This window comes from Primulina huaijiensis, chromosome 17, assembly GCF_012295235.1.
Source record: "Primulina huaijiensis isolate GDHJ02 chromosome 17, ASM1229523v2, whole genome shotgun sequence".
Lineage (NCBI taxonomy): Eukaryota > Viridiplantae > Streptophyta > Magnoliopsida > Lamiales > Gesneriaceae > Primulina > Primulina huaijiensis.
Window position 1 is genome coordinate 17,642,346 of NC_133322.1, and position 135,257 is coordinate 17,777,602.

Genomic DNA, 135,257 nt, shown 5'->3' on the forward strand with positions numbered 1-135,257 from the left:
GGAATTTCAATTCGAGCAGGGGCATTTGCAGCATGTATATATGATTTAGTTACCCCTTTTGTGTCTGCAAATGCATCTGGTATTTGATTTGCTATTCTTTGCAAGTGCACAATTTGCTGTACATCTTTTTCACATTGTTTTGTTCTTGGATCCAGATGTAACAATGATGATACATACCATGTAATTTCTTTTTCGGTATGTTTCTGTTCTCCCCCTAACATTGGGAAGATTTCCTCATTAAAATGACAATCAGCAAAACGTGCTGTGAACACGTCGCCTGTCTGTGGTTCAAGATATCGAATGATCGATGGACTATCATAACCAATATAAATTCCAATCTTTCTTTGAGGTCCCATTTTCTTTCGTTGAGGTGGTGCAATAGGCACATACACCATACATCCAAAAATTCTCAGATGAGAAATGTCTGGTTCTTTACCAAATGCAAGCTGCAATGGGGAGTATTTATGATATGCACTTGGTCTGATGCGAATTAATGAAGCAGCATGTAAAATTGCATGTCCCCATATAGAAATAGGGAGCTTTGTTTTCATAATCATTGGTCTAGCAATCATTTGCAGACGTTTAATCAATGATTCAGCCAATCCATTTTGAGTATGTACATGAGCAACAGGATGCTCAACAATGATTCCCATAGACATACAATAATCATTGAAAGTCTGGGAAGTAAATTCACCAGCATTATCAAGTCTAATTTTCTTGATTGTATAATCGGGAAATTGATTCCTCAATTTTATTATTTGAGCAAGTAATCTTGCAAATGCAACATTTCGAGTTGACAATAAACATACATGTGACCATCTGCTGGAGGCATCAATCAATACCATAAAGTATCTGAATGGTCCACATGGTGGATGGATTGGTCCACAAATATCACCCTGAATACGTTCAAGAAACATTGGTGATTCAGTTTGGATTTTGGCTGGTGATGGTCTTATAATAAGTTTTCCAACAGAGCATGCTTTACATTGAAACTTATTATTCTGAAAGATCTTCTGGTCTTTCAGAGGATGACCATGTGTATTTTCTATAATTCTTCGCATCATTGTTGAACCAAGATGTCCTAATCGATCATGCTAATTGGTTAATATTGAAGAATTATCAACTACCATGTTTGATTCAATGAGACTTATATGTGTATAATGCAACCCAGTATGGAGCATTGGTAGTTTTTCAATTACATATTTCTTTCCTGATTTATATGTGGTAAGACACATATATTTCTCATTCCCTTCATTCATTGTTTGAGTATCATACCCATGGTAATATATATCATTAAAACTCAACAAATTTCTTTTCGATTGTGGTGAATACAAAGCATCATTGATCAAAAATTTTGTACCATTAGGTAACAAAAATTGTGCTTTACCACATCTTTTAATCAAGTCTACAGGACCTGATATTGTATTCACCATTGTTTTTGTTGGTTTTAGTTCCAAGAAATATCTTTTATCTCGGAGGATAGTGTGCGTTGTACCACTATCGGGTATGCAAACTTCAGCTTTGCTCATAGCATTTTCCATATTTGAACTTCAAAAAATATGCAATGAAAAAAAATTAATGACAATACATATGTAAATATAACACATATCATAATTGTACAATAAAACATTATCATATAAATACATGAAAAATAAATTATTGTACATTTATATTCTACCACTATATTGTTCATTTTCAGAGAAATCATTGAGAAAATCTGCAGCATCAATATTGTTCATTTCTATCCCACCAACATATTGATCATTTCCAGAGAAATCATTCATAAAATCAGCAGCATCAAAATGAGTTGAATCACTCAAACGGTCACTTCGCTCAGTGAAGTTGGTCTCTTTTTCTTTCCCCTTTATCGATTCTTTATAGAGCTTGCAAAGGTGCTCAGGGGCTCGACAAATACGAGACCAATGTCCTGGAGTGCCGCATCTGAAACAAGAACTTTCAAATCTTTTCGAGTGATTTTCATTAACACTCATGTTCTCATGATGCCTTTTCTGTGGGTGGTTCGTGACGCCCTTTTGAGATGAGTTATAAAAATAACTATCTCTATTGTTTTCAAAACCACGGCCTCGACCACGACCACGACCAATTCCACGTCCACGTCCACGACCACGACCTCGACCTCGACCTCGACCAAAACCTTGTCTTTGAATTTGATTTTGGTTTCCAGGTTTAAATTCATTTTTACTTACAGCATTTACTTCTGGAAATGCTGATGATCCAGTGGGTCGGGACTGATGATTTCTCATTAGTAGCTCGTTGTTTTTTTCCGCCACAAGAAGACAGGCGATGAGCTCAGAATATCTCGCAAATCCACGCACTCTATATTGTTGCTGTAAAGTTATATTTGATGCGTGAAACGTGGAAAATGTTTTTTCAAGCATTTCCGATTCTGTGACCTCATGTCCACAAAATTTTAGCTGCGAGATTATTCGATACATCGCTGAATTGTAATCACTGACTTTCTTAAAATCTTGGAATCTTAACATATTCCATTCATCACGGGCGGTCGGAAGTATAACTTCCCTTATATGTTCAAATCTTTCTTTCAATCCTTTCCACAGAGCCATGAGATCTTTTTCGATGAGATATTCACATTTTAAACCTTCATCGAGATGTCGACGCAAAAATATTATAGCTTTTGCTTTTTCTTGTGATGAAGATATACCATTTTCTTTAATGGTCTCGCTTAGACCCAATGACTCAAGATGCATTTCTACATCGAGAGTCCATGGCATATAATTTTTCCCCGTAATGTCGAGTGCAACAAATTCGAGCTTTGTCAAGTTTGACATGGTGGTACTAAAAAAAATTATGATGCATTTTATTAGTTAATGAATATTGCAATACAAAGTAATGGATAAACAACAAATACAAGCATTCGTAAAAATAAAGAAAACACATGAGGAGGATATTCTCCGATAAGTACAAGATTCGTGAGTATTATAACCAAAATAATTAAAAATAACTTTGTGAAAGCCATCTTCTTTTTTCTTCAAAAATTTGATGAAGAATAATTTTAGAGAAGAAGAGAAAGTTGGAGTGATTGAATGTGTTTGTGAGATCATATTTATAGGGCAAAAACTAGCCGTTTTGTTACCGTTTATGACCGTTGGTGTACAAGAAAATAAATGTATGTATTTGTATAATTTTATGGTAATAATATGGTGTATATAATATTAGTAATGTTTTAAATAATTATGTATATCATATCACAATATTATAATGAGGTGTCATAAGATATTTTGTTTAAAAACCTTATAGACTTTTATACTTGTCGTATCCCTTACCGGGAGTGTGAGATGTCGTCTTATTATCCTCTCAGGATTTATAACAATTTTTTGAAAAATTTATTTTATTATAACATTATATTATATATTAAGTATATACANTACACACTTTATAATATTTTTCTCTCAACTCAATTGTGGTTTTCTTCACAAATGAGAGATCTATTTATAGAAAATCTTTACAAATAATCCAAAAATAAATTACATCATTACCTTCATCATCATACACAAATTTCAATATTCAACACCTAATTTTACCTAATTTTCAACATTAAAATATTCAACATTCAATATTCAAATATTCAATATTAAAATATTAATTTTCAACATATATATATATATTTGATGTATAAAATATAATTAGGTAAAATAAATATATATCTACGTAGCTCTTTCATTTTATCTTTTTCACATGTTTCTATTATTTTTCAGTAAAATTTGTACTTCTTAAATTTATTTAAATACTTTTTCGTTTGTTTTCAAGGATCATGGATTTTCTAATTTAATAATGAAAAAATATATTTTTAGGAGACTATGTGTGTTAATAATCTAAGAGATTGCGTAGGAATTTTTTTTAGTACAAAAAGTAAAGACGTGTCACTCTGCTGTCTCAAAGCTTCACTTAATTCAAGGAAGATAAACGAGTTACTCAAATTGGGTTGAACATCTTTTATAGATTGCTCCATACACAGCATATTTAAGAAACAACCAACATAATTCAAGAAAGATACGCCCAGAAATCCTCAAATTTCAAGCATATAATTGCATTCATGCAGCAATGTCCGAACCTCGAAAACAAGATCAAAGAAGATAACAGAAAACTTGTTCAAGGCTACCTGTTAGACACCGATATGTACTACAATACAAAATATCTGATTCCATTATGTCAATAGAGAAAAGATTCGAGTTTTTGTTGAGACAAAAGAAAAGAATCAAACACAGAAACATACTCAATAAGCTACAATGCTTCATGCTTTACTAAATTGACACCGTGAAGAGGCTAATCACATCTACGTGCCTCATCTATAAGCCTTACAGGCCATCAATCGATTCGAACCCCAGGAAGGTCACAAATAATGATAAAGAAGGTACTTCAATACACGTGGGCAACGACGACTCAATTATGGATACAAATGAAGAAAACAGTCCATCATGTATATTTACTCACCCAAGTTAATAGAACCATCCTTCATCAACTTTATGCTCAGACTATTGAACCTCCCTCTAGAGTAATGACGAGAAGCTTTTCTCCAGTCCGTACCAGTTTTCATCATAGCCACAAATTCATCATAGCTAATAAGCCCATCCTGAATTTTTATATTACAAATAATGAGAATATATTCGCATTGTCCTCAAAAGAGATGCTACAGGATTAGTTTTAACCTTGTCCGTGTCAACCTCCTGGAAGATGTCATTTGCCACATCTGTACAATCATCTACTCCATCTTCCATCAAGGCATCTCGCAGCTCATCGGGCTCAATGTAGCCGTTACTGTTTTTGTCAAAGTAAGAGAATGACTTGCGAAGATGTTCATCATTGGCCATCCTCTGGAGATGGAGTGAAATGAAAAGAAATTCCCCATAATCCAAGGCACCTTTACCATTTGCATCACCCTGCCAGGGAGAAATGATACAAGAATACTCACTGGGTGTCAAATAAGGAATAACTTCAAAGTAATTACGGCTGAAAAATGACTTAGAAATTTTATGCATCACAATGCAACAACTCTTGGTTTTGCACAGATTTAAATAAGATTTTGGTTATTGAAAGTTTATCCCATTTTCAGTCATAGGAACAAAATCGAGTTAACTAATATCTGATTCAGCACTTTTATCCCTGATCCAAACCAGTACAATCCAAAACCATTGATCTCATTTGCTATCTGTCAGCTCAGCCTCCAGTTCCTGAAACCAAGAATCTTGTAACGTGAAACCTTCCAACGTGAAACCTCAAGTGGCTGATTTACTTCACAATATTTAGTTTTCAGGAGGACACTCTGACTACAATATCCGTAGCTCATTTACAATCCCAAAGCATCCATAAACCATATTATTGAGCTAGTGAATTTTTTATGACTGCAGCAAGTAGCAAGTAGCAAGTAGCAAGTAGCAAGTAGCAACACCTCTTTCCAGATAACGCTACTGCTGCCACTACAACAGCTAATATAACTTCTACATCAAGAAGTAGAAATAATAAGTATACAATCGTAACAATAACATATACATAGTCAAACATACCCCTGCAACCAACCCACACTCAGTCCACAGCATGCATGACCATCCACCAGGATTACCTCTCTTCTTGCATTACAATGTAAATTACTTAGATCACGAGTAGAAATTATCCATTCCTTTTCATGGGGTATGTATGCATAAAACTTTGTGACAACAGTCGAAGAAAGGAATATAAACTTATCAATATAAGAGATGAGAGCTCTATGCATTTTTAATGGGATATTAAGTATCAAACTTACAGCTTCAAGGAGCATCTGTACGTCAGACTCGGCAAGCTGTGAATTGAATTTCAGTAATCCAGCCTTAAGTTCTTCTGATGAAACAATGCCATCATTATCAGTGTCTATCTTAGCAAACATCTCTTTGACGCCCTCAACTTCTTCATTAGACAAGAAATCAGCAATAACCTAATCAAAGAATCAGGAGTACAAAATTTTCAGAAAATAAATAATTGCAGAAGATGCTAACAAAGATAAGATCATGACCAACCCTAAGAGCCTTCCTCTTGAATCTATTCATTAATGAGAACTGCTTCAGTCTTGACTTGACAACATCACCAAGAGGAACATTTGGAGCCTTCTTCGCATTTTGGAGCCAAGAATGTTCTGTAAATATAAATTTGCAAAAAAAATCAATTGAATGTTCAAACAAAGTCCTGTTCATCCTGAAACTGCAAGACATTATGCGTAACAGATTTGCAAGATTGCATAGCCATCTCAAGAGCCTGACTTCTTCCAGTAACAAAGGCAGTGCAGTCATAACAATTTTTACAGATTTTATTTTTTCATATTTATCATGTTCTTCTAATTTGAACTCATTAAATTGGGGGGGGGGGGGGGGGGGTGGGTGTGGGGAGGGGGGGACAGCCATCTGACTATTCAATTGTACATGGAAAGCAGTAGCCTAAAATCCATTAAATGGGGAAAAGAGGTACAAATATGTTGTAACAAAAACCATACCATCACATTTTCTGCATTTATTGAGCAATGATGTGATCTTTCATGTTTGTTCAGAATACATAATTGATCAACAATGAAAAGTCGATTCACATCTCAGTTCATTTGACATTTACAAACTGCAATGTTTTACAAATTGCTTTCTCACTTGGATAGCAACCATACGACAGAATACACGGTTTTATTTTATGATCTTCAAATGTATCGCTGAATCTTATATTAGACGATAATCTCAAACAACTCATATATCAGTAAACATCAGTAAATATAACTTTCAAATTTAACCAAAAAAGCTTTGAAATGGAAGAAAATGAAATTAATTTACCATTTTTACAAACTCATTGCAGTAAAGACCAGCGTGGATGCAAAATTTAACATACCAAGAACTTGTTTAGCCGTCAATCGTAGTTTAGGATCTGGCTCCAGCATCTGTCTGACAAGGCTCTTGGCACCATCTGAGATACTTGTCCACGGTTCACGTTCAAAGTCTAATTTCCCACGTATGATGGCCTGGGCAACACCTTGTTCAGATTCTGTGTATTTGGGGAGCAATTTTCAAACTCATTAATAAAGTTCAAAACATGCACTCACCCAGAAAAAAGGAGACATTATGGGCGAAAGACAACGACTCTTACAAAACAAGCCCTATAGAACTAGCAGCTGTGGGGGATGAAAACTGACTGAGAGAAAACAGGAGTAAAATAAGTTGATGGCAGCTACCTGCCCAGAATGGAGGAACACCACACAGTAAGATATATAGAATCACGCCTGCACTCCATATATCTATTTCTTGCCCATAGTTTCTCCTGAGCACCTCTGGAGCCATGTAATAAGGGCTTCCCACAATTTCAGAGAATCTTTCACCTAAAATACAGGGGCTACGGTAAGTTGATTCTATTTAATAACATACTATCATTCATAAGTTACGATAAACGTAAGGATAAATGATAGACACATATCCAGCACGCCTGGAATCAGAATCTTGAAGAAAACATCAGTCTGCACAATGGGATCAGGTACACAATATTAATTACCCCAAAGTTATTCACCAATCATAAAGCATCTTTAAGAGCAAAAATTTGATATCATAAAACAGGTAGATTGACTTCTTCATAATCCTAACCAGAGGATTATCTGCCCTATTTATTTAGATTATAGCATGACAATTTGAGAAAAGGTGAAACTGCTTGGCCAGTGAAAGGCCGCGTCATTCCAAAAGATACAAATTTATATAAAAGAATGAAGGATGATGATGGAAGATTGGAAGTTGCTAAATCATACAATATAAAACTTACAGCATTCATCGTGAAGGAGCAAGGAAGTATAGCAATGTTAGTTATGTAAAAGGAAGAAGATAATTACTGTGGGTTCATCACCCGTTGTCATTTATGAAATGTTTTCTAAAGGTAAGAATACCCACAGTATGGAGAAAGGAAAAAAAAATATTTGCAGTACATGAACGGGGTAAAAACATAGTGCTTGATGGTAATTCACATTGAACTTGCCGACTTGAATGAATTTCCAACTACTTATAGCTCATGTTTTCAAAAATAGAAAGTAAAAACACGCTGTCACTTAGTGATAAGAACGAAAAACATTATCTTAACTGATTCCTGAAGGACAGAAATTGAAAAGATGTGATAAGGGAAAATCAAATCATCCATATAAATCAGATAAAAAAGAATGATACCGAGGTCAAATATTTCTTTTGAGAACAGATTGGACAAAGATTAGTATGCCCTATCCTATATAAACAAGTTAGATTCGGTTTGGTTAATTACTTCAATTTCTCTGTTGTAACAATTAGAACATTTATAGTCATGATGTTATTTTTCAATTAAAAAACAAACTACATTTCCAATGTAGCAGTGAAGCACATTAAATTACAGTCACACGACATTAAGATAAATCGACAATACAAATGACTAACATGGGCAGCTCACAGAATAAGAGAACAAAAAATACATAGCGAAATTCTTTGATTCCAGACTAGAGAATCATCCCTACCAAGTACATTTGAATTGTTCCAATTCATTTCTGAATTTTATAAAAAAAAATCATTATATACACTGTCCTCTCTTCCATCGTTTTAAGTTATATTATCCAAACCTAAAACTTGGGTCAACCAGTATCCCTATTAACCTTAACTAAGGTACACAAGATATTATCACAGTACAGAATCTTCTATAACCAAGTTCGACTGCAACAAATAGATCAATGAATTCATTCTATGATTTATAAGGTGGATCTTATGATGGCCAACTCAACCTAAAAACAAAGAAATACATCGGAAGATATAGCTTTGACATGTCAACAAGTGATCTGGAATAGTTAATCAAAGAAGAAACATGGCAAGCTTCCATGGATCGCTGTTAATACCACAAGATTCTTTTGATTTAGAAATCATTCCTATCAAACATAATATGAAAGCAGCTAAAATCATTCATTTACCTGGCTTGAAGAAGATTGACAAACCAAAATCAATGGCTTTAAGTGGTGAATTCTCCTTCTTATTGGCAAACAAAAAATTCTCAGGCTTCAAGTCCCTGTGAATCACCCCATGCTTATGGCATAACCGCACGACCTCGACAATCGTCCTTGTCACGACAGCTGCCGCCCTCTCTGTGTAATGCCCACGCGCCACAATCCTATCGAACAGCTCCCCTCCCTCACACAACTCCATCACCAAATGCACAGCATTGTCGTCCTCACACGCCTCCTTCAAGCTCACAATGCTCGAATTCTTGGGCAAATGCTTCATTATCGCCACCTCCCTCCTCACATCCTCCACATCCACAGCTGTCCGAAGCTTCCGCTTCGAAATCGACTTACACGCCAACAGCTCCCTGCTATCCCGTTCAATGCACAGATAAGTGACTCCAAATTCACCACGCCCGAGCTCTCTGTCAACCAAGTACTTGTCTTCAATGTTCTCCTTCTTAAGATCCTTCAAAACGGTGATGGTTTTCTTAATGTTGCCCGAGGACTTGTCCTTCCGGCCTTGATCGTGGCCGGAGAAATTGGAGGACTTGACGTCTTCTCTGGCTACAGCCGCCGGAGATCTGCAGCAGTTCCCCATCCAAATCAGGGATTTCGAATTTAACAACGATTTCGAAAAAGAGCAAAAACCCTAAACTAAAAAAAAAAAGCCAAGTTTCACATCATTGAACAGTGAATCCCAAACAGTAGTGATAGTAAAGCATGGATTTCAGCTCAGTAACCGAAATGTGATTGATTTTCACACAGAAAAGGGTGAATTTCACTGTGTGCGACTCCGTGTGAAAGGGGCAACTGTTCTACTCCGCAGTTGGAATCAAAAAAGCTCGGAACTGGAATTACATCAAAATCGCACTTTGCACCCTAATATAAGTTAAATAAAAATTTTAATCCCTCGAAACGAAAAGTTTGTCACGTGCTAGGCAATTCGGAAGCAAGGGGCATTTCTGCAAATTCACACAATCTGCCTAAAGTGCGCCTTATTAAAGCATGTCAAGAAAAGAAGAAAACGTGATGAGTATGTTTGGTTTTAGTAAAGAAAAAACAAGAATGTGTATGTTTTTCGTGCAATTTTGGCATTCATATTGAAAAAGGGGGAAAGTGAAACGGTGGTGTTTTTTAAACTGCTTTTCTCATTTATTTTTTTCCGATTGCGATCTTCTATGTGTGATATTATATCAGTAGACCTGTTTTTCAAAAGAATAAAATTACAAAAAAATTGAAAGATACGAGACCGAGACTGAATATCAATAACATAGATAACTAAAATTACAACGAAGAAAACATTCAGAACCAGAACTACGGTTTTCCGAATTGAAATTTTCATACCTATATATAATTGATATTTTGTATAAAAAAATGGAAAACGATATTTTTGTATTAATAGAAAGTCAATTTTAAAATGCAAAAGATTGTTAGAGGTAATTTGGCATGCGGTATCACCACATTCCTTCGGCTGCTTCATGAATGCTCTTTAACTGATATATGATACAATTTCACTTCATGGCACGGCCAAATAAAAGAACGAGCTTCACTCGGTTGGCCTTCTTACGTTGATGAATGCCTCTTCTCTGAAATCTACATCAAAAAAGTAGGAAAGATAGGATTCGAACCTACGTAAAAAAAAAACTTTAATAGATTTACGGTAGGTTGCTTTTGACCACTCAGCCAATTCATGTCATAACTTACATTTTTTTTTAATATTTTGAAACTATACATTAATTTGTATATTTTGTCACATGTGATAATTGAAAAAGGGGAAAAGCGAACGGGGGAAAACTGTTTTTTCTCATTTATTTATTTTCGATTTTGATCTTCTATGTGTGGTATTATATCATTACACCTGATTTTCAAAAGAATAAAATACAAAAAAAAAATTGGAAGATACGAGACAAGGACTGAATATCAATAACATAGATAACCAAAATTGCAACGAAGAAAACATTCTAAACCAGAAATACAATTTTCCGAATTGAATTTTTCATACATGTATATAATTGATACTTGTGTATAAAAAATGGAAACCAATTTTTTTTTATTAATAGAAAGTCAAATTTAAAATGCAAAAGATTGTAGAGGTAATTTGGCATGTGTTATCACCACATTCCTTCAGCTGCTTCATGAATGCTCCTTAACTAATATACGATACAATTTCACTTCACGGCACGGACAAAAAGAAGGTCTTCCTACGTTGATTAATGCCTCTTTTCTGAAGTCTACAACAAAAAGTGAGAAAGACGGGATTCGAATCTACGTAGGAAAAAAATCTTTAATAGATTTACAGTATGTTGCTTTTGACCACTCAGCCAATTCATGTCATAACTTGCATTTTTATTATTATTTTGAAACTATACATTAATTTGTATTTTTTGTCACATGTAATAATTGAATCTAATAATAGTAGAAATGACTGATATGTTATACTTATAATATTAGATATACATGGACCATTTATGATGGATGAATTCAATGTTTGATCGTTGTTAGAGTAGGTGTTCAATGAGCTAATTTGTGTTTTGGTTTTATTGACTATTATGTAAAAACAATATTTATTTTAATAATATTTTACTGTTTTATCTAATTATGACATTTACTTTATCTGTATACTCATACAAGATGTATAGATAAAGTCTTGAATATGCAAAAGGTACCATGAGGTCTGTCTCTCAACGTAAGATGATGAAACTCGTTAGGAAGTATACCATATATTCTAAAAAGGTTCCTAGTCGAATCAGCTGCCTAAAATAAGGTTAAAGGTCGCTGGATTTTGAGACTAGCACATGTGATATAAACGTCATTTTCATTTTTAAAGGCATAAATATATTCATTCATACAGATGACTAATCATATGATGAGACATTGAACAACCCTCCTTCGAACTGTCAAAGTGGTTATCACTTATTGAGTGGAATAGTCTGCGGTTATGGTTGTACACCATTAGACCTTTGACATGCGACAACGTAAAGGCTTTACGTACTAGCACGTAATTTGAAACGTCCACTACTCATTTTTCTTTTAAATATACTAGAATTTTTTTCCCAAGTATTCGGCCGAAATTACTATGTATATATAAATAAATATTTTTGCAATTAAAATACCAACCAACCTATTAATTTAAAATCCCAAAAGAAATTCATTCAAAACATGAAAACGTAAATCATCAATCAAACCTAGAACTAGCATTATTTCCAAAATAAGCTTAACTCTAACATCCTCTCAAAAGCTTATAAGTCATAAAAATCTTTAAGTAATCATAAACATAATTTTATTTGAGAAAAACTAGCGCCGGTCCTCGGGTTGTGTGCATATTCAGTCCAGCTAGATAAACCATCAAGACCTTCATTAACATCAATCTCATGCTCACCTACAACGATCACACCTAGTGAGTCTATTGACTCAGCAAATCTTAATCATGATAGCAAGTAATACATATACATTCACAAGTAACAATGAAAATACTTTTAATAAAATAGCTTTTCTTGAACATAAATTTTAACATTTTTCCTTTCAACATATCATATCATATTTTCTTTCATCATATACATATAAATTTCCCTTTTTATTGACTTCAGATACTCAATTGTGACTTTCGTATTAGCTGTAGGTAGATGGATCCATCTACGTATTACCACAGTACTGGGCGACGGAGACATCAGCGACACTCTCACTTGTCAATTGATCCTTGACCTTACATATCATCATATCATCGTATTAGTTACAATCAATTCCTCTCTTTTAACTTTTCATAATTCCATCACTTATAAAAATTCATTTACATATAAATCATTTTTTTTAAAACCAAACATGCAACATATCTTTCAGCATTAACGTTTCATCATAAAATTCTATAAACATTTTAACATTTATTACAGCATTCAGGTTACTGTCAGGACGTCTAACATTTTTCAGGTGTAAAATGATCATTTTGCCCGTGAAACTCTAATTTTCCCAATTTATTCTTAGACCTTAAAATGACGAGTCAAATCAATCTAAAATTAACATATCACCTTAAAATACACTCATAAATATTTCTTAGACGTAAATTTAAGCTTCTCGATTAATTTCCCGATTCGTTTTTAAATTTAGACGTACATCCCGATTTTGACTTGTATGGACTCGGAACTTAACCAAATTTTATCATACTTGAACCAAAGCTTAGTAACACCTAACTAAACCATATACAATCCAATTCAAGCCCATTAAATAATTGGACCAGCCTAGGACACCTACTGAACCCTTTCCCCCTATTTTCGAAACCCTAGTTCATATTGCATGCAATCTTCAACCCTAACCCTCAAGCAACCTGACCAGCCCCTAGTTGACCACCCTAAGACCTTACTGGACCCTTATGGATCCTATTAGACCGAACTTGAGAAGCCTAATACCCACAACCCCTCAAACTCGTCCCAAACGTGTGCGGCTCCCCCACTTGCCGAACGCGATCGCTTAGCTGCACGTAGATTTTTAAAGAAAACAATCTGATCTTCTGCCTCATTTTATTTGGGTATGGTCAGTAAACAAATTTTTCTGATAAATCAGGTGAGATCATTGAATGATTTGTCGTTGTATCTGAAGATAACTTTAATCAACCATTTATTAATTTTCTTAAATAGAGCGACTGAGATCAAGTAGGTTGCTGATGATAAAGCGGTTTAATAGCTTAGTATTAAAAGAACGGTTCACTGGATTCTTTTAATCGTCAGTTTGATATAATAAATAAGTTATTGTTTGTTACCACCAAAACTAATGGATCTAACATTTTAGGTGGCAATTTTAGTTATTTTCGTTGAATATTGATGTAGCAAAAAACACGCCAGTGTCAAGTGTCATATTAACACTACATTGGTGTCACACGAGAGAGACTAAGTTGTCAAAAATTGAAAGATAGCATACTAAAACTGAAATTTTATGACATAGACGATTAAAATCGCAAAAAGACAAACATAAAGAACCAAGAAAGGAATTTCCCTTTTTTTGGGTAATAAGTTCCTTAGGAAGTTTTAACTTTGATTCTGATTGCGTTTCTTTATTTTATCAGATCTCAAGGTTTTCTTTTTTATCATTGATTATATAAAACATCTACTACTTAAAAATACTACTAATTTTTTTTTACAAGCTCATTCTAGAAAATTCATAAATTATGCATTCATGCTACACTGCTGAAAATTTCACTTTTCAAAAACAATAGTAATCATCTACCGGATGATACTGCAATTTAAAAAAAATAAAACAAATATGAACGAATAAAAATCCTGATAACAAATAATATAATAAAATGAATGAGCAAAAATATTCATGTCCACTCCTATCTCATGAACGATGTGCGGAAAATATATGGTCCTCAGGTTCACGTGCGCACATCCAGCCCCGCCTACTCAGACTTTGGCACCTCTAGCCTCTTCATCAACATGCTCACCAGCATCATTCACGCTTAGTGAGTCTATAGACTCAACACGCCTGTAACGTTATAACGAATACATATACATAGCAATCAACAGTGAAAAATATTGTAATAAAAATACGTTTCATGATCTTAAAAACGTAAACGTAAACATATCATAAAAGCATAACTTGCTAAAACATCTCATCATATCATCATATACTTGTTCATTTTCTTTAATTGAATTTAGTTCGTTAGTTGTGACTTTCGTATCAGCTCAATTCGATGGATCCATCTACATATAATCGTGATACCCGGAGGCGGGGACATCGCGACAGTATTACTCATCCACTGAGTCTTAGCCTTACAACTCATCGTATACATATATCGTCAGTCACAACCAACTCTCATCTTTCAAAAACATCATCATTTTCATCACTTATCAAAATCATGCATATACGTAATTTTCCTTAAAATCAAGCATGCAACGTATTCTTCATAATTTCGTAAAAAGACATATGCGTGATAACATAAACATTTAAAAACATGACCACTCGTGTTCAAGGCGCTGTCAGGACTTCTTATAACTCGACCTGGGTGCAAAATGACCATTTTGCCCATGGAAACTCTAATTGACCATTTTACCCCTGGACCTCAAATTTTCGACCCAAAGCTTATCAAACTCCTTAAAATACCATAAAACATATTTATAAGTATTTCTTAGACGAAAACTTGAGCACGTTACAAAACTTATACGATTCGTTTTAAAATTTGGACTGGGGTCCCCGTTTTAACCCGAATCAACCCGAAACTCAATCAAATCTTTCCCAACTTAAACCATGACTTGAACCTACTCAACCAACCCCTAAACCACTCGTTCTAAACCCCTTAGGACCTACGAAACATGCCTGAAAGTTGCTGGAATTTCAAGCGCTTACAAACCGTAACCCTAGTTGCACCAAACCCGAGTTTATTCGATCCTAGACCTAACCAACCTGCAACAGACTTGCACCATGGCTACCTAGGACCAAGTTCAGACCAAGAACGTCCTACTGGACTCACCATATCCACACATACTGCCCATGCAACCAGCCCCGCGCGTTACACCCGAAACCAAGCCTACGCGAGTCACAATCGAACCAAGCCTTCTTTTCTACTCTCGGCACACAACCAGCCATGCTTGGGCCTCCTAGACCATGGCTTGGACCCACCAGGGTCTGTGCCATGGCCTGGTTCAGCCCCACACAGCCGTGCACCTCCTTTCTCCTCACCCGATCGACCCGACAACAATAACCCTCAAAGTTCCGATCGGCTCTCCCTATAACTCGACCCCTATCCATCTCCCGCACCTTGACGCCTCAAATGTCAACATGTACAGCCCCTTAAACCGAGATTTAGCAGCCCTTTACACAAACAATTCAAGAGCGTGAGTTATATGCAAGGAAAATGCATATTTCATGTCAAACCTTTGCAAAAATGACACCGGTCACTTGATACATCAATGAATTCCTCATGCAAATACATATATATCAACATATAAATGGTATGAATGATGAGAAAAAAGAGATACAAGGCGTGTCTTTGCATTTTAAACGCTCAAAAACTTTGATACAATCGCGTAGAACGTGCACCGAACAGCCTTGAAGAACTCGAGATGGCTGCTGCATATTTTTTCGAAAAAGGACTGCTGCTGCTGCTAGAAATGGATGGGGCGGCCACCAAGTTTTAGAATAGGTTTAGGGTTTAGTTTATTAGGTTTAAGCCATAAAATAATACACTAATGGGCCCTTAATTAAAAATTAAAGGGATTAAAATGGTTTTAGGTCCATTAAGCAATAAAATAAACCCGTCAAGCCCAATAACAGTCCCGAAAAATATTTTGTTTAGGTACGTTTTTTAAAAATATTGAATGAGCCCTCAAAAAGTCCACCGACTCGCTAAAATTTGCATACCTGTTTAAAATATGACCCGACGAGTAAAAATACCCAACCAAAGCTCATTTTAAAATATCATACTTAAATACACCATGTATTAAATAATTAAACATAATTATTTAATAAACATTTTCCCTTAATTATCCCCGGTCTCCGTTACTCGTTCGAGCGCGAAAATGCAACTTAAAAGCCATTATGCATGAACTTTAATAAACCAAGAATTAAAACACATATTCATACAATAAACATGCATTTAATGCATTAAAAAAATTAATAAAATACATAAAAATTCGATAACTTACATGCAAGTAAACCACATTGAGAAACCCGTACAGGCTCACCCAAGTTATGGACTAATTTCTTGTCCATTGTTGCCTTCATCATAGTGTGTTGAAATGAGTGAACCAGAGAAGAAAACAATAATGTAAACTTCATAACCTTGGCATAATCATTGATGCACTTTATAATTTCTACTAATTAATGTTTTGACCTATTGCTGTCCTTTGGTGCTTATTAGCCTCATATATACATCTGTTTCAGTTAGAAGGAATCGTATGTAAGTATAAAAAGAAATAGCCGACATTTCCTATAATTCATTATAAAGCCCTAAATTAGATTAAGAAACAAGATTCCATGGCTTTCATATCTCTTTCATTGGTACCAATTCTTATGTAGGAATCATGTCTCATTTTTAATTTATAGTTTTGTTAGTATGTGACTTTTCTATTTGGTGGATTAATTTATTAAAAGCAATGCAAAAATTTATCATTACAAAAATAAAGAGGTTGGATTTATTTTAGAGAAACAACTTGTTTCAACTATGGACAAAGCATGATAAACTGGCGGAGATAATCCCAATTTTGAAATTTGCTTATGTACTAAGATTGATATGATATTCGCTTGATCATACACATCATGTCTTGTTGTATTATTTAATTTTCGATTTGTCATTTTGGCTCCAAATCATTTTTTATGGCATGAAAACCCGTAGGTCCTACCACTCGATACGTACTGAGTAAACTCCGAGATAACAGAGTATCTTACCAACTAAGCTAGTCAAGTAAACCTCATTGAGTAAGCTCTATACAACAGGCTCGCCGAAGAAGGCGTGTGTTAAAGGAATCAAACTTCTGATCATTGGTTAAGCGTTTACCTACTTCACCGACTCATATACCTGGGAGGCCCTAAATCTTCTTTATGATAGAGATAAGTGGAAGTCTAAAACCATAAATCAGGCACACTATTGTGACAATTACTGCATGAACTTTGACTTGATAATGAAAACTTGCGAATGCATTTTCAGTTTCAAGATATTGTAAAATCACTGAGAATGAGGGACACAAGGGAGTAGCTTATATGTTCTGTGTGAATAATAAATTAGATTTTTACCCATTAGTACTGTTACATTTTTCGTATTCTATTTCCTCATGGATATTTATTGAACTGATTAAATCGAACCACATCAAATTTATCCGTTTAATTTCCTTAAAGTAATCAAAGCCAAATCATTCATAATTAAAAATCAAACCACACCAAACCTAGATTTCAGTTTGGTTCGATTTGTACGTCTTGGTTTGAGATATGTTGGGATGCAACAATTGTCTTTGCTGGATAGAACGATCGAATCATGATGTTTGGACTGCTGTACGGTTTAAAATATTTGAGTTGTACTATTACCATCAACTATAGTTTTTGGTAAAACGACGAACACTCAGATCGTACAATTAGTATCGAAATCAAGATCATCGCATTATCAATTATTGCAAATAGTATAATTATTTTAAACTTTCTTTTTTCTTTAAAAGAAATATTTTTATTATTTTTAAACCAGCTACTCTAAATAGACAAATATTCATATGTATACATATATTAAAGCATTTGACATTATAATATATTTTCATAAAAATAGCAAAGTAAATATATGATGATGTTATTACAAATTTAACATTAAAAAATTAAATCCTCAAAATGAAGTAGTTCGGTTTTAAAAAAACAATGGTACACAACCATCGATCCGATATCAGTTGTGTCAACAAATGTTTCTTAGAAAATAGTAAATATATATAATAAATAAAAATATCATTAGGCCCAATAAGACCATTTAAAGAGTGCATAATCTGGGCCTATGACGACCTTAGCCCAATTATACATATCATTAGGCCCTTGACCTTACAACTTCTACCGTTTTGAACTAGGCATGTCCATTTAAATATTCCCAACAAATTAAAATGGTCTAACCCGGAATTTGGGTTACAAAAGATTTAAAATAAAAATATTTTAAAATCTTTTGATTTGAAGAATTGTGTATTTAAATGTCATTATAAATTCTTTCAAAATATATGTAATAATCTATAAGAGAATAAGGTGAAGTTTCAAACCAAATTCTTTTCTCGAGATATATATTCGATTTGAATTAAGAATATGGAACACACCGATTTCAAAGACATTTTGCAATCTACAATTAGATTTATACTAGTACTCTGGTGCACACAACAGTAAGTTTTTTTAACTGAAAAAATAAAAAACAAATGGTCAATTAAAAAATGCAAAAAATGCAACATTTTCGTAAACAAATCACAATAGAGGCATCAATTTTACAAAGAAGAGTGGCATTTTCGGAAATACAAAAACACATGAGTGTCATTTTTGTAAAAAAAGATAACATCATAGGGCTAAAAGAAGAGGAAGCCATATAAAATGACTAATTTGTCTAATAATTTTGATTTTGTTAGAAATTAACTTAAATATAATCATAAATTCATCTCAATCGTCACTAATTAATTTAAAAACAGTTAACTAAATGGATTATATTATAATAAGATAGTAAGATATGTAGGATTTTTTTTTTTTTTTCTTGATAAGTCTTTGTATCAAATCAATGGAATTGTCCGTGAGTTGAGTTTATCCGACCGATATGTGCATAATACTTTTGACATAAAGTGATATATATTTTTCGAGTCAAATAAGTTATAAGTATCACAAAACTAATATGTGAGATATTTATATAAATTTCTGTGATATCAAAATATATATGCCCAACTCCATATTTCTTTGCTTTTTGTCATAATTATTATTATTGAATTTTGAACTATTTTAGTTTTTTTTTTTGTCCTTTTCAAATGTTTAAGAGCTTTTCAACATTGCCATTTTGGTGTGTTGAGGTCTTTTCAAAAATTTCTAGGTTTTAACTTTTAACCCATTTCATTTTATGCATAACTTTAAATAATTTAATTTTGTTGTGAAAAAGTAAAAATTTATGGTAAAAAGTAAAAATCTAAAACTCTCAAAATTATCACACTACACACTTTATAATATTTTTCTCTCAACTCAATTGTGATTTTCTTCACAAATGAGAGATCTATTTATAGAAAATCTTTACAAATAATGCAAAAATAAATTACATCATTACCTTCATCATCACACACAAATTTCAATATTCAACACATAATTTTACCTAATTTTCAACATTCAAATATTCAACATTCAATATTCAAATATTCAATATTAAAATATTAATTTTCAACAGATTTTTCTTTTTTACTATTATTCTAAAATTACTCGGTGTGGAGGATTGACATATTTTCAACGTTGATTTTTTGGTTTTATAATTATTGAGAAATATTTAATAATTTTTTTAAAAAACATATATATATATATATATATATCCAAAATTATAGGTTTGAAAATATCTAAGGTAGCTTAGTGATAAAGTCAACTTTAAGCAAATAAATGGGGTCCCACATTTTAATCTCGGGATCCATTGCATGAAAGGTACGTGGAATAACATGGTAGGCCGCCGCACGTGAGACACGACAGAAGGCCGCGTTTGATTCAACCCCTCAGCCCCGGATCCGCCGGAGGATCTTGCCACCCTATTCGCTCATGTTCCTTCTTTATTATTGTCAAATAATTTTTAATTAAATAATTTAGTGGATTTCCAACTAATTAAATTTATGATTATCCTTTCAAATATAAACTTAATTTCATCCATATGTTCTCAATCGCCCATATGCATCCATTATATATACAATCTCCAAAACGCTTTCCATTTTTTATTTTTCAAAATGATCGGGAACTATATGCCGTAGGTAAGAGGGATCGAAACATGATGCTTCTACTACTGTATGATTTAAACTATTGGAGTTATATAGTCACCAACTATAACTTTTGGTATATCGACAATCGCTCAGTCGTACAATTAGTATCAAAGTAAATGTTACGTGTTCGATTCACATGGACTGCAATGAGTACAATTATTGGAAAAGAGATTGTTGAAGTACAATAATTGACCCTACTGAGAGAACGATCGAAATGTAGTGTTTGAATCGTTGTACGATTTAAAATATTTAAGTCGCATCGTATGCAACCAACAATATCTTTTACACAAAAAACATTTATGATACGGTTTCACATGTTAATTTTGTGAGACATATCTTATCTTTCACCCGAATTATTAAAAATAAATTACTTTTTATGTAAATATAAACCGAGTCGATCTATCTCATAAATATAATTTCACCTAATAGAAAACATATTTTATCTTTCAATAAAGCGCATACGCTCGATCTTACGCTTTCCATTTTATAATAGTAAGAAGGTGCACACGGTATGCCATGGTGGTGAAAGATTATCTTTTGATTGCTCATCTCACCAAAAGAAACAAAAATTATTCTTTTCTATTAATTTAATCAAAATGTATAATTTAATATTATTAATAAAGAAGGTGGATTGATGCGACAATTTTAACATAATCTAATCCTATCATTACATTGCTTTACATTTGAAAATTTTATATATATATATATATGTGTGTGTGTGTGTGTGTGTGAAACAAAAATTATTGCATTGTTCATTGTTAATTTATCTGTAATCACTAAAAAAATATGGTTAACAAAATATATAATGAATTAATTGATTATACTTGAATTTTCATATACGCCATCCTTCCCTCAATTTCAATACACGGTTTCGACAGTACACACCACAACTATAACACACTTGGGCACAAGCATGCTATTGAACATTTGAATTAAATTTAGAGTTTTGAATGAAAGTTATGACTCATGAATATAAGAGTCTTTTGACTCTTCACATTCTTGTGTTAGTTGTGGCTCAAGATTATAGAAATGTCTTTTAACTTTCCACATTTTTGAGTTAATCGGAGATTTTTAGTTTTTCATATTCTTGAGTTAATTACAAGATTAATTGGGTTAATTAATCTTGCATGACTTTCGGTTTGCATTTTGGAGCTCATAAATAGTGTGTCCATTTCCTCAATCAAAAAATATAAAATATATTTTACAAACACACTCAAGATCTCACTCAAAAATTCTCTTGAATTCATATTGTTAGCTTTTCATTTGACCTCCGTTAAGTTTTAGTTATAAAGTGAATGTACGTTTTCAGTTCGTCGGTATAATTACATTGTGCTAAGTTGATGCATGGTTTTTGTCGTTATATCCTGGGAAACAGTTGTCCGTCCTGATCTTCGAAGCACCTTCGAATGAGACAAATATGTTTTAAGAAAATTTTACTTCGTAAGACCTCAGTTTGCTTTACTGTTTTATTTTTTTCTGCTTTATTTTCTCACGACATTGTTCATTGGTTTCAATAAAAATTAACGTCGAGGGGATGACTTTGAACTAACGTTTCCAAGTGGCTGCTATTTTTGAGAAGCTACCACCAGCTTGGAAGGATTTCAAAAAATATTTGAAACTCAAGCAAAAGGAGATGAATGTTGAATAGATCATTGTTAGACTTCGCATCGAGGAAGACAACAAGAGTTTTGAAAGATAATTTTTTTCTCCAGTTGTTGCCAAAGCAAATGTGTCGAGCATGGTCAAGGATCGAAAAAGAGAAACTTTTCTCCTTCCAACAAAAAGATGAACCTGGGACCCAAAGGAAGCATTTCAAAGAAGAAGTTCTCTGAAAAATGCTATAACTGTGATGGCATGGGTAACAAGGCCTTTGAGTGTAAGAACTCTAAGAGAAACCGAGAGGTTAATATGGTAGGGAACATATCTCAGGAGGTTTAAAATATGAATCTCTATGCTATAATCTCTGAAGTTAATCCGATGGTTCAAATCCAAGGGAGTGGTGGATCGACACTGGTGCCACTCACATTGTTTGCTCTGACAAGGAGATGTTAGCAAATCTCGAGGAATCTGAGAATGGGGAAACGCTATTCATGATAAATTTCGCTACTTCTGAAATCAAGGGTCAAAGAAAAATTGTTCTAAAGATGACATATGGAAAAGAGCTGACTCTGAACAATGTGTTGTATGTGTCAGATATCAGTAAGAACTTGGTACTCGAGTCGCTTCTTAACAAGTATGGTTTTTGCATTGTTTTTGAATCAGATAAGATATTTTTCTCTAAAGTGGAATGCTTGTTGGCAAAAGCTATGTAAGTAATGGTATGTTCGAACTCAATGTAATAAATATTAAGCATGTGATTAATAAAGTTAAAATTTTTACTTGCTTGAATCTTCTTGTTTGTGGCATGATAGACTTGGACACATTAATTATGATAAAATTCGTAGACTAGTTAACACGAAAAACATTCATGCTTTCTAAATTGATAACCAACACAAATGCGAAACTTGTGTTGAGGCAAAATTAACAAGATAATCTTTTCGAATAACTGAAAGAAATAGTGAACCACTTAATCTAATTCACATTGATATATGTAATTTAAAAGGAGTGCAAACACATGGCGGAAATAAATAATCTATTATTTTTGTTGACGATAACACAAATTTTGTTATGTGTATCTTCTTAAAAGTAAATATGAAGCAATTGAAAAATTTGTCCACTACAAGAATGAAGTTGGAAACCAATTTAGCAAGAAAATTAAATTGTTAAGAAATGAGCGTGGAGGTGAATATGAATCACTATTTGCTGAGTTTTTCGCTCAACATGATATCAAACACGAAAAAATTGCACCTTATTCTCCTCAGCAAAATGGCATTGCGGAGATAAAGAATCGCACCTTGAAAGAAATGATGAACTCTTTGTTATTAAGTTCTGGTTTACCATAGAATACGTGAGGGGAAGCTGTTCTGACAGCAAATTACTTTTTAAATAAGGTGCGCCGAAGGAAGCAAGATAAAAGTTCATACGAGTTATGGAAATGAAGAACTCCTTCCTATCAATAATTTCTGGTATGGGGGTGTCTTGCCAAATTAGCAGTATCAACTTCGATGAAAGTAAAGATAAGTCCAAAAACTGTTGTTTGCATTTTCATTGGATAGACAAAAAATATTAGCTCTTATCATTTTCTTGTACATGAATCTCAAATATCTGATATTCACAAGAATACATAAATGGAATCAAGAAATTCTTCGTTCTTTGAATATTGTTCCCATGTAAATCTATGAAAGAACCAAGTTCATCCAAAAGATCTCATGAGACACTGGGAAAAGAACAAGAGGTTGAACCTAGATGTAGTAAGAGAGCTAGGACAGAGAAATCTTTTGTTCGGGATTTCATCACTTTCATGATGGAAAGTGAACCTTAAAGCTTCAAAGAAGCAGTGAATTCATCTGAGGAGCCTCTATGGAAATATGCTATCAATTCTGAAATGAAATCCATTTTACAAAACCATACATGAGAATAAGTGGATATTACTCCGAGAAACAAACCACTATGTTGTAAATGGATTTTCAAACGGAAAATAAAATCAGATGGAGCCATAGATAAGTATAAAGTCATATTGTAATCAATTGTTATTATCGACGAGAATGGATTGATTACTTTGACACTTATTCTCCTGTAATGAAAATAACTTATGTTTGTGTGATGCTTGCGATTGCCGCCTTATGAAATCTTTAAGTACACCAAATGGATAAAAAGATAACTTTTCAAAATGGAGATTTAGAAGAGAAAATTAACATGGATAACCTCAGAGATTTTCTACAACTGGGCAAGAAAATAAGGTTTTTAAACTGGTGAAGTCTTTATATAGCTTAAAACAAGCATCAAAACAATGACACGAAAATTTTGATAAAACCATGATAGAAAGTGGATAGTTCTAAGTCAGACACATTATGTGGACAAAATCCTTGAGAAATTCAATAAGGATGACTCTGCATTGACTAGAACCCCGATAAATAAAAGTCAACATCAATCAAAGAATCGAGGTGAGAGTATCTCTCAATTAGAATACTCTCAAGTCATTGGAAGTTTGATGTACTTAATGAGTTGTACAAGACCAGATATAACTTATGCAGTAAGCAAATTGAGTAGATTCACGAGTAACCCGAGAGTTGAATACCGGAAATCAATTATCAGATTGCTAAGGTACACTCGTGACCTGGACTGCACTATACCAGATATCCGCTGTTATTGAAAAGACAGTGATGAAAACTGGATATGTGATAAGAAAGACTCAAAATCTAATAGTGGATTTGTATTCACTTTAGGAGGTGCAACAATTGCATGGAAATCTTATAAACAGACTGTAATTGCCAGATCCACAATGGAATTTAAGTTTATAGCTCTTGAAAATGTGCTGAAGAGGTTGAATGACTGTGTCAATTCTTAGAAGATGTTCCATAATGGGAAAAACCTGTCTCGACTATATGTATACATTGTGATAGCCAATCTGCGATTGGAAGACCACAAGATGATACGTATAATGGTAAGTTATCTCAACTGCTCTCGACTGAAGTTATCTCTGTTGACTATGTAAAATCAAAAAATATTATAGATGATCTATTAACCAAATAATTAAACAGAGAGTTAGTTGCGAAATCGTCAAGGAGAATGACGGTTAAGCCTATAGAATAAATTGGTGCGAAGGAAAACCCAACCTATAGTGACTGGAGATCCCATGAACTAGTTTAATGAGACAATTTAATCGCACTGATTTGGTAGATCACTGTGAGGGTTTTATTATCCTTAGCTCATTCTTATTATGAAACAGAGAATTTTGAAGATAAGCATTCTACTTTTAATGATTCTGATGACAAACAATAAAGAATCACCTATGTGAGAAAGAAGTGATGTCGCTTTGAATGAATTGTTACGCTCAATTCTAGACTCTCTCGCAGAACTATACGTGTGTTCAAGGCCAAAAACAAACACAATCATGAGAACAAAATTGTATCAGGTAGATTTCTGTGCGAAGTATGTCTTAATTTACATAAAGGCAGAACAGTTCCAGGACATCATGTTTACTGGTCAACTAGTAAAGCAAATATATTTCATAAAAGAATGTTCAAGGGTAAAGCTTATCTATCTTATGCAGAATTCAACTGTAGAACTTTATCTCCAAGATTTGTATCAATTTTTATTCATGTGAGAGATTGTTGGAAATTTAAATCAAATTTAGAGTTTGAATGAAAGTTATGACTCATAAATGTGGGAGTGTGTTTTGGCTCTCCACATTCTTAAGTTAATTGTGGCTCATAATTGTGGAAATATATTTTGTCTTTACACATTCTTAAGTTAATTGGAGATTTTTGCTTCTTCATATTCTTGATTTAATTGAAAGATTAATTGAGCTAATTAATCATGCATGAATTTTGGTTTGCATTTTGGAGTTTATAATTTCCTCAAAGAAAAAATATAAAATATATTTTACATACATACACTCAAGATCTCACTCAAGCATTCTCTTGCATTTCATATTATTATCTTTTCATTTGACCTCCGTTAAGTTTTGGTGATAAAGGGAATGTACGTTTTCAATTAACCAGTGTAGTTATTTCGTGGTAAGTTGTTGCATGATTTTGTCATCGTATCATGATAAACATTTGTCCGTCCTCATCCTCGAAACACCTTTGGATGGGACGAATTTGTTTTAAGTAAACTGTAACGTCCGAAAATCAGTCCACGTAAACCGCATACATGAAAATTATTAAATTGCAAAAATATTTTATTAAATGATTTTAGATGCATGAATGATACATTTTGAGTGACTAAATGATTAATTATGTAATTTTGCTCGATTTCATAATTTAAAAATTTTCAGACGAATATCGGTAGTTGGTCAGGGACGGAGGACCGGAGAGATTAAGGTGTTAAAAATTTAAAAGCTAAATTTTTATTTTTAGTTGAAAAAATATTTATTTTAAATATTTTAAAAATTATTGCATTTTCAAGGTCAAATTTAAATTAATTAAAGGGAGTAAGGAATTTATGTATTTTATAAGGGTATTTTTGGAAATATATATTTTTAAACCTTTTTAATTTAAGCTTAATGATTTTATTAATCTTAATGGGTCTAATTTATTAATTAAAAACTAGTGTTGATTAAGTCCGTTAATTAAAAAGTTAATAAGCTTTTTTGTTTTTTTATTTATTTAAACCTAAACCTAAACCTAAACACACACCTCTAAACACCTACACTCACACATCAAAACACGCACACACATAATACGTAAATTGTAGGAAAGTGAGAGGAACAGCGGCCGTTTCTTCTTTGCAAGTCAAGGGAAGATTTTGATTTTTTTCCTCCTTCGTTCTTCGATTTTCTTACTCGTTCTTCCTTCCAACAACGATCACTCGACTCTCTTGCATCCCAAGGTGGGTTTTCGGTGGGTTTTTGACAAAATAAAGGGTAGAAAAAAATAGAAATCATCTTCCGTTTGTCACCAGCTTCCACCGCTTCGGTACTCGTATTTTGAGCGTTTTAAACGCAAAGACACGTTTCTAAACTTTTTTTTTTGCACCATTCAAACCATATTATGTGTGTTTAATAATGTTTGCATGAATAATATGAAATCCTCCTTTTATATTCGTTTTTATGATTGTACAAGTTAAAAATTGGATTTTCATGCTTCCAAACTCATGATTATGATGCATAAAAAGGCTGCCATCATAGGGCTATGGGAAGAGATGAATTTCATTATGTTTAAGGGTGGTTAAGGGCCACGATTAAGGGCGGTACATGTAAGACAAGATGTTGAACGAAAATTGGGATCAAATGGGGCTAGGGTTTGCGTTTCGGGTCCTAGGCGAGGTAGACTGCTAGCTGCTATTTGGGAGGTGTTCAAGGGTCCTAAGGGAGTCTAGTTATGGTCCTAGATGGCTGTGCAAGGGCTGGAAAGAGAGGATAAAGGTTGCACATCATTTTGGGTTGTTTAAGGCATGTAGAGGCGCGGCTTAAGGTTGGGGGTTCTAGGCTCTTTAAGCTTGATCCATCAGGGTCTCTAGGGTTCAGTCATGGTCCTAGGATGGTCAGCTATGGGCTGGTTGGGTCGGCCATGGGCTAGGGTCGAAGAGATTGAGAGTTTTTGCAAGCTAGGGTTTTCGAAAATGAGCAGAATTTTCCAGCATGGTTCTAGGCTTGTTCAAGGGTTTTAATTGGTATGATTTGGGATGAAAAAAGGTTAGTAAGATGTTAATAAGTTATGGTTCAAGTTTGGTTAAGTTTTAAGTCGATACAAGTTAAAATCGGGACGTATGGTTAAGTTTTAAAACGAATTGATAAATTAATTGAGGAACTTAATTTTACGTCTAATAAATGTTTATGGGTGTATTTTAAGATGTCATGTTAAGTTTAGGGGTGAAAATTTTTTGTTTAAAATTTGAGAAGAAAATATTAAGTATTGAATTAATTCGGGATTAAAAATACTTCACGGTTTAGTAATTAAGTTAATAAATCAAAATGCTCGGGTTTACGTCTAAAAAAAATAGTAGGATTTTAAAGTGAAAAAGATAAGGGACGTTTCAAAAACTGTACTTCGTACATACTTCGGTTTACTTTATTGTTTTAGTTTTACCTGCTGTATTTTCTCACGACATTGTTCATTGTTTTCTGTTCGGATTTTTATATCTTTTACAACTTTACAGAACTACAAAATTTGTTTAACACATGCAAACCACTATTTTTTGTTTTCGAAATCGAAAGATGTTTGTTATTATTGGGTCTTGAATCTCATATCTTAGTCACGAATAAGTTATGTTTCTCCTTCTCACTCCAGTTTATTTCATTTATGTAAAATTTATAAATAAAATAATTATTTGTTATAACAATATAAAGTTAAAGTTTTTCATGTTCACTATTTTAGAAAAATCAGTGTGACAGATACATATAAAAGAACTTTTATGGCCAAAAGGCGTGCATATACATACATANCAATAATCAAATCATGGAGATTTGGAAAAAAAAAAACAATCAAATCAGTTAGAAATTCAAATTTACCATTGAGTATATAAATTGACAACTTTTTATTGTTTTTTGAAAAGAAAAAAATTTCTTTTATTTTTAAAGTTTTCAAACAAGGCTATAATATATATTCATAATTTTTGCTACTAAAATGTGACAGTCAATAACTAGCTAGAGATGGATTCGAGACTTGATGAGATGGAAATGTAAAACAAAAGCAAAACCATTCGATCTACACACACATACATGTTGCAATATCGATCTTTCACATTTACTTGGCTATGGTTTTAGCAATTTTGAGCTATTTTAGTCATTTTTGTGCCGACGGAAACGAGACAATGAATCATTCACATACATTTTAGTCATTTTTGTGCCGACGGCAACGAGACAATGAATCATGCACTATACATCATCGTATCGGTGTCACACCATATAAACAACTAAAATTACAAAAAAAAAAAAGAAAAAGAAAACGTAATAAAACTTAGAATCGACAAACGGAGAAATAATATTGCAAAAGAATAAATATATTGAACAAAAATATAACTTGTTCTTATTTATGAGCGAACCACCGGCTCTCGGATCTTTCGTTTTCCAGCTCGTCAGCATGGCGACAGCAAAACGCGCGGAATATGAACAAATGTGTATGCTCCAAAAAGATATTTATTTTCTTTAACTATTTTTAGCAATAAATAATAAAGCAAATAAAACATATAAAAAATGCATATTTAAAGGGAAAAAAACTCAGTTTCCGCGTAGAAGGATGAGACAGAAGGAATACAGAAACTGTACATGGAAAAGAAAAAAAAAGGAACGATCTTAAAAGAAAAGGAAAAAGAGTTTCTTTTCTCTGCTCTCTTATTTTACACCTAAGCCACATATTCCTTTGAAAAAAGATTTCCATATTTTCACACCATATTTTCACACTGCCCGATTTTTAAATTATAATACCACACGACCATTATCACAAAACCCTTTTTCATTCCGACCCCTTTTTTTCTTCTTCCTTCACTTTCTTGATATTTAGCTAAGAATTTTTCCCTATATCAAAATATTATATATGGATCATTCGCAGCTGCATAATCCTTATTCTGCAGCTCTGAATATCGACACGGGAAGCGGCGACAGGTTCCCTCAATGGAGTATTCAAGAAACCAGGGATTTGATGATGATTCGGGCGGAGCTCGACCCGACTTTCATGGAGACCAAGAGGAATAAGCTTCTGTGGGAGGTTATCTCGACCAGGATGAAAGAAAAGGGCTACACCAGAAGCGCTGATCAGTGTAAATGCAAGTGGAAAAACCTTGTCACACGCTATAAGGTATATATTTATATATCTTTTTTTTTATATATATATATAAAATAATTAGATTACAGATATTAATTAAATTTTAATACGCCATAGATAATTATAAGGTCGTAATCATTTCTGGTATGTAGTGTAATCAATTATTGATCCGCGTTGTTTATCTCATTATTATTTTAATTTATAACAGATGAGCAGTAAAAATTTTAATAGGATAATATTAGGATTAGATTGTGTCAAAAAGATGCTTAACTTGCAAGTTTTCTGATGTGTTTTATGTTTTTTTATATATATAGGGATGCGAAGCAATGGAAGCAGAAGGGATGAGGCAACAGTTTCCATTTTACAATGATCTGCAAACCATATTCGCAGCAAGAATGCAAAGAATGCTGTGGCTGGAGGCTGAGGGTGGCGGAGCCGCCGCCAGCACTCCGAAGAAAAGGAAAAAGGCGGCAGCCCAATATTCTTCATCCGACGAGGAAGACGAAAACGAGGAAAGCGAAGGGGACAAGGCCGGGGGAACAAGAAGGAAGAAGATCACCAAAGGGAAAGAAGCAGGAAACCCTTCGGCCGGAACGAGTTCTAGCAATGTGAGTTCGATAATAAACGGCGTAAAGGGCATAATGGAGGATTACATGAAGCAGCAGATGGAGATGGATATGCAGTGGATTAAAGCTTATGAAGCAAGAGAGGAGGAGAGGAGGGTGAAGGAGAATGAATGGAGGCAAAAAATGGAGGCTTTGGAGAATGAGAGGATAATGATGGAGAGAAGATGGAGGGAAAGAGAGGAGCAAAGGAGGATTAGGGAAGAAGCTAGAGCTGAGAGAAGAGATGCTCTTATTACAGCCCTTTTGAATAAGCTTAGAAGAGAAGAAATGTAGTCTTTGTCTGAAATTTGAGGTTTGTTTCTTTGTTCATTTCTTTGTTCTTGCTAGAGAAGGAGAAGGTAATACCATATCAGATATATAGTGCTAAAGAGGTATGTTTTCGAAACTCATATTTGATCACCTTTGTAGGCTGATTATCAGCATGTATAATTGTCCTTTCCAATGAAAATTTTGAGCTCAATTTGAGTGTAATTTTTAGGTTCATAAGAAATTACACATCTACACACTTGTTTGTTTCGTGAAATGGGAGTCATGATATATGGATGATAAATCGATATATATGAAAAAGATAATGACATATGACTGTGATGATCATTCGCAGAACTTGAGTAAAAAATTATATATTAAAGAAGGATGGGTAATAATTTAATGTTTTATCTTTGTACGAAACGGTGCTTTAATAATGTTTACCAAGTGATAATTACCAAGTAATAAAGTTTGACATGATTTTATGTAAGTTCAGTTCAGTATAGGTCATTGCCTACGCAAACTAATATATATTGTTTTCTAGAATGTTGGAAATTTGTTAAGCTAAATATGATGCACAAGCTTTGAAATTTCAGTCACTTGGAAGAAAAGTAGGAAAGCCGGCTGGCTACTGATTGAATGAAGGAATTAAAGTTCAGTCTTAAGTAGTTGAACTTGCTTATTTCATAACCAGTTCACAATTGTGGCTAAGCTTCAAGTTAATTGATAGTCAGATTTGGTTGATGTACAAACTTTTTATTATTCCTATTGTTTAATATGATTGTTTTTCAATTAGATCCCTTTTTTTTCTTATATGATTTTTGCAATTTTGCTAATTAATCCAATCTCAAAGTACCAAAACAGAAAGTAAACTCTAGGAATACATGCAATCTTAAAATGGTTCAGTCCAACAACCTATGCGTCCGTGAGGCCACGCCCAGATGTTGAACAAATTCACTAAACAACACAGTGCATGTTGGGCAGTGACCATGGTGTGAATGAATGAAACCATGGTCGAGCCTTGTGCCACATGATGTTGCCCAAATCTAAGGAGTAGGTAATTTGATTAGGAGTATATCCTTCCCCAGAGAGAGTTAATTACCTAGAGAATGTGAAATTTTATTACCTCATACATGAGTTGTTATGCCTTGTTATTTTAGAGCATGCAGTTGTTCACTATGGAATATTATATTTGTTGTTTACGTTGGTATTTTGGGATGATTCTGTTAGAGTAAGTGCCCAACGAGCCAACTTATGGTTTGAACTTTATTAACTTTTATATAAAAACAATCTTTATTTTAATAATATTTTACGGTTTTATCCAATTATGACATTTACTTTTTCTATATACTTATACAAGCCCGATAGATAAAATCCTTGAATATACAATCGGTATCACGAGGTCTGTCTCGCAACGTAAAATCATGAAACTCATTAAGAAGTGTAACATATATTCTAAACAGGTTCTTAGTCAATTTAGCCGCCTGAAAAAATGATAAAGTTCGCTCGAGTTTTTTGAGACTAGCATTTGTGATGTAAGCATCATGTTTCATTGGTAAGGGCATGAAGATGTCCGTTCATACAGGTGAATGATCATTTGATGATGCAATGAGCAACCTTCCATCTGACTGTCTAAGTGGTTATAATTTATTGAGTGAAAAAGTCCGTGGTAATGGTTGTACACCATTTGTCCTTTTCTCGGGACAACGTAGAGGCTCTACGTACTATCATACACTTTGATACGTTTACCGACTCCATTGAGGGTCATCGGGTAGCAAGGTTGAGTGTAGTTTCGAAATACGTAGAAGCCAATACATTGTAGTCATGGATTCACCGCTCGCCTAAGGGTGAAGATATCATATGTGATTTGATGTGTTAATAGTACAAGAAATATCTGGCCAGAGCAAGACATGTGGTTTAGGGAAATGTGTTTTCCTAGTTGCATACACGATGTCATTATTATTATTCAAAGATATATCATATCGTTATCGAATTCATTTCCAACTCTCGATATAACAATGGTTGCAGATTCGATCGGGATATATGAAATGAAATGAGTGTACTGTGTGTTAACCATAAGTACTTAAGGTTCTTGCAAGCACTATCAGTGATGCCTATGGATCATGAGGCAATGTCACTAGATGCTCTTATCATGATCCGATAGATGCAATCAGACTTGAGTTCAGAAGTTCTTGATCAAAGAATTGATGAAAAGAATTCAGTTGATTAATGTAAGTCCGAATAAGAATAAATGTTATTCTAAATCACAATGAAGTGATAAATCTCAATGTTAGGTGTATCCCTGAACCATTGAGGTTATACAAGTATCGGATTCCGTGTTCCCGTTAAGATAGTCAAATTCAAAGAGTTAAATTTTGACGACTGTAGTTTGATCAAGATCAAACAAATATCTTATAAAGGAGTTTATATGTTGACCAAAATTTTCTCTCATCTCTCCCCTCACATGAAAAAGTTCGCCATCCATATATTTTGGAGAAAATATTTCATCCACTATCCTTCCACTGTGCCTTCGCCCTAACGCCACCGCACCGCCATCAGATTTATGAAATTCCAGACGATCCAATATCGATGTAAACTTCGTTTAGATCTCTAATGTGATCTATACGAGAAACAAAGTTTCTGATCATAGATCGGATTAGGAGATTTGAAGAAAATTGGATTTACAATAAGAGCTATTACTGCTTAAAAATCGGAATAGTTGGAATCAGTGTTAAATACGCAAAGATAAATCAAATATAAAAACCTATGAACTACGTTTTGGATGCAAGAAAAAAGTACACCAACAGATTCAATGTTAGCAGAAAAGTAATGCCTGTTTGCCAACATCCACGGATGTGCAATGAATCTGGACCATTCGATCTACCCATTGTTTAGCTACCCGAAGGAAAACATCAAATTTTCCCATGTTTTGGAATATGTAGAAGAGGTAGAATAGGAAATAGAGTTTAAAGAGATGGTCATCATTTCAACAATTTTATGTCATACGATGAATTTTGAGTATTACGTTATCATTTTCTTACGTTGTGTCAGTATTCTAATGAAAAAATTAAAATTAATACACAAAAGCAAATTAATGAACTAAAACCAATTAACAAAAAACGCAAAACGACAACAGATATTATCTGTTGTCGTAGTTGTCAGAAAACCGTTGTAACTGACAATGTTATTGAAAGTGCGTTCAACGACAACGGTTTATGATATACCGTCGCTAATTTTAGCGACGGGTTTTGAATAAGCCGTCGCTCATTAGCGACGCTTTAAGATATATCGTCGCTAATACATATACATTCACAAGCAGTAATGAAAATATTTTTAATAAAATAGTTTTTCATGAACATAAACTTTTTCTTTCAACATATCATATCATATATCCTTTCATCATATAAGTATACATTTTCTTTTTTATTGAATTCAGATCCTCAATTGTGACTTTTGTATTAGCTGAAGGTCGATGGATCCATCTACATATTACCACAATACCGGGCGACGGAGACATCAGCGACACTCTCACCCGTCAACTGAGCCTTGGTCTTACATATCATGGTATCATCGTATTAGTCACAATCAATTCAACTCCTTCAACTTTTTATATTTCCATTACTTATAAAAATTCATGCAAATATAAATCATTTTTCTTTTAAACCAAGCATGCATCATATCTTTTAGCATTAACGTTTCAACATAAAATTCCATAAACATGTAAAATAAACTTTTTAACATTTATTATAGCATTCAGGGCACTGATAGAACTTCTAACATTTTTCATGTGTAAAATGACATTTTTGCCCCTGAAACTTTAACTTTCCCAATTTATCCTTAGACCTTAAAACAACGACCCAAATCATTCCAAACTTAACATATCACCTTAAAATATACCCATAAATATTTATTAGACGTAAACTTAAGCTTCTCGACTAATTTCTCAATTCGTTTTTAAACTTAGACGTACATCCCGATTTTGACTCGTATTGACTCGAAACTTAACCAAAACTTACCAAACTTGAACCAAAGTAATTAACATCTAACCATACCATATACAACCCAATTCAAGCCCATCAAGACCCTCGATCCAGCCTAGAACAGCTACCGAACTTTTCTTGCCCAAACTTGAAAACGCTAGCCTCCCTAACCATGCACCCTTCGGCCCTAGCCACCAACCAGCCCAACTAGACCCTAGATGACCCTCTTAGGACCATAACCGAACCCTAGGCAACCTACTGGACAGAACCGAACACCGCCAAACGTGCCCAGCCTTTCCTGCCATGCCCTAAGAACCATGCGCGACTTCCCTCATGCGATCGCCCTAGCCTTCGAACCAAGCATCATGCAGCCACCCTTGAACCATCCTACAGCCCCTTAGGTCTCCTAGACACACCCTAACAGCAAATACAAACATGGCCCTCAAGGATGCCTTAGCCGAAGAGCCCTAGCCCACAAGGATTCTATTTTCGTGCAACCCCTTACCCCTCACGTCCAGCCCTTATGCAGCCTCCCTTAAGCCTTCTAAACCCTCTGAAATTCATCTCTTTTGGTGTCCCTACCACGGCAGCCTCTTCATGCATCAATAGCAAGAGTTTTAAATCATAAAAACTTGAGTTCTTGGCATATTATGGCATAAAAACGAAAATAATACAAGGGTTCATATTTTTTTCATGCAAACATGCATCAAACATATAATATGGTGTGATAGATGAGAAAAAAGATTTTAAAGCGTGTCCTTACGTATATTACGTACGAAAACGATTAGCAATTCGAGGAAGTCAACGCGGGGAGGACCTTGTTGAATTTTTTTCTCCAAGTTCACGTGAAAACCCTTAGTTGTGTGTGTGTGTGTGTGGTCGTGTTCTTTAGCTAAGAGGAGTTCTAGTATTTCTTTTAGGGTGAGGGGCGTGAGCTGTGTGGGGTTTGGGAAGGGTTTTTGGTATTATTTATTAATTAAAACTAATTGTGCAAGATTAGGCCCATTAACCTAGTATATAAGGCTTATTAAGTCCATTAGTTAATATTTAAAATATTTTGTTTAGGAAATTTTGTGAAAATATTAGCCGAGTTCTCAAAAAGTCCTTATTTTTATCGAAAATCGATTATCGGTTTAAAATACGAATCGACATAAAAAAACACCTCAAAACACCTCATTTTCGAAAATTTCATTTAAAATACACCACACATCAAACAATTAAAAATAATTAATTAATAAATTTTTTTCCCCTCGTATGGTCCCCGGTCTCCGTTCTTTGATCGCGTCTCCAATAGCCTTTAAAACAAAGTTTTATGCATTCATGTATAAAAGTACATTTTAAACATGCAAACATGCACAATATTAAATCTATGTAATTAAAACCATTTAATTAGTTATTTTATATTTTTTCTAAATTTACATACAGTTAGATTACGTTATCGTATTTTTGGATCTTCCAATTTGTGTCTCTGTACATGCATTTTGCTTCGAATAATGTCCAGGGTTCATGCCATTTTTAGTCGTCTTGATGTCATTCCAGACCTTGCACAGGGTCTGGATGTTTGTTTTCTAGATTTTGTCCTTTTTTCTTTATAATTATTCCACATTTGTCAGACCATTTTCAATGTGGCATCGTATTATTTTACTCTCTCCATTTTTATGTTTTTCTTAACTTTTAGTCGAATCTATAAACAATAAAAATTATATGATTTAAACGCAAAATTTAGAATAAAAATGACATATAAGCTCGTATACGGTATACAAAATAAATTCCTAGAACACTATAGAATTTGTGCTTCTGATAGGTTATCATACAATCACACTTGTGGAGACTTAACCCGAAACATGACAACATGATATCAAATTCGTTGACCGAAGAACATCAACAAAATAAGTTTTATGCAAGGTAAAATGCTCCACCTTTTAAACGTGCGAAAGAAAGTGCTACAAAGTCCTCTTACAATTACGTTGATTATATTGCCCTGTCCATTTATTGAACTAAAAGGATGAAATCATTGTAGGTACCATAGTTATTTTTTTCCATATGAGCTCAAAACTTTTACAAAATTCATGCAATTAATTAATCATGAATAGCCCTTAATTATATCTATAACTAATTCCTTGTGCCATAAAGTAGCACCAATTCATCTACAATCTGGATCAACAACACTTCAAGAATCTGTCCCCCAAATTGGACACATATATGCTCAAAATCTTCCAACTTCAAGATCTGGCCGTCCGTCCAGTCACAATCGATCTCGTCCACACTTTCTTGGGTCAACCTAAAGACTGCTTCCAACACATTTGCGCACTCATTTCTCGCTTTCTTCTCGTGAGTTTTGCTCTTCGTAATTGGCCTGATTTCTCCATTCTTTTGGGACAAGGAATGTTTCGTTGGACATATTTCGTGCGATGCTTCACCTACAATTAGACATGAAATCAAGAGAAAATTCTCCAAAATAAGAATGCCGACATGGTGTCAGACATTCGGCACTTCAAGAAAACCAGATTAAATATACAAATAAAAACAAATTACCGCATTACGACCAAATTTTGAGTAACTAGAGGATCATGATCCTACACCGCTTTTTGAAAATTTTACGGCATAATCGATTGCATACCTCTTCCGGTTGGTTCAGGATGTATTTTCTTGATACCATGCACTTTTTTCTTCTTCACATGCTTCATAGTTGCCCTTCTTTCTCTAGAATCCATCGCTGGTTTGTTGATCACTGCCCTTTTTTCTTTCAAATTTACCCTCGTTCTTCCATTAAAATCTTTCTTCGGAGTTGCCGAACCCGACTGAAGCTTCGCGCAAACGGATCTTCTCCCTTCCCCTGTCTCTATTTTTCTACCTTCAGGCAGCTTCTTGTTTACTGTTCTCTCTATAAACTTTTCACCATTTCTAGAATTTCCCCTGACCCTCTTCTCCATTTTCCCTTTCTCATATATTACGCTGGTCTTTCTTGCTACAATCTGCAGCTGATCTTCTCCGCATTCCACAGTTTCATCTACTTCCTCTAATGGGAACACTATGCCAAACTTATCGTCGAGTGCAAAAAGAGAAGGTACTTCTTGAAACGAAACAGAGGTTTTAACCCTCCTGTGCCGACGGTGACACCCTTGCTGTACTGGATCGATTTGCGAGAGAAAATCGATGGAATTCACCGACCTGCTTCTGAAGTAAGAACCCAAGGATTTCGAATTCTGTCTGGAAGACAAAGGGCTCGCTGGAAGCGAATCCAACCCCATTAATCTTGCTACAACTCCTGGCTTCGACGACGCAGCATCTTGTTTATTCACATGATTATAAGCCTCGGACCCCGAAGATTTTTCCGGGTTTCGACAATCGGTCTGCGCCGTGCACGACTTGATATTGAACTGGTCCGACGGATGTGTCGGCAGGCTGCCGGTGCAGAGCAAGCCGCGCAGAATGCCGGAGAAGCATTTGGCCGGAGTCTGATTCTCTGATGAAGTACTACTACTACTACAACCACTACCTTTCATGGCAGAGAATTCACACACAAACAAATTATTAAACACACAATGGATCGGAGTATGAATCTGTAGTGTTTGAAAATCGAAAAACCCGGAGCTAGATTTGAATCGAGTGAATGAAATGGAAATCTGATGAATTATTGGAGGGTAATTGGGTAGTGAGAATTGATGGGGGGATGGAATGGATTGTTATTTTATCGGGGAAGATGTCAAGACTTTTTTGCCTTTGGATTCACACTTGCATGGAGTTAGTATTCGTCTCTCTAAATCGTATATTGCAAGTACATAGCATTTTTATTATGCAGAGTACTCGACAAAATCTCAAGTCTCATGTCATAATTTTCATTCATACCATTGATGAAATAATCAAATCCAGTGATTGATCTTTTTTTTTTTATAGACGATAAAGTTGGTTCGAATTAGTGGAGCAAGAGTAGGTATCCTCACCTCGGGTCGATTCGGTTTACACAGTGAGAAGTGATATTTTTATACATGAATATAAACGTATCGAAAATCAATGTCACAAAATTGAACATTGAGATAGTTGGCTTCATATGAATTTTGTATTGGAATAACTAGTATTTTAAGTTAGATCAGCTCGAAAAGATTTAATTAGTATTTTCTAGTTAACAAAATATAATGTTTTAATAGTTTTTTTTAGTATAATAACTTGATTTATTTGTACTCTTGTTTGATGTTACATAACATATTGTTGACATGAAAAATTTAACACTTTAAGAAAAAGATGCATGACTTTTAGGTAAGAGAAGTCATGTTATTGCACTCGTACTCATTTTTGAATAATCACATGATTGAAATCTAATCTAAACCAAAACGAAAATGATATTTTTTTTTTCTTATAAAGCATATAATTTTTTTATAATGTATGCTATCAATTTATTGAGAATCAAAATGGAATAAAGGTAGGGATCGATGAATGAAAAGGGAATACCGACAGCATAATAAATGAATAACAATGCACAAACGGAGTCAGGAAATGTTGACCCTCAACCTTTTTATTCATTCTCCGCAGGCAGCCGGAGTTTTTGACTTTTGGGTTCATGATCCATACACACACATGTATGTATATATATTAATTAATTAATGAAAAAAATTTGTACGATCTCACAAGTCATATTTTGTGAGAGAGATTTTTTATTTGAATCATCCATGAAAAAAGTATTACTTTGTATGCTAAGAGTATTATTTTTTATTGTGAATATCGGTAGAGTTGACTTGTTTCACAGATAAAGATTCGTGAGATCGTCTCACAATAGACATGCTCTTAATTAATTAGGCTCTTTTTGGCAACATCAGAATTTCTAAATTGATTTTGCAAGTTAAGTTTGGATTGATGGATTTATTTAAAAAGAAGATTTGAGTCGAGGATAAATTTGATTTTTGAGTGATGAATTTTAAATGACACCTATTTTAGGTATATTTAACATCCACAACTATTAATATTAAAATTAAACACCTTGAGATGAATTAATTTGAAATCCACTTGAATTTTTTGTTAATCTAAGCAAGACAAAGAATTTGATATCATTTTGAAATGCATAATCTCAAATCTATCAACCCAATTACGTTATTATTAGACTAGTGATGTGTTCAGTAGATTTAATATCAAATTTTCGATCTAACTAACCTATTACTAACCTATTTATTCGACTGATTTTTGAAGTGTAAATTTGTGGTATTGGTTTAGTATGTAGGGTCCGTGCTCCTGATTAATATTTAATGATCAAACAACCAGGATTTATTAATGTAAACTGCGAAAGCGATTAAAATTTTCCATTTTGGGCCTACAGAAATTTCGGCATTACCTATTCGTAAATAAGACATCCCAAAAAAAATCAAAACATCACAAATAATATTCATATACTCGAAATAAAGTCATAACATCAATTCACATCCTATAGCCGCACTGACCAGGACTAAACACATGCAGAGCCGGCAAGGCTCGATCACACAACTATCAATTCAAAATATCGTAAAAATAACAGTACAGCTACACGGGGCTTCTCCCCGGTAAATGTATAACTCCATAATATAGTATATATATATCTGGGAACTCTCAACCATGACTCGACGACTGGACACCACTACCTGACGCTCCACCAGACGCGTCAAATCCTCCTGGATAACCTGCTATGGCATCAAAAACAACCACAGCATAAAAAGAAACGAGGGGTCGGGTCCTAGTACGACGAACCAGTAATATTACGACAAATATAACTGACATGAAATGAAATCAAGTAAAATGCGATGCGATGCAATGCAATGTAATGCAATGCGTGAAGGGTAACAACCGATAATGGATACTAAACGAAGTCCAAATGAATCGCATCAACAACAGTAACAGTGGCCACCCGTGCCAGGAACGTAGCAACGCAACATCAAGTCGCCACTCATCCATGCACGTAGCATCGAGGGTACGGGAGCTACCCGCTCAGCCCTCATGCAAGTCATCAGGAGTGCTAATCCTACCCACCCGCTCCATCGATGACGCAACAACTCGATAGATCAATATCAATATCAATAGTAATCAAAGGAGTCAAGGCTCGAAATGCTATGCATTAATAGTATCAACACAAATAAATGCATGAATGCAATCACGTATTCACAGAAGCACATAAGGCACGCCACAACTCATTACAAAGTACTTAACGTCATTTCACATCATATAGACGTCATAATAAAACAGTTCATGCGTTCCTCAACTGACTTTAATTTACCACAAAATATCTTAAATATTTCTCGAAAACTCCAATCCTGTGGCAAAATTATTTATTGCACATCAATTCTTATCTTGGTTAAATACTCAAGGAATTTATCGAAAGAAATTCCAAAATTCACTAATTTAGCCTAAAAAATCAAAAATCCATAATTTAGGCTTTAATATTTCTAAAATTAATATGCGACAATTTAATAGCAGCTAAACACCTAATTATTGAACACGAAAATTCAGAAATCCAATTATATAAATCTGAATTTTCGAAATTAATCCAAATAAATTCCGAAAATCTGGTAGATACCTCTAATCGGCTCAATTCTTGTACCTACAATCAATAATATAACAATTATCAATATTGGTACCAAATTTAACCCAACAAAAATACAACCACCTTGCTAGAATCATGATTTGTACCTCAATATATATACCAAAATGAAGCCTATGACGTAGGAAACAAAACCTCTCAATCAATTTTCGAATTCCGGCGACGTACGGAGGCAATTCGACGATGAAAGCGACGGCGGGTTGTCGAAAAGTGTCAAGAAACTCTTCAATATCGGTACTAAAACGTAGCTCTAGTCACGGGCTTTCCGAATCTATGCTTACTTTCATTTTTGGATGATCGAAACGGCCACAATCGATGAAAAGAATTTCGAAATGGAAGAAGAAAAGAAACGGAGCTAGGCCGATGCAACTTACGAGAGAGAAAGTAATAATTATCATTTCATTTTTATTTATTTATTTTTTAAAATTTACTCAAATTGGGTCGGGCTTGGGTTCACTTTGGCTGGGCTCTCACATAATACATCTTAATCTCTTTAATAATATTAAGTATATATCATAAAATAAGATTGAAAATTTGAAGTTTTAATGTTTTACCGTATGTTGTAAGAAACATGACATGGAAAATGATGGCGACGAGCAAGAGTTTGAATTTTTTTGACTAATTAGTTTTTTTTTTTTGGGCAAAATTTAAGGATTTCAATATTAAAGATAATCCAAAATCTTGTTTTCAATGATGATGATCTATAGTTTTTTTGACATTAAAATACTAAGTTTAAGACGATTTTTTAAGTTAGGATTCAATTATAACAATATCTTCTTTCAACTCAAAAAATGGAAAAAAAAATACTCATTGAATGTTATTAATAATTAAGTTTGATCCATGAACTTCGTTTGATGTATTTATGACAAACATTAAGATGACATAAATGAAAGCTTACCTTTAGTATGTCAAAGACACAATAATTGGAAATGATATAAAATTTTAACTACAAATTTCTTTAGTAACAAATTACAAAGTAAAAATTTTATAGTTTTATCCACCATAAATTTAATTTAATCTACTTGAACATTTTTAGTAATTGTATATGAAAATATAGAGAATATACTAAAATTAAAACTTTAAAAAAATTGCAATAATTTTATATGTTATAGGTGATGTGATTATTTAAAAACTCATAAAAATATAGATAACGATAAATAAATATTTTATTAGAATTGGTAGTTGTAAAAATATATAAATTTTTTTTTATCTCAAATAGGTTTTTATGATTTTTTTATTGAATAAAAAATGGAAAAAAAGTTATAATCTTGCCAAAATTAATTGTTTTAACCTCGACTATAGGTTGCAGTTGGATTGAATTATTTGAAATCCATGTTTTCGAATTTATTTTAATTGTTAAATATGTTAAATGGAGGAAACTCAAATCCATCACCTTGCTTATTTATACTATAATCATGTTAATCAAAATAGATTTTAAATGACTCCAAATATTCTAGGGATTTCAAATACATTGTGATTAATATAATTTTAATGTAAATAAATAGAAAGATGTAAATTAAACATCAATTACACATTCTCCTACCCCAGTATAGGTTTTTCCTCAAGCAACACATACTGATTTTGAGGCTATGGACCCCGAGGAAGTGACAAGATTGTTTACCCAATTAAAACTGTCAAGTCCTCAGGATCCCGAAGACCGTCTCGCGAAGAGCTTGATAGCAAAGGTCTTCTTGCTTAAGTTGATAAACCGGGTGATATCGATCGGGTAAATCGAGTTGAGTTTAGTGAACAATTCTATCGGGTCAGATGGATTTCTTCTCGAGCACACTGGAGATCGAACGGAGAGTACTAGGGATGAAGAATCTGCATGCTTAAAAGAACAAAAAACTTTAGTGGGGCACCGGAAAGTTTTCCGACGTAGTTACTCTGACGCTCAAGTCAGCCAAGTGTTTTCCCAAAAGAAAATATTTAGAGTGTGATTTATAGTGAAAAATATTTAAATGCATTAATATCAAGTAAACCTGATATTTATAATGGAGAAGTCAATGATTACTTGTTTTCAGTTATTGGTTGCTACTTATGACAAGATGGTTACTCATCCCCTGCTCCATGGTACTGTCAAATCTGACAACTCATATTATTCTCGGTCTAGTCACATCATCACTACATGCACTAAAAGACATGTCAATGATATTGAATCATGGCATCTCATACCTCTGGACCCGGGAGTGACATCTGTACCAAGGTGCTCGGGTACGTGATCAAGGTGTGAAGCCATGTCCTCTAAATCTCATTATACTGCCCGTGCTTACACTATTTAGGCTCAGCTGAGAGCCCGGGCTCACCTGGACATGTGGTTTGTTCTGTTTCCCTGGTCCTCGTGAATGCAGGGATGTACCCAGTTTGGTGCTTCCCTAGCCTTCTGATTTCACCATGGCCCGAGCTCTAAGATAACCCGGGTACTTCGGGGGTATCACCACACCTCCTGAAATAGTCAGGCTAGAGTCTTACTCCCTGTCTCGAGTGATCAAAATTGGGGTTGGGTGGGAGATGAGTTTGTTTTTTGAATTTAATTGTGGGGGTTGATGTCAGCATTAGGTAAGCCCTAACAGTCGAACAGACAAAATTCTGACAAGCATCGCTTCATATTCTGGGCCCACCTGTTCATCAACCCGGTGCAATTTTTTACGTTAATCTCATCCATCCAGCTATCCTAAATCTACGGCTGAGATCTTACTCTCCAGCGTATAAGAAACGATCGATTTCCCCCATTTCATATTTTGCATCCTTGCGCGCTCTCTCTCAAATTCTTCGAGATTTCAGCAATCCATGCTTCTTCTCCAGCGAACTTCACATCCTCCGAACTGCCTCTTATCTTTACAATCCGTAAGTTATATATTTTTTCAATATGTCGAATTCAACTTCTTCTACCTCTGGAGCGAATGTGAGTGGCTCATCTGAATATGAGTCCGCAGCGGTGTGCTCTAATTCTCCCCATAGCTCCTTCGCTACCTCCAAAAAACTCGTTCTTGCCCTTCCCCTCAAAAAATCCAAGAAACAAAAAACAACATAACCGGGCTCCGGAAAAGGGTAAAGGAAAGGCCCATGCCCCAGACAATCCCAGCCTGACACTCTGAGAGCCCCATGGTTCTCTACCATGGTATGTATTCTGTGCCCAAGGGCCGACGAGGACCTTCGAGTCCTCGGGTATATCCCTTCCTCTTATTTTATCCTCATTCCTGGTCCTTCGGACGTGGCTGATCAACCCCCGGATGGTTTTTAAACATTCTTCCGGGATTAGGTCCGCAATGACTTTCGATTTCCCATTCCCCTTTTTTACATCGAAGTGGTCCACTTTTTCGGGGTTCCTACAAACTAATTTCATCCCAACTCTTTCTGGATACTGGCCTCGGCCTATGTCCTCTTCAAAATGCACAACCTCCTAATCGATATCTTTATTATTCATTACTTATTTACATGGTGATTTGGAGATAATGCATTCTCTCTGTCCACCCGTTTGAATAGCCGATTTCTTGATGACATTTTTCCTCTCTGAAGGGATGGAAAAGATGCTACTTCTTCATCGAACTCCCTTCCTCTCCCAAATGCCTCATCGGCTTTCTTCCTAAACTACTTGTCCAACCCGAGCTTCCTAATAACTAGAAGACTCCGGAGCCCTATCTTCGGAGTCAGGAGCTTGTGGAAGGGTATAAATTTTCTTCTTCCCTATTTATCTTGACATATAACTTAGTGGCATATGAGTTGAGTGCCCAGGCTAAGGATCATATGGAAAGGGAGATAATGAATTATGTATCTCGGGTGCCCCCACTGGTAATTCTAAGTTTATCTTCTTCTAGAGTTTTACTCTCTATGTAAAGTTATTTATATTTTTTTGTCTTTTTCAGGTGACCTCGAAAGGCATGAGGATTTTGCTAAGAGAAGGGCTATAGAGAAGGAGGTCGAAGAAAAGAAATGGGTTGCCTGGAAAGAGGCAATAGAGAAGAAAGCCTTAGCCCAATAGGCGACTAATGAAGCTCGGGCCGTCGCTCAAGCTCAAGCATCCAAGGAGAGGCCTATTGATGGAGCTCGGGCAGAGAGCGCTGTTGGGGAGAAGGCTAAAACTGATGAGAAAAAGCACGAGTGTCCAATCTCCCACGGGAATTCTGAAGATCACATTCCCCTCTTCCGGAGGAAGCGGAAAGCATTGGTCATCCCCGGGATGGTTATCTGAGTGACACAGAGGAGGGAGCTCAAGGTTCCTTCTGGATAGCTAACTTCGTCCCTTCCTTCTCTGCACAAATCCTCGCCGAGCACCATCAACCCAACCCACCAAGAGACCAGGGCAAACTTTTCCAGGACGGGGTTAGACTCATTAAGTGTTTGATCTCCCTTGTTGAAGAGGGTCATTTGTGAAGCCTGGTTCCCAACCACAAGCTGTTCGAGAGTGGTTCTTATGCTCTCTATGTAAGTTTCTTACCTTGAATTCCTTCTTTGGCCTTAAACATTTGAAACTTTTCTCATCTGTTGTTTATACAGAGTCTTCAAATGTTGATAGCTGCCTATGATAAAGTTTCTTCCTTAGAGGCAAACCAGGATCGGGTCGCCATTGATCTTCACCAACAAGTCCAAGGTGAACTGGATCGAGCATGGCTCTTGCACGAAGAAGTAGTGATCAGCCTGAGGACAACCTCGAAGGAAGGTTACCAGCAGTTTGAGGTGGCCCATGCAAATTTGCAGCAGGCTCAGATAGAGATTGAAACTTTCTATGCCCCCATCAAATTTACTGAAGGCCCAGCTCTCAACCTCGGAGGCGCGAGCCCAATCCTTGGTTGAAGAGCTTGATAATCACAAGGCCCGGGTCACAGATGCAGAGGCGGTTCTGGCCAACCAGCGACAGCCCGAGGAATAATGGCGGGGTTCTTTCCTACAGTCCCCCGAGTTCAAAGAAGCGGTCGAGGACAGTGCATACTCCTTTTTCAAAACCGGGTTTTACAAGTGCTGAGAGAAATTCGAAGAGGCCAACCTTCTCCCAACGGATAAAGAAGACTTCCCAAACTTTGATCTAGCCATTGATTCGCCGCCTAAGGACGATGAAGGGATAGGAGGGAAAGATGCCAAAGTCGCTAGGTCCGAGAGCTTAAACGACATAGAATATGATTGTAAAATATTTCTTTCTTTCTTTATGTTTTTCCGGCCCTCGGGCCTTACCTTGTACTTTTCCGTTACTAAAATTGTTTTCTTTAATTTTGTCTTCCTTACTTTGATAAGTAGACTAGACTAAAATAAACATCAAGCTCTAAGGCTAATTTAACGTATCCCGGTCATTCAAATGAATTCAAAGTCTTCAGAATTTTTCTAAATATCATAAAGTAATCAAACCAGGTGTTAGGGCCCCTTACTCTTCGGGAAATATATAGTGTCGGGGGCTTCTATTCTCTTGAGCCTCAATGAGTAAGTTTAAAGTTTCGGGCCTCATGTCTCATGGCTTAAATAAAGTGTCGATGCCTCATGTCTCCTGGGCTTAAATAAAGTGTCGGAGCCTCATACCTATCGGACTTAGAGTAAGGTTGTGAACATATTTAAAATGACAAGATAACTTCATAAATAATATGATGAAAGATACATGTCAGGATCGATTAAGAGGTAAATCATTGAGCTACAATAGCTCGGTTTTTGAAATATTGAACACCGATGAATTAAATCGAGTTTGATGTTCAAATCAAGCGGAAGACACTCGAAATAATTCTTCGTAGAAACCGATTAAATATTTTGTAAAGCATTTAAAATATATGCAAGTTGAATGAGTAAGAATATTTTGGTTGAAGCATTTTATCAAATACTTAGTATGCAATATTTTAGTATTTGAAGAACACATAAAATGATTCAACAATGCATCTTTAAAACTATGAAGTGATAAGTAAATGCAATAAATAAATAGACACGAATTTATTTATGGATGTTTGGAGACTTCAAATGCTCCTACGTCACCCCTTCTTCTCCTTGGGAATGACCCACTAGAAGACTTTGATTTATACAACACCTTATACAAACCCATTTCAACTTAGGATTATCTCTTGCCTAATTGAAACTCCTAGTACTCAATATTGCAGGCAGCACCTCACAATCAGCATATTGTTTAATGTCTCATATGCAAAGACTACATACACAAGTTTATTGTATTTTTGCAAGACTCGCTCAACTAATATTTGAAGTTTAACTCTCTTGTATATGTGTGAGTGATTGTGTGTAAAGGATTTATTCTTTACAGTGTGTATCTCAAATGTATCCTCACACAAGGTCTTATGCTCTCAACTAGCTGATTTCTTCATGCTAACTGCCCATGCTTTGAATGCCCTTCAAAAGCTCTTGTTTGATCTTCTATATGTTGTATTTATAGGCACCAACAATGATATATACGTTAGACACAAGAATATGACCGTTTGAAAAGTTTATGTACTTTTTTTGAGATAGCAACGGTCAAATTCGTCTTGCTGGACTTTTTCTGAGCTTAAACTGGTCAACTCAGGTTGTCATTCAGTTCAACTGGTCGTTCAGTTCAGTTGGTCAGCATCTGGTTCAGTTCAGTTTAGTTGTTTAGTCGCTGGTTCGGTTCAGTTCAGTTGAGTTGGTCAGCAGCTGGTTCAGTTCAGTTCAGCTGGTGTGCTGAAATCAGCCTAGCTGATTTCAGTTTGTACAAAACCAGTAGTTTATCGTCATTTATCAGCATCTTAAGCTTCGATTCAGACTTTGACTTCTGAAGATGATTTTTAGATCATCGTCTTATCTTTCCAACACATATTGAATCGCTTCATTCCAATAACCGAGCTGAGAGATATGATCAAAATACCGCAACTGTTCATACCGAACTGATTGCTGTTTTCGTGAAATCAGTTCGGTAATTCAGCGATCGGTTAGACCTTGATAACATCCGAATTTGTCCAACTGACTTGAAATATGACTTGTTTCAAATTGAGTTTTCTGATCAGCCAAGTTGGAGGATTGTCATTTGAATTATCTGTTAAGAGATATCATCAAAATATCAAATCTTGCCAAAAATTCAGTTTGTGCAGAATTCAGTTTCAGTTTGCTTCTTGTGTTAATAACTTCATACTTGAGTAAATATGTTAGAAACGCAATAACAAGTTTTGGTAATATCAAAATCAAGATTACGAACATGAAATGTTCCAACAATACAATTCAAGCATAATAATTTTTTAAATGAAAGGCGTTACAAAGTGTTTTCTGATATCAACACTAGCCATCTTTTTGATACAATGCTCCTGAACTAATATTTCGAATAAATTTGTAAAGTCCTTCCTAGCTGGATTGACTTTTTTCAAGACAGGATCACCAACTTGAAAATCTCAAGGTCAGACTCCTGGTTTTTTGCTTGTATGACCCGACTCCAATAAGCTTCCATTCGGATTACATCTCTTTCTTTTCTTTCCTTCACAAATTCTAACTTGAGCTTGGGCTGCATTATTTACCTTTGGGTAGAATTCCACTCGGGCTGATGTCTGCTCGATCTCAGCAGGTAGTACAGTTTCAGATCCATACACCAAACTAAAAAGAGTTTCCACAGTAGCAGTTCGGAGGGTAGTTCTATAACCCCATAAAATACTCGGCACTTCCTCTACCTAATCCTTTCCAATGCCTTGTAGCCTGGCTCTCAGAGTTTGAACGATTGTGAGATTAGTGACCACAGTCTGTCCGTCCATTAGCTTGTGGATAGGCGACTACGGTAAAAGACTGGGCAATCTTCATCTCTTCACACGAGGTTGTCACTTTCCGTCCTTGAAACTATCGGCCATTATCATGCCAAAATTTCAGTACCTCATATTCTGTAATTCTATCTAGGAGCTCGGCCTCCACCACTGCAATATGGCTCGAGAGACTGGAGGTGGTGCACAACATAACCACAAGGGGAATGAAGATTAGCGCAAACTGGAATGAGCCAATGATGAGAGAATTCCAGGCAGCAAGACTTTCGAATTTAAAATCATCGGGCAATGGCAACCACCACCTCTCTCTGCATTGATGTACCACACCACCGGTAGATCAACTAAGATTGGATGTTGATGTTGCATATAATGACAAATCTAACAGCTATGCAATCGGAGATGTAGTAAGAAATCATGAAGTTCAACATGTGCTTGCGTTTGGAAATAAGATCGATAAACTCCATCTGTTTTCTACGCTGAACTTTGGGCGATCGAGGATGGAATCATAATAACGAAGGAAACCAACTTATAGATTTACCAGATTTTTTCGGATTCTCTTTTGGCAGTGCAAGCAGCCACAAAACCTAAAGAAGACCTCAGCTATATCGGCATTATTGTTGCAGGTATCATAGGGCTTTTAGACTATCACTGTCCCGTGATATTAAGACATATGTTGCACTCCGCTAATGTGGTTGCCCATTCGCTAACGTTTTTTGCTATTTCTTCTGCCACTCCTTTTGTTTGGGAGAATGGAAATTTTTTAGTTGGTTAACAAATCTTTTAATTATAGATCTTGATCATAGTTATTAATAAAAAAAGTTTTACAATAACAAAAAATAATAATATGCATCATGTATATATATATATATCTCTATTAAAATAATCATTTTATACTATTATAAAACGACTTTAGCAATTGCCATTATTGCTATTTAATGCTTGCTGATAGTGACCAATCATGCGGAAGCCAACTAATCAAATCATCTACTGTATAAAATATAACAATTTTCAACGTATTTTCTAAAAATGTGGGGAAATGGTTATCCACTCGTGTTTGAAATTATCAAAATCGAATATATTTAATTATATTTTTGGAGACTAAATCAAGTTTGAATTCTTCAACTGGATAATCTGGGTGTTCTTTAACCTTAAATACTAACTAATATTTTATTCATAATAGATGGCAAAGCATACACAATGTACGTACAAAAATTAAAGATAAATCTAAGAGGTAGATTTTTGAGGTGGTTGTTATTTTTATTAATAATACAGATTGAACAATGCTAAAGGTACATCGATATTTACAAAAATTATATCTTGCTATTTTGCTATTAAATCTTGAGATTCTGTATAAATTTATCGTGAGATTTTATAAATTGAATTTTTATATAGAACTTTTTATGTTGTAAGAATTGTTGTACAAATCTCGTTGTATTTGTAGTATGACTCGTATAGATTATAGATATTTTAAATTATATGAGCTCTAGCTGTAATTCAAGAATTGTTTTAATACAATTCGACAATTAAGTTAGAATCATATTAACCTAACATTCAAATGAATTCGAACCTAAACCAACTCCTTTTTCATGTTTTGGATCTGCATAAAAAAATTCGAGCAAAAAAATTAACGAAAAGAAGTCATATTTTGACATGATATCTTGCATGAGCTTCAAAGAGAAATCAACATAATAAATAAGCTGAAAAATCTGATGAATTACATGAATTGAGCCAAGCCAAAAAATATGGATTGTTGGAGCAATAACAGTTCAGGGTTAAAAACATACTTATGAATACCTTAGGCGATGGTTTGTGTAAAAAATCATCGCTAAAAACTTGCGACTATTTTTTGTAGCGACGGAATTAAAGCCGTCACTAAATTATCTATTTTAAATTATTTTTTAATACAAAAATAATATTTAAAATTTTATAATTAATAAATTATAATTTTAATCATTAATATATTTTTATATTAAAATAAAATTGTTAATGAATTTGAATATATATCAAATATAATAAATTAAGTTAAACTTTCTCCGAAAAATAACATTAAAATAATATATACCAAATAGAATCCCACTGATATTACATATATAACAATATTTCAAACCCGACTGATACATAAACTAAAATGTGTAATAGACATTATCAACAAAATATAATAAAATCCTACGATGCCTCAGTATCATAATCGTCGTAGTCGTCACAATCAACATCCTCATGTCCCTCGTCATCGTCATAGCCCAAGTCGCGTGATGATCCGATATAGTGCTATGAGTACCCACGTCCATGTAACGATCTACGTTCGTGTGATGGCCCGACGATGAAGCAACTGTTGTGGGAAGAGCTGTGTGGGTGAAATGCACTGCCATATGGCTGTACGGGTGTCTGCATAGTGCTCCTTGAGATATGCCAGCAACCAGAAGGCTTACTTTCTCTTCCAAAGAGGACATTTGAGTCCTCAACAACTCGTTCTTCTTCTTCTTCTTCTTCTCCGACTCCTGAAACTTCATCTGGAGTACATCAGACCGCGCATTTGATGCTGCTAAATCCTCTCTCAATTTTTTGGTCTCCTAAGTCGTAACTGCCTTTGAACTCTCAGCGCTACTAGAACCTTCATGTCTACGTAGAGTCATCTCCTCAGGATAAATCGTGGAATCCATGAAATCACAACCATGCATCCGTTTTTGTTTTAGCCCATTTTTCACCAACTTGAACATGGTATCTGCCTCATGTGGACTAGGAGCTTCCGGAACCGTCCCATCCTCTTAGGTATCAACGACTCAGTTATACATGTCTCCATAGCTTCCTGTGAGAATATATTTTTTATTACTTATTTGAATTATTATTATTATTAGCTTAAAAATTATTTCAATAAATTTTTAATATAAAACTTACATTCACACGTCGTGACCGCTCATCGACGAACGTTCTATATCCTTGCCTATGTATGTGTACGTAGAGCTCCCATGATGTAGGGTCTCTCTCATGCCGTTGACGCTCCATTCAAAATTAAATAACAATAACAATAATAATATTACTTATTGTAATAAATATGATTATAAAAAATACATATGATAGAAAACGTTGAAAATAAAAAATTTAGCTGCTAGAGTAGCTCCATTTTCAGCATATGAATTCGAGTGTGCAATATGCTTGGTCGTGCTAGTCTTTGGCCAACAGGCTTGCTGTTTCTGTTGTCTTTGTTCTTTGAAGTCCTTTCCTTCTGACCTTCACTTTGCCAAACAACATTCCAACTGACACATTGTTCTTCGCTTACTCTATGAGGATACAACCCAGAATTTCTCCACGAGTGTATGGTGTTGTGGTAAAGGTTACCACATTGCCTAAACCACATATTTTTTTTTTATCAATTATTAATCTTGTTCGGTCCGCTGATACTTCTTCGGAAAATTTTGAAGTAACATTTATAATTTATTTAAATTAAAATTAAATAAATTTAACATATAAAGAATTAATAAAAAACAAAATTAAAGTTTCAGTATTTTAGTACTTACGAATAACTCATCAGACGACCACTGTCTCTGTTCAGGCGTGACATACTTCCATGAATGCCCACCATGACAAATCTACAACGCAAATCTAGAACCCATGTATCTCGACATCTTGTTATTATTCGGCATACATATGTTACAGATAGTTTAATTAAATATTGTAATAAATTAACAAACTCCATTATATGTACTAATATAATAATATTTATTTTAATAATATATTTAACATAATAAAAAATTTTTACATGTAATATTCCACCGATGAAACTATATGCTTTGGACGCCGGCCTGTTGTGAAGCCATTCATACTATATACCTAGAAATTGAACGTACGTAAACAAACTACATGCAAAAATATGTGACATTTCAAGCATCAAATTGATATATAAATTCTCAAACTGAAATTTACCGATCTCAAATTTTAAATTAAGTAATTTAAACAGAAGAAACCACATGATTAGAGCAATATGATAAGAAAGACATGAGAAGTAGAACACAAACCACCATAGGTAAAAAAAAAAACATGCACTGACAACTCTAATCATTGTCATTGTCGTTGTGAAAGATATCGTCACTTGATGCTTGAACATCATCTCTATCCCTATCAGTGTTATTCACATCAAGTTCATTATCGTACAGAACCGCGACATCGAAAAGATTTTTTTTATCAACAAGAATTGAGTTTCGATAACATGATTTTCACTTTTGTTGTTTTTAAAAGAGTGTACGTATGTCCCTAATCTATGATGAATATCAAACCAAGAACATTTAAAAAGTATGGTTTGTTTTAGTGGCAAACCAGAGTATTCAACCTCAATTATCTCTTCGAGTTGACCATAAAATTCGGTACATTTACCATGACTTGAAAGACCATAAACTTGAACTCTTGAATTATTGGTGGCCTTTTACGATGTATTATTAACAGTGTTGAAATTAAACTCATTGACACAATAACCTCGATAAGTATTCATTTTTTGCAACAGGCCGAATGAAACTTCTTAATGATAAGAGAATCGAATTCAGTGGTTTGCAACATTTCCTACGACAAAAATTAAGTTAGTTGATATATGCATGGTTCAGTAATTAATAATAATAATTAAGTTAGTTGATATATATAAAAAAAGGTTACATGAATGACATATTTATAGGTACAATAAATCCTTAGATAAGGTAATTATGACATCAAAATGAATTGATATGATTACAATTCTCTACTATCTCCAAAAGATATGATTATCCAATATTTGATTATCTTGACATCCATAATATTGCAACACTCCCCCTTGGATGTCCTGCGATAAACGTGTCTCATTAAAACCTTACAAGAAATACCCAATGGGATAAAAACCTAGTAAAGGGAAAAGAATACAACATTCTTCGTGGGTGGTTAACTATATCATTAAAAAACTTGTTATGAAAAACCATGTGGGAAAAAACATGGACAAAGGAAAAACTGTACAATTTGGATTAACTCCCCATGTTGCAAATATCACTTGATATCTTTAAGCCGCCGCATCCCAATCTTGTATATCAGTTTCTCAAAAGTTAATGTGAGCAATGATTTTGTATAAATATCAACGAGATTATCACTCGAACGAATTTGTTGAATTTTGATATCACCTATTTTCTTCTAATAATGAGTGCAAAAGAACTTCGGAGATATATGTTTCGTTTTATCACCTTTGATGTATCCATCTTTTAGCTGCGTGATACATGCCGCGTTGTCTTCGTAGATAGTTTTCACTGCTTGTTTACCTGAAGACAAGCCACATTGCTTTTTTATGTGATGAATCACCGATCTCAACCATAAACATTCTCGACTAGCTTCATGGATTGCAATAATTTCTGCATAATTAGATGAAGTGGCGACAAGAGTTTGTTTTGTAGATTTCCAAGATATAGTTGTTCCACCATAAATAAATAGATACCCAGTTTGTGATCTTCCTTTGTGTGGATTAGATAGTAGCCATCATATGCATAACCGATCAATTGCATCACAATCATTAGATTAAAATAAACCCAAATCATGGGTGCCTTGAAGATATCTAAATATATGTTTAACTTCATTCCAATGCCTACGTGTTGGATTAAAACTGTATCTCGCCAATAAATTTAAAGAAAATGTTGTTTTCGGTCTTCTGCTATTTGTGAGGTACATCAATGCACCAATTGCACTAAGATATGGTACTTTTGGACCAATCAGTTCTTCTTGCTCCTCAAGAGGTCGAAAAATAACCTTTGCCACATCAAGGGATCGAACAACCATGGGCGAACTTAATGGATTAGCTTTATCCATGTAAAATCGTTTTAATAATTTTTCTGTATAAGTAGATTGACGGACAAAAATTCTATTTACAAGATGTTCAATTTGAAAGCCAAGACAAAATTTTGGTTTTCCTAAATCTTTCGTCACAAATTCCCTTTTCAAGATATCAACTGTCTTTTCAAGTTCTTCTGGATTTCCAATGATATTTAAATCATCAACATATAAAACAATAATAACTACTTTTGATCCATTCCTTTGAATAAAAACACATGGACATATTGGATCATTTTTGTAGCCTTCTTGCAACAAATAGTTGCTAAGTCGCTTATACCACATGCATCCATATCATACAATGATCTTTGCACTTTCAGGGAGTAAATACTTTTACAATTTGAACCAAATACTTCTGGCATCTTAAACTCTTCAGTAATTTTCATGTAAATATCATTATCAAGTTTTCCGTATAAGTATGCAGTAAAAACATCCATAAGACGCATTTCAAGTTTTTCTTGTACAACCACGCAAATAATATACCAGAACGTAATTACATCCATCACTGGAGAGTATGTCTTTTCAAAATCAATACCGGGTATTTGAGAAAAACCTTGTGCTAGCAATCGTGCTTTATATCAAGTCACTTCATTTTTCATTTTCTTTTTTGTACAAATACCCATTTGTAACCAATAGGAATTATTCCTCTTCGTGTTTGGACCACGGGTCCCAACACCTCACGTTTTGCTAATGAGTTTAACTCTTCTTCTATTGCGCTTTTCCAACTTGGCCAATCATGTCTATTACGATATTCGTCAATAGATTTAGGATCTAGATCATCATTTTCATTAACAACATCAAATGCCACATTTTAGGCAAAGTTATTGTCAACAATAATTTTTGTCCAATTTAATCTTTTCCCTTTTTGACATAATTTATTGAGATCTCTTCATTGTCAAGTACTTGAACCTCTCCGGGGTTTTGATCATCAACATTTTTAGAGTCATCAATCAATGAATTGTGTATCTCAATATCTGTATTATTTGCTCATTTTCTTCTCTGTGGATTTTGTCCTTGGACCCAATTGGTCTGCCACATTTGAGTCAAGCAGTTGACTCGCTGTTTGACGGTTCTTTGGGAACATCAATATGTGCTGGATCATTAGCAGCTGATAGGTATAACTTAGTTACCCTTTTCACATCATTAAATGTATCAGGTAATTTATTTGCAATATTTTACAAATGGATTATTCTTTGAACTTCAAGTTCACATTCATTTGTTCGATGATCAAATTTATGTAGTGATGCATTCCAAGTCAATTCCCTTGATGAGTTTAAATTTTCTCCCTCTAATGTTGGAAATCTAGTTTAATCAAAATGACAATCGGAAAATCGTACCGTGAAAATATCACATGTAGTTGGTTCTAAATATTTAATAATTGAAGGAGAATCATATCCAACATATATTCCTAATCTCTTTTGTGGACCTATTTTAGTGCGTTGTGGTGGACTAATTGGAACACGCCACACTTCCAAAAAATTCTTTTATTGGAAACATTAGGCTCTAGGCCAAAAGCTAATTGTAAAGGAGAGAATTCATTGTAACTAGTCGTTATGATACGTATAATTGATGTTGCATGCAAAATAGCATGTCCCCAAACAAATATGGGGAGTTTTGTTATCATAATAAATGGTGTAGCTATTAATTGGAGACATTTAATCAAAGACTGCTAAACCATTTTGTGTATGAACATGAGAAACAGAATGTTCAACAATTATCCCAATTGACATAAAAAATTCATTAAAATTTGGGGATGTAAATTCACCAGCATTATCAAAACGGATAATCTTGATAGGATATTCTAGAAATTGTGTTCTTAATCTAGTTATTTGATCCATAAGTCTTGCAAAACCCAAATTGCGAGTTGATAGTAAACATATATATGACCATTTTCTAGATGCATCAATCAAAACTATAAAATGTTTAAATGGTCCACATGATGGGTGAATGGATCCACAAACATCACCTTATATTCTTTCTAAAAATACAGGTGATTCAATACCAACCTTGACTGGTGAAGGCCTAATAATTAATTTGCCTTGAGAACAAGCATCACATGAAAATTATTTAAGAGTAAGAATTTTCTTGTCCTTTAATTGATGCCCATGTGAATTATCGATAATTTTTCGTATCATTTTAGAATGTCCCAATCGGTTATTCCAAATCTTAAAATTATCCATATCAATGAATTTATAGTCAAATGTTGCATTCGTCTCCACTACATTTATTTTTGTGTAGTGTAATCCAGAAGCAAATGTCTGTAATTTTTCAAAAATATATTTATTTCCCGACACTTCTTTTGTAGTAAAAAGATATTCTCTATCTTCTTGGCTGACAGTCTCAATATGATATCCATTTCGACGAATATCTTGAAAACTTAATAAATTTCTTCGAGACTTAAGAGAGAATAAAGCATTATTGATTATAAAATTTGTCATTCCATATAATTTAATATTTGCTCTTCCAAAGCCTTCAATAATGTTTATACTACCAGAAATTGTGTTGACATTACTTTTTCTCATTTCCAAATATCGGAAATATTGATTGTTTTAAAATATGGAATGTGTTGTCGCGCTATCAACAAGACATAAATCTTTATAATTGACTTCATGTCCAAAATTCATATTCTAGTCACAGTAATAAAATTAATAAGAATAAATGATGTATTCATAACAAAACGAAATAACAACTTTCACTCATCATAAATAATAAACCAAATCAAGATAAAATGAAAATTTGAATAAAATCACGTCCTAAACAAATAATCTAAATAAGTCATAGATATGATACTACCAAATAAATATTCAATAATTTTGCAAGCTTCCATCTCAAATCAAATGACCGATTTTCCCTTCCGGATCTTCAAAGAAATCAGAAATATCAAAAAATGCAGAAAGAGGTGGGACTTGGTTTGAATCTTCACCTTAATGAATAAATTAGTCTCCACATTCTTTGTTTTCTCTTTTGATGCATGATAGAGATCAATAATGTGTTTGGGCATACGACAAGTATGATACCAATGTCTTTTTACTCCACACTTATAACACTCATTTTCTGATTTCATTGGATTATTATTTCGACCACTTTCAACTTTCTTCTCTTGGTCATTACCTCACTTTTGGCAGTTCGTATTCTTTTGATAGCTTTGATTATAGCGATCATTGTCGTTACGTGGTTTTCCATGCCCACGACCATATGGATGAAAATGTCCTCCACGGAGCCCACGACAACGTCCACGTCCACGATCATTACCATATTCAATTTTATTTTGTTTTCCTTTTTCATCACGTATTGTCATATTCACTTCAGGGAAAGGCTTGGCACTAGTGGGACGGATTTCATGATTTTTCATCAATAACTCATTATTTTGCTCAGTAACAATCAAACTTGGAATCAATTCAGAATATTTTTTGAAACTCTCTCTCGATATTGTTGCTGCATGAGCATATTAGAGGCATGAAAAATAGAGCATGTTTTTTCAACAAATCATCATCATTTATTTTTTCTCCACATAATTCAATTGTTAACTGATGCGAAATAATGCAGAATTATATTCACTTACAGATTTAAAGTCTTGTAAGTGTAAGTGTATCTAATCATACCGTGCTTTTCGGAGAATCATTGTCTTTTGATGGCTATATCATTCTTTCAAAATTTGCCAAACATCGACCGGATCTTTTATCATCAAATATTCATTCTTCAAACCATCATTAAGATGGTGACGAAGGAATATCATAGCCTTCGCATGATTTTTCGGTGATTCACTATTTTTCTCTTTGATGATATTTCCAATGCCCATAACATCTAGTATCTAAGAGAGATAATTGTTGCTAGATATATCAAGAGCGACATATTCAAGCTTTGAAATATTTGATATGATCAAATCTATATAAAACAATTTATAAGTTAACAAGTTATATAATATCCATAGAAAAACAATCGAATAAATAAGGCAAAAACTTGCATGAGACGGTCTCACGGGTCGTATTTTGTGAGACGGATCTCTTATTTGGGTCATCAATGAAAAAGTATTACTTTTTATGCTAAAAATATTACTTTTTATTGTGAATATCGATAGGGTTGACCCGTCTCACAGATAAAGATTCGTGAGACCGTCTCACAAGAGACCTACTCAATAAATAAACACACAAAATTTAAAATATACTACTGAATTGCAATATGTGATGGTAATGCATTGATATGGGTCAAAGAAAGAAAACAAAATAATTAACGTGTATATAAGATGCCACGAATTAATAAAGAGTGAGTCTCATGTGAGACCGTCTCACGGATTTTAATCTGTGAGACGGGTCAACCCTACCCATATTCACAATAAAAAGTAATACTCTTAGCATAAAAAGTAATACTTTTTCATGGATGACCCAAATAAAAGATCCGTCTCACAAAAACGACCCGTGAGACCGTCTCACACAAGTTTTTATCATTAATAAATTTAAGAATTAAAAATGACGAGCATTTATATAATGTGCAATCATGATGATAACGTGTTATAAATAAATACAAAATACTAACCAAAGAAAATACAAAGCAAAAGCAAGCAAAACAAGAAAATTCAATATATCAAAAAAGTACATGAATGACATATTTATAGATACAAGAAATCTTTAGATAAAATAATTATGATATCAAAATAAATTGATATGATTTCGATTCTCTATCATTTTCAAATAAAATATGATTACTCAATTTTTTATTATCTCCGTAATATTGCAACATATTCGATATTTTGGTAAAACTTATTAATTTTTTGGATTATTTAGATATTCTTGTTTTTCATTGTTGTCGATCGATCAGAACTCCGGCGAAAACATGGATCGAACACAACTTCTTCTGGTGGGTCTGCCCCTCTTCCTCTTCTGCTCCGACATTATCCAACTCTTCTCTCCGCAGCCCCCTAAACCCGCTGCCAACCACCACCACCACCACCACTCCGATTCACAGCCTCTGATCCGACAGCAACCACCACCCCTAGAGTTCCCTACCCAGGTTGAAATACCTATATTTTCCTGAATTTCTTCGATTATTTAAGCGTTCGTTGAGAAAGTTGTAATCTTTGCTAGATTATAAGAAATGAATTTTTGATTAATGTTTTATTTTGGCAGAAAGATAGTGGGATTGGCCATGGGAATACTGTAAGCGTCGACTTTTGTTCTTCTTGCTCCTATAGGTATTTGGTTTCCTTTCTTATCATGGGGATTGATTGTTATGTTAATTAAATGAATAATTCCTTGACTTCGCTTATACTCTTTTGGTAAATTTGTTGATTCTTTTGTTGTTGTGAGACATGTTTTCTTTGAAAAATTGAGGCTTTTGTGTATTTGATCGCAAGAATTTGTTGAGGATTTTTGTGGTGACACTCAGTTTTGTGCAGTAAGGTTAGAGACGATTAAGTGCTTCTTATGTAAGTAAATAGGGCTGGACAGTGCCTCAACAAGGAAATTTTTGATTTTTTAATGTATTTTTTTTCATTTTAAAAAAAGTTTTTGTCCATCTTAAATGTATCGAGTCTTTATATGATATGTTCCTTCTCAGTCAAAATCGGATTGATTGATAATTCACTCTGTTTGCTCCTTCGAATTGAAGAAGGGGAATTGAAAATTGAAAGGGAACTGGGGAAGAACACAGAGAAAAGAAAGGAGAGAGAATTTCAGTATCATTCTACTACCTGTAATGTGTGCAATGTGATTGTATCACATTTAGAACAATCTTGCGCACTAATGACTAAAGCAGTTTCTTCTTTACTTCTTTCTCTATTCACGTATAATTGTATAAACAAGCCTGCAGACTAGAAGTATGCTTTTTCTCACTTTTTGCATTCTATATTGTGACTGGGATTATTATTTGGAATGTGAATTGAAAATGCTTTTTTAAGTATTTTAAGAAATAGAAAGTGCTTTGTTTGATGAGTTCAGAAGGCAAATGTAACATGCTTTTACGGTAGCATAGAGTTACATGTATGCTACTTCTGTTTTCTCAGAGGGACAGCAGTGACAATGAAGAACATGTTGGAAAGTCAGTTTCCTGGAATGCACGTTGTTCTTGCCAATTACCCGCCTCCTCTACCGAAACAGTTGTTGAGCAAAGTTGTACCAGTCGTTCAATTTGGTGCAATTGGAATTATAGTGGCTGGAGAGCATATATTCCCTCGTCTTGGATTTGCTGCACCCCCTCAATGGTACTATTCCATGCGAGCAAATAGATTTGGAAGTATGGCAAGCATTTGGCTACTTGGAAACTTCCTTCAATCCTTCCTGCAGAGTTCAGGGGCTTTTGAAGTGTATTGTAATGGTGAACTGGTACTATTATTCTTCTCTCTTTTTATATATACTTGTGTCAACCTTTTGCTTTCAACTTCATTTTCTCGCTGCTTGTAGCTTTGAATGTTGTTGCATCTGATGCTTGAGTTAAAATTAACGTATGGAGGTTTTTTCTAGAACACATATTTGTATGACTGAAAGGTTCAAATGTGTTTTACCGCGTGTGCTTTGAATATGACAGGTAAATTAAGATTAGGATATTTGAGTAGTGAATTAAGATTAGGATATTTGAGTATGACAGGTGAATTAAGATTAGAATATGGATCATCTTCTCTACAGCCGTGCTTGATGTCAGTTTGTATGACTAAAGGGTCAAGTGTATTCTTACCGGAAAAAATAACATTTAAGATGTTGGTTCTATTAAATGTTGCCCGTGTTAATGCTGGCAGATATATGTTCTGTTCCAATCTCGTCGTGCAATGCACTAAGATAATACAAGTGATTTCTTTAAGCTTAAAAATAGATCATTGCATTCCCATGTCTTCGTGCACTGAACTATCATCTTTGAAGTGATTCTTTTAGCTTAGAAAAAGGTGATTCTTTTATTAAAGCGCTCTTTATTCTTGCATGTACCTAGAGTTCAGTAGTCGCAGTAGTTTTTGCTTGCACTGAGAGCTCAGTAGTTGCAGATTGTTTGTAGTTCATAGCTGAGTAGATAAATAGTAGCACTCATTCTCGTCTGCATGAGTCCGTTTACTGTGCCTTGCGACTAGATAAATTGCAGTGCCGGGCGCCCAAACATCTAATGCTTTGACTCTAAATTTTGAGTGTGGGGCATTGGGCCAGTCAGTCCGTCCAATGCCTCAAATGCTCTTTTTTTTGGTAATTGGCATTGTACAATATGCTTATCATTTTTATTGGAGGTACATTCTTCATTGATACTTTGCTTCCATGTTTTGAATGCATTCAAGTGTAAACATGCTAAGCCTCATTGTTACCTGACTTTATTACTATGGACCATAGGCCGAGTAGTCTCAAGCCCATGGAAGAATCTAGATGTGTGAGGGAAGAGGAATAAAATGTGGAGTCGTAGCTCGTTAGAGGCATTCGGTTAATTTGTTTACTTGAGTGTTTACTAGCTTAGCTAGGGTAAGGTGGAGAGAATACCTGTACAGAGGAAACTCTGGGTTATGTTCTTTTATAGTTCAATACATATCCAATACATATCCAATTTACAGTTTAATGGCTTCTTTTGGCTCTGTTCATTCGCATTGTCAATGACGAATTATTTGAGAAGTGCAACACTCAAGCGGTAGGTACAAGTGGCTTAAAAAGTTCCCATTCATTTAGTTACTATTCGAGGCTCCCATGATACCTCTAATGCTGTGGTCTGTTCGGTTCTGATGGATGAACACATGGAGTACAGTTTCTATTTTGATTTCATGACGAGTACTGAGTAGATAAATGAATTCTTTCTTTTGTCTTCTTCTCATCATCTCACTCAATGCAGGTGTTCTCAAAGATAAAGGAGAGCAGGTTCCCTGGTGAAATTGAGCTGAAAGATCTTGTCAGCAGAAGGATTGCAAATTCGAGAGTGATGGGGGGATTTTAACGAGGGCAATAGTCCTAGAAGATTGGAGTCATAGGTAGTATGCTTTCGGATTTAAAAGCGCAGCCAACCAGAAAGAAATTACAGTTCCTTTAGAAGCTATGATTTTGTGTCTTCTCGAAGTCTCATCTGTGTGAGTTGTGGTTAACTTGTTCACAGAACAAACAACTGCAATTACAACATTCTACGTTAATGTTTCTGTCTTATACAAACTAAGTTGATGCTTCACACTATTTATGGAAGTCCTTTTTTTTCCATCGAATTGTATTTCAAGTGTGGAAATTCTGGGGGCCATGACCTATAAACTAGCTTTGTTTTTTTACTTTTGTTCCCCCTAAATTTTTGTTGACAAGTTTGAATTAATATTTTAGAAGCTTACATATGCACGTATTTCGATTTCTTTAAAAATAAATTACTCCAGGATTGCGCGTCACAAATTATGCAATGTGAAATTAAGTAGCTTACAAGAGACTACACAAGCGTGGCTTTGAACAAATTTGTCTTCCATTTGATTTAATTATTGCTATCAATCCAGCAGTTTAACCAGCACAGATAATTGAAGATAGAATGTGTCGCGCGTTTCGTTCCGCTGCAAAAAAGTAAACATGGCAAGACCTTCGCTAAAACAACTTCAGGATTGTCGATGTCATTACACAATATGATTAAAAATATGTTGAATACCTTGATTTAATGTGATTGATGTCGCCGCCAATCCTCCAATTGCTAAAGCTGATGCGACTGGAAGATACTGTATAGTTTTCAATGGAGGGAAGTAAAGGACACCATCAACAAGGTTGAAAGAACAATAAGCAAGACACGAGAAAGGGGGACAATTGTGAGTAACATGCACCATTGAAACATAACACACATTTTACTCGTGAGATTCATATGCCGTTCCATGAAACCTCAGTTGAAGGTAATTTGCAGAAGAGGTGTATTCTTACCGAGAGGGAATCAAATCCTTTATGCTGGAAAGGGGAGCGGCCGTTTCTGTTCACAGTGTAGCAGCCACGGATAACATCTATCGCATCCAGTGTTGTACATTATGTTTTGTTGTTAAAATCTAATCTAGATTTAAATACTTGAACCTTTTGGCAAGTAAACGGAATAGCTGATGGTTGAAAAACGTTTCAGTTGGCTTGCCTGTCTAACTCCATCTTGAAAATTGTTTAAATATATCTTGAGATGGCACTCATCCCTTCTTTGATGATACCTGCCATTGTCTGCTTTCCGTATCTGCGATAGAAGAAGAAAAAAACAAGGCTCTAGACCGACTATATTCGCTCGCTTGATGAACATGACACAGCATTGCAAAAGTAACAATTGAAGGTCGCGTTTCATTGCATGAGTACCAGAATACTCAAGGCTTATTTCATCTCCTTGGTCCACCCATACTGTTACAAAAAACACAAGGTTAAGCACAAGCAAAAACAAATTCTACTCATAATGAATCATGTTAGTGTTGATTATCCGTAGTCCATACAAGTTTTGAAGAGTTCGAAATCTTCGGTAAATATCGAAATACACACAGTTGAGGATAGTGAACCGACTCTCTGCAGTTGAAAATTTAAAGATTTCCAAGCAAGGTAGCTCTGCAAGCGAAAATCAAACATATCATTTGCAAATATTGGGAAAGATGCTTGATCACTTGCAATCAACTAAAAAAGAAACTGAAGAGTTGACCGACCTGTGTAACATTTGTTCTGTCAAGGCCATCCATGCAGTTAGACCTAATCACTCCCCCTTGTTCTGCCAGAATCTTCCCTTCAGAATCTAGAAGGAAGTATCTGCTCAGCTGGAATAAAAATTATTAAAAGAGTACTAAGAAGAATCAAAATGATAAAACTAATGAGCACCATTTCCGAAAAAGGAAAAAGTACCATGTTAAACAAAGCCAGTTCTCACCCTTGGTTCTCAAAGTCTTCCAAAATTTCATCATACAGAAGTTGTATATTATCGAACCTCCCATTGCCACAAGTTTGGTGGAAGTCAAATGAAACATATCTGGAGAAACAGTATGTAAATATAATTCTGTTAGCTACCAAATTAGAATGAAATATCAACAGGGTAATATCATACTCGTAATTGACAATGAAATAAATATATTCTTTCAAAAAAATAAATAAATAAAGATTGCTATGTTTCCAACCCACCTTACATTAGCAAGCTTTTGCATTTCTTCTGCATAAGCTGCACTTAACAAGCCTTCATCACCTTGCTACAAGATCAAAACAAGGACTCAGGAGAAGTTTCTATAATCTATGCTAAGAATCGGAAGACTGATGCAAAATACGGATCAAGAGTAAGTGTAGTTACCCCTAAAACATCAGTAGGACAACTTCATTTGAGGTAATTACCAAAGTGTGCAAATTATATTGCCATTCATTCACACAACTTAATTGACTAATAGGAAAAAAAACAGAAGTATATTGTCATCACAAAACTAAGCATTAATCTAGTAGCGTTAATTGAAACAAGAATGCAAAAGATTTGTCTAGTGAAAAGTTCACGATTTTGGATGTTATAGAACACGAAAATCAATCAAACAAATCTTATGACACTTGCAATATTTGATGATTGAGAGGGTATCGACAAAAATCCAACCTTATCCGTTAGATCAAGCGCAACACATCCTTCGTATCTTTGCATTAGATCATTAAAATGACGCTCCACGACATTTGACTGAAATTACAACATAAAAACGAAAATCAAGAACACTCGAGTCAGGTCACAAGACCAAAAATGAAAACAAAATTATGGACCAGTTAAATAAGTAAAATTTCATAAGGCATGCAAGTGAAATAAGAAAATTCATAAGACATGTACGTACATACCGTTTGCTCATGGCTAACGACATTGAGTCGTGGTTTATAGCTCAAATCAACAATCTGCTCCCAGAGTAGTGGAATTGACCCCGAACCTGAGAACCACAATTTCATATGAACTTGCTTCTAACAGATGAAATGCAGCAAATATTTGGCGTGCACTGTAGAACTTTACAAGATTAGCATGTGTCAAATGTTCAATAGCTATGGAGTGAAAAGGTCGCAACATGAGTCAGATATTTTGTCCTTTCATTTAAACAGGTGGTTATTACATCAGATTTAACATTAGGAAGGATATGATAGTGGACGCCTTCCACTTGAAAGTACGTAAGAACTGCAACAAACCTGCTCTGTTTCTATGAAATTAGCAGTATCCCCTTCTAGATTGGCTCCTCTTCTCCACATCCTCGTCCCTAAACATAATAGTCCATATTATTGTACCTTAAACAAGGTTGTGGAGATCCAACTAAACTAAAATAATTTTTCTTGGAGGTACCTAGTCGCCGTGAACTCTGGAAGCTTGAGTCGTCGTCAAGTAAAACTTAATCATTTCTATCTAAAATTAGATTTTTTTGTTGATCGCAATTAAGAGACACAAAAGGGGGCTGGGGCTGGGGGTGGTGGCTGAGGATATTTGCTTGTAATAGGGGGATGATAAATCCATCAAGCTGCAAGAAGATGAAGTTCAAATTAGAAACTATCATCGGGAGATAAATTAATTTTTGCCACAGATAAAATAATCCAAGATAGCTTTCCTCTAAAGCAACTGGTAATGTTTTCTAGGTGAGTGACAATAAAATAAATTCAGAGATAGGTAGTATTATCACAGTACAGCTTTCGAAAAAGAAGACAGCACTATACAATCTCTATCACTTATCCAGTACCAATGAGAGCGAGATTCTGACCTTGTTCTTGGTAAGTTCTTCTATTACATTCCAATTCCAAACAAATCTTGGATCTCCCTGCAATTTACTGGAAATTTCAACTACTATAGATTTGTTCTACGGGGAAAAAGGAAACTAAATAATAACTAATGAAACAACTAATGCTGAAGCTTGTCCAACGTAGTTGATTCATTCAAATAAATTGTCCCATTTATTCTGGGGTTCTTAAGCAATCCATAGCACAAAGCATGCGAAAAATGAATTTGTCCAGGTGAAATTTGGTGTTACAAGAGATTACAATTATATGTATTCATATTGTCCACAAGACAACACATGAACTCATCAGCAAATTAGGATGTAAAATCTGTTATTTAAACTATATACCTCCTTCCAAATTGGTTTGCCAGTTTAAACCTCCTCTGCAAGCTGATAAATGCCATTAGCTGTATGGTAAGCAAGTGCATCTACCTTGTTTTTTTTAATATTTCACCGAAAGATAATAAAAAGAACTTGAGTGTTATATCTGTTTCATAAGAATAATAGAGTCCTCTGGTTGCTTCCACAATTTTCAAAAGAATCCTAAAGTAATCCTCATCACTTTTCTGGAGAAAGATGGCAGTTGTGAGATTATAGATTTTTACATTGTCAACAGGAAACAAGTGGTACATTATATGTCAGGTAAATTAATGAGAATCGACATTCGAAATGTTCAACCATAATTCTTGACTAGTTAAGAATCTTGAAGCCTCATTGCACCGTTTGCACGATAAGAACTTCATCGATGTAACCATGAAAACAGGAAACCTGAGATGAGTTCCCATTTCCTTCTTTGAAGTGATAACTAGAACATGCGTACCTGTGGAAGAAAAATAACTTCGTCCAATTAGCTACCCAAATAAGTCAGTAATGAAATAGAAAAAATGATTACACTTCATAAAAAATGTAGAACTACACATCCAATGGTCTTGTAAACATAACAAGATAGGAACTTAAACAAACCAAGAAAATATCTACGGAAAACATGGTTCATTGGGAAATTATTATTCTGCTTGGCAATCTTGTTACTTTATAAATAAAATTCCATTGTTCGAACCTCTGATTAACAACATTGATAGTTCTCTGATTCTTCTCTTTTTCTCTCCTCTTATATAGCAAGAGGATTTGTTACTATGAGAAAAGACGTAGAAAGTAGAGGAGTGTGCCTAGATACACACCTAAATATAGAGTACAAGAAAGTAACAGAAATATTTCAGTCCAAGATGACACCATTTCCAAAAGCTCTGAAACCTCAAATTTTAAAACTGGAAAGGACAAAGGACGTCAATAAAGCTTAAAATATTCTGCGAAGGAATAATCAAGACCCTTTCCAGTATGTCCATGAACCATCATTCTGAGATATTCAACATTCTTTTTTACCATGTAAAAATTTTTATTTCAAATTGTCCAAAGGAGCCTAATCGTTACTTCGTTTGAACATGTAGCATGAAATGGAAATACCTTTTCAGTATTTACAATAATTAACTCTCAAATATGTAGACATAAAAAAGCGTGTGATTAAGGTATATCATGTTGCCACTCTTGTTATGTGTTATTCTTCATTTATCGAATATTTATGTTTTTCATCAGTTAAACGCCTTAATGTGGCATCGATTATATATCCATCTCAAACACGCTACAATCTTATTTCTGCAAAAAGTAACCCAATGCAACTAAAATGACCAATATCAGAGGAAATTTCCACTTAATTCCGCAAACCTGATGTTGATGCAGTATATAATTAAAGCATCAAATCATCAACAAACATATATTCAGCTAAACACAGCACCTGAAAGCAACCTAATTGTTCCAGCTACCCGTACATAGTTGAGATTTTAGAAGGACTTTCAGATGGGTCAACACCTGAAACAAAAATAAATGCAACGACTCTATGAGTTAAGGTAAAAACTCATCAAATGCGATAACTTTTGAGAAAAAAAAAACTAAAGATATGATTCAAAAATTGCATAGAATGACCCAAATTCATTCTAAACTTGCATTAACCTCTCATCCACAAGGTTCACCTTTAACAGAAATTTGCACAATAATACTTTCAAAAAAATGGAATTTTAAATTCTTATCAACACCAACACAACTTCAAAAGTTCATAAAAAGACATCGTGTTGTAGTCATAATTTTGCTTAACACAAATCTTGAAACCAAAGTAAAATTTTAGCATAAAAAGAAATCTCTTTCATTGTGGTAAAGTCATGCATTTTCGTTTGAATGGTCTCCTCTTTAGCAGTTTCCGAACGAACATGCTAATTCATCATTGGGGTTGATAAAATAAACCAGATAGTTATATGAGTGAAATAAAACTGCTTAAAGATTTGCTGTTAAAGGAATTAAATGAAACAGAATATAGAAGGAGCTTAGAGGAAGCAAAAACAACAAATCCAAAATGAAAAACTCTATTAAAAAAAACACTTTGAATAAACTAAGTAACAAACGATCACCAACATTAAAACATGGAGAAGTTATTTCTCCTTCACGTCCAGTTAAATGAATAGCAGAACACATCCTAAATGCAACGAAAAACATAACCTTGAAGCTTGTCGATGCTTCCGTCTGATCGACTAACAGAGAAGCCTTGATCCAGAGATTCCACAGATTTGATCACTAATTTATCAGCAAATTCTCGCAACTCCAATTCGCTCCACATCTTGGAATGACCGGCAGAAGCAGAATTTGACCGATTATGCGCCTCCATTTTCCTCCAAACTAGGAAAGTTGAGGAAGAATAGATGGAACTCCACGAGACAACAATTGAAATCACGCAATTTGGGCAAAATAAGAATCGACATGGGTGTTTGCACAATATCTCGCTTTAATCACGTATTTGATGCATTAATTTGCGTAAATATTGATAAAAATTCAACGTTCAAAAACAAGCACAAGCGAATCTTCAATTCGAAGTCTGTTCTAATTTCTTAAAATAAATATAATGCCACGGTTGGAATTTGTAGAATAAATCTCTTATATTATTTATATTTTCAATAAATTATAGAAATTCACAAAACATAAAAATATATCGTTGAAATCTAATATGATAAGATCTAGAATGCTTAAAAAATATACTGGAATGCTTGAAATCTTCAAACTTATTAGAGAGTATTTGCAGATTTTTTGTGCAAAGTCGTGTCTTTATTTCTGCTGATCTCCTCTTTTTCTTTACTGTGATGTGCGGTTCTTTTCACTCTCCCATGATCCACGATCTTTCGCCCTGTCATTCCACAATCTCTTTCCTCCCTCGATCCTCTCCTCTTTCAGCGTCTCGTGATCAGTTTAAATCAATAAGAATTGATATGTTATATTTGACGGGTTTGTATAATTTAATTGAGCCTCTATAATTTAATTTTAGCCCACACAATGAGATTATTTTGCTTCAAATGGATCAGCTTTTCTCAAGAGAATATTAAACGAATTATTGTAACAAATAATTTAAATTAGAATTCAAAGCACTGAACTTTCATGAAAGAACATAAAAAGTCCCATCTCCAAAATACAATTGTTTATTAAATAGAGTAGGTTTCATGTGAGACCGTCTCACGGATCCTAATCTGTGAGATGAGTCAACCCTACCCATATTCACAACAAAAAATAATACTCTTATCATAAAAAGTAATATTTTTTCATGGATGACCCAAATAAGAGATCAGTCTCACAAATACGACCCGCGAGACCATCTTACATAAGTTTTTGCCTATTAAATATTATCAATATTATATTATTACTATCTTACTATGTCTTCAATTAACTGTTTTCAATTAATGATAATTTTATATTAACTTAATTCATAACAAAATTAAATTATAAGGTAACATTGACTTTTTTTTTATTTACAAAAATATCATTCACCTCTATAAAATAATAAAATTGATATATCTATTTTATTTTGGTGACTATTTATTTACAAAACACTATATTTTTTTGCATCTTTTAAATATTATATTTCTTTTTTCTTTTTATTTTTTATGTTAAAAAAACTAAATATACAACCACGCAACACGTGCATTGGAGCACAAGTTATAATAAGGTGTCTAGTTAATTAATAACTAACTACTAGTTCTTCTGTGAGACAAAGCGATCCGACCTATATTTATAATGGAAAGTAATATTTTTTTGCATAAAAAATAATATGTTTTTATGATTCATGTCGAATAAAATATTCATCTCACAAAATTAACACGTTTAATTAAAAAAAATAATAACTAAATGTGAATCGTGTGGTGGATGAAGTATACAAATGTCCCTCTTTCTCCTAATTCACTTTCTTTCTTTCTTTTTTCTTTTTTATAAAGCTCATGATTTTTTTATCATTACAACTCGAATTCACAATCACGTTAAATTTTTTATATGAACATCACCACCACCACGTTAAAAAAGATAAATTTTTTATTAAAAATAACACAAAAGATGTTGGTCCCACGTGCGGAATTTGAGATAATAAAAGCCGAAAATAAAGAATAAACTTGACACCGAGATTTACGTGGAAAACCCCTAAAAATTATTAGGGTAAAAACCACGGGTAAGATGAAAAGAATTTCCACTATAATATTTTGTGGTGTACAACTCACTCACTGTATTTCCAAAGAGAACACACTCTCTTAATACAGGAGAACAAAACACCTCACAAATATTATAGAACTAAGCACTCAAATGCTATAAGATGAGAGAAAACTCGAAGAAGGGATGATTTCATAATGAAAGGGGGAGCTCTATTTATAGAGCCTCTGTCAGAGTGAATACGCGTTAAAAACGCGTATTTCCGTCCAATTGCCAACCACATTTTTTTTTCGTTTATTTGAGTGAACCCTACCTCATTTAATATCTTGCCGACATTTCTCCCACTTGGAGATTTGATTGAGAATCAAACACATCTCCACACATCCTTTCAATCTTGCCATTACATGCTGCTTACGTTTCCGCTAGGCCATTTGAGGATCTACACCACTCAAACTTATCAGTGTTCAATGGTTTGGTCAGAAAATCAGCTATGTTATCCTTTGTATGGATCTTCTGCATATCCACGCTTCCTTCTTCTACTACTTCCCGCACAAAGTGAAATTGGACTCCAATGTGTTTAGTCCTGGAATGAAAGGCTGGATTCCTTGCGATGTGCAAGGCACTCTGATTGTCACAAAACAAAGGAACATTCTCTTGTTTGTGCCCGATCTCCTCCAATAACCTTTTAATCCATATTGCCTCTTTGCAAACTTGAGTAGCTGCCATATATTCTGCCTCCGTTGTAGATAACGCCACAACTGTCTGCAGTTTTGAAACCCAGCTTACTGCTCTCCCTGCAAGTGTAAACACATAACTAGTAGTAGATTTCCTCTTATCAGGATCACCAGCATAATCTGAATCAACATAGCCCCTGAGTGTAAAATCCGATCCTACATAACATAATGCAGCATTCGAGGTACCCTTAATGTATCTAAGGATCCTCTTAACAGTGCTCCAATGCTCTCGTCCAGGATTCGCCATATACCGACTAACTGCTCCCACTGCTTGAGCAATGTCCGGTCTTGTACATATCATGGCGAACATCAAACTTCCCACTGCTGATGCATATGGTACTCGAGACATCTCAATCCTCTCTGTTTCACTGTTAGGACACATCTCGGAGGATAACTTGAAGTTAACAGGAAGAGGGGTCGAAATTGGCTTACTATCTTGCATGTTGAAGCGTTGCAAGACTTTCTTCAAATAATTTTTCTGGGAAAGCCAAATCTTTCTGTTACTTCTGTCTCGGTGAACTTGCATCCCTAGAATCTTGTTTGCTGGTCCCAAGTCCTTCATATCAAATTCCCTAGCCAACTGTGCCTTCAATCCTTGGACCTGATCTTTGTTGGGGCCTGCTACCAACATATCGTCCACATACAACAACAAAATGATATAATCATCACCAGACCTCTTGAAATACGTACAAGGGTCTGCACTCAGTCTGTTGTATCCAAGGCTCATGATATAGGAATCAAATCTCTTGTACCAACACCTCGGCGCCTGTTTGAGACCGTACAGAGATTTGNTTTGTTCTTATAGACCCATCTGTTTCCAATGGCTTTCCTCCCTCGTGGTAGTGTAACAAGATCCCAAGTTTGATTCATGTCTAATGCTTCCAATTCTTCTTGCATTGCTATCATCCACAAGGATACATACGAGCTTTGAGTAGCCTCATGGAAACTCGATGGCTCACCATCCTATGATAATAGACAATATGTAATGTTACTTTCAGTGACATAATATGAAAGCCAACCTGGTGGTCTTCTGTCTCGAGTTGACTACCTCACATTGGAAACCTCATACTCAACTTGTTCTTGTTCTTCGTGCTCTGGTACTGCTTTACAAGAAATTTTACCTTCATCCGTCTTATTTTCCACCTGAAATATAGTAGTTTCTGAATTCGGTGTGCCTTTGTCTCCCTTTACTTTATCTTCCTCGAAGATAACATCCCTGCTGATGACAAGCTTGTGAACAGTAGGATCCCACAAGCGAAACCCCTTTACTCCATCAGCATAACCCAAGAAGATACATTTTCTGGATTTTGAATCCAACTTCGATCTTTCTTGTTCATTGTATAGAACGTACACCGGACTTCCAAATGTATGCAAATGAGAATAATCTGTCGGCTTCCCAGTCCACATCTCCATAGGAGTCTTCAGATCAATCGCCACTGAAGGAGAACGATTGATAATATAACAAGCGGTTTTGACTGCTTCCGCCCAAAATGACTTGGCTAGACCCGCAGTCCTCAACATAGCTCTTGTTCTGTCCAACAGGGTCCTGTTCATTCGCTCCGCCACTCCATTCTGTTGAGGTGTGTAAGCCGTTTTGAACTGTCTTTTGATGCCCTCATGTTGACAATATGCATCAAATTCGTCACTGGTATATTCTCCTCCATTGTCAGTCCTCAGACACTTGATTTTCTTTTCTGAATCAAGTTCAACCCGCGCTTTGAAATCTTTGAAGATCTGGAAAGCATCTGATTTCTTCTTGATTGGATACACCCAACATCTCCTAGAGAAATCATCAATGAACGAGACAAAGTATCTCGCTCCTCCTAGGGATACAACCGGTGCTTGCCAAACATCCGAATGAATCAGCTCCAATATGCTTCTGCTCCTGGCAGTAGAAGTGCAAAACTTTAATCTGTGTTGTTTACTGGTAACATAATGCTCACAAAAGGGTAGTGACACTTTTGTAAGTCCCGGCAGCAGCTTCTGTTCTGAGAGAATTTTCAACCCCCGTTCTGACATATGCCCGAGCTTTCTATGCCATAACACTGTTAATTCTTCTCCTGAACCATTAGATGCAACAGCTAGTTCTGCCTCTTTGTGTGTTTCTCCCAAAAGTACATACAGATTTGCAGTAACCTTTTCCGCCTTCATAACCACAAGCACGCCCTTCACAATTTTCATGATCCCATTCTCGATACGAGTTTTGCACCCGATTTCATCCAATTGCTCCAAGGAAAAAAGATTTTTCGTCAGTCCTTTCACATGTCGTACCTCCTGTATGGTGCGAATGGTGCCATCAAACATTTTAATTTTGATAGTACCGACCCCAGCGATTTCCAAGGCATGATCATTTCCCATTAATACAGATCATCCTGAGACTGGTTCATAATGGTCAAACCATTCTCTCCGAGACGTCATGTGCCACGTCGCTCCTGAATCCATAATCCATGTGTCACAAAATTCTTGTCTGCCTTCTGCAACAGTTGCTGCTTCGCTGAATAAAATTTCACCACTGCCTGAAGTACTGGCCACATTTCCTTGAGAACTCTTCTCGATACTCGTACACTCTTTCTTGAAGTGCCCTTTACCGCCACATTTAAAGCAGTAAATATTTTTCTTCTTACTTCTCGACTTTGATCTACCTCGTCTTTGGCTCCCACTGGAGTCACGGTCCATAAATCTTCCTCTCATCATCGGTATAGCCTCCGCCTGCTTTGATGTTACCAACCTATCTTCCTTATTCTTGCGTCGGCTTTCCTCTCCGAGAACCACTGTTAAGACATCGTCGAATCTTAGAAAGCCCATAAAAATATTGTTGGTAATGTTGATGATAAGTTGATCATATGAATCTGGTAGACTTTGAAGTAGAAGCTCCGCACGTTCATTTTCCCCTATTTTATGCCCCATGGAAGTGAGTTGGGCAAATAGAGTATTCAGTGTGTTGATATGGTCGGTCATCGATGAAGATTCCGCCATCCGAAGAGTATAAAGTCTTCTCTTTAAGAAAATCACGTTGTGTAGCGACTTGACCTCGTACATCTTTGTCAGAGTATCCCAGATAACTTTTGCTGTTTTTATCTCAGAGATACTTGACAATACTTCGTCAGCTATAGCCAAGTGTAGATTGACAACAGCTTTGTCATTCATCTCATTCCACTTTCCATCATCCGTAATCTCCACCGGTCTATCCCCAATAGCCGCCAAGCAATTCTCTTTTCTTAAAACTACTTGTATCTTTATTTTCCACAGCATAAAATTGCTTCCGTTGAACTTTGATATCTCGTACCTTCCCGCCATTATGTCTACAACAATTTTAGTAGACTGGACAAAATAATCCCGCCTTAATAAAAAAAATCTCAAAAAATCTTTTCTGATGTGGAAGATCAGTCTAGGCTGCAACCACAGAGCATACTCAGAATTTTAAGAAATTTTAAACCAAGGCTCTGATACCACTTGTTGGTCCACGTGCGTAATTTGAGATAATAAAAGCCGAAAATAAAGAATAAACTTGACACCGAGATATACGTGAAAAACCCCTAAAAATTATTAGGGTAAAAACCACGGGTAAGATGAAAAGAATTTCAACTATAATATTTTGTGGTGTACAACTCACTCACTGTGTTTCCAAAGAGAACACATTTTCTTAATACATGAGAACAAAACACCTCATAAATATTATAGAACTAAGCACTCAAATGCTATAAGATGAGAGAAAACTCGAAGAAGGGATGATTTCATAATGAAAGGGGGAGCTCTATTTATAGAGCCTCTGTCAGTGTGAATACGCGTTAAAAACGCGTATTTCCGTCCAATTGCCAACCACATTTTTTTTTTCTTTTATTTGAGTAGACTCTACCTCATTTAATATCTTGCCGACAAAAGATAGGGAGATAGGACAATACACATTATTATAATATATAATAAAAACCAAATAAACAAACAAAACCAAAAAAATAATTTGGCTAAAACAAAACCTGAATATCATAATATGTTATATGAACTGTATTTTTTTAAAAAATGAGTGGAAATAACACTCCATTAAATGTTTGCATTAATCGTATCATTTCATTTTATTTCGATTGTGGTTTTGTTTATATTATTTTTATATTTTTAGTTCTTCATACTTTTTAAAATATTAAATAAATAATAAATTTTTTTATATTATATTAATCTTTTCAACTTTTTAGTAAAAAATGTTATAGTTAATTTTGGTAAATTGATTGTCCAAACATCGATGATATTATTATTATTATTATTATTATTATTATTTATTTAGTATAAATATTTTTTAAAATGGTCAAAAAAATTAAAATTTATAATCAAAATTTTTATTTAAAAAATTATATATTCTTTAACATTTTGATAGATAAATAATAAGTGATTTTTAAATATCTTTTTATATTCTTTTTATTAGTAATATTTCTACTCAATCAGTATATGGAATGTAACGGTAAATAATTCAATTTGACGGAAAAATTGTTATTTTTATTTGTATATGATCTCGAATGGTATAAATTTTTTGATATTAAATATATTCAATATATCAATAATTTTAAGTCATTATTTAGACGTTCACACTTACTAATTTTATTATTTTATGCATCGTACAGGTGAAATACTAGTAACAATTAGCACCTAGGATTTTATGTTTTTTTCGAGATTTTTAATATAATTTATTACATAAAAATTGGGAAAATTTTATATGTACAATAAGAATAACGCACAGTTACTTAATATTTTAAAATTACAAGCTATCCCAAATTTATTTTTAAATAAGTTTTTTCACTTAAAATATTTTTTGGGATGATTTTATAATTCAAGAGAATAATAGTTGGTATATATACAGAAGAAATGGAAGAATTAGGGCACGACCATTTAAGCCAGGAAAAAGGCCGTCGACAGGACATAGCAATTGACAGTCACCCGATTCCTGAATCAGGGTGGGTTTAGGGTTTCTTTTTCCGAATCGCGTTCAGGTATTGGAATCTCGATGTATTTTCATGATTGTATACTCCTGCTCTGTGTCTCGCTATTTTCTTGAATCGTGTGGTCTTGAAAATGTTAAAGCTGTTATTTTTCATGATTCGTTTTTGTTTTCAGATTTGAAGAATGGCTGGGGGTGGAAATTTCATTCACAGAGTCGTATCTTATGTGGCGAATGAGCTTATTGTCAATGGGCTCGCCAACAGGTATTTGATTTTTTAGTAAATATTTTACCTTGTTGGTTTTGTAGCTCTTTTCCTTTTGATCTTTAATTGTGAAAATAGGGAGATGCAATTTTCTTCAGAATTATGTAGGTTTCCTGAGCAGTGTTTGCCGATGATGACTTCCGTAGGCTTGTATTTAGGGATGACAATGGGTAGGGTATGGGTCGGATTTCATACATCCATCCCATACCCATTTATTAAATTCATCCCCATACCCATCCCCATACCCATCGGGTATTGAATTTCATCCCCATCCCCATACCCATCGGATTATCGGATACCCATACCCTACCCGAATACGCAATTATCATATACAATTGAATTTTTTCAAATTTAAATTATTTTAATGAAGTTATGAATATTTAAAAAATTATTTAAATGAACAATAAGAAAAATTATTCATGCTTTATAATAAGTATATATATACATACATACATACATACGTATATACATACATACATACATACATACATACACATACACATATATATAGATACATATATACATACATATATACATACATATATATACATATATAAAATGAAGTTTTATATATTTTCTTATCTTTTAATATACAAGGCATCGTTTTCTTTAATTTTCAAATTTATGATTATGTGTATTTAAAACTCAGAAAATCGGTTGATTGATTGATGAATCTTTAATATAAATAAATATAATTACTATATACATACATACATACATACATATATATATCATATATATTAATTTAAACGGGTATTCGGGTCGGGTGTGGGTCGGATTATATCAAACCCGCTTCCATACCCGAACCCGAAAATCCCCATACCCGATTACCCAATTATTTAATCGGGTCTAAAACTCCCTCCATACCCTCTTCTATTCGGGTCGGGTATCGGATCCACCAACGGGTTCGGAGGAAATTGCCATCCCTACTTGTAATGATTTCCGTGATACTAATGAAGTCTGAGGCTCATTCTTCTGTTTATGTATATATATTATGCAAGTGTTTCTAAAAACTCGTCTAAGCGGCACATATTTTTGTCTATGCTTTGATGCGATTAATTAAGCATCCGCTTTTTAGAATTTGATCGAAGTGATTGTTTTTGTCAGATTCTCTCATTTGAGGTCAGTGATGTACCCCACCAAAAAAACACAAAATTAATGACAAAGATCCTTGCATCTGTTCTATAATTCGGATGATATTGATATTCGAGTGAATTGTTCTGAAATTTGCTATCCTATTTTTCCTCAGTCCTAGTTTCCAGAGGTTTGCGGTGAGGACGGCAAGGCGGATAGAGGAATTTTCCGATATTGGTATCTAGATTTTTGATTGTTTCATATATTATGTTGCTTTTGATTGAATCTTTTGGGTTTCTAATGCTGATTCCTCTGTTATCAAATTGTGTTTGCTTCGGGCAGCCGCTCAAAAGAAGAAAGAACTAGCTGAGCACATGAAGGACGTAACAAAGAACTTTGAGGTATCGTGTTCAGAGTACAATGATTGTTTTTTCCCCTGATGTTTATGTAGGATTTATGTGTTAAATGTTTGATGGAGGATGCCTCTACCTTTATGCAGTCATTTAAGAACTCGTGATGCTTGTTGATGTTCCCCTACCGGTACACAGTAGCAGTAGCAGTAGCAGTAGCAGTACTTTGCCGGAGAGTATATGTTCGATGTGTATAGATCTTGATGAAGCTCCCACCGAACCTACTTTGAAGAGGGGGTGTATCGCAGTAGCATACAATTATAAGGTGTGGTGGTGTTTGAAATAATTCGATCTTGAAGATTGAACTGCCTTTATCAAATTTTTATGATAATATAAATAAATGACACTATATGTGCAAATGACACTTCATATGCCGCGTTGTTTCACAGAGGTGGTCTCGTGTATTTGTTCACAGTTAAGTCATCCCAAGTCTTGAATTCCGAACATATCCTATATGTAAACCGGTTGATAAATGTACAGCAATATTAAATGTCACTTGATTATACAATTTATGTTTTTTCTCGGGAAGATTTTAGATGCTACATCACTTGCCCATGGAAGAATTTCAAGAGTTAAAACAGCATAAATACTTGTGAAAGAATGTCAGAGTTGAGTTGTTCATGATAATTATTTAACTCTGCCATATCAGGAAAAAAATCTTCACCTTTTGCATACTCCGTAGAAGAAGTTAATGTCTTCCATGAACTCAATTCTAACTCGGTTAACCCTTCTTAGAGCAACCCGTGACTGAAAACAAAATCTCTAGCCAGATCGTACATCTTTCTCCAGGTTTCTAGCATGCCTGTTTTGCACTAAAGCCAATATATCCTGTATGGTTGATAAGGGACAGCTGCTTGGAGCTTCCAGTTCAGTGACTGCCAGCAAGTTGTGGTTTAAAGGCCAGTTTCTGGCAATCAATCTTGAGTAAGTTTTTTTCAGATAAGAATAAGATAATAATTTGAACTTCAGTAGTTTGGTTTGGTATTGTCGCATACATCCACTTTTCAACTTTTCGAGCAAGGTGTGCTTAGCTTGAATAGTGAAAGCCATTTCAAGATAGATTTCCTAAACATATTCAGATTCGTAGATCGGTTCAATTATAGATCCTACTTTGTGAAAGAAATCTAAGATGCGAATACATAAATACCTTTCAGGCTGAGAAACTAGTAAATGGCTGGTGTAAAGATTAGCTGCGCAATTCATGGATCAATAAACTTTGGAAAGTTTGCCCTGCCAAGAAATACCAGTTGCTTTTCCTCCCTCCATATCTGCATAATTGGTTGTGAAATTTTACGAGCTCAGACTTTTTCAAAAGGAAATAGGCTATAGAACCTGTATAAAATTTCAAGCACATACCATGTCTCGAAATTCAAGCCTTATACGAGGGCCGTTGGTCTGACGAATGTCATTACAATCTGGGTCTAGCTTGAAGTACCCCTACCCCTTTCCAATCCAGTGAGACTGAGAATTCAATGAGTAGTGTGATAAGGACGAGGCATAAACTAGCAATGACATGCAATGATAAGGGATCTTGATGCAGCAGGATATATTTTCATTGCAGATAACTATAATAAGCATCGGACAGATTAGTTAGCCTTTTGAAATTCTTTAGTGTAAGTTGCTTCAGCCTGGTCTGATTAGTTCACAACAACAAATTATTACTTGTCAGAAATGTCATCTTCGCTGCACCATTTGACGTGTGATCTCGAAAGGGTTATAAATACAACTTATGGTACTAGGAAACCAGCATTACAGAAAAGTTTGCATGTTCACTAGCGAACCTTTACCCAAATTAATGCATCAATCATATCCATGTTAGTATGCCATTCAACCAAACCATTGGAAAACGGAAGCCATGAGGAAAAAATCAAATTTAGCATGTAATATAGTCCACATCAATATAAATGTAATATCTACTCAGTTTGTTCTTCCTATATTCAGAGCTAAATTAAATCCCAGAATAATATATACACTGAACCCAATCCTAATAATTCCTGGAGAAACTAAACACCTTTTAAGGCGTGCGAAAAACCAGACTGAGAGACCGAGTTACAGGCAATATGACATAAATCACAAGAACTTAGCTTCCATACCTGTAATTACATGGTAAATAGTCCAGGAAAAACACAAATTCAAGGGAAAACCAGATTCTATGTGCTTACTGAAGCAGCAATACTATATTCTTCCACCAAGGGCTCTTTTGTTAAGTGGATTTGTAGTGGATCAACAGTTGAGAGCGACACATTAAGGTGGGGGGTCTATGTCACCAGCTTGATCATGTTAAAATATCTGAGTGGGTGCCCAATCAAGGTGGTTCGAAAAGAGAGAAAAGGAGCTAATGCTCACAACTCACCTCTCCAGATGGGAATGGAACTTAACAGTTGGCATACCCTTGGATTCACGAAGCTGAATTCTCCAATTAAAAGTAGATAAAATTCATAATTTAGAATAGATGGTTAATGACATAAATGCTACAGACAATGATGGCATTATAGGTTTTAAAAAATACACCCTACACCACCATAATCACCAAAGCATACGCATACATCAGATGTAGATAAATTTATGGAATCCTTGCAAACCACAAGAGGTGAACTATACGCAAACCTTGTTCAGGGTGTGCAGGTTAGCATAGCGGTAGTATTCATAGTACGAAAATGCAGGATTAAATATATTGGTCCGTTGATCTGGAGTAGGCATGTGTTTTGTAGGCCGTCTTTCAGGCTTGCTTTCATCATCAACTAGATCCAATCCAACAACCTATAAGACAAAAGACAATACTACTCCAGAATAAATCAAATGAGCAACTTGGAATATGACGCTCAACTTAAAAGATTAGAGTTGCATTTGGGTGTTCTGAAATGAAGTCACAATGCCCATCTACACAAAAGTAACAAGTCAACCTTAAGACACATTATGCATGACTATCCAAATTGCATAAGCACGTATATTATTGTATCCTGTAATCATAAAGAACACAGATAACATGCTAACTCATAAGAAATCAAGCATTCAGTGATGGATAATCTGTCAGTAGGTTATCAGAAACCAACTTGGTATTTACTTCCAGTGAGATCTGAAAAACCTTCCTTGGTCACTTCAGCATGGAAACGACCTGCCAGAAACAAGACAAGTTAAATCAGAAGTTGGCCAACAGAATGATAGAATAACAGAACATCCTACAGATTTGAACTGGAGTAAGGAGCACCATGGAACAAACAAATGACTGTGGTATAAATTACATGAGAAGAAAGAAGCAAAATGTACCTTGTGTATAAGATTATCCTGTTTCAGAAAGATCTCTCTCAGTCTACTCTGACTAACAGGGATCATACTTCAAATTAAAGTTGTCAAAACGGTGAAAGGTGCTTTTGTCAGCATGAACATCTAATAGGCCAACGTTCAAATCATACCTGTCAAAAAAATTCGTATTCATCTCTACATATAAATTTAAAAAACAATATAATTTTATTTAAATAATCTATAAAAATTGAATATAAAAACATTGAATCTTATTTACAAATTCGGTTTAACAGATATTTGTAAAATAACTAAAACTAAACTGATTTAAACAACTAAATTTGCAATGACAAAACAAAAAAATATACAAAAGATAAGGGGCTCGCAAGTCAGGGAGTCTCCTTGAGAGCATGTACAATGGCCGATGAAGTGCTACTTCAATGGCCAATTAAATAGGGGCGAGGACCTCGCACATGAATATTTTCGTGTGTGAGGAATATGGTGGCGAGATCTTTTATATATATAATATATATAAAATGAAAAAAAAATATAAAATTATTTTAAAAATTCTAAAAATTCAACATTATCTTTTATCAAAACCAATTATTTGTTTATAAATAAACATCTTTCTGTATATCTTAACTTGAGTCCAAATTCCCTTCTCTAATTCGATGACTTAATGCGTTTTGAATTGAGAACAATACACGTAAAATCAACAAGAAACAATTGAATAAGGAGCACACAAGATTTACGTGGTTCGATCAAGAATAAGATCTACATCCACGGGAGGTGATTCCACTATTGAATCAGTATACAAATGAACAATTTACAATTGCAATGTAAAATCTCAACTCCACTCTTTTCTCTTCTATGAATTACAAAGAAAACTTTCGTGCCTTTCTTGAGAAAGTTTGTTGCAGCTTGTTCATTTCTTCTTGGATGATCCCTGTGTGTGTTCTCGCGTGACTCCACCTTTCCATATATCTCTCTCGTACCTGAGGCAATCCTCTTGATGGATATATATTCGGTGATCAAGTGCTAGAGCTAACCACTCATCCTTATCCAACCAACTTCTAGTTGTTTCAACTGATTCTTTTAACTGACTTGGTTGCTGACATCTTACAATTCTCCACCTTGTCTGCTACCAACTTTACAATGAACACACCTCCTCCTGCCTTTTTCTTCTAAGGCAGCCTGTATAACCAGCTCTTTGCATTTCTCAAACTTGTTTGTCCCTATCACTTTGGTACACATATCAGCCGGATTATCATTGGTACTTATCTTTAGAACTTGAACATTACCAGATTCAATCACTTCACGAACAAAGTGTAGCCTTACATCTATATGCTTTGTCCTCTTGTGGAAGACTTGATGTTTTGGACAGATGTATGTCACTTTGGTTGTCACAGTACATAGTTACTGACTTTTGCTTGTAGCCTAGCTCTTCCATGAAACCTTTCATCCATTTGGCTTCTTTGAATGCTTCAGTTACTGCCACATATTCAGCTTCTGTGGTTGACAGTGCTACCACTGGCTGTAGGTTTGCCTTCCAACTCACTGTTGTGCCATTGATCATGAAGATGTATCCGGTTAAGTACTTCCTAGTGTCAACACTACCAGCATAATCTGAGTCCACATACCCTGCTATCAAGTTGTCAGTTTCTCTTGAATCTTTGAAGATTATACAAGTGTCAATCGTTCCTTAAAGATGCCTTAAAATCCATTTGACCGCTTTCCAGTGTTCGTCACCAGGATTTGCCATGAATATGCTCACCAAACTTACTAAGTATGCAAGGTCAGGCCTAGTACAAACCATCAGGTACATTAAGCTACCTACTGCACTTGCATACGGAACTTTCTTCATGTATTCTATTTCCTTTTCAGTGTTTGGTGCTTGGTTTGATGAGAGTTTGAAATGGTAAGCCATTGGTCCTGTTACTGGTCTTGCATTTTGCATTTCAAATCTCTTTAACACTTTCAACACATATCCCTGTTGCACCAAGACCAGCTCCTTCTTCTGCCTATTTCTTTTGATTTCCATGCCAAGAATCCTTTTAGCTTGTCCAAGATCTTTCATCTCGAATTCGCTACTTAGGTTAGCTTTCAAAGATAGAATTTCTTTTGTATCTGTACAAGCAATTAGCATGTAATCCACATAGAGCAGTAGGTGCATGATATTTCCAGATTTTAGCTTCTTGTGATATACACACCAATCATAGTTGTTCCTTGAGAATTCATGACTTATCATGAAGTCATCGAAGCATTTATACCACTGCCTGGTTGCTTGTTTTAGGCCATAAAGAGATTTCTTTAACAAGCATACTAGAGGAGTCTCACTTTTGGCTTCAAACATATGTGGTTGTTGCATGTATATCTTTTCTTCAAGTTCACCATGAAGAAAGGCTGTAGTGACGTCTAATTGCTCAAGCTCCATGTCTTTCTTTGCTGCTAGAGCCAGTATCGACCTTATTGATCTATGCTTGACAACAGGGGAGAATACTTCTTGAAAGTCTATCCCTTCAATCTGTGAAAATCCCTCGGCAACCAATCTTGCCTTGTACCTTGGTTTTTCAACACCAGGTATACCTTCCTTTCTTTTGAATATCCATTTACATCCAACTATCCTTTGGTTGTTTGGTTTTGGTATCAATTCCCAGGTTTGGTTCTTTTTCAAGGAGTCCATTTCTATTGTCATGGCTTGGTACCAATTTTCTTTAGCATCAGAGCTTATGGCATCTTTTAGGCTTATTGGATCATCATCACCTATTTGTGATGCAATTGAGAATGCATATGAGACCAAGTCTGCATGTCCTAACCTTTTTGGTGGTTTAATGACCCTCCTGTTTCTGTCCTTGCCAGCTGATAGTGTTTCAGGTTATCCCTATCTTGAGTGGTTCTTTCTGATCCACTATCATCAGATATGCCTCTTTCAGTGGTCAGCTGGAGTTTATTAGATAGCTCCACCTCAATCTTTGTGTTATTTGGACTGCCATGTCTTACTAAAGATTCATCAGCTTCAGTTGAGGCCTTATAAGGAAAGTGGTCTTCCTTGAATGTGACATCTCAGTGGATTATAGTCCTTTGTTTTCCAGGTTCTATACACCAAAGTTTATAGCCCTTGACGCCTTCAGGATATCCCAAAAAATTACATTTGATTGCTCTTGCTTCTAGCTTTCCCTGTTTTACGTGTGTGTATGCTGCACAACCAAAAACCTTTAGATCATCTATGAGTGGTGGTGATTGGGACCACCTTTCCATAGGTGTTGAGAATCCTAAGGGAACAAAAGGAGACTTATTAATCAGATAGCACACCGTAGTTGCTGCTTCTGCCCAAAAACTCTTGGGAACTCCTGAGTGTGTCAATATGCATCTCACTCTCTCAAGAATGGTTCTATTCATCCTCTCGGCCAGCCCATTTTGCTGTGGGGTGTATGGGACAGTGAAGTGCCTTGATATTCCTTTACTCTTGCAAAAGTCATTGAACTCTTTCGAGCAAAACTCTAAACCATTGTCTGTTCTGAGCTTCTTTAGTCTTTTTCTAGGCTGATTTTCAACCAAAACCAGCCACTGCTTAAATCTGTCTAGAGCTTCATTTTTGTTTTTCAAGATATACACCCATACCCTTTGAGAGTGGTCATCAATGATAGACATGAAGTATCTTGCCCCTCCATTTGATAGAACTCTTGATGGTCCCCAGAGATCAGAGTGTACATATTCTAAAGGGGCAGAGGACACATGAATTCCTTTGTTGAATTTCACTCTTGTGGATTTACCTTTTATACAATCCTCACAAAACTCAATTTTTCTTAGTGGTCTGTTACCCAGGAGGCCCTGTTTTTGGAGTTCTTGTATTCCTCTATCACTGATATGTGCTAATCTCAGATGCCACATCGTCGTGTTGTCAACGTTTTGTTCAGTAGCACTGACAGATCCAGTGTGAGTCCCTCCATGAAGAGTGTAGAGTCCATTTGATCTTACACCCTTCATTACAGCAAGGGAGCCTTTGAATACTGTCATTTTACCCTTCTATGCCTTGAAGGTATATCCTAGCTGATCAAGGCTTCCAAGAGAGATTAAGTTTCTCTTTAACTCAGGGACATATCTCACAGCTTTTAGTATGAGTTCAGTCCTATCGTGCATGATTAGTCTTATTGTGCCAATTCCCTGGACTTGGCAAGTCTTTTTGTTTCCCAGAATGACTTGTCCAGCATTTATCTCTTCAAAAGCCATAAACTAGTCTCTGTTTGGTGACATATGAAAAGCATCCGCTGTCTAAAATCCAGTCTTGATCTATTTGTTGATCTCCCACGCACAGGACTTCAGCACTCTCATAGCCATCCTGTGCAACAGATGCTTCTCCATTTTCACTTCTCTTGTCACCATGTTTGAACCGTTCTAGACAATCCTTTCTGAAATGACATTGTTTATGACATAGAAAACATTTCAGTTTCTTTAACTTGGGATTGAGTTTGGCCTTCTTCTTGTTGTTATTTCCCCTTCTTTCTGACTTTCTCTTTATGAACAAACTATCTCCCAGGTCTTTGAGTTCATTTTCTACCAGTTTGTGTGATTCTTTTGCCTTCAAAGTTTTCAGAATTTCATCAAATACCATGTTCTCTTTCGCATATTCATTGTATCAACAAATACCGAGTAAGACACATTTAGAAGGATGATGGCCTTGTCTTCTTCATCAATTTCGATTCCAATGTTTTCCAAATTAAGAATGAGTTTGTTATATTCATCAAGATTTTCACAGATGGATTTCGAATCATTCATCTTGAAACTGAAAAATTTACCTTTGAGATAAATCCTATCTTGCAACGATTTTGTCATGTATAAGGATTCAAGTTTTGCCCAGATCCCTGCGGCTATTCTTTCTGAGGCTACTTCCCGAAGAACTAATGGGAGTGAGAGAACTGAACGCTGTATCCATCATGTCCATCTTCTGATCAGCGATGAGAGTTTCTGGTAATTTCTTATCACCGCATAATGCCTTAGCAACTTTTTGTTGGACAAGAACAATGTGCATCCTTCTTCACCAAAGTGAAAAATCTCCAGTTCCATCGAAACGATCAACCTCAATCTTGGAGCCCATTGGCGAGTTCCTTAATAGCCAAAAACCTGGAGCTCTGATACCAGTTGTTGTATATCTTAACTTGAATCCAAATTTCCTTCTCTAATTCGATGACTTAATGCGTTTTGAATTGAGAACAATACACGTAAAATCAACTAGAAACAATTGAATAAGGAGCACACGAGATTTACGTGGTTCGATCAAGAATATGATCTACATCCACGGGAGGTGTTTCAACTATTGAATCAGTATATAAATGAACAATTTACAATTGCAATGTAAACTCTCAACTTCACTCTTTTCTCTTCTATGAATTACAAAGAAAACTAACTTTCGTGCCTTTCTTGAGAAAGTTTGTTGCAGCTTGTTCATTTCTTCTCGGATGATCCCTGTGTGTTCTCGCGTGACTCCACCTTTCCATATATATCTCTAGTCCCTGATGCAATCCTCTTGATGGATATATGTCCGGTGATCAAGTGCTAGAGCTAACCACTCATCCTTATCCAACCAACTTCTAGTTGTTTCAATTGATTCTTTTAAGTGACTTGGTTTCTGACATCCTACACATCTGTTTTGATTTTATTTTGCACACAATCTTCAATTTAAATACCAAATTATTAAATAAAATAAAAAAATAAATATTTCATTATCTCTGCAATGCCATCTCGCTACTGTAGGAAGATACAATAAATTTATCAACGCTGACACCAACATGAAGTTATCAAATTCATCTCACTATTGAACATGCTCTGAAAAGAAAATACGCGGAGTTAGACCCAACTCCTCACTAAAACCTCGCTTTATTATATATTTTTTAAAATTTTAGTTTGTGTTATATTTGTTTATTTTTATTTTAAAATTATAATATTTATTTAAAAAACCCGAGTGTTAATAGTTCGATCTTTATAAATTTTGAACCAATTTTTTTTTTTTTTGAAAATATATAATTTTCGAGAACATTAACCATATTAACCATATCTTGTTTAGCTAAAATTTATAATCAGTTAAGACTGGGCTTTGTAGCCCAGTGGTATCGAAGGTCTCTCACCCATGTATTTAGATACAGGTTCCTATCCCCACCCCCTTTGTAATAAAAACAAATTATAATTAGTTAGTTTAAAGGAACTTTAAAAACTTATAGGGAAAATGATTTTTTATCTATTAAATTTTCCAACTAATATTACTATTGTTGCCCTTAAAAAAAATTTTATTGTTATTGATTTTCTTAGTGAATTTCGATATATTTATTAAATTAAAAAATTTAAAACTTTTTTTTTATAATAGTATTTATTTTGGGTTTATGAGTAATGAGATTAATTAATTTTAGAATTCAAAAGTATAGATTGTTAGGTAACAAGTCAGTAGAAAACAGTAGACGTCAAGAAAAGTAGAACATAAGGCAGAAGCAGTAGTCATGTCCCAAAGTATTGGAACTAACAAACTTTTGACAAAAATTTGTGTGAGACGGTCTCACGGGTCGTATTTTGTGAGACTAATATCTTATTTGGGTCATCCATGAAAAAATATTACTTTTTATGCTTAGAGTATTACTTTTTATCGTGAATATTGGTAGTATTGACCCGTCTCACATATAAAGATTCGTGAGACCGTCTCACAAGAGATCTACTCCAAACCTTTCGTGAACAATTAGATATCATGGCAGATCACATAACTTTCAGAAAAACTTGTTTATCCCGCGATTTCATTTACTATATTCAAGAGAATGTCTCTAATTTATATATCACCTGTTGCTATTTCTGGTATAAAACAGAATGACAAAATGAAAGCTAGTTTATTTTTGGTACATGTACATTTAATGAGAATTAAAGAGCAGAATTAAGACGTTGGAATACAGCCTTTTGAGGAATTACATACGCTCTCTCGAATCCTTTAAAGTCAATTACTAAATATCAAGCATCACACGGCTACTGAAAACTTATTAAAAAGCACACGTCTAAAGTTAATCAGATAGAGAAGATCATTTGTGTTGTTGCTTAGCGTGTGAGTATTTGTAATATGTGGAAAGAGTTTTTCTCAGAAGTCTTGATATTGCTTTTAAGAGTTGTGTTACTAGAGGTTTTAGTAGGTAATGTTAAGTCCTACTGAAGTAGATTTGTACTCATCAAAATTTTATAATGATACATTCTGGAAACAAAAAAAAAAGAAACATAAAAGATATTTATCTTTTGAACTTTCAGAATTAAACCTTATTTTCCTCCTTTCATTACTCTTACTGCTTCTGTTTTACTAAGTGTTGTTGATTGTTTCCGCATTAAATTAGTAGTTTGCCGCTCTTAACAAGAACGAGATTAGCTTCTAACTGCTCAAAACAGTTAGGAGCACCTATTACATAAGTAGATGAAAACGAAGGTTGGTTTTATTTATTCACCTCCTCTAAACATTCAATCGATCTTCACATAGATGCATGTAAAGAAAGATATTTTAAAGATATGATAAATATAGATAAAATGACAATTTAATAAAACAGTTTTAATAACATTTTTTATTGAAGAAAAATAAAATATTTTGTAATTTGAGAAAAAACGATATTTTTGGTTTATCAAAAAACATATCAAGATACAACAATTAGTTACTCGGTTACTCTAAGTCCTCCGACTTACAAGTGCACTAGCGCACGTATTGCATAGATGTATATTTTTTTTAATTAATTTGATTTATATTAAAATACAGGTAATATCATGGTTGTAAAATAGATCATATCATTATCTATAAAATTACCAAAGACTAAACTGTAATTTGAATTGTTGAAATTAAAAAATAAAAAATAAACAAACAAACAAAATAGAGAAAAAAAGTGTAATAGCTATATCATATAAGGACAAATTTGAAAAAATAAAATAAAATTGGTGTCATCTTTTGTTTCAATTAGACATACTCTTTATATGTTGTATAGATTCTTTATATATAAAAGAGTGTGTGTGTGTGTGTGTATATATATATATATATATATATTATCATTACAACAATCACTATTGCTACTTTGTTTTTGATAAAAAAGAATTGGTTAAATAATTGTACGAAGGTGCTACGTAATAGTAGTTGTATTTTTATTTATTATTATAAGATTAAATATTATTATGTCGACCTCATCGAGCACACCTCATATAATATCAAAAGAATACGTCCTTGTGCAAAGACTTTATTGGACACTTCGATTGTGGCACGGAACCAAATCAAATTTCGTTTTGAAAATGTGAAATAGAAATTCCAAAAATATATGTTAATAATATATAATATTAGAGTATGTTTCGGTTTAATGTATCTATATCTTTGAGATATAGGTATGTAGACAGATCGATCTGGTAATAAATACAGTAAAAAATAATACTTTTAACGTAAAAATTGAATCAGAAATTTGTTTCACAAAATTAACAATCGGTCTTATATGAAAGTTTTTCTGAGAAATAAATGATACAAAGATTAGACATAAATATAATATATAATACAATAAAAATTTATATTCTAAGTCTTGCAATTTGCAATTTTTTCATTTTTGATCTTGTTATCAATGAATTTGCAGTTTAGTCATATAACTTGAATTTATTTTTCGTTTTTGCTCATATTATGATTAATTTTATTTTTAGTGTTGTAATTTGTATTTTTCACTTTTGTTCCTATTTTTACCATAGTCTATCATATTTGTCGACAAAAAAGACCAAAAATAGAGGGCAAAAAACATACAAGTTTAATGACCAAAAATTGAAAAAAAATATTAATTACAAAACTAAAAATGAAAATTCACGTAATATGAAGAAAAAAAAAACAAGTTACATAAATAAAATGACAAATTAATCATTAACATGATTAAAAATACAAATTAGTGGACAAAAAAGTGATTTTTCCTATAATATATAATCAAATAATAGTGCTAAAATATTCTAAATAAAATTTTATATGGCTTCTTGGCGTTTCAGTAAAATATCAACTACGTTTACACATATCAATTCAATATGTTGAAGAATTCCAACAAATTCTTTGGCAAAAGGAAAATTTTTATAGATTCGAGTGAAAACGAGAAACGCAAAAATCAATTTTAGATTAAATTAAGCAAAAAAAGTCATAGAAAGTGATTTTTGGTGGGAGGTGATTTCTTTGACATGGCCTCCCAAACAGTCGCCATTATCCATTGGGTCAGCTATTCAGGAGCAAGATGGATGGTTTGTTGAGGGCCGTTAAGGGGCAGATTTTCCAGGTAGACGCCTGAGTTTGTTGTCTCCTTTTTGAAGAGATTCTTCTGGGATGATTTTCAAGTAGAAATCATATTTACGCATATTGAACTGATTTCCAAGATACGACGCCAATTATACTATCCGAGAAAATTGAGTAAGCTGGGTAAATAATTTCCCGAATAGAGTTGTGTTCCTTCCATGTGCATGCTGGTGACCGGGTAGGATGAACCCAGGCTGGATAGGCTGCACACCTGAAAACAAGAAACATTAGTGGGGAGCTTGAAGAGTTTTCGGCGTGGTCATTCCAACGCTCAAATCAGTCAAGTATTCATGACTCAAAGGAAAGAAAGCGTTTTAAGTGAATATAAAGAGAGTACTTTGTGAGAATGAAAAGTGAGCTATCTGATTTTACTTATGTGGGAGATATTTATAGGATACTAGAGTCGTTGACCGCTTCGAGTTGCTCAGGTAATGGCCACGATGTGAGGACCTGGTCTACGTCTTGGATTCAACATGATTTGGAAACGTTGAGGGGGAACAGACCCAGTGATTATTGATGGACAAAGTTCATGATCAATTGACTTAGTATGTTTGTATGCCCGATTGAGGCCATGGGCCCGGGTAGGTTTTCAAATTGATGCAAACTTGAGGGTGGTTTAAACATGGTACTCTTTTTATATCCGAGTTGGCTTCCACTCGATCTCTTTTTTCCCGGGCATCACCAAATATATTTATATGTGCTTCATTTAATTGAAATTATATGGGAAATAATTATAATAGACCATTTAAGCATGTTATTCATTTTAATAACTAGCGTCCTTCGTAAAATTTTTTTGAATAAATTATTTTTTATGTTAGTTAATTTTTATATTATTTTAGAACTGATATGATGAATTAAATATTCAAAAGTTTAGACTATTATAAAAATTTTGTAATTTAAAAAATTTAAAAAGTAGATAAAAATATGATAAATAGGTTATGAGATATTATTAGAGATGAGTTTGAAGGGAGATTAAAAAGATATTAGAAGTTTAGGCTATTTCTGTAAAATTAATTTATAGACGATATAACTCAAATTCAAATTTAAGTTTAAATTCGAATTCAAATTCATATATGAACTCAAATTTATATTCAAAATTCAAAAGTATGAAAATATCATATGAACATGCAAACGACCAATTCTGTTAATTCAATCACAAAAACCATGTTAAATGGTCTCTTTAGTCAATTTTGTGAGATATATATCTTATTTGGATTAACTATGAAAAAATATTATTTTTTATACAACATTATTACTTTTTATTTAAATATGCATTTAGTTTCGTTTGCTTCTATAAAATATATGTTTAACCAAATAACCAATTTCTTAATAAACATCAATTTTTTAATATTACATTTTTTTTATTATAATTAATAAAAAAATATTTTTAGAAAACATTTCCAAAAAATTGATTTATTCAGATCCAAACTAAAAAAAAATTAATTCAGTTCAATTGGTTTTGTTATTTACAAAAAAAAATAGGTATGTTTTGGTCTAGTAAAAAAAAAAATTTTAATTTCTACATATAAATTTATAAAACACTGATTTTATTTAAATAATCTATAACAATTGAATATCAAAACATGTATCTTTATTTGCAGACTCGCCGATATTTATAAAATAAATAAAACCAAAGCGATTTAAATAACTAAATTTTCAACCATAAAACTAAAAAAGAAAAGGGCTCGCAAGTGAAGCGAAGGAGCTAGTCTCCTTGAAAAGAAGGAATCAGGAGTCAGACTCCGACTCTCGTAAAACCTCTTTTTTTTTCAAAAAAAAAAAAGACTTATATTAATGTTTTTTTTAATGATAGTATTTTAGGTTAGGCACAAACTTGTGTGAGACGGTCTTACGGGTCGTATTTGTGATACGGATCTCTTATTTAGGTCATCTATGAAAAAGTATTACTTTTTATGTTAAAAATATTACTTTTATTGTGAATATGGATATGGTTGACCCGTATCATAGATTAAGATGCGTAAAACGGTCTCATATGATATCTATTCAGTAGGTTACGACTAATTTGATTAATTAATTTTAGAATTCAAAAGTATGGATTCTCGGGTAATATATAAGTTTTGGAGACTGCCAAGTTTGACTTGTGAAAATCAATAGAAAACTAGCCTACGTAAAACAGCAGGCGCGTAGAATAATATTATGTTGACCTCATCCTTGTCCAAATACTCCCACGGAACCAAATCAAAAATTTTAAATGAAAATGAAATAGAAAAATGCAAAAGTATATATTAATAACATATTATATTAGACAAGACTGGTTTCACAAACATATCGATCTCTTTTAGGGAATATTTCACCCTATCTTATCGGGTACTGCCCCATGAACTGATCAAAAGTCCAATTTTAACCACATTTATGCGGAGTCCACCAATTCATATGTGGAGTCCATCAAATTCTTTAAAATCAACGGCTCAGATCCTGTGGGGCATCGATTCTTCCCTCTTTGAGATATATGTACATAGACGAGTCGATCCTGTCTATAAATACAATAAAAAAATAATATTTTTTTATAGAAATGTCAGTCGGTCGGAAATGAGAAGAAGATTTTAAATTGCTGGAGCATTGTTGGCCAACCTTACAATTCTCCGGTTATCCTCTCTTCTGAGAAACATGGTGAAGCCAATTACTTGCAAACTTCATGCTATTGTGATACCACTTCCTTACCAAGGCCATATCAACCCAGCCATCGCTTTTGCTATCAAACTCGCTTCCAAGGGCATCACTGTGACGTTCATCCACACACAATACATTCACCACACGCTCACTCGAACCCATCACGATCATAACACGGTCGGAAATGAAGTTGATTTCTTCTCGGAAGCACGAAAATCCGGGCTCGACATACGCTACAGCACGGTCAGCGATGGCTTCCCGTTGGATTTCGATCGGGGCCTTCATTTCGAAGACTTCTGGGAGTCCTTCTTACGAGATTTCCCGGCTCGGGTGGATGAATTCATAGGGAACCTGATCCGTCGGAGTGATCCATCTTCGACGTGTTTCTTGATTGCTGACACTTTCTTTTCGTGGTCTACGAAGATTGCCGAAAAGTATAGCCTCGTAAATGTTTCGTTTTGGACACAAACAGCGTTGTCACTCTCCATTGGGTATCACTTGGATCTGCTGTCTCAAAATGGCCACTTTCCAACTAAAGGTTAGACAATTTTCTATTATTGGAGTTCGGATCTTGCAAGTTACCTTAAATTGGATTTTGATAGTTTAATGGAAGTGTTATTTAAACTTCAAAATATGTTAATCACACTCCATTTCACCTATTTATTTTATAAAGTGACTTCCATACATGTTTTCTTCCTAATTTTCTAAAGCCAGTTGATCTATTTAAATTTTACGTACTTTCCAAGGTTATTTAGGGTCATAATATTATATAAAAACGCCAATTTTTAGTAGATTTTTAAATGTTAAACCAATCATTTTTAATGTATTTGTGTCCATTATTGAAGTAGTTTTTTTCTTGGTGTAATAGACGATGTTGAGGAAGAAATAACGTACCTACCTGGAATTGAGGCAATAAGCACAAAAGACTTGATGGCCAATTTAAAGGAATCGGAAACAACAAAGCAATCTCAAATAATTTCAATCAAGGCATTTGAAGAGGTGAAGAAGGCAGATTTTATCTTACTCAACACAGTGGAAGAACTCGAATTTCACGCTCTCTCAGCTCTCAACCAGCTACAGCCTTCTTATGCGGTCGGCCCTGTAAATTTCATCAGAGATTGTACTCCACCTACAATCACCAAGAGTTTATGGGCTGAATCCGACTGCGAAAAATGGCTCCAATCGAAGCCTCCGGGATCGGTTCTGTACGTCTCATTCGGCAGTCTGGCTCAGATCAGTAAGCAAGAAATTCAAGAAATAGCATACGGACTTCTACTAAGTGAAGTAAACTTTATATGGATAGTTCGAGCTGATATTGTGGGCTTCGATGAAGCGCATGCTTTACCGGATGGATTCGAAGATGATGCTAAAGATAAAGGGTTGATTGTTCCGTGGTGTGATCAGATCAACGTTCTTTCGAACCCCGCAGTTGGATTGTTTTTGACTCATTGTGGCTGGAATTCGGTAGTCGAGAGTATTTGGTATGGCGTTCCGATGATTTGTCATCCGTTTTTATTTGATCAACCTACGAATATGAAATTGATAGTTGAAGATTTTAAGGTTGGCATTAAACTTTCAGATGGAGTTTCGGTTCACAGGGAAGAAGTTGCAGGAAAGATAAAAAATTTGATGAGTGAACCTGTTAGACTGAGGCAGAGGCAGGAAGTGGATAAAGCGAAGATAATATTGCACAATGCAATAGAAGTTAATGGATCCTCAGACAGAAATTTGGATCAATTCATCGAGGATTTGAAGAACAAAATTTGTTCTTGAAACGATGATCTTTGTCGGCAAGAGTCGAACTTTAAAAGTTATCATTCAATTTTTATCGTAACGATAGGGCTATTCTGATATTAGACTCTTTTGGAGACCTTGTCCCATTTTGGATTATCACTGCGGTCTTTTTTCTCACGGGCTTTCCACATGTATCATTACTCATAGAACTCTCCACACCAGGTTAATCATGTGTTCACAATTTTTTCCATTATCTTGGTTTTTCGTAACGATTAGACAAAATTATATTATTGATTATGTAATTTGTTATTTTTCACTTTTCGTCTTTTCAGCAATGAATTTTTCATTTTTAATAATGTAATTTGTATTTATTTTTCATTTTTTCTCATGTTATGATGAATTTTTATTTTTAGTGTTGTATTTTTTTTTTCATTTTTGTTCCTATTTTGACTAGATTCTATCATATTTGACGATAAAAAAAAGACAAAAAATGAAAGAAAAAAAAAACATACTGAGTTAATTAAAGGACCAAAAAAAAATACATGTTACAAAATTTAAAATGAAAGTTCATGTAATATAATCAAAAATAGAAAAAAACAAGTTATATGACTAAAATGGTAAATTAACCGTTAACATAAATACACTCCTAAAATTATAATAAGAACTGCTAAATCTATTTAAACTTGTAAAACTTGTAACTTGACTTTGATTTTTTTGTCATCACTTTGATGTCAGTTAAAAAATGTTGGCATGACACCAAAAAGGCAAAAACTTGTGTAAAACGGTCTCACGGGTCGTATTTTTTTAGAGGGATCTCTTATTTGGGTCATCCATGAAAAAATATTAATTTTTATGCTAAGAATATCACTTTTATTGTGAATATCGGTAGGATTGACCCGTCTCACAGATAAAGATTTGTGAGATTATCTCACAAGAGACCTACCCTATCGAAAAATGTCGACTTGTCAAGTATCATATAAAAAAAATAGACTAAAATAACCAAAAACTACAAATTATTGTACCTAAACCAAAATTAAAAAATGTAGTAAAACAAAACTCAAAATTGAAGAAGTTTAAAAAAATCATTTTTTCCTTTAAAATTTTAGAGCTTCGTTAGCTAACCGAACATCATTTCCCCACTTATCGTTTCCTCACTGATCCTCCCTCTTCTGAAAGAAACATGGCGAAGCCAACTAGCAAACTTCATGCTATTGTCATCCCAGTTCCTTACCAAGGCCATATCAACCCAGCCATCGCTTTAGCAATCAAACTCGCTTCCAAGGGCATCACAGTAACGTTCATCCACACTCGATATGTTCACGACACACTCACTAAAATCCATCATGATAACACCAGAAACGAAGTTGATTTCTTCTCCGAAGCGCGGAAATCCGGACTCGACATACGTTACAGCACAATCAGCGACGGCTTCCCGATGGATTTCGACCGGGGCCTTCATTACGATGTCTTCTGGGATTCCCTCTTACGAGATTTCCCGGCTCGGGTCGACGAATTTGTAGGGAACATGATCCTGTTCGATCCGTCATCGACTTTTTTCTTGATCGTTGACACTTTTTTCTCGTGGTCTACGACGATTGCCAAAAAGTACAGCCTCGTAAATGTTTCGTTTTGGACACAGACAGCGTTGGCTCTTTCCATTGGGTATCACCTGGATCTCCTGTCTCAAAATGGCCACTTGCCGACTAAAGGTTAGAGGATGTTTCTATTCTTCTTTCTATTCTTCATTTTCTACATAAAAAGGTTTATTCTTCGGGAAGTTGTTGAAAAATTCTCAATCAAAACATTTCTTTGGGTTCACTCCCTACCCACAAAATTGTGGTACTATGTCATACAAATTGTGGTACACTTCATGTGGAAATGTGGTACTCTACATGTGGAAATGTGGTACTAAAAAAGTACCCAGGGACTGAACACTAAAAAAAACGACGGCGGGGGACTGATCCCTAATTTCCCGTTATTCTTTCGTGTAACCTGCATCCGCACAACTTGGGTGAATGACCTTTTCCTTTTTCCACAATAAATAACCTATTTTGTTTCGAGTTTCGGTTTACTGTAATTTTTTTGTATTTCAACACACGCGGGTAGGGGAATCGAACTTGGTGAATCGACTAATCCGACTGGGTGATACCACTGTAGCCCTATGGATTTCAAAAGTTTAGGTTTAATGAACTGACTTTGATTTTTTTTTCTTCACATTTTCGTCTTATTTTATTGGAATTATATGATACCTAAAAATATTAGGTAACATCGGATATTAGTGCCTGGAGCCGGGCCACTTGAGTAAATACACTTTTTTTGTCCACTTTAACTTTTTTTATTTCGAGCTTCGATCAACTAAATTTTCAAATTTTAGTTGAGGTGTATTGTTTTTTATTTTGATTTTTTTTCTTGGATTTTTGTCATATTTGAGTAACAAATTTTGAAAACTCGATGAACCAAATTCCGATTAACGAGTTAATGAACCAAAAAAAATTATTTTACACGAGACTTGTTATATGTGAAATGGACCACTATAAAATTCTTGAATTTTCTATTATTTTAGACATATCAAGTAATTAAAACACAGTTTTCTAATCCAAAACTGGAGGTTCTTTTCATTTTTTCGTTGATTAAGATTCATAAAAATGAAAAAGTTTGAATGAGTATATTTTTGATCAAAAATCCAATTTTAATTTAGGTCGATTTATACACAAATTACCTTTTCCAATTAAAACTCATATAAAATTGCAAAACTTGCATTTGCATTGTGACTACACCGTTGAAATATCTGGTTGTTAGTTAGCGACATATTTTAATTCTATTTTTGCGATTTTTGTCACGTCCCAAGATTGGGGTTAGTCGACATCGACGTTGTTAAACGATAACATAATCGCCAAACAACAAGCTTCGTAGTTCAGTATAAACCAAAACCAGTCTATTTCATAATTAACTCAAAATAATCTTGTCTTACAGCGATAAATTCCCAAAGTGAAATAAAATGTGCGGAAGCGTTATACAACTTGAATCAAAACTTAGAAAAACATAAGCGAGTAATCTTCATGTCTCGAAACTTCATCACCAACTCCAAAACATGCCTTGTTCATCCTCGTCTACCTGATCTTCGTTCTTATTTAGAGAGAGTAGAGTAAGGGTTGAGTGTTTGAGGAGACACTCAGCAAGTGAGAGTCGATCGATTACCACAAATACATATAGAGATAGATTTAAAATGCATATCCTAAGAAGATTTTCAAAACTTAATATATCGACTTATCATATGAGAATATTAATAAAATCAGAATTGAAATGTGGAACAGAGGTTATTAGAACAGATCAAATCAGAACGAACGAAACACAGTTATTCATCTTTTTATCCATAGTTAAATTGTCCCTCATATGTTAGTCCTCTAAGGGGTGAGGCCAGAATACATATATAATTACACTTACAAAGAACAAGTATGTCAAACTTTATATATACAAAAACCCATTTACGAAGAATTATATATAGCAAAAGCCCACTTACTCTTGGTTCAAACGTACGATTCGAACTTAACCGATATTTAAGTAAACTTGGGTCGAACATGAGCAGCACTTGGACAGCACCCCGATCACGATTTGGACAACACTACAATATTTGGATGCAGCCTCTCCTCTTTGTTTGAAGTGGTCGAGACTTATGAGTGATTTGGGAATATTTTTGGTGTGGTTTTACACTAAATTAGAGCCTCTATATATAGGTCTCCAAGGGTAATGTGAAGGATCACTTCATTCATTGTCATTTATCTCACTTTAAATGTCATTATTTATGGTTATTAACCTCCACTTAATGACACCTATTCATGACCATTAACTTTATATTAAAAACACATATTCATGGTCATTAATCTCCTTTTAATTATCATTATTTTGCTCTTAATATGGGTAGTTTAATTGCTGATTTATTATAGTTTAAATTAGTCATAAATGGTAATAAATGGTCAATAATGTGGAGAAAATGATTATTCAAAATTTGAAGATTATGATTGCATGGAACTCGAAAATGTTGTTCCAAAATGAGCTGAAATTTCCTATGACATATACAGGTTTTCCCGTTGCAAAATTTCGGGTCTTCACAATTTTAGTATTCTATTGTGTCAAATTTCGGTCTTGACATGTCGTTTTTAACTTTTTTTCAATTTTTGTTATTGTTCCTGCGTAGCATGGATGTTGTGCCAACATGGTGCTGACACAATGACGACGTGATATTTACGTGTCTAGTAACACATCAGCACAAGCAAGAAAAAGGACTAAACTGATAAAAATTTAAAGATGGAGTATGAATATCCAAATTTAATATCACCGAGTAAACATGCGTAACAAAAATAGCAAGTTTTGCTTATGATTATAAGTGATTACCAGTTTATAATATCACAAAATGTATTTGTGTCCATTACTAATTAAGTTGTGTTTTAGACAACGTCGAGGAAGAAATTACATACCTGCCTGGAATTGAGGCAATAAGCACAAAAGACTTGATGGCTTATTTAAAAGAATCGGAAACAACAACAAAAGCACACTATGTTTCAACCAAGGCATTCGAAGAGGTGAAGAAGGCGGATTTTATCTTATGCAACATAGTGGAAGAACTGGAATTTCACGCCCTCTCTGCTCTCAAACAGAAACAACCAACTTATGCGGTTGGCCCTGTGAATTTCATCAGAGATTGTACACCACCAACAATCACCAGGAGTTTATGGGCTGAATCCGACTGCGAAAAATGGCTCCAATCGAAGCGTCCTGGCTCGGTTTTGTACGTCTCATTCGGCAGCCTGGCTCAGATCAGTAAGCAAGAGATTCAAGAAATAGCATACGGGCTACTACTTAGTGAAGTAAACTTCATATGGGTAGTTCGAGCCGATATAGTGAGCTTTGATGAATCGCATGCTTTACCGGATGGATTCGAAGATGATGCTAAAGATAAAGGGTTGATTGTTCCATGGTGTGATCAAATCAACGTTCTTTCGAACCCCGCAGTTGGATTGTTTTTGACTCATTGTGGCTGGAATTCGATAGTCGAGAGTATTTGGTGTGGTGTTCCGATGATTTGTCATCCGTTTATATATGATCAACCTACGAATAGGAAATTGATAGTCGAAGATTTGAAGGTTGGGATTAATCTTTTAGATGGAGTTTCAGTTCATAGGGAAGAAGTTGCAGAAAAGATCAAGAATTCGATGAGTGGACCTGTTGGACTGAGGCTGAGGCAGGAAGTGGAAAAGGCAAAGATAATATCGCACAATGCAATAGAAGTTAATGGATCCTCTCACAGAAACTTGGAGCAATTCATTCAGGATTTGGTGAACAAAATTCGTTCATGAAACAAGGATGGTTATCGACCAGAGTCGAACTTTAAAAATAAATTAAGAGATAGGTAGTATTATCAACAGTACATCTTTCAAAAAAGAAAACAGCACTATACAATCTCTATCACTTATCCAGTACCAATGAGAGCGAGATTCTGACCTTGTTCTCGATAAGTTCTTCTATTACATTCCAATTCCAAACAAAACTTGGATCTCCCTGCAATTTACTGGAAATTTCAACTACTATAGATTTGTTCTACGAGGAAAAAGGAAACAAAATAATAACTAATGAAACAACTTGTGCTGAAGCTTGTCCAACGTAGTTGATTCATTCAAATAAATTGTCCCATTTATTCTGGGGTTCTTAAGCAATCCATAGCACAAAGCATGCGAAATATGAATTTGTCCAGGTGAAATTCGGTGTTGCCAGAGATTACAATAATATGTATTCATATTGTCCACAAGACAACACATGAACTCATCAGCAAATTAGGATGTAAAATCTGTTATTTAAACTATATACCTCCTTCCAAATTGGTTTGCCAGTTTAAACCTCCTCTGCAAGCTGATAAATGCCATTAGCTGTATGGTAAGCAAGTGCATATACCTTTTTTTTTAATATTTCACCGAAAGATAATAAAAAGTATTTGAGTGTTATATCTGTTTCATAAGAATAATAGAGTCCTCTGGTTGCTTCCACAATTTTCAAAAGAGTCATAACGTAATCCTCATCACTTTTCTGTAGAAAGATGGCAGTTGTGAGATTATAGACTTCTACATTGTCAACTGGAAACAAGTGGTACATTATATGTCAGGTAAATTAATGAGAATCAACATTCGAGATGTTCAACCATACTTCTTGACTAGTTAAGAATCTTGAAGCCTCATTTGCACCGTTTGCACGATAAGAACTACATCGATGTAACCATGAAAACAGGAAACCCGAAGATGAGTTCCCATTTCCTTCTTTGAAGTGATAACTAGAACATGCGTACCTGTGGAAAAAAATTAACCTCGTCCAATTAGCTACCCAGACAAGTCAGTAATGAAATAGAGAAAATGATTACACTTCATAAAAAACGTAGAACTACACATCCAATGGTCTTGTAAACATAACAAGATAGGAACGTAAACCAAGAAAATATCTACTGAAAACATGGTTCGTTGGGAAATTATTATTCTCCTTGGCAATCTTGTTACTTTATAAATAAAATTCCATTGTTCGAACACGTGATTAACAACATTGATATTTCTCTGATTCTTCTCTTTTTATCTCCTCTTACATAGCAAGAGGATTTGTTACTATGAGAGAAGAGGTAGAAAGTAGAAGAGCGTGCCTAGATACACACCTAAATACATATAGAGTACAAGAAAGTAACAGAAAGATTTCAGTCCAAGGATGACACCATTTTCAAAATCTCTGAAACTTCAAATTTTAAAACTGGTAAGGACAAAGGACGTCAAAAAAGCCTTCAATATTCTGTGAAAGCAACCTAATTGTTCCGGCTAAAAGTAACCCGATGCAACTAAAATGACCAATATCAGAGGAAATTTCCACTTAATTCCGCAAACCTGATGTTGATGCAGTATATAATTAAAGCATCAAATCATCAACAAACATATATTCAGCTAAACACAGCACCTGAAAGCAACCTAATTGTTCCAGCTACCCGTACATAGTTGAGATTTTAGAAGGACTTTCAGATGGGTCAACACCTGAAACAAAAATAAATGCAACGACTCTATGAGTTAAGGTAAAAACTCATCAAATGCGATAACTTTTGAGAAAAAAAAAACTAAAGATATGATTCAAAAATTGCATAGAATGACCCAAATTCATTCTAAACTTGCATTAACCTCTCATCCACAAGGTTCACCTTTAACAGAAATTTGCACAATAATACTTTCAAAAAAATGGAATTTTAAATTCTTATCAACACCAACACAACTTCAAAAGTTCAAAAAAGACATCGTGTTCAACACGATTTCTCTTTCCATAGTCATAATCTTGAAACCAAAGTAAAATTTTAGCATAAAAAGAAATATCTTTTATTGTCGTAAAAAGTCATGCATTTTCGTTTGAATTGTCTCCTCTTCAGCAGCTTCCGAACGAACACGCTAATTAAACGAAACAGAATACAGAATGAGCTTAGAGGAAGCAAAAACAACAAATCCAACATGGAAAACTCTATTAAAAAAACACTTTGAATAAACTAATTGAATACCCCCCTAAATAACGAACGATCACCAACATTAAAACATGGAGAAGTTATTTCTCCTTCATGTCCAGTTAAATGAATAGCAGAACACATCCTAAATGCAACGAAAAACACTACCTTGAAGCTTGTCGATGCTTCCGTCTGATCGACTAAAAGAGAAGCCTTGATCCGGAGATTCCACAGATTTGATCAAGAATTTATCAGCAAATTCCCGCAACTCCAATTCGCTCCACAGCTTGAAATGACCGGCAGAAGCAGAATTTGACCGATTATGCGCCTCCATTTTCCTCCAAACTAGGAAAGTTGAGGAAGAATAGATGGAACTCCACGAGAAAACAATTAAAATCACCCAATTTGGGCAAAATAAGACCCGATATGGGTGTTTGTTAAAATTCTTAAAATTATAGTAAGAAACTGCTGATGCTAATCTCGTATTAAATCTGTTTAAAATTGTAAAACCAGTAACTTGACTTTGATTTTTTGTCGCCATTTATGTTTTACAGAACATGTCACTTCAAACTATTGACATAACACTGAAAAATATGGACTGAAAAATATGGACGTGTCAATTATCACATAAAAAAAAAAACTAAAATAACCAAAAACTACAAATTATTATACCTAAACAAAATTTTAAAAATGTGATAAAACAAAACTCAAAATTGAAGAAGTTTAAAAAAATCATTATTTCCTTTAAAATTTTAGAGCTTTGTTAGCCAACCAAACATTTCCCACTTATCCGTTTCCTCACTGATCCCCCCTCTTCTGAAAGAAACATGGCGAAGCCAACTTGCAAACTTCATGCTATCGTCATCCCAGTTCCTTACCAAGGCCATATCAACCCAGCCATCGCTTTAGCAATCAAACTCGCTTCCAAGGGCATCACAGTAACGTTCATCCACACTCGATATGTTCACGACACACTCACTAAAATCCATCATGATAACACCAGAAACGAAGTCGATTTCTTCTCCGAAGCACGGAAATCCGGACTCGACATACGTTACAGCACGATCAGCGACGGCTTCCCGATGGATTTCGACCGGGGCCTTCATTTAGATGTCTTCTGGGATTCCCTCTTACGAGATTTCCCGGCTCGGGTCGACGAATTTGTAGGGAACATGATCATGTTCGATCCATCTTCGACTTTTTTCTTGATCGTTGACACTTTTTTCTCGTGGTCTACGACGATTGCTAAAAAGTACAGCCTCGTAAATGTTTCGTTTTGGACACAAACAGCGTTGGCTCTTTCCATTGGGTATCATCTGGATCTCCTGTCTGAAAATGGCCACTTTCCGACTAAAGGTTAGACGATGTTTCTATTCTTCATTTTCTACATAAAAAGGTTTATTCTTTCGTGTAAACTGCATCCGCACGACCGGGCCACTTGAGTAAATAAACTTTTTATTCCACGTTAAATTTTTCTATTCTGGTTTCGATACAATAAGTTTTCAAAATTTAGTTTCTGTCTATTATTTTTTATTTTGATTTTTTTCCCCGATTTTTCTTCATATTTTATAAGAAAGAGTACCAAATTTAAAACAATCATTGAACCAAAATCCAAAGTTAAACAAGTTAATAAACAAAAAAAATTATTTTTCACACGACTTGTTATATGTGAAATGGACCACTATAAAATTCTTGAATTTTCTATTATTTTAGCCATATCAAGTAATTGAAACATAGTTTCCTAATCCAAAATTGGAGATTCTTTCCATTTTTTGTTGGTTAGTTAGCGATGTATTTTATTTTATTATTTTTTGCGATTTTAGTCTTATGTTTTGTCACATTTCAGTTTAAACTTGTCTTTTTTAACTTTTTTTCAATTTTTTGTTATGGTTCCGGCATACATTGATGTTATGTCAACATGGTATATTTACTTGTCCGGCGTTATACCAGCACGGACAAAAAAAGGGACTAAAACCTATAAAAATTTAAAGAGAGAGTCTGAATATCCAAATTTAATAATGCAGAGTAACAAAAATGGCTTGTTTTGCTTATGATTATAAATGATTATCAGTTTATAATATTACAAAATGTATTTGAGTCCGTTGTTAATTAAGTTGAGTTTTCATGGTGTTTTAGACAACGTCGATGAAGAAATAACATACCTGCCTGGAATTGAGGCAATAAGCACAAAAGACTTGATGCCTTATTTAAGAGAATCGGAAACAACAACAAAAGCACACTTTGTTTCAACCAAGGCATTCGAAGAGGTGAAGAAGGCGGATTTTATCTTATGCAACATAGTGGAAGAACTGGAATTTCACGCCCTCTCTGCTCTCAAACAGAAACAACCAACTTATGCGGTTGGCCCTGTAAATTTCATCAGAGATTGTACACCACCTACAATCACCAGGAGCTTATGGGCTGAATCCGACTGCGAAAAATGGCTCCAATCGAAGCGTCCGGGCTCGGTTTTGTACGTCTCATTCGGCAGCCTGGCTCAGATCAGTAAGCAAGAGATTCAAGAAATAGCATATGGGCTACTACTTAGTGAAGTAAACTTCATATGGGTAGTTCGAGCCGATATCGTGAGCTTCGATGAATCTCATGCTTTACCGGATGGATTTGAAGATGATGCTAAAGATAAAGGGTTGATTGTTCCATGGTGTGATCAGATCAACGTTCTTTCGAACCCCGCAGTTGGATTGTTTTTGACTCATTGTGGCTGGAATTCGATGGTCGAGAGTATTTGGTGTGGCGTTCCGATGATTTGCCATCCGTTTATATATGATCAACCTACAAATAGGAAATTGATAGTTGAAGATTTGAAGGTAGGGATTAATCTTTTAGATGGAGTTTCAGTTCATAGGGAAGAGGTTGCAGAAAAGATCAAGAATTCGATGAGTGGACCTGTTGGACTGAGGCTGAGGCAGGAAGTGGAAAAGGCAAAGATAATATCGCACAATGCAATAGAAGTTAATGGATCCTCACACAGAAACTTGGAGCAATTCATTCAGGATTTGGAGAACAAAATTCGTTCATGAAACAAGGATGGCTATCGACCAGAGTCGAATTTTAAAAGTTCGGTCCTACAGTCAATTGGGTGTATTCGATTGTTCATATACTTTTCTTCATTTGTTAGCTATGTAAAATAATGCATAAATATTATAATGTATTAATTGCATGTAAATTAAAAATTATAAACAATGAATATAATTTTGAAAAGAATATGTGAAAGAAAGATGAGTGGAAGAAATTGGAGTGTGCAGACGGGAGTGGGGAGAGAGGAAGATGGCCTAAATTGGAATTTTGGTTCTCCAATTAGTTGAAATTACGTTAGGTGCTATTAACTTAGCTTCTTTTACATTGTCAATCCTTCGTTTGTGCATGAAACACTCTTTAGAGTAGGTGTCCGGCAGGTCAACTTGTGACTTGAGCTTTTATTAATAATGTTGCGATAAATCGTGTTAGAAGCGAGCTTAAAGGAGCCTAAATCGGAACAAAAACTAAACTGAAACTCTAACATCAGCTTTCCGCGGCGGTTGTGCGTGATGGCTTGCCTGAGAAGTTTAAACGCTGCTGCTTCGACTGGAAACGATTTCTGCGATTCAAAGCTTAATTAAATGAAAGCTTCAACTCATGGGCTAGGTGAGTGGTGGTCAGCCAACCCATTTCCGGTGGTGTACCGTGTACGGGCGCAGATAGTTAAAGTTTGGCGATTGATAAACCACTAGCTTTGATATGATAATCAGCCGAGGCCATCAATTTTTCCGCCGGAAATTTGCTTCGAAGCTTGTGGAGGTTACGATTAATCAAGCGCATATTGTTCATAATCAGGTTTTAGCCTCTTCCAAGTTCAATGTTATCTTTACCACATTATAAAATATATTTAACAAAAAGATATATTTTATCATCTTGTTAGCAGTTAAAGCCTTCCACTGGTCAAAAATTTGTTTCCTATAGATGATTATTACATGTACTCAAATCTCCGACAGCTGAAACCAAACAAAATTAGCATTCCAAATCTAAACTTGACATCCTAGAATTGAATTAAGGCAAGTTTTTTTTAACCTATGTATCCGAGCTTTTTCCCGACTACTTCTGTTGGAGGAGGATGGTTTTTCCTCCTTGTTCGTCTCTTAAGTAAATACAGATATAGACTGTATACATTTGAACTCGACTATCATTTAGTTTTTGTCCCATCAAGATTCGAATTTGTGACCTTCGTGTTATCTTTCAAATACCTACTTTACCGCCGTGGAACAATTTAAAACTATACCATTTTACACATGATTGTCTTTATAAGTTCAATAATTTAGATAAAAAAAAAATATATATATATATATTGCCGGCCTGGCTAATTCTCAGGTAATCAGGTGTTTAAATTTTATACTAACTATATTGTTAGTTATTAGACTCGGAAACAAAAATAACGTACTCACAAGGCACAAGGGCCGGCATTCTTGTGCAAAAACACACGATTTGTGTCTTGTCCGAAATTTCCAAAAATTGCCAATTCTTGTACCTCTCTGGATTATATATATGCATATTCCCTTCAGAACAAGCCTGTTTCCAAGAGTCATGAAGATTAAAAACAAGCTTCCTAAATCTGTAATCTTGATTCTATTCTCCCTTTCACTGGCATTCTCTGATCACCCCCCTTCCAATTCTTCCACCATTTTAACTGTCCCAAGAAAATCTTTCAGCCAAGGATCAAACATAGCGAAACCTGGTTGCGAAACGAAGTGCGGAGATGTAACTGTTCCATTCCCCTTTGGCATTGGAAACAACTCAGGCTGTTCGATTGACCCCTGGTTTGACACAAACTGTGATAATTCCGTGACCCCGCCTAAACTCACCATTACACCCAACAATCTTGAAGTTTTAAACATATCTGATAGTGAAATACGGATAAAAAACTCGGTGGCTGTGAGATGCTACACAGAGTCGGGCATTACCACCAGGGAAAACCCGACAGCCATCGATCTGACAGGATCTCCATACAGCTTTTCTGAGTTCAACAAGTTTACAGTAGTGGGCTGCGACGATTTGGCTGTGATTGTTGGTACTAGTGGCAGGAACTTTACAAGCGGATGTTTGTCACTTTGCTCACAACAGAGTGATTTACTAGACGGATATTGTACTGGGATTGGCTGCTGTCAGACCCCGATTCCGAAAGGTTTAAAGAATTTTGGGTCAGCTCTCGGGAGTCTCAGTAACCATACTAACGTTTGGAGTTTTGATGCTTGTGGGTACGCTTTTCTCGGAGATCAGGATGCGTTTAAGTTTCAGGTTTCTGATTTTTCGGACGAGAATTTTCAGAACATGACGATTCAGGAAGTTCCTATTGTAATTGATTGGGCGCTTGAGAGTGAAAATTGTGAGGAAGCTAAGAAATCTGATGATTTTGCTTGTAGAAATAATAGTGTTTGTGTTGATTCAGAGACGGGTCTTGGAGGATACCGTTGTAATTGCACAGCAGGGTATGAAGGCAATCCGTATCTTAGTCCAGGCTGCACAGGTTAGTATATGTTTTTAGAATTGTTGCATATTGTTTTTAGAGTAGTTTATTTGTTTGACTTTGCAATAAAGAAATGATTGAAATTGTTCATTGAGCATTGAAAGGGAACCTAAAAATCGTCATAGAAAATTAATTAAAAAAAAAAGCCATCAGAATTGACTTCTCTCTGTTTTTCTTTCTTTAAATGAAATTGGCTTCTCTCAAGCAGTGGGCTTCTTCTTAAAATTGTGAAATTATTCTTTTCAATACTTTGTGCTTATTGTTCGTAACAAACTTAATGTATTCTTTGTGACAGATATAAATGAATGTAATAACAATCCATGTGATGCAAATGGTATTTGCACAAACACTCCAGGGAGTTTTAATTGTTATTGCAAAAAAGGATACTCTGGAGATGGAAGGAAGGATGAACATGGTTGCATTGCTGTAAATTCTCAATTTCCAGTAATAAAATTCTCTTTAGGTGACTTATTTACCAAGTTTGTGACAAATTCACAAATAATATATTTGTGTATATATGATTCATAAGAGTGTTAAGTATAATTTAAATAATATTGTCAATTTTGGTATTCCAGGTTTCAGTATTGGATTGCTGTCCATTTTTACTGGTATCACATGGCTTTATTTTGGAATCAAGAAAAGAAAGATTGTTACAATGAGAGAGAAATTTTTCCAACAAAATGGTGGGTTTCTTTTGAAGAAACAGTCTTCATATGTGAAGGGTGGAGTCGAGTCAAGTAAGATCTTTTCAGCAAAAGAGCTAGAAAAGGCCACTAACAACTACTCAGAAGACCGTATCCTTGGCCGGGGTGGTTATGGCACTGTCTACAAAGGAATCCTATCCGATCAGCGAGTAGTCGCCATTAAAAAATCAAGGATCATGGACCAGAACCAAATCGGGCAATTTATAAACGAGGTGATTATTTTGACTCAAGTGAACCATCGAAATGTCGTCAAGCTTTTGGGATGTTGCTTAGAGAGCGAAGTTCCTTTACTGGTTTACGAGTTTATATCAAATGGTACACTATTTCATCACATACAAAACAGTGCTGAAGCGACTTGGTTTTCTTGGAGTAACCGTTTGAGAATTGCAGCTGAATCTGCTGGTGCACTTGCCTATCTCCACTCGGCAGCTTCGATGCCTATTATCCACAGAGACGTAAAGTCCAGCAACATTCTTCTAGACAACTCGTATACTACAAAAATATCGGATTTCGGAGCTTCAAGACTGGTCCCTTTAAACCAAACACAAGTGACAACTCTTGTTCAGGGGACCTTAGGCTATTTGGACCCCGAGTACTTCCAAACAGGCCAGTTAACAGAAAAAAGCGACGTTTATAGCTTTGGGGTCGTTCTTGCCGAGCTAATAACTGGGAAGAAGCCACTTTCACCAACAAAATCAGAAGAAGAGAGGAACTTAGCCACATATTTCATCATGTCCGTCAAAGAAAACCGCCTGTTTCAAATTCTCGAGCCTCGAATCTTGAAAGAAGGTAGTTTCGAGCAGTTGCAACGAATTGGTGAGCTTGTGAAGAGATGTCTGAATTTGAAAAGTGATGAAAGGCCAACAATGAAAGAAGTGACATTGGAGCTTGAAGGGATAAGGAAATCAACTCAACATCCATGGATTCAGAAAGAAGATAGAGTTGAAAATGAGGCTCTTTTAGATGAACAATCGGGACAGGCATTAGATTTGTATGCAATCCCAGAAATTAGTCCTGGAGCACATTTTATCCAAGAAGACACTATTGACAGTCCTATGATTTATCCCATTCCCCGTTAGTTGTTTGTTAGATGGTAGCCAAAATTGAGTTTCAGTTTGATATGTTAATATTCTATATAATTCTTTAACGAATCGATTCGATTCGATACGGTCCGTTTAGTAATATTTACGAGATTGTATAGATAAATAATATTGTTATTATTAAAGTGACTCACAATCGATGCCGGTTGTAGATTTGTATGCAATCAAATTTTGGTCTCGAATAGGTTCAAGAGCGCATTTTACGTACGAAGATACTGTCAAGTGTATGATTTATCCAATTCCCCTTCAAAATTGAGATTCTTTTATAGATGTTAATATTATATATAATATTCTTTGGTACTTCAAAGTTTACGAAGCACACTCCATATTAATCTTTTTTTTCTTTAACAAAGGTTATTAATTTTAGTTATTAATAAATCCTTTTCTATTTTATTCATACAATCTTACATCATAAATAGTTTTTTGTTTTACTTATTTTCAAATCAACTTTAATATAGCCATTTTTATTTCTAAAATATACTAAGCATTTTTATGCTAATATAATTTTATGACTATTATATTTCACAATGCTAGACTTAAGATTTGCATTAGTCGTATGTTTTAATATATCAGAAAAATGCATGTGTGTTTCATATCGAAACTGTTCGATTTAAAATAATGTGTTGAATCTCCATTTTGATTTTGTAACCCAAAAAAAAATATTAATTATAAATGTGAATTTCCAATGACTTTTACATTATCTTAATATTTAAGAAAAACAAAGTTATACCTTTCAATAATTTGAGTTTTGCTGATTCATTGTTATCTTTGTGCAATTCATACAATTGACTCCATATGCTTTTTGGTAATTCACAGACATTCATTTGAGGATTCTTTCAATCTATTACTCAGTTTTTCATGAATCCATAATAATTAACATTTAGAGGAATGTTAATTACAAATAGGAGAAATTTGTGATCACTCACTTTTCTCAAACTTAACTTTCTCCTTACTCCCTACTCATCTAAATCTTTGTTTTAACTCCCCAAATTTTTAAAATTTCCAAAATTATCCTTAATCTTTATGAGTTTGGTACGTGACATTGTTATACCTATTGAGCCTATTCTTAAAGGCATATAGCCCCAAGACATACAGCTACGCAAGGTTTCCAACCTATATAGCATACTCAAATGATCGATTTTTTATATATATATATATAAATGGCCCATCATGCTTCCATATAATAAATTGAAAAGTTTACCTCTTTGACCAGAGTGCCGTATGGTTATATCCACCGAGTTTTACAGATTGCTCCTTACAGCCCAACCACGCAATCGCAACCAATGGTTTCTGATGCAGATTCCTTCAACAGCACTTAGCACAACCATGTTGCGTTTCCTACCTCAGGGTGTATAGTAAAGTAATTCAATTTGAAATTAATACATGAGAAGGGTAAAAAGCCTTGGTCTTTTTATTCAAACATAACAAATTATTATTACATAGTAACTCTTGTAGAGGATAAGGAACTTTTTTAGCTACTTATAATAGCTGAAGTTAAATCACACATAAACTAGATAGAGAAAATATTACAATATTTTGAAAGAAAATGAAGAGGTTGAATGATGCCTTCATCTTCCTTCTGTCTTGTTATTTATAGAAGCCCCTTGCTGATTTGATTTACGGACTTCAAACTATTGCCATAGCTTTTCTTTATTCCCATCCAGCTATGTTTGGCACTATCTCTTGAGTGGGTTTAGTGGGTGGTTGAGCGGTCTCTCCACTTTTGTTGAGTTGTCTTTTTCTAAATCATTAATCTAGAAAAAACTTTTTCTTCCATTTTTATCTCATGGCATAACCAGTAGATATGTGTTTGGATCATATCAGCTGAAATCTCATTCCCTGCTTCCTTTATCAGTTTTTATAGATCTTTGAAGATTACCAGCTGATTTCTTATCACTTTAATCCATCTTTTAGAAATCTTGAAATATGTAGAATACATTTTCTTGTGTTCCAAACTTCGTTTCAATTATCGTGTGATTTTCTTGTTTCCATTTACTCTGTATTTATAGGTGTATTTTGGGTCCAAGTCTTTTAGTTAGTGGCAAATTGCATGCCTACTTGCTTTTGTCGGGGATTCTTTATCTTTTGTTATCTCCAAGGAAAAGTGATTGTGGTCACATGTCCATTTATTTTTGTCGGAGAATCTTAAACTTTTGGTGTCCCCGAGGAAAACATGGTTGTGATCCTTCACCACTTGGCCCTATCTCTACAAGATGCTTTTTTTCTGACCGAGGTCTGAAGCCCTTGCCAAATTCTGGCTCCTTTTGATTTGGGCATTCTGGGCAGATTTATTCTGACCATCTTCCCACATGAGCCATGTTACAGAATTTCTGACGAGTTCTTTACTCCCCGACAGCTTGCTATTTCACAAAAGATTTCTTTTCTTTTCAAATAAATCTTCTGCAAAACTTGTGGTTTTCCTGTCAAAGTATTTAACAAGAATGATCTGTTACCGAATTATGATAAAATTTAAACGAAAACTTGATTTTTTCCATCTCAGTTAGACAGACCCATAGACCCCATGCTCTTCTGGTAGAAATGTCATCTTCAGTTATTGAAGAAACAAATGGTGTTTCTTCAGTCGGAAGATCCTTGATGAATTTTTGAATATTAATATCTAGCCTCCTTAACTTGATGAAATGAAAGAATTCGTGAGAGCCTTTTCCTGCTGGTTCTGTTGCTGTGCTGAAGAAGTATAGTTTCAGAATGTCTACTCTGGACAAATAGTCATTATTTGTCCATGTCTCATGAACCTCTTCCTGAATCCATTTATGTAGTCTTGAAATTGCGGAGAAGCTAGGTGATGTAGTATAAACCGAGGCAAGACCCCAAATTCATACCAGGATTTTACTTCCTTTGGATATGAATTTGGTTTCATCCATACCCTAGGATATTTTCCTGAAACATCAACCCTGATTGTGGCGGGGTTAATGCCTACTCTTGTTTTTAATTTCTCTCACATTTGTTGATAGACCTGAAATGGAGAAATTGTAGCTTCAGTAGTATGAACCTTAGATTTTCCCTTGTCTGTAATAGGTCTAAGGTTGATCTTTCTCTCTTCGATCCCCGAGGTGAAAGGTTGACTTGAAGACTCGACATATGAATCTGGAGTTTTAATTTTTATTTCAACCAACTCATCTGGAGATGATTCCAACTTAACACTTGTGCTAGGGATATTTGAATCCCTTGCTCTAGGTATAGAGTCCTGTACTCGAAAACTCTCCATTTGAGAAACCAGTGACTTCTCAATGTCTTGGAGGATAGGCCTTTGTATTACAGACCACAGCTGAGTATAAGCCTGTAAACATCATGTGATTCGATTAGAGACAATTATCTTATCGGCTTGTTGTAGCCTACACGCAACTTCTGCGTTTAGGACAAGCTTATTGAACTCGTTTTGAAGCATTTCAAGGTGTTCCCTCAAATGCCTCTACATTTTTATGATGGCATCAATATCATCGCGGTCCATCTTTTGTTAAAAAATCTGCAAGAATATTTTATATTTTCATGAGATTTAATGATCGCAAAATCAAAAATATAATTTTGACATATAGCTTGTCATCTTAATAATCTGACCTTCTCGGGTTTAGATTCTATTCTATTTTTCAAGAAATATTTTACATGTGTGTTATCAACTTTTAAAGTAAATTTCTTTGCAAGTAAAAATAATGGTCATTTTTCAAAAATCCTTTTTACTACATTAAATTCTTTTTCGTTGATATGTCATCTTATGGCTTCTGCGTCTGAAAAGAGTCCACTGCAATATCTGCATGGCTGTTCTCCTTCTGGTGTAAGCTTTGTTAAAACTGTCTCCCACCAATTATCAATGTCATCTGTATATAATACCAGATCATCTTCGTCCTGAGAAATAACCATTTTCGGAAGATTTTTACAATTCTCTTTTAGTTGACTAAGTCTCTGTGTGTGTATTTTCGTCCATATAAATTCCGCATCTTTTTTCAGTAATGAACTGAACACTTTCCTGTGTTTTGCTAAGTTTTTAATAAACATCCCAACAAAATTAACAACTCCTAGAAAACTTTGAAGTTGTTTATTTTCTTTTAACTCGTTTGGAAAATTTTGCACATTTTCTACTATATGATTCTGCAAAATTATTCCAAACTCATCGATTTTATTCCGAGGAATTCAATTTTTCTTGTGGCAATGACTGTTTTCTTTTAAGATAGAACCAATCTTTCTTTTTTACAAACATTAGAGAAAATCTCTAAATACTTAATATGTTTCTCCATATTTTTAGATGCGATTAAAACATGATCAATATAGACAAACGTAAATTTGAAATAATATTTAAATAGATTATCCATTTTCTTTTGAAATATCTTGAGGTGAATTATCCAATCCCATTGATAATACTTCCCAGATATAGTGTCCTTGTGGTGTAGAGAAAGTTGTGAATTTCTTGCTTTCTTTCTGCATCCGAATCTGATAAAAACCAGATTTACAATCAAATTTAGAGAATATCTTCGTATTGCGTATGCAACTAATTAGATATTCTCTACTAGGTATAAAATATCCATCAAACTTCATAATCTTATTAATTTCTTGGTAATTAATAACTATTCCGGGTTTGTTCTTTTTTATTTCACCATGATTTCTTACAAGAAATCATGAGCTGATGTATGATGAAATTTCTACTTTAATTAAATCAAGGTCCATATGTTTCTTAATTATAATTTGCATATCCTTTTGATCAGTTATATTCATTGGGATAGGCTTGTGTCGGACAAATTCATACTCTTTTCACTCCTAAATTTTAAGGCAGGCTTTGAGCTTATTTTTATCCCACCATGCCAAGGGATCTTAATTGTAATTTTCTTTGATCCTCTTCTTGATATCTTCTAATGATATCCTTGATTCAAACTCTACCTCATTCTGATGTAGAGATATCTTGAGGCATTGTATTTCTTCTGGTTGGAGCTGCTTATCAGCTCTTAATTGGAGCATTGTTTCTCTAAACCGTCTAGAATCTTTTATTTTTTGGTTCAGAAGCTTTCCTTCATCACCACGCTTGCTGCGAAACTGAATTGGCTATTTTCTGTAAAATGCCTCTCTTAGTCTCTGGACTAAGTTTTTGTGATCACAAGGTGTTTTGAACACTAATCGTCTGGTCACATTTTCTTGCGTATAGGACTTAAACATTTGTAAGAAAGTATTTCCGAACAAAATGTCAGCTCCTATATCATGAAAATAAATTGGTGGTATTTTTATCTTATACCAAGGTGTTTGTCTAGCACCTCCAATCACGATTCCTGTCATTGTAATCCCTTTGCATAAGATTAAAATCCTTTTAGAGAAATCTCTCCCAGCAATCTTAGGCAGATCTTCTTCCAAATTATTTGGAAAAACTTGTCTTTTTGCTATACAGATTCCAGCACCTGAATCAATATAAGGAACAAAATAGTCTGCCTTATATTGTTCGTATAACATTCCTACTAGAATGTATATCGAGAATGGGCTTGTAGTCATTATTTTTTCACATTTTATCTTCAGCCATAAACTCTATTCCATATTCTAGATGTTTCCAATGTTTATATTCATCAAGAAACTCTAGCCCAAGAACCAATCAATATGGTTCTTTTCCTGGAATTCCTTTGATATGAACTTCCAATTCTCCGATATTGATCATTCCTTGGTAAGTTCCTATCGTAGGTTGTTCTAAATATTATATAGTATTACAAGAGAATTGATTTTTTTGTTTCGTATTATCAAATATTATTTCTACTTCCTTCCATCTTTTTGAACATCTAAGCTTTCCTATCGTCGAAAAGATTTTTAGTGTCTGTTGGGTTTCTTGGACATATGTTTTCCCCACCTGTAGCTCGTAATTTTATCTCCTTGAAAGATAGTCTTCTTGATTCTAATCTAAAACTTTGATTCCTCTGTAGAATCGGTTTATCTTGTATTTGGATATCTGTTTTCTGTATTAAAGAAAACTCAACTCTTTCTGGATATATTGTCCGAGCCACTTTTCCAAATATCTCAGGTATTTTAATAAACTCATTTCTAATAAATAATTATGAATGATTTGTATTAGATAGATCATATGAAATTTGATAGTAATAGAATATGGCCTATTTTCCTTTTTCATCGGCCTTTTTTATTTGAAGTTTTGATGTGACGTCAAAACTCGACTGAAGTCTCGATCTGCCAGGTTGTAGACAATTCTCGGATAAATTATTCCTACATTTTTTCCTGCACAGAGATTTTCTAAGATTGTTCTTAGTACTGAATCTTAAAGGTTACCCATTCTTTTATCGTATATAGTGATATCAATGGGTAAATCTATTCCTTCTTTAAAAGTAGCTTTTATCATAATCTGGATTGCTCCGATATGAACCCAAGACATGGTTCGTGTTACTTCTATCTTGAGTTTTTGTAATTCCTCCTTAATTTCTTCGGAAGGAATTAGTTGCATCTCCATTCTATTTCCGGTAAGTTCCATCGGTATTGCCATTTCTCTTCTTGAAATTTTATAGATTAGATGATGTTTTCTATTTCTTATTCCAAGACTTCCTAAAATATTTTCTACATGTCCTACAGAGAATCCCTGATATCTCTGAAGACTAGGATTTTCTCTCATGATCTTTTGGACCATGTTATGGGATATTGTTGTCTGGCTAAAGAAACCAGACAAATCTTCATGTGTTTCGTGTCGAAAAACCTCGGATTCAGTCAGATTCTGATTATGTTCCATCAGATCCTCCCTGACTTAAGACTTCCTCTTCTTCATAGATACTTTCGTCTGATGCAATATCCTCAAATCGGAATACTTGAATAAGATCTTGGTAATAAATTGCTTCTTCGATATCCGGAGTTAGATCAAAACGTTTAATATCTCTTCTTTCATTTTCTGGACAGTTGGTTGAGATATGACATCTTGCTCCACATGTCCAAAAATTACAATTCTTAAAACTTTTATTAGCTCGAATGTGAGCTCTTCTGAAAGTTTTCTTTGTAGGTGGTCTTCATGTACTTCTATATGTACTCGATGCTTTAGATGATATCCTACTTCTTGTTGGTCCGCTTTTTTGCCCAGATTTATAAGATCTGACCTTTTGTCTGGACCAAACTGTTCTTGGTTTCCAAGAATTTCTTCTACTTTTAGCATAAGAATGAGTTTTAAAACTTTTCCTTTTCTGCATTTGTGGTTTACTTTCAATAATTGTCGGAAGATCGTTTTCCTTACAACACAAAGGAGTACGTTTGTTAATACCCTTTAATTGTTTGTGATTCTTTTGTAATGCTATCAGATGACACTATTCTACCAATTTTTCTTTGAGAAAAGAGGCTTTTTGCGCCAATGTATCTGGATTGCTAGGGACATATTCCCTTATTAACATTTCTCTCCAGGGACTTGACATTTTGAAGAATAAAAGTTGCAATGCTCTATCTTATTCGACCCTTGAATTCCATCTATATTTAGTGAATAACATAATATATCCATCCACTAAACTTATGTCATGTAATTCAAGATTATACAGAGCTTGAGTATATTTCTTTTTCTTTTCTGTATCTTGACTGTTAAAATAATCTACCCCTATAAATTGTGCTTTAAAAAAGGTAGCCATTCTTCTGGCTATCTCATTAAAAGATTCTTTGGTTAGGACTGATTCTTTGGTTTATACCAAAGTCATGTCCTAAGCAATTTTAACTGATCTCATAAGACTCATTTCCAAAATTTTAATGAATCCTTCTCTATTGAGATCGAGTTTGCCTGCTACGATTCTCATAGCGGATGTCCAATCATCTATGAGATCTTCTCTATTTTTGAAATCTAATACATCTATGTTAAGCATAACCCCATAAGGATGTATATGTTCTAAAACAGTTTTCTCATATGGTGTTTGGTGCAAAGGAATTTGATTCTTCCTTGACCTTTGTTTTGCTGGGTGTGATTCTCCACCAGTGTAAAAGTCTGGTTGGAATTCTCTCATTTCTATATTCTGAGATCCACACTTTCTCTTGGTGGTTCCTGCAAAGATGACCAGGTTATGGCGGGTTGTTCGCCTCCAGTTGTGTTCATCTTTAGATCTACAACCTTGAAATTTGCAAAAGATTCTGCAAGGTCTTGGAGATCTTCTAGACCAATCATTTCTAAAATTGTCATCAGATTAATTTCTTTTCTGAGACTTTTTTGATTAGATTGATCATTTTTTCTTCTTCAGTTAAAGGTTTTGGCATCAATTTGGTCTTTTCTCTTTGGTATAATAAAGGTTCAGTGCAAAATGATGGTGATAACCTTCCTTCTGAAGTTATTCTACTAGAACTTGGTTGTTGTTCTAGGTTTTGAATTCTTGTTCGAATATCTTTTAATATTCAAAGAATTTCTTCCTGATTTTCAAGGATTTTCTCCACATTTTGTGGTACATAATACAACATATTGCCATAATTATGTACCGTCTTTTGAATTTCTCTAAGATCTCCGGAAAGTTTAAATGAATCCAATACTATTTATAGGAACATGTTATTTTGAGTCATAAGTTTACATTAGGAATATGATAAGTTCCCCTGTTTTCTTGATATCTAACCTTGGTTAAATCTTCATGCTTAGAATATTCCAAAGATATGGAATGTATCATGTAAATAATCAATCTCGAACCTGGGTTCGGATTCATGTTATTTGAGTAAATTCTCCTCCTCAAACATTTAACTACCTAACAATAATAAATTTGGATGTTTGAAATAATTTTACCTAGGCTTTGATACCATTTCTCCCAGAAAAATCAATCATTAAAACATATAAGGATGTTTTTGTTAATTTTATCTTTTTAGGGAGTTTGGGCAAAGTTTTTTAGGTTTAGGGAGTTAAGATGAATTGAAGTTTGGGTTTGAGGATTTATCAACAATTTACCCTTACAAATATACAATCCAAATTTTATATTTCATTCTTTTATTTGAAAAAATTACTCTCACATTTGACTTTCTATATATAGATAATTTTGATTGGTCTTCCAAACTTATATTTTTCCACATTAACTATTATAATTTTTATTTTTGTTACGATCATTTAATACGTTTAGAGGATGGGTTTTGAATAAACACCTAATAAATATTTTGTCACGCCCCGACATCGAGGCGTAGATGACATCCAGAATTGTTTAACAATTTCATTGAATATAATAAGCCTCGTAGCAAATAACCAAAAACCAGTCTAATTTATAAATGAACATTGTCTTTACATAAGTGATATACGAGTAATTCGGAAGTTGTTCTTATAAATAAAAGTGTGAAATGTGGAAGCGAATAAATTATAATCATTAAATCAGAGACTTGGTCTTCATAACTCTGGATTTCTTCACTAGCCCCAAAATTGATCGTGTTCCCTCTCTTCTACCTGTTTCTCATTATTATCTGGGAGGGACGTAAGGGGATGAGTGTTTAAGAAATACTCAACAAGTGGGACCGATCGAATGCAAGAATAACAAGTTATACATATACATATCTTTAAAGTGGTCATTTTTCAAAGCAGAAGACGAAAACGGAACAGACAGAGTTCAGAACTTATATGAGACGATCAGATCTTATCAAATAGAACAAAATCTTAACAGAACAAAATCTTATCAAATCATAATCACATACTGAACATAGATATTATAATAATGACCATGGGCTATCCTTGATCTTGGGCTTCCTCTGGAGCCTTCTCCTGTAAATGGTCTCTCTCTGGGGTCTTTTCCTGCATCCGAGCTCCCTCTGGTGCCTTTTCCCATAGACATGTTCCCTCTGGGGCTTTTTCCTTCACAGTCTTTCCCGATGCACCATCATTCAAATCATATCAAACAAAATTATCCCTTTGGGATGAAACATAATATAGAACAAATCAAACCGAAACGAAACGGTCGGAACGGAACGGAACAGAACTTAGCGAAAAATGTAAATATGAAGCAAACGATTTGTAGTATAACATACAATATACGATCGAATTTTATCACATAAATAAGCCTTTAAAACATAATATAGGCCCACTTACCGTTTGTTTTGAACGTGCGGTATAAACTTGATCAAAACTTTGATGGATCCTAGGCATTTTCCAGACAGAACTCGATAAGCGTTCAGGTAGTACTCGAACGTGATTTATGGATAGGACTACACCTTTGAATGTTGATATATGTTGAATGATCCTGGCTGGAACTCAAGAATATGGCAGCTACATGATCGAACTAGTGCGGTTTGAACTTGGATTTTGGGCGAACTTTGGCCGAACTTTGGAATACTCAGCCTTTCAGGCGAACTTTGATAGTACCTCAGTCACAGGCTTCAATAAATTTCCAAATCGAGAAATCTCTTCTTATGCAGGTGCTATTCGAGATTTGGGCAGCACTTGGACGTGCCTATCTTCTGCACGAAATGGTCGATACCAACCTTTATTCTTCCTTGAGGTGGCCGAAATTATGAATGATTTAGGAGAATTTTTGGTGCAAGGATTTGTGAAAGGGCTTGCATGTATTTGTAGGCTGATTTGTGGAACTCCAAGGGGTGGTCTTGGCCGAAAACTTGGTGCCCAAGTAGTCAAAATTTCATCCACAACAAAGAGTCACTTTAGTTAACATAAAGGTCATTTCTTACACATTAAATTTGTCTAATTGCTTAGCTCTTCCCTTGGGTACAATTTTGGTTAATTTAGGACATAAGAATGAAGCTTCTTTGAGCTAAAATTTCAAGTTCATGAGCTAGGGGTTTGCATTCTCGAGATACTCTACTTCGGTCTTGCGGTTTTTGAGACGTCACGAGCTTTATTATGCTGAATTTTGAGCACTTTAAGATTTTTCGTTCTTTGAAATTCTGGGTCCTCATATCTCACCCTCTTTATTGTAAGTTTCATTCTCGAAACTTTCATTTTCTTGATTTTCATAAAAGGAACGAGTATTGGGTACATATATTCTCTTCTAACTCTCATGTTGCTTCTCGTTTTGTATGGTTAGACCATTGTATTTTTACGTTTGATATGGTTTGAATGAAGCCAAAATGCTCTAGAATGGCTGTCAGAAAAGTCAAGACACAAATTTCAAGGAACGCATTCAAGCTGCAACGATCACATGTGATGAGTCTTGTTGTACGATCGCATTGCTGCTATAAATACAGACCAAGACCATCAACAAATATAGTGTAAAAAGATAAAAAGAAGAAGGGCACGCTGAATTCATATCAGCTTACTAGAAGCAATCAAGCCCAGAGGGAACATTAAAAAGTTATATCGGTTTAATTTAGAAATTTATTTCCCTCAGTGTGTGAGAACATCTTCCCGTTGTATTCATTGTTCTGTTCTCACACACGCACACACAATCACTCACAATACAGAGAGTTGAGCTTATTGAATAGCTGAGTGAGTCTTGCACATAGACAATAAACTTGTGTATGTAGTCTTTGACACACAGACGTTAAACAAGTGTTGGCTGAAAGGAGCAGCCTTTAGTCTAGGCTAGGAGTTCAGATTAGACAACAGTGTAAGTCCTAAGCTGAGTGGATTTGTACAAAGAGTTGTATAAATCGAAGTCTTCTAGTGGATCATATCCGATGTGGTAGAAGGGGTGACGTATGAGCAGTTGAAGTCTCTGAACATCCATAAACATATCTTATGTTATTTCTGTTTAAACTGCTTGTTTTTGTTCTTAACTGGTTTGATCAGTTCAGTTATGTCCATAACTGAACTTATATAAGTCAGAACCGATCCCTTATAATTTTCAGTTATTCAGTTGCGCGGGATATAAAATATATCAGTTTTTCTTAACGAAAGATTACTTCGAGTGTATTCCGCTTGATTTATAATAAAACTCGATTTAATTCATTGGTGTAAACATTCTTAGAACACGAGCTATTGCAGCTCTTGGAGAATATTGTGTTTGAAGCACCTCAAGGTGTCCAGCACACGATCCTTCACCTAGCCTACATGACATGCAATTTTCGAAAAAGGCTCTCCCCTCTCCTCTTTAATTTTCGGCCAACAAGAAAATACCATAAAGTTTGAGCCGTCAAATAATTTTTGATCTCAAACGATAAAGTTCTTCTAAATATTCTAATACAATTTAGAAAAGACTAAATATTCCAATCGTGGACTAGATTGGAGAAAGAAGACTTCTAGAAGATTGTTCGTAGAGAATACTACAAGAGTTATTTCCAATATCCCGGAATAGTTGGTGTCAATTGATTATTTCACTAAATGTATATTAATAAACACCCTATGAATGATTAAATTTTGTTTAAACCATACGAGTGTCTAAAGTCATTATTTGAATGTCGAATAAATTTTTTTAAAAACTTTCGCTACGTTTTGGACACGGAAAATTCAATTTCCCATCCGTATTTTATTTGTCTACGCTTTCTTAAATGCTAAAAAGATTACTATGGAGTAAAGCATTTTTTCTTCAATATAAATTACCGAGTCAAAGGAATATCATTAGCTGTGATTTTGGACAAATCGGATTCCTCTTTTTTTTTTTTTGTTTCGGATATTAACACCGAACGATCCAAGTCAACTTCCCAATTATATTCTAATTCAACTTGTTCTCATTTAAGTATTTTCGTATATTACCATGCCATTTAATAGAACCACGAATATAATTGATAAGATTCAATCAATCTGAAAAGTGTTAAAAAAAAATTTGGAGTCTTTTAAAACATTTAAGTCGCTAATTATTAATTAACGATTAATTCCATTGTAAAAAATTCTTTTTTATTTATTTATTTCGATACACACAAATATTGGTAACAAAAAGATCGACGGTTCACTAAATCGTATGGGGCACAGTGACGTGCTCATAACATGGCAACTCAATGTAACGTGCTTAACGCCAGTCAGTCAACCCTGCGTACGAATATGAAATTAATGAGTTTACTTTCAAAGAGTTGACTCTTTGAAAATTATTGGCTCTAAATTTCCCAGAAGCTGAAAATGTGTCTTCCATATTACATTCCACTAATTCAATCCAGAAGAGAACATATATTTGATCGAATCAGTCGTTAAATGCTGTAATAAACACAACCATGTCGTTGGAATCTATTTTCTTCCATCTTTTATTATGCCTCCCACTGGCTCTAGCAAGAACGGATTCAAGATTTATCGCACAAGGTGACACAATTGTTGGATCTCAGTTTTCTACACGCCCAAACGCAGCGGAAGTTTTAAAATTTTTTTATTATATTTTGACAATCAAAATATATTTGATTTGGACGCTCGTATGGTTTTACGATTAAACATTCATAGGGAGTTAGAATATTATACCTTTGTGAATTAAATCACTTGGCTCCAACTAATCCGGTATAAACGGATTAGCTCTTGATGAATCCCTACGAACTTTCTTTAAAAAAACTCCTTTGTTAATTCTTCTAATCAGGTCCACGACCAGAAAATTTGTTCCTCTTCCAATTTGCACTAGAAAATTGGAAGAAGTTTTGCGTTGATATTAATTAAAACAAGAGACGGCTCAACTTTTGAAAAACAAGGAGGCCGAAAATATTTGGAGGATGAAGAGGCTGATTTTCGAAAATTGCTTATGGTGGTGGCTAGGGTTTTGACTCTCAATCCCTATTTATAATAATCCATGACCTAATTATTATAGTATAATAATTGGGCCCTTTAATTAACATTAATGGGCTTAATTAATTAATTGGGTTAGTCACACTAATTTAATCAATTAATTAAGGTCCATTAACAACTTTAATTATTTAATATGTTGGACTTGTACTCCTACAAGCCCATTAACATATTATCCACCATAATTAATTTATTAATTAATAAGCTCAACTTTTGAGTTTAATAAATTAAATCATTATAAATTCAACATTTGAATTTATTATTTAAATTATAAATTCAACTCCTTGAATTTATATCACCTCCAAAATTTAATATCTAATAAACCCAACATTTGAGTTTAATATATTAAATTCTCAAATTTTATAAATTCAACTCATTGAATTTATTTTCTCCAAATTTCATAAATTCAACTTCTTGAATTTACAATCTCATAAATTCAACTCCTTGAATTTATTTTCTCAAAATTTAATTATCATAAATTCAACTCCTTGAATTTACTATATCATAATATAAATTCAACATCTTGAATTTATTCTCTCAAAATTTAATTATCATAAATTCAACTCCTTGAATTTACTATAATATATAAATTCAACTACTTGAATTTATTCTCTCAACGGGAACAAATGATCCAGTACTTGTGTGACCCTCAATGGTTCAGGGATACAGCTAGCCGTGGGTTCACAACTCCTTGTGATTCAGAATAACATTTATTCTTATTCGGGCTTACCCTAGTTAGCCCCATTCTTTTCATCAACACCTTGATCAAGAATGTCAGAACTCATTTCTGATTGCACCCATCGGATCATGGTAAGAGCGTCTAGTAGCATCGCCCCATGATCCCCTAGGTATCGCTGATAGTGCCTACAAGAACCAGTCGATTATGATTAACGTACAGTACGGTCCCTTCATCTCATATATCCCGATCGAATCTGCAACCATTGGTTCATCGAGGGTTGCATATTAATTCGATAACTATGTGACAACTATAATAGTGGCATCGCGTGTACTATTGGAGAACTCTTTCTCTAACGTACATCTCATACTCTGGCCAGAGATTCCATGCACTATTATTACATCAGATCACATAGGATATCCACACCCGTAGGTGAGCGGTGAATCCCCGACTACAATGCACTGGCTCCTATATGTGTCGCAACTATACCCAACCTCGCCACCTGATGACTCTCCTGGAGCCGGTAAACGAGTCAAAGCACAGCCCTAGCATATAGAGCCTCAGTGTTGTCCCGGGTCGTAAGGACTAATGGTGTACAATCATAACCACGGACTTATCCTCTCGATGAATGATAACCACTTGGAAAGTCCGAGGGAGAGTTGTTCAGTATAATCATCATATGACTACCCATCTGTATGTTTGGACATCTCTATGCCCTTACCAAGAAACGCAGTACACAACATCACAGATGCTAGTCTCGAACTCGAGCGACCTTTATCCCTGTTTTAGGCGGCTGAATCGACTAGGAACGAATTTAGAATATGCAGTGTTTACAAATGAGTTTCAACATCGAATTACGATTCATTTGTATTAAAGCATAATCAAGGACTTTATCTATGCTGCTTGCATGGGTATACAGATAAAGTACAACAAAACCATTAAAAATTAAATTATATTAAAATAAAGATTGTTTATTACAACTGAGTCAAAAAATTCCCTAGCCAACAGTTGGCTTACAGGGCATCTACTCTAACACAATCACCAAGCCTAATTGCCAAAGAAGCTGTGGGAACTTAACAGTTCCTTACCCATTTGGCGTTGGCCTTGAAACCGGGTGTTCTTTTGGCCCACGGTTCAATGTTAACTGCAACACTTCATTCGATCCTCCAAGGCCCTTTATGAACAGAGGAAACATGGAGATTGTAGACATCACGGATGGCACGATGAGCGTCAAGAACTGGGTCAGCCGAAAATGCTACGTCCCTAATGGACTTGTGAATCACACCATGTCCATCAATGTGACAGGGAGCCCTTACACCTTTTCTGATTCGAATAGGTTCACGATCGTGGGGTGTGATGATTTGGCAGTGATAGAAGGAACAGAACCTCGCAATTTCAGCAGCGGATGTGTCTCGATGTGCTCCAGTCCCAAGGATGTCATCGAAGGGGAATGTAGTGGAATCGGATGCTGCCAAATTGAGATTCCGAGGGGTTTACAGGACTTTGAAACAAGTTTGATTACCATCTATAGTCATAAAAATGTTTCGTCATTTAGCCCTTGTGGATATGCGTTTCTTGGAGATTCCGACAGGTTTAGATTCAGCGCAGCAAACCTTGACGACTTGAGTTTCTGGGAAAGAGTCACAAACGAAGTTCCGGTGATTCTTGACTGGGGGAATTGGGTACACTCAAAACTGCAGTGAAGCTCAGAGGTCTAATGATTATGCCTGCCAGCAGAATAGTTATTGCGTTGATTTGGCGGATATTGGTCGTAAAGGATATCGATGCAACTGTTCGAAAGGATTTGAGGGGAATCCATATCTTAGTTCAGGCTGCACAGGTAAATATTCTCTCTTAGCATCTCTAACATTTAAAGGTCGCCCCTAGTTGTCTACAAATGATTAACTGATGAATTACATGTAATTCTCATTGGCAGATGTAAATGAATGCGCAAGTAATCCATGCGACGTTCATGCGACTTGTATCAACACTCTCGGCAGTTATATTTGCTCTTGCGCGAAGGGATACGTCAATGATAGAAAAGGAGATGGACGCAGATGCATTGCTAAGAACTCAGAGTTTCCAGTTCTCAAGTTTGCATTAGGTACTCATTTTTTATTCTCCATATTTTTTTCCATAGAATCTTCAATCAAATCTCCAACCGTTTTGCCAGTTTTTTTATTTCGAATTCGAAAGTAGGAATTTATTCAAAAGATGCATTATTTTCAAATATGTTGACAAATATATTGGATCTTTTCATCAACGAGGCAAAACAAGTCACCTTTGCTTGATCTTTCTCAATTTGAACCCAGGCATGAGTTTCGGCTTCTTAGGCTTAATAATTGCTGCGACTTGGCTATACTTCGGTATCAAAGGCAGGAAGCTAATGAAACTGAGGGAGAAATTCTTCCAGCAGAATGGCGGATTGCTGTTGAAACAGCAGCTTTCTTCAAACGAGGCTAGCATGAAATCGACCAAGATCTTTACTGCTCAAGAACTCGAAAAGGCGACCAACAATTATGCTGAAGACAGAATCCTAGGCCGGGGAGGCTATGGCACAGTCTACAAAGGAATCTTAACAGATCCACAACAAATCGTGGCTATAAAAAAATCTAGGGTAATGGATCAGAACCAGATCGAACAGTTCATAAACGAGGTGATTATCTTGACTGAAGTCAACCATCGAAACGTGGTGAAACTTTTGGGTTGTTGTTTGGAGACAGAGGTCCCTTTATTAGTATACGAATATGTCTCAAACGGGACTTTGTTTCATCACATCCATAACAGCGGGGGGATGCCTTGGTTCTCTTGGGATAATCGTCTGAGAATAGCCATTGAGTCTGCTAGTGCATTGTCCTATCTTCATTCTTCAGCAGCAATGCCGGTAATCCATAGAGATGTAAAGTCACCAAACATACTCTTAGACGAATACTACAACGCAAAGATATCAGATTTTGGGGCTTCAAGGTTAGTTCCCATCGATCAAACACAAGTGAGCACTCTAGTCCAAGGGACATTGGGATACTTAGACCCCGAGTACTTCCACACAGGCCAGTTAACTGACAAAAGTGACGTCTACAGCTTTGGAGTAGTTCTTGCAGAGCTAATGACAGGGAGAAAGCCACTCTCCAACACTAAAACAGATGATGAAAAGAGCCTGTCCACGTTTTTCTTGATGTCCTTAAAAACCAACCGCTTGTTCCAAATCTTGGATCCCCGAGTACGTAGAGAAGGGAGCTTAGAGCAACTCCAGGCCGTTGCAGAACTCATAAAGAGATGCCTTAAGCTACAGAGCGAGGATAGGCCCACGATGAGAGAAGTGGTGATGGAACTGGAAGGTTTCCGGAAGTTTTCGAACCATCCATGGATTCAGCCAGAGGTAGAGGAAGAAGTTGTGGGATTGATGAACGAGGAAGAAGCAACAGACTTGTACACTGTGACCATAAGTCCTGAGCCTAGCACTGGGCCTTACACAATGCAGCATATGGGGACTTCCCCTTTGATCCACGCAATAAACAGCCCCCGCTGATTAGTTTTCATCAATTTGCATGTGGTGAGAATTTTCGTAATTTATGTCTCTCCTTGTTAAGCTTTTTGAGTTACGGGCGTGTCCGCATTGCGCTCTTTATGCTTTTCCCTTTTCTGAAACACTAGGTATTATCACCTCAATTCTTGAGGTGTTTGTCCAGGTTTGCAGCTAATATAAAACAATCAGCATAGTAACTAACTCTAGTATTATTGATGTGGGAGATAGACACGGACCACACAATATGATTTCATACACACAGGAGGAGATTTCCCAAACAAGAACAATTTTTGAGCCAAAAACCATCACCAAGAACAATACAGTTTTGCCTTCCTATAAATCACACACAATCAGTACTTGGTGATTATTTCAAAAGCAGAGCATTATCTCAAACGTGGAACAGTGACAGAGAAAATAAAAAAACCAGTATCACAAACCCACAACAATCAATCAAGCAAATAAAACATTCCAAAAACTCCAACAAAATAAGTAGAAAGCACAACTTCAATCCCCAGCCAATCACAGCCCATTCAACAACACCAAACCTTACGAACTATTGTGTCAATCCAAAAAAACCACAATCATCACGTCAATCGCGTAAAAAAATCATCACGTCGATCGCGTAAAAAGCTTTCAGGTTAATAGGAATCATAAATGGCTCAATTCCAAGAATTAGATTCAAAAATTGAAAGAGACCTAAAAAAAAAGTTACAAAAACCCATAGATATTATTTGTGTGGACCTTGACAAATATACATATTAGATTTCATCGTCAAATTTGCAAAGGTAATGAACTAAGGATTGATCCATGTGCTAATAGTTGCAACCACACCACAAATGACTAAACATTCAATCCACAATCTCAAATCACAAAAAAAATTCAAAACAAATAAACAGGTCTGTAATTTAATTACACACTACAAATAAAAGAAACAATTGCACAATTTCCTCCAATTCGCCAAACTATAAGCACACGAATCAACCAATCATAAAAAAAAAATCGAATAAAAATACACAAATAAGCAGACAAACGATTAAAAATGAAACAATTGGAACAAAAATACATTACTACCGTCAAAGTAAATCTCCTTTAACCCATATAAAAAATGTAGATAATTCTAATAAAAAAAGCAGTCAAGAGCAGCCTCATTCTTCCAAAATACAAAAGTCCTTTAAATTTCAGCAACCACAAAACATAACACTGTTTCAGTACTAAGAAGCTCTCAGATGCTATACTTTAATGCGACTCAATAAGTTTTTTACAATATCCATAAAAAGTACATTCACACTCAATAGTGGCTGGTGCCTCTTTAGATTGATGTTGGAGAATGAATTTTGTCATCACTCAGGAGCAGAAAAGAGCACCAAAGAATAAATAAAATTGCAGGAGCATCAAGAGAATCAGAATGCAATGTGAAAATTTAAAATCACATTTTTGCCTAGCTTTGTTTGATACCGCATAAGGCAAATATTTTAAAGTGTGAGCACACAACAGCTTAGAAGATTATTATTTGCAAGTACTTGTAAGGAATAAAATAACAATATCTGTGCTGCAACTAAACTCTGCACGAAGGACAAGGGAACTCTTTGCCAACAAGTCCACGCTGCATCAGGAGCATGAGAATTTCCTTTGATCATTTTGTAGGACTTTGGAAATCAGATTCACCTCCATTCCCTATATCAGTCATGTCACCATCATAAGAGTCATCTTCTTCAGCGCCTGTCTCTTCATCCAACAAGAACTCCTTGGTAGTGTTATTGGGTAACCCCTTACTGGGTCGGATAACTTCTTGGGTTTCTTTGCAAAGGTGAAACCAAAACACTCACAGAAACCACCCCATTTTCTGTTACTCAGCTCAACCGAGTTCTCCTAAATGTCACAAAACTAAGAGTCTGAAAACCGAGAAGTTGCAATACACAACCAGCGAACAAGCTCGATCTCAAAAACCTGAAGAAACAAAAATAACAAATCTAAAAATTAGGACCACACTGTTAATTAAACAACCGATAAAAAATGCATGCCACAGCTGCAGCAGCACATTGTGACCGTTACAGCAAATGGAATTACTCCATTTCAATCTATTTCAGCAGTCTGCAACATATCACAGAACATACTGAGATATATTATGTATTCCAAATTTGAAGTAAAGTAAACCACTACCTCTTCTAGAAGGAAAATACGCAAATTGTGCTATACGATCAGCTACACGATTCCTCAGGATGCCATTCATCAAAATGCATGAAACAACTGATCCAATAGAGCCCCTCGCAATTCGATGAGAACATATCGAACCCTCTGTTTTCAGTTTGCTAAATGTGACAGTATACGAAGGAAGATATATCATTGTGGACCAAGCCTTCAATTTCCTGCTTTTCCAAGTCAATTATTCCTCAGCTTTTTGCAACCACAAATCATACAACAGTAAAAAAACAAAGCCAATGGAGTACTTTCTCAAATCAAGATGGCAATATCATAATTCAAAAAACGCGAAAAATAATTGTAATTTTCTCAATCAGGTCCATTTAAATTTTGTCCCAATTTCAAGAAATGGCAAAGAGTCCACAAGATTCAGTGAATGACATAACAAAGGGAAAAAAATTGATGACCTAAAATTTGTAAGTTCGTAAAAGAATCCAATCAACAGAGAAGCCTAAGCTCAAAAGAATTTACTCACCTTACCTCCCCTGCGAATTAGGATAATGACGAAGGATGGAAACAAAAAGAAGCCCTCGCTCAGAAATCAGGAAACAATCCGGCTCTCAGAAATCCATAAAAGAAACTCCAAGAAATCATTAAGCAAATGATAAGAACAACGGAGAAGCAGGTGAGATCTCCACTAATTACCGATTCCAAAGCAAGCCCTTTTATTTCGGCGAAAATTCAGCTAACAAAGACAAGGGGACTTAGGAAAGAATTGACGAGGAAAAAAAATTAAGCGTGAGCCCTAATTTGAACTCCAAAGAGTAGAATGATCTGAGGTTTTTGCTAAGATATGCGAAGAAGCCAATGTTTTGAAGAGATTATGCTCCCCTCCTGCAAATCAATGCACTTACTATCCAATTGATCGCGTTTCATACGTAGAGAAGCTGAAATAGAGATGGGCAACAAAATAAACATAGTAGAAGCTTACGAATGGCAAGAAGGGGGAAAGGCACGCAACAGAGGTAAAACCGAGAAATTGGAAAAAGAAGGACGCCGACAACACACCGAGCAAACTTTTTTGGTCGGGCTTTGCACGCTGCAATGGGGGGAAGACAAAAACCAAGGCAAGGGAAAAGCAAAAGAAAGAATGTTAGGGAGAGCAAAATAAACGAGGCAAAAATAGAACAAGGAAGCTAATCAACCAAAAATGAAGCAACTATAAAAGGCAGACACACAAAACAAGAACAAACCCAAGATTCTAAGATAAGCTGAAAAAAAGTGGGAAGAAAGTAAACACAGTAGAAGCTTACCAATTCCAAGAAAAGGGAAACCAACGCTACAGAGGTGACACCGAGAAGCTGGAAGAAAAAGGACACGAACAACCCACCAAGGAAACCCCTTGGTTGGGCTTTGATCGCTGCAATGGGAGGAAGACCAAAAACAAGGCGACACAAGAAGACGAGGGAAACGAAGAGACGAAGAAACTCAATGCAACCGGCAGCTATATGATGCGGTGGAAAGAAGAGTACATCCAACGTGATACTGTCCTCGGGAAATTAAGGGAAAAGGTACTGATCGTACCTTATTTAAAAAAAAATCCATAAATTAATTTATATAAATGTTCTTTTGTTTAAGTGTAAATATACCATTAATTTAAATTCTTAACATTGAATTCATCTATCTCATTCAGTGGGCCAATTAAAAAAGTAGGAGTGAGAGAGAAAAAATTTAAAAAACAAGGACTCTGACTTTTTTTTAAAGAAACAAGAAGTTGACTTTTGATTATTATATTAACTGCAATTAAACTCTTAAACTTAATTAATTCTCATCTTTTTTTTCTCGTTCGACACACATATTTCCCTAATTAAAATTTACGAGTCATCTACCCTTTTTTCTCCAAATCGGGATCTGTCGAATCAAAATCAATTTAGTCGACCAAAAATCTACTTTGAGAAAAAATAAGAGTCCACCCAGAAGAATTGATCGACCAAAATTAAGTTGATCGACCAAGTATTATGGGTGTCTTGGTCGACCAAAATTTTGTTGGTCGACCAAGAATTCTTCTTGGTCCACTACTTTTGGTTGACCAAGAAGAATCCATTAATTATGTCATGTTTATTTTTTTTTTATTATTTCATCTTTGTCGACCAAACCAAGAAGAAATTTTTTTTGGTCAACTAATTTTGGTTGACTAAGAAAATCCACCATTATGTCAAGTTTGTTTTTTTTTAATCATTATTATTAATTTTTGTCTATTCTAATTATCTTATTCTCTTAATTTTTGTTGAATTTTGTAGGATATACCTTTGGGTCGACCCAAAAGCAAAGAAACAAGGTCGATCCAAAAACAACAAGGTCTACTTTGTGTCGACCCAGCTAAATATGTGATTCATATGTTAAAACATGTAATATAATATAACATACTTGTGAAATTGTGATTCATATGTTAAAACATGTAACATAGTTGTGAAATTGTGATTCATATTTTAAAACAACATGTAACATAGTTGGTTATGAAATTGTGATTCATATGTTAAAACATATAACATAATTGTGAAATTGTGATTCATATGTTAAAAACATGTAACATAATTGTGCAATTGTGATTCATATATTAAAACATGTAACATAGTTGTGAAATTGTGATTCATATTTTAAAACAACATGTAACATAGTTGGTTATGAAATTGTGATTCATATGTTAAAACAACATGTAACATAGTTGGTTATGAAATTGTGATTCATATGTTAAAACATGTAACATAGTTGTGAAATTGTGACTCATATGTCATAACATGTAACATAATCATGTAACATTATAGAACATTCTTATGAAATCATGTGATTCATATGTTAAAAACATGCAACATTGGTCAAAATTGTGTAATTATCCGTCAAAATTAAGTAATTATCGGTCATATTTGTCAAATATATGGATTTATATGTTAGAAAAATGGTCGACCCAAAAGCAACTTAGATGGACCCAAAATCAACATGGGTCGACCCAGAGATTAACATGGTCGACCAAAATATCAACAAGGTCGACCCAGAAATAACCTGGCCGACCCAGAAATCACCATGATCGACCCCAACAACTGATCAACAAGCACTTAATCGACCCAAGCTAGGTCGATGTTGGATAGATCAAATTTTAGGTCTACCCAAGCAAAAAATTTGGTCGACCAAAGCTTAATCTACCCATTTATGGGTAGACCATAAGCTTGGGTAGACCAAGCTCTTTGGTCGACCAAATATTTTTGGACCATACCATTTATGGTCTACCCATTAAATGGGTAGACCAAGCTCTTTGGTCGACCAAATATTTTTGGTCTACCAAGCTCTTTGGTCGACCAAGAGGTAGACTAAGCTTATGGTCTACTCAAAATGGGTAGACCAAAGCTTGGTCGACCAAAAATATACCCAAAATGGGTAGACTAAAGCTTGGTCGACCAAAATAGGTCAAATATTTTTGGTTGACCAAGCTCTTGGTCGGCTCTTGGTCGACCAAGCTTCAACCCCAGCTCTTGGTCGACCAAGCCCAAAGCTTGGTCGATCCAATATTTTGGTCGACCAAGAACAAATCTTGGTCGACTCAAATAAAATGTTGGGTAGATCAAAATTTTGGTCTACGGCTTGTAGTTCGACTCTTTCTTCTTCGAGCGAGTCGAAGAAACAGAAGCAATAAATCGAAATAAACGTTAATATTATCAGATTTTTGTCAGTCATTTGTTCGATTGAGTTTGCTTAGATTGGAAGGATCTGTATCGAGATCGACGGAAGAAAAATCTAGTTTGAAGTCGACTGAATGAGATAGATGGATTTAATGTTAATAATTTAAGTTAATTGTATATTTACACTTAAACAAAAGGACATTTTTGTAAATTAACTTGTGAATCCTTTTTTTTTAAATAAGGTACTATCCGGTCCCTTTTCTCTAAATTTCTCCTCATTCAGTCGACTTCAAACTAGGTTTTTCTTCCCTCGATCTCCTTTCATTTCTTTTCCGACGACGATTTTCAATGCAAATCGTCTTTTTCTCCCCATCAATTCTCGATACAGATCCTTCCAATCTAAGCAAACTCAATCGAACAAATGACTGACAAAAATATGTTAATATTAACGTTTATTTCGATTTATTGCTTCTGTTTCTTCGACTTGCTTGAAGAAGAAAGAGTCGAACTACAAGCCGTAGACCAAAATTTTGATCTACCCAACATTTTATTTGAGTCGACCAAGATTTGTTCTTGGTCGACCAAGTTTTGGGCTTGGTCAACCAAGAGCTTGGGTTGAAGCTTGGTCGACCAAGAGCCGACCAAGCTCTTGGTCGGCTCTTGGTCTACCAAACCAAACATTTTTGGTCGACCAAGCTTATGGTCTACCCAAAATGGGTAGACCATAAGCTTGGACTACCCATGGGTAGACCATCGGCTTGGTCGACCAAACATTTGGATAGACCATCGGCTCTTGGTCGACCAAGCTCTTGGACGACCAAAGAGCAAATGTTTGGTCGACCAAGCGTAGACCATAAGCTTGGTCTACCCATGGGTCGGCTCTTGGTCGACCAAAGAGCTTGTTGGTTGACCAAAAATGTTTGGTCGACCAAGCTTATTGTCTACCCATTTTGGGTAGACAATAAGCTTGGTTAAATGGGTAGACCATAAGCTTGGTCGACCAAAGCTTGGTCTACCCATTGGTCGCCAAGCTTATGGTCTACCCATAAATGGGTAGACCAAGCTTTGGTCGACCAAAGTTTTTGCTTGGGTAGACCTAAAATTTGGTCTATCCAACATCGACCCAGTGCTTGTTGATCAGTTTTTGGGTCGATCATGGTGATTTCTGGGTCGGCCAGGTTACTTCTGGGTCGACCATGTTAATCTCTCGGTCGACCCATGTTGATTTTGGGTCGATCAAGGTTGCTTTTGGGTCGACCATTTTTCTAACATATGAATTCATATATTTGACAAATATGACCGATAATTACTTAATTTTGACGGATAATTAAACAATTTTGACCAATGTTGCATGTTTTTAACATATGAAATTTCATAAGTATGTTCTATAATGTTACATGATTATGTTACATGTTATGACATATGAGTCACAATTTCACAACTATGTTACATGTGTTTTGACGTATGAGCCACAATTTCACAATTATGTTATATGTTTTAATATATGAATCACAATTTCACAATTATATTATATGTTTTAACATACGAATCACAATTTCACAACTATGCTACATGTTTTAACATATGAATCACAATTTCACAACCAACTATGTTACATGTTGTTTTAACATATGAAACACAATTTCACAACTATGCTACATGTTTTAACATATGAATCACAATTTCACAACCAACTATGTTACATGTTGTTTTAATATATGAATCACAATTTCACAACTATGTTACATGTTTTAACATATGAATCACAATTTCACAA

General features: G+C 34.8%; 10 protein-coding genes, 3 long non-coding RNA genes and 2 pseudogenes across 19 annotated transcripts; 8 read left to right on the forward strand and 7 right to left on the reverse strand.

Moving 5' to 3' along the window:
- Positions 1 to 4,116: 4,116 nt before the first annotated feature.
- Positions 4,117 to 9,838, reverse strand: LOC140962918 (calcium-dependent protein kinase 13-like). Its single transcript, XM_073422013.1, has 7 exons — positions 8,948 to 9,838; positions 7,217 to 7,360; positions 6,877 to 7,029; positions 6,030 to 6,145; positions 5,780 to 5,947; positions 4,689 to 4,919; positions 4,117 to 4,612 (listed from the first exon to the last, which is right to left on the reverse strand). Exons 1-7 carry the CDS (start codon positions 9,573 to 9,575, stop codon positions 4,466 to 4,468), a joined length of 1,587 nt encoding a protein of 528 aa, XP_073278114.1. The 5' UTR covers positions 9,576 to 9,838; the 3' UTR covers positions 4,117 to 4,465.
- A 19,330-nt stretch (positions 9,839 to 29,168) lies between these two features.
- LOC140963173 (trihelix transcription factor GT-3b-like) lies at positions 29,169 to 30,805 on the forward strand. Its single transcript, XM_073422440.1, has 2 exons — positions 29,169 to 29,741; positions 30,023 to 30,805. Exons 1-2 carry the CDS (start codon positions 29,481 to 29,483, stop codon positions 30,605 to 30,607), a joined length of 846 nt encoding a protein of 281 aa, XP_073278541.1. The 5' UTR covers positions 29,169 to 29,480; the 3' UTR covers positions 30,608 to 30,805.
- Positions 30,806 to 36,536: 5,731 nt separating this feature from the next.
- Positions 36,537 to 38,310, reverse strand: LOC140963066 (uncharacterized). Its single transcript, XM_073422284.1, has 2 exons — positions 37,181 to 38,310; positions 36,537 to 36,980 (listed from the first exon to the last, which is right to left on the reverse strand). The coding sequence occupies exons 1-2, from the start codon at positions 38,064 to 38,066 to the stop codon at positions 36,673 to 36,675; spliced, it is 1,194 nt and encodes a 397-aa protein (XP_073278385.1). The 5' UTR covers positions 38,067 to 38,310; the 3' UTR covers positions 36,537 to 36,672.
- Positions 38,311 to 40,233: 1,923 nt separating this feature from the next.
- On the reverse strand, positions 40,234 to 41,459 carry LOC140963573 (uncharacterized). Its single transcript, XR_012172710.1, has 3 exons — positions 41,209 to 41,459; positions 41,096 to 41,119; positions 40,234 to 40,832 (listed from the first exon to the last, which is right to left on the reverse strand). It is a non-coding gene; the product is annotated as an uncharacterized lncRNA (long non-coding RNA).
- Positions 41,460 to 59,399: 17,940 nt separating this feature from the next.
- Positions 59,400 to 62,839, forward strand: LOC140963052 (selT-like protein). The gene is made up of 4 exons (XM_073422265.1): positions 59,400 to 59,637; positions 59,754 to 59,818; positions 60,629 to 60,947; positions 62,419 to 62,839. The coding sequence occupies exons 1-4, from the start codon at positions 59,461 to 59,463 to the stop codon at positions 62,518 to 62,520; spliced, it is 663 nt and encodes a 220-aa protein (XP_073278366.1). The 5' UTR covers positions 59,400 to 59,460; the 3' UTR covers positions 62,521 to 62,839.
- On the reverse strand, positions 62,630 to 69,133 carry LOC140962664 (phosphoinositide phosphatase SAC8-like; annotated as a pseudogene).
- A 7,204-nt stretch (positions 69,134 to 76,337) lies between these two features.
- LOC140962428 (uncharacterized) lies at positions 76,338 to 78,549 on the forward strand. Of its 4 annotated transcripts, none has more exons than XM_073421314.1 (5): positions 76,338 to 76,478; positions 76,603 to 76,706; positions 77,941 to 78,002; positions 78,108 to 78,166; positions 78,265 to 78,549. In XM_073421314.1, exons 2-5 carry the CDS (start codon positions 76,612 to 76,614, stop codon positions 78,280 to 78,282), a joined length of 234 nt encoding a protein of 77 aa, XP_073277415.1. In that variant the 5' UTR covers positions 76,338 to 76,478; positions 76,603 to 76,611; the 3' UTR covers positions 78,283 to 78,549. The 4 variants fall into 4 exon arrangements, with proteins under 4 accessions (XP_073277415.1, XP_073277417.1, XP_073277416.1 ...); XM_073421316.1 differs by having other exon boundaries at positions 76,603 to 76,691; XM_073421315.1 differs by having other exon boundaries at positions 76,338 to 76,472; positions 76,598 to 76,706.
- Positions 78,550 to 78,824: 275 nt separating this feature from the next.
- LOC140962429 (uncharacterized) lies at positions 78,825 to 80,998 on the reverse strand. Of its 3 annotated transcripts, none has more exons than XR_012172544.1 (4): positions 80,783 to 80,998; positions 79,532 to 79,636; positions 79,323 to 79,443; positions 78,825 to 79,240 (listed from the first exon to the last, which is right to left on the reverse strand). It is a non-coding gene; the product is annotated as an uncharacterized lncRNA (long non-coding RNA). The 3 variants fall into 3 exon arrangements; XR_012172542.1 differs by lacking the exon at positions 80,783 to 80,998 and adding an exon at positions 80,338 to 80,425 and having other exon boundaries at positions 79,532 to 80,268; XR_012172543.1 differs by lacking the exon at positions 80,783 to 80,998 and adding an exon at positions 80,269 to 80,361.
- Positions 80,999 to 93,212: 12,214 nt separating this feature from the next.
- Positions 93,213 to 95,462, forward strand: LOC140962488 (UDP-glycosyltransferase 86A1-like). The gene is made up of 2 exons (XM_073421421.1): positions 93,213 to 93,888; positions 94,219 to 95,462. The coding sequence occupies exons 1-2, from the start codon at positions 93,348 to 93,350 to the stop codon at positions 95,121 to 95,123; spliced, it is 1,446 nt and encodes a 481-aa protein (XP_073277522.1). The 5' UTR covers positions 93,213 to 93,347; the 3' UTR covers positions 95,124 to 95,462.
- A 699-nt stretch (positions 95,463 to 96,161) lies between these two features.
- Positions 96,162 to 100,793, forward strand: LOC140963051 (UDP-glycosyltransferase 86A1-like). The gene is made up of 2 exons (XM_073422264.1): positions 96,162 to 96,793; positions 99,534 to 100,793. The coding sequence occupies exons 1-2, from the start codon at positions 96,265 to 96,267 to the stop codon at positions 100,436 to 100,438; spliced, it is 1,434 nt and encodes a 477-aa protein (XP_073278365.1). The 5' UTR covers positions 96,162 to 96,264; the 3' UTR covers positions 100,439 to 100,793.
- Positions 100,548 to 102,925, reverse strand: LOC140962665 (phosphoinositide phosphatase SAC8-like). Its single transcript, XM_073421615.1, has 6 exons — positions 102,760 to 102,925; positions 102,649 to 102,701; positions 102,281 to 102,300; positions 101,280 to 101,418; positions 100,977 to 101,162; positions 100,548 to 100,679 (listed from the first exon to the last, which is right to left on the reverse strand). Exons 1-6 carry the CDS (start codon positions 102,923 to 102,925, stop codon positions 100,548 to 100,550), a joined length of 696 nt encoding a protein of 231 aa, XP_073277716.1.
- Positions 102,926 to 103,340: 415 nt separating this feature from the next.
- On the forward strand, positions 103,341 to 105,763 carry LOC140963050 (UDP-glycosyltransferase 86A1-like). The gene is made up of 2 exons (XM_073422263.1): positions 103,341 to 103,947; positions 104,728 to 105,763. The coding sequence occupies exons 1-2, from the start codon at positions 103,419 to 103,421 to the stop codon at positions 105,630 to 105,632; spliced, it is 1,434 nt and encodes a 477-aa protein (XP_073278364.1). The 5' UTR covers positions 103,341 to 103,418; the 3' UTR covers positions 105,633 to 105,763.
- Positions 105,764 to 107,147: 1,384 nt separating this feature from the next.
- On the forward strand, positions 107,148 to 109,927 carry LOC140963192 (wall-associated receptor kinase 2-like). Its single transcript, XM_073422475.1, has 3 exons — positions 107,148 to 108,109; positions 108,405 to 108,572; positions 108,685 to 109,927. Exons 1-3 carry the CDS (start codon positions 107,170 to 107,172, stop codon positions 109,890 to 109,892), a joined length of 2,316 nt encoding a protein of 771 aa, XP_073278576.1. The 5' UTR covers positions 107,148 to 107,169; the 3' UTR covers positions 109,893 to 109,927.
- Positions 109,928 to 122,793: 12,866 nt separating this feature from the next.
- On the forward strand, positions 122,794 to 127,716 carry LOC140962378 (wall-associated receptor kinase 2-like; annotated as a pseudogene).
- A 1,729-nt stretch (positions 127,717 to 129,445) lies between these two features.
- Positions 129,446 to 131,356, reverse strand: LOC140962417 (uncharacterized). 2 transcript variants are annotated; one of them, XR_012172541.1, is made up of 4 exons: positions 131,120 to 131,356; positions 130,338 to 130,905; positions 129,828 to 130,061; positions 129,446 to 129,614 (listed from the first exon to the last, which is right to left on the reverse strand). It is a non-coding gene; the product is annotated as an uncharacterized lncRNA (long non-coding RNA). The 2 variants fall into 2 exon arrangements; XR_012172540.1 differs by lacking the exon at positions 129,446 to 129,614 and having other exon boundaries at positions 129,850 to 130,033; positions 130,342 to 130,905.
- Positions 131,357 to 135,257: the final 3,901 nt, after the last annotated feature.

Excerpts from the sequence above, each read along its gene's own strand:
- LOC140962918 (XM_073422013.1), bottom strand. The coding sequence starts at position 9,575 with ATGGGGAACTGCTGCAGATCTCCGGCGGCTGTAGCCAGAGAAGACGTC. Across the intron at positions 5,948-6,029 it reads TCAAGAGGAAGGCTCTTAGG|GTTATTGCTGATTTCTTGTC; the intron begins GTTGGTCATGAT and ends TTCTTTGATTAG. Across the intron at positions 4,920-5,779 it reads TACAGATGCTCCTTGAAGCT|GGTGATGCAAATGGTAAAGG; the intron begins GTAAGTTTGATA and ends TCTCCCTGGCAG.
- LOC140963173 (XM_073422440.1), top strand. The coding sequence starts at position 29,481 with ATGGATCATTCGCAGCTGCATAATCCTTATTCTGCAGCTCTGAATATC. Across the intron at positions 29,742-30,022 it reads ACCTTGTCACACGCTATAAG|GGATGCGAAGCAATGGAAGC; the intron begins GTATATATTTAT and ends TTATATATATAG.
- LOC140963066 (XM_073422284.1), bottom strand. The coding sequence starts at position 38,066 with ATGAAAGGTAGTGGTTGTAGTAGTAGTAGTACTTCATCAGAGAATCAG. Across the intron at positions 36,981-37,180 it reads TCCTGAACCAACCGGAAGAG|GTGAAGCATCGCACGAAATA; the intron begins GTATGCAATCGA and ends GTCTAATTGTAG.
- LOC140963052 (XM_073422265.1), top strand. The coding sequence starts at position 59,461 with ATGGATCGAACACAACTTCTTCTGGTGGGTCTGCCCCTCTTCCTCTTC. Across the intron at positions 59,638-59,753 it reads CCCTAGAGTTCCCTACCCAG|AAAGATAGTGGGATTGGCCA; the intron begins GTTGAAATACCT and ends TTATTTTGGCAG. Across the intron at positions 59,819-60,628 it reads TGTTCTTCTTGCTCCTATAG|AGGGACAGCAGTGACAATGA; the intron begins GTATTTGGTTTC and ends CTGTTTTCTCAG.
- LOC140962428 (XM_073421314.1), top strand. The coding sequence starts at position 76,612 with ATGGCTGGGGGTGGAAATTTCATTCACAGAGTCGTATCTTATGTGGCG. Across the intron at positions 76,707-77,940 it reads AACAGGTATTTGATTTTTTA|TCCTAGTTTCCAGAGGTTTG; the intron begins GTAAATATTTTA and ends ATTTTTCCTCAG. Across the intron at positions 78,003-78,107 it reads AGAGGAATTTTCCGATATTG|CCGCTCAAAAGAAGAAAGAA; the intron begins GTATCTAGATTT and ends TGCTTCGGGCAG.
- LOC140962488 (XM_073421421.1), top strand. The coding sequence starts at position 93,348 with ATGGTGAAGCCAATTACTTGCAAACTTCATGCTATTGTGATACCACTT. Across the intron at positions 93,889-94,218 it reads TGGCCACTTTCCAACTAAAG|ACGATGTTGAGGAAGAAATA; the intron begins GTTAGACAATTT and ends TTGGTGTAATAG.
- LOC140963051 (XM_073422264.1), top strand. The coding sequence starts at position 96,265 with ATGGCGAAGCCAACTAGCAAACTTCATGCTATTGTCATCCCAGTTCCT. Across the intron at positions 96,794-99,533 it reads TGGCCACTTGCCGACTAAAG|ACAACGTCGAGGAAGAAATT; the intron begins GTTAGAGGATGT and ends GTTGTGTTTTAG.
- LOC140962665 (XM_073421615.1), bottom strand. The coding sequence starts at position 102,925 with ATGGAGGCGCATAATCGGTCAAATTCTGCTTCTGCCGGTCATTTCAAG. Across the intron at positions 101,419-102,280 it reads GTGAACCTTGTGGATGAGAG|GTACGCATGTTCTAGTTATC; the intron begins GTTAATGCAAGT and ends TTTTTTCCACAG. Across the intron at positions 100,680-100,976 it reads TTTATCAGCTTGCAGAGGAG|AACAAATCTATAGTAGTTGA; the intron begins GTTTAAACTGGC and ends TTTTCCTCGTAG.
- LOC140963050 (XM_073422263.1), top strand. The coding sequence starts at position 103,419 with ATGGCGAAGCCAACTTGCAAACTTCATGCTATCGTCATCCCAGTTCCT. Across the intron at positions 103,948-104,727 it reads TGGCCACTTTCCGACTAAAG|ACAACGTCGATGAAGAAATA; the intron begins GTTAGACGATGT and ends ATGGTGTTTTAG.
- LOC140963192 (XM_073422475.1), top strand. The coding sequence starts at position 107,170 with ATGAAGATTAAAAACAAGCTTCCTAAATCTGTAATCTTGATTCTATTC. Across the intron at positions 108,110-108,404 it reads TCTTAGTCCAGGCTGCACAG|ATATAAATGAATGTAATAAC; the intron begins GTTAGTATATGT and ends TCTTTGTGACAG. Across the intron at positions 108,573-108,684 it reads AGTAATAAAATTCTCTTTAG|GTTTCAGTATTGGATTGCTG; the intron begins GTGACTTATTTA and ends TTGGTATTCCAG.